We start from the raw sequence: 144,179 nt of genomic DNA, 5'->3' as shown, positions 1-144,179 counted from the left end.
TCTCTCTCTCTCTCTCCTTTAAATCTCTCTGTCTCTCTCGCTCTCTCTCGCTCTCTCTCTCTCGCTGTATGTGAATAGATCTCTATGGGCGATAAAGGTATGGTGGTTTTTTGGTGGAATCGAAAAAAGTTAAAACGAGACTCAGATGCCCTGCCAGCACTCTCTCAATTCACTACGCGGTGTTTTTCACTTTCTTTTATTTATTTAATTTAATTATTATTTTAGGGAAAAATAAAGTGCAAAGTAGTTTTTAATTAAATAAAACTAACACACGGCCACATGGATGAGTAGAAAAAACCAAACCCAAAAATAAAAAAGAAAGAAGGTTCAAAATACACCAGTTTTCAGTTTCTAGAGCCAAAAATACCCGTATGCGCGAGTTCCGCCCTAAATACTCACATATTATGCATTACACAAATGCGTATTCAGACTTTTAAAAAAATGTAAAGAACACGCATTACAAGAATGCGTGTTTTGTTTTTGAATTTAGTTAGAATACGCATCTTGAAGATGCGTATTCGCTAAAAATCAAAAATTAACCCCGCATTCTGTACATGTGTGTTCTTTACAAATTTTAAAAAAAAATAGAATTCGCACGTGAGCAATGCATATTCAATGGGTATTTAGGGCGGAACCCCCGGCAATGAGCATTTTGGGCAAATCTCCCTAAATGGTGGATATTTTGGTTTTTCACCCAATTAAAATTATCAATAATTTACATCGAAAAAATTCAAATTGAAAAAATTGAACCCAAAAAATTAAAATTTGATGCGGTTTAAATTTCAATTTCTATATCCAACTGAACCGAAATTAACAAAATTGATACTCCCTCTTCCCCCTTCAATTCTTTACATTGGTGGATGAGGACTCGACACACAAATTAATACTCTTATTAAATCTAGTTGCATATATCTTTTTTTTTTTAAAAAAAATCTTCTAAATAAAAATATAATGTTCAAACTTTTAAAAATAAATTACGGCAATATACTTTATAGTTATCTTAAAATACGTGTCAAGCATGTGAAAAAACTGTAAAGAAATGAGGGGACATATGTAGTATTATATAAATAAATAGGTATATATATTACACATATTATTAATATAATTTTAAAATAATTAATTTTAATATTTATTACATAATACTTACTTATTAGTATAAAATTTTATAAAATAACACTATAAGCTATATAAGATAAATATTGGAAATAAGCCTTGCCATTTATGAGCTCTTTCCTCGTGTGAATAATTTTTTTTTTAATTTGTTATCTATTAGCCATGATAATATGAATTATATATATAAACAAAATAATTTTACGAAATAAATTTAGTTTATTAATGAATTTGAAAATAACCATATTTTAGTGATTAATATAATTATTGAGCTTGATCTTAGCCATATTATCCAATAAAGTGTATACAAGTTAAAGAAAAAAGGCATAAAAAATCAGATAAAATTGAAGGTGATAACCTGTCAACTGAAATCGAAAAAATTAGTATTAACAATTAACTGAATCAAAACACACATATATATATATATATTAGTATGGATACCTGCTTCACCTGACGTTGTTTTTTTAATAAATTAAGAGGACAATCAACCGATTACACAGAACTGGTTCTCCAAAATTAGGAGTTTGGAGGCGTATTGTTCTTTTTGTTATGAGGGCGCCAAGAAAATGGAAGAGGTTAAATGAATGGGATTACATAATTGTGAAAACCGTTTTAAAAAGAATGAGTTTGTGCCAAGATTTTGTATTCCTTTGTGTTTTTGCCGGATTTACTCCATCTTCTTTGTTATTTTTGGTCCCGATTGGAACTTGATATCGAAATCAGTTGAAGATTGTAATATGAGGTTGAAGGCAAGTTTGTTATAGAAACTGTACGTTTAAGAGTGATAGATTAGTAGTTGTAAACAGAAAGTGGTATGTTTAGTATATGTGTAATAACACACCTTATGTGGTAAACAATTAGCAAGCGAGTGCTGCATATAGTTAGACTTTAAAAGCATTTAATTCATTACATAATAGTTTAACTTCCCCACTTTGAAGGTTGGAGGGAAAATTCGAAGCATGAGGACATATAGTTACACATTGTAGTGGATGCAGAACTCAAGCAAAATAGATTGGGGAAATCATCTGGATTTCATTCTTTTTTCTGTACTGGACTCATGGATTGGGTTTCTATTTTGTTGGTGGAGAGCGAAAGGTAAGATTTGACATCATGTCTAGGTGATAGCTGCTGGTTAATCCCTGTAATTTGCAGTAAATTGAAAAAGTGTATTCAGATTTAACTTTTGTGTAATATTGTAATATGACAGTTGGGGTGTAATGCATACTTTTGTTGTCTGTTGCTGCATACAGGCTTTGGCATCTATTAGGTGTTGGTTTGGATCGATGAAGGCTGCGCAAATGTTTGTTGCCAAGTATGTTGTAGCCTTGTGCACTACATTGAATTCCTTAATGGTAAGTTTGATGGTGTATTTTCTGTTAACCAATGCTTTCAACTCTGAAGGGAACGACCTATCTTCTCCCATCTGAATGTAGACAATGAAGTTACTGGTGTATGGAATGATGCATGGAATGATAGGTTAAAGTTTTAGTTGTTACCTGTTTCAGTAGGTGGACAACTCTTTTTCCGAGGACAACTCTTACCTGCTGGTCATTGATAATGATGTCAATGCAACCCGTTTTATCCTATGCCTTTATAGTTTTCTTGAACCTATGTATATTGAAGAGGCAGAAGAAGGTTTCAATGTGGTGTGAAATGTAGACAATATTTTATGGGGCAGAGAAGTTTGTAATCTGTCAGTTACCTCTTGTCGGGGCAAGGCAGGATACGATTGCAATGGATACAGTACCATCTATCTTGCTCAAATTTTATTTCTTCAAAACATTGTGTGCAAACCGTCTTGTACCATGTATCGGTCTCTTCCACAGCAGTGATAATTAAGTGGCACAAATTTGTCTCTGCAAGTACATTAACTGTAATTTTGAACGAAGTAAAATTTGGAATTTGTTTAGTTTTGCAGTACCATGATGTATTCCTTCCCCATGCTTATAATTCTTGCAACATTCAGAATTTTCACCTCTGCATGCTTGTCCATTGCATACATTTCTTGTTGGAAAGCAGGTTGGGTCAATCTAAAGAGATTTGGCGAATGTTAAAAGTGTTGCATAGATTACATGTTTATACATGTATAACAAATAAGTTCTTTACTTACTTCTGCCTTAGCTGCATGACAGTGTAATGATTGTAGTTGATATAACATTGAATCCCCCCTACACTTGAAAGATCAACTTGATCTTGGAAGCGTAACGTGTTTTTATACATGCACAGTGTTTAGGGAAAAACGTCAAAATACATAAACGGTTTTTGGAATGATCAATAAACGGAAGAAGTTAGTAATTTAATACCATTCCACAATCCCACTCGACTACTTGCTATAATCAGTATAATAGGTTTTTCATGAACTTCTTTCATCTGTTCATCAAATATTTCAGCAAATGTATCCCAGAAAGTGACATTGATTGAGGACCTACGAATTATTTCGGTATATATGACGAATAATGATGAAAATAACCTATAAATATGGATATGAAACGTAGAAGGAAAATGTAACCTTCCATCGGTGAGTATTAGCTTAACTTGCTTCTGAGCATCATTGAATCTGTTAACCAAATATGTGAGTGACTGATAAAATTTGACAATTCCAATTACATATGTGGATACAATTATTTACACTTGTTACTTTCAGTTGAAGGTTAAGAACTAAAAAACTTTTATTTATTGATTTCACCTGCCAAGTGAGTTATTTGTTTTGTAAGCTTCATCAGCTCGCTATGATCATATAAATCAAATGCATTAGTTTCAATACCACATGTAGTTTCCTCAATCTCCTTCATTTGAGTGTCTTTTGAGAAAACCAATTGCAGATCATTCGTGAGGCATAAGAACTTGTCATCAGGTTTATATGCTTGAATGACAAACTTCCTAATGATATAGCACTTGCCCACAGTGAACATATCTTTTAGCACGTCATCTGCGTTTCCAGGGATGAAAGCGTGCATCCTGCTATTCTAGGAGTTTTGCAGAAAGTGGACATTATAATCTGCAGGTGAATGTATAATAATAAAGCTTCATAACATAGTTTACCTTGTCATCTAAGAGAATGATGTTGAAACTTTTGAAAATCTCGCCCTTTTTTTGTAGCTCCTCTCCATAACCTTACAACTCTTACTTTGATTTTCCAATCAAACTTCCCAACTTTGAGGCTATTTAGGTCGTCAAACTTTGCTTTGGACATGATTTTCTTCACAGCGTAGGTACGATGCTAATTTTTTTGTGGTTGACAGTTCTGTGGTGTGAATAACTTACCTTATAGTCAGAGAAGCATAATGTATTATATTTATCACCTACCACCATTTGCAATTATGTTTGATTTGATATCAACATTTACTTACCCACAAATGTAAATGATGAAAAAAATTTCAAATAATTTTCCTTTATATTTGATTGTAGTGTGCTTATAATTGACATGTTTGCTTTATTCATATTGCAAAAATCAATAATTATTTTGTCACACTTTTGTTTTTATAGTTTGTAGCCGTAGGTGGACAATTTTGCGAATATTGTATCGTTGTAAGGTATTTGTAATGTATGGGAATTTCCCTCTAATTAGTCGTAGTTTGGCATGAGCAATATGGGGAAGTACTTCATTCATATCTTATCATAACTTAATGCAGTCAATTACAGCTGAGGTTGTTAACAAAATAGAATGTCACATAGTTTGAGGAGTTGCAACTGCAAACATTTGCTGTACATAGACAAAATTCCCCATATTACTGTATCTCATAGTTGTCTTCACTTGGCCTTCTTTTTCTGGGGAATGTTTATTAATGGTTAGAGAAGACAAATAGGAATATAATAACATGTAGTCAACTGTAAAAATGAGGTTACATACTTTGTCTGATTTAGGCTCCTTCTGAATTTGACCTTCTTTGTCAAATGGCACTGGTGCGTGAAATTTCCTTGCTCGAACCTTCTTTCTTGTAGATTTTGTTATATTTAGGGCTTGCATTAATGTATCTTCGTCCACTGATACCTACATGTGAAAAGGTAGTCATACATTAGATGTTTTTATAGAAATAATGTACTTATCATGCTAATATCTTACATTCATAGCTGACATTTCATTTGTCTCAACATTTTGTTTACAAGACGGAGTAAAGGTCTCACTAGATTTATTTATGTTACCAATTCCAGTAGCTTCGTACACTTCTGAGCCGTTCATGACATTTTCCTCTGTAAAGATGACCGTCATATTGTATTTCTGCTTCTCAAACATTCACAAATATGGCGGGAATTGTTATTCTCCTAGTTCCTACACGTGTAATTGACTGATTTTAGTAATATATCTGATATAGTTTACAAAATTATTATAGTACAATGTTGGAGGTTAACCTCTTTGTCCGGAGAGTACAAATCTTTAACACTTTTCTGTGCAATTTGAGTAATAGCTCCACGGTTTGCTCAGTTGCTCTGCTTAATTTTGTGTCTTTGGTGAAGAAGATAGGTCAACTCCGCACAATATTTTGCATTTGCAAAAGTGTGAATTCGATTGTTCTACATATAGTGAATCAACATCATATTAAAAGGTGTTGTGGAAGTGAGGCATGTAGTCCCCAGTTATAATTATGATGTGGTACTTACCATATCATCGATGAGAAGCATATTAAAACACCAAAATTCTTGTGTTTCTCTGTTCATTCGTTTTCACAGGGCCTGCACTCTTACTCTACATTTCCAGTCATAACTTGAGCTATCCACATCACTTAAATTGTTGTACCGGTGTAGATCCGTTTTTAGGCAACTTATTGCTTCAGTAGTAGGTACCTGCAGCTGTGTTCAATAAATGTGTTGATAGCTCAGTATAGTTACAGAAATGAATGCAAACTCTAATTTAAGAGTGAAAGATCCATACCTGATATGGTGCGTTCTCTAGCCGGAGCTTCACTAACACCTCACCTACCTTCTTAATGGTATGAATAATTCTACCTTCTTAATGGTAAGTAAACATGTATGTAACTGAATGGTATGATGTGGCTAAAGTTAATGGCTAACTGTGTACATGAAAATGACTTGTAATTTGGTTGTTGAGTGCTTAAAGATTTGGAAGTATATTGCTTTGTACCCTCTCCAACTTGCACTTCACTAATACTATTACAGGTATATAGTTATATTGAAGAATATGTTATCAACTCATTCAAGTACACATCTAGCTTCCGAAATATTTTAATACATTTTCAAAATTCACTCAATCTGATATAAGTCAAATATATTGAAAGTGTTGAATATTTTTATTTCAAATTTAGTAATTTAATAATACGTAAAATGATTTCTTTCATAACTTCAATTGTTATTTTTATAATATTGGACATATCATTTGACCAAAAGTTATATTATATAATTAAACCTTTTTTGAAAAATAAGAAAATATTTCAAATTTAATTTACGTTGTACAGTTTAAGTTCATTTATTTTAAACCGATGATTAAGGTAATTTATAAACTATGTACGTTGCTTGATTAATTTTATGAGATGATTAATACGTTTATCACCTCCAAATTCCTTAAATTACATAACAATATCATGTACTAATCATGTTCAATAAATTGTAATTTACAAATTTTCTATGTTTAACTTCTGTAGCTTCTTAAAGAACACAATACCAATCTTAATCTTCGGATCTCATTACTGATTGTAGTATTTGTTGTTACAACATTTTTTTGTTAGTGCGTAATATAAATTAATTTGAATAATAAAGTTTGTAAAACCGTTTGTAGGGAGTTAATATGTAGATGTGAATAAATATTGCATTTTAAATCTGTTTCATTTAAGTGAATAACTACATATCTGGAATTTTTGAATTTAATGAAAAATGCTAGTTGTACAAATTCGCATTTATCTTAAGTTTCGTATGTACGTAGCCACGCAATATTCTATATGGCAATTACTATATTTGTCAAAAAAGGCATTACGTAAGTACATTATTCTATGAGACATTATAATATTTACCCAGATATAGACGGAGGTATATACTTCCATATTTTAGAAAAGTGGATTAGTCGTTCAAATGGGAGCTCTAAGTTTCTGATGTCAATTTCACTGGAGTCGTCGTAGTCGTTACGAAATTAAGTTAAACTATGTTTCGCAAGTGCTCAATTAATAACTTCAACTACGTACTTTTGAATATGATGTTTTAAACATTTTATCCTATTGAGTAATAATACAAGCAACCGCATACAATCTGTGATTATGTCCTGGATCTAAAAATTAATATAATTTTTAAGTTACGGGGTCGTGGATTATTGGTTGCAAGTGTTTGGTGGTAGCATTGGTAGAAATTGTATAAGCACGTTACGTCAACGTAGGTCCAAATAATAATTGTTTGTAATTATACGTAGTTGTTGAACAATGTATTGGTTCGAAAAAATATTAGAATTTTTAAGTTCAAGCTAATTGTTTAATAGCACTTTAGTTTACAGTTATAGAAATTATGTTATACTTTTATAATAAATCTTCATAATGTACACGATGTACATACGTTACATTAACCAAACTATATGATTACAGTGTCCAAATAATTTCCCTTTTCTGTATCCAATATATACATAATGTGTTGTGCAAGATATGCCTGCATCATAACAAGACTAAGTCATATTGACAACCCTAAGATTAGTTGTATTGTAACCCTAAGACTAAGTAAAGAAATTTCTCTAAGTACAGAATTGCAGAACAGTTCTATATCCAAGGTTGCATATCAACAAACAATTCACACAGCTGAATTGTCAAGTCTACAAAAAGCAGCTTGAGAGATGTGCAAGATCAATGGTAAAGATTAACTGACAAAGGAAGATTAAAGTGAACACGGGATGTTAAAGATATGATAAGCCAGAAATGGAAAATCTGTTTTTCTATAAATAGAAATGACAAGTGACAGTTTAGAAAAGCTAATAGCATGTCTTATTACACACTGTGTAAACCAGCAGTTAACTGAGTTATAAAGTTAACACTGGTCCTTAGTCAGAAGTAAGAATTCAGATTAGAAATTATAATTCTCTCTCAAGAAAGAAGCTAAGTTCTAAACTAAGAACTTAGATATTTTGTAGCAAAATACTGCTTGATTTTTAATATAAAATTAAGTGAGTTTTGAAGATCTTTGTTTTACATATTTGCATTGTTATTTATGTTTAGCATATACTCCACAAAATCATTGATAACAATCAACTGCTAAACTCAGAGCAAATCCAAAAAGTAAACATTTAAGACAAAACACATTCATCCCCCCTTTGTGTTGTATTCATATCTTACATAATGAACTACAATTAATTATGTAAATAAATAATTCACTACATACAAAAACAAACTTAACTGATACTGTTTTCATTTAAAAATATCTATATACTTTAAATAATTAAATAATATATTAGATTGATTTTTTTTATTATAATCGCATTTTAATCTCTGAATATTTGTAGATTCATATGTGAATAAGGATACAACATTGCGGATATAAATAGATGCAATTGTTTGACATACTATTTCTTTGACATAACTGGAGCCTTTATTTGTAATTTAAAAATAAAGTAATATATGTTTTTTTAAAAAGTCAGAATTATTATTATGTATTTAATTAAAATCACAATTATGTATTTAAATCACAATTATTATTATGTATTTAATTATTTATTATAATAATTACTGATTGGTTGAAGCCTTTTCATTTGCTACATGACCATTCATTGAATAGTTACGCCTGTTAGATACCGTGTCTTGGTGAACGAACAGACGAACCATTGCATGTGATATGATACACCTGGACTATTCATCTCCCCCCAAATCCTCTATTAAAGCAAACTGCATCAGACTAAAAATGATTCATTCATCATCTCTTCTCACTCATATTTCTATTTTTCTTCCGCTTCATTCAACATCAGAGCAATCACAACAATTGTGACGACTGAGAATTTTTCGACGTAATTAAGTCAATAAAGTATGTTTTATGTGATGTGATTATAATTATGTGATTAAGTGTTGATCAATTATCTTTGCTGTATATTAGAATATAGGAGCGTAAGAAAAAACTTTCCAAATTTAAAGAGTCAGCTTAGGAGTTAAGCTGTGGTGTCGGGCCGTCAGGTAGAACGGAACCCGTCCTAATAAGGATACAAAGAATATAAAATGAGAATTGTGTGTGATTGAGTGAAATGAATGTTTAAATAAAGTATTTCGTCCTAAGTGACGTGTCTGTCGATAGTGATAATGAGAAGTGTAATCGAAACGCTGAGTGTCGGGCCGTCAGGCTGAACGTGAACCGGTACGCGTAAAAAGGGATAAAGAATTAAAGAAGGATAAACTCTATGATCAGACCTGAGTCGTTATGTGATTGTATATGTGTGATTGCTTATCAGTGTGCATGACTATGTGCTCTGTGACATTTTTATGAATTTAAAGGAATTATTTGATTTAAATAAAGGTTTATTTAACCTTCGCGCATTTTTATAAAATTATCTGAGTAAGATAAAAACATGGGATTTATTTTGTTATCTTCATAATAGTCCTAGAGACTTTTTAAAAATAATGAATAGATTTATTTGGTGGTCATTGCATTTTAAATTGCTTTTTATGTGGAAAAATGTTATTATTAAGGCGAGCTTGCGGAAATCATATAAAATCAACCGTTCGCTCAAAAGTTTATTATGAGTAATGGTTGGAAAGCTAATTTCGAGATCTACGTATTAAAATTTTCACATGTAAAAACTTTTGACTTTCCGAGAGAGATATATTTTATAATTTATTTTTATTACATTTGAGTAAAAAGAAAGGATCAAATGAGTCTAAAAGGGATTTAATAGATTACTAAATTGCCCTTGTCTTTGATCATTTATAAACTCGCCCCCCCCTTTTCTTTTCTTTTCCCGTGCACCCCATTTCCCCTTCTCTCTTTCTTTTTCTTTCTTTTCTTCACTCTCTCTCGGCTACTCTCTCTCTCTCTCAGCTCCCTCCATCTCTCTTCTCTCTCTCTTGCATGCGACACCTAATCTTCACTCAAACTCAAAGATATTGCTCTCTATAGTTTCTATTTTCGGTATACTTCTCAAATTCCATTTGTATGTAAGTATTTGTGTAAGTATTTTGGTGATGATCTCCATGGTTGTGTTCAAGGAAATTGATTTCTTGATACAAAACTATAAGAGTAAATTCAAGAGGATTATGTGGTTTAAAACTCGAGAGGAGACCCGTTGCGGGCTCTCTTAAGTTCGACCACCACCGGCTATGATCCAAGGAGAGCCGGTGGAGTTTAAATGATATGTTAATTTGATTATTAAGCCTTGCATGTTTTGGTTTCTTGAAGGTTTGAAAAAGGGTTTTGTATTTTTAGAAACTCAAGTATGTGATTGATAAATGGATTGCATTGATTGTTTTAAAAAGAATTTGGATGTGTGTAAATGATTTAATGCTTAGAAAATTAAATTTGAGGGTTGCATGTTGGGGATTTTGGTTCGGCTTTGTACTAATAAAAAGGGAGAATTGGATTTGATGACTTGATCTTAGTAAAAGCTAAGCCTAATTATTGAAAAATGTGATTGCATGTTAGTTTTAAAGAAGAATAAGTAGTGCATGTCATTGTTTGATCCTTGGAGAGTGTAAATCATGATTTAGCCGAATAAAAAATGGGTTTAGAAGAGATTGATTTGATGATTAAGTGAATGCATGCATGTTGATTAAATGATTTGATTAGGGTTGGAGTCATTAGGTGATGCTTGGTGTTGTGTTTCAGAAATCTTGATAAAAATGAATTGGATGACTAAGTTAAGGTTTAAAACAAGTTGGGAATGTAATATAAGACTTTGCATGTCAAAAATTGATCCTTGCATGTATGATTATTGAAAAACCCGAATGGGTCATATGGTTAAAAGGGAATTAATAGGACTTTTGTGAGAATATATGCTAATTACCAAAAAGAACTTGGTTGCATGACATTGATTGGACTATGCTTGTGTTCGAAGTTGATAATTAAAAGAGGGTGTTGAATTTTGATTCTTAAATGAATATGATTCGAATTTTTGAACAAAAGAATAAAAGCGTAATTGCGGAAAGACTCTTGTAATATGGTTACCAAAGGAGTTTATTGTGTTGATTATATGAAAATGAATTTGAGTATACATGGTTGTGTTTTATATGTATGGCCGAATATAATACAAGTAGAAAATTGAATGAATTGGTTCTAATACCTTGCTAAGTAATCGTATGTGAAATTCTAGGAGATAGGTGACTTATTTGTGGTTGTTTTGGTTCGAATTAAAGTATATAGAAATGGGATGATTGATTTGTATTATTTATGGTAGTCTTGTTGGCTTAAAGATGACTTTAAGGTCGATACTGCCAGTTTTGCCGTTTGTTTATTCGTATAAGAATTTCTAGTAGAAAGAGCTATGTGTACTAAGATAAAGTACGATTTGACTTCGAAATAAGATAAGGATGTTTATAAGACGATGGTCGAGTATATAAAGGTGTAAAGGTTAAGAGTAAAAATATATATGACGTGTGATGTGCTATGTGCTTATGTGTATAAGCTATATTCGTATACTCGAGTCGAGGGTATAATCGAGCTATCGTATTGAGTGATCGTTCTGGGAACGAGAGTTGAGAACTGATTAAGATTTTGGTTTTATTCTAGATTCGGAGCGTGAGGGCATTCAGGCTAGGAAAGGAAAGGGTATACTGGGTGGCAGTAGTTCAACCTTCAGGAAAGCAAATTCAGGCAAGTAACTCTCATTACTTGTGAAAATGATTATAGAGAGGTTGTTGTTCATACCATGTAGAGTATGGAATTGTTAATTAATGAACCCCTATTAATGACTTGAGATATCCTGTTTTGATCTTGATACATTGTTATTGATAAGCTTACTGATTCAACCATTTGCTAACCTGCCTTTTCAGTTCAAGTTATGTGTTATGCCATGAATTGTATTGAACCCTATAATTACCTTTGCAAAACCTATTTAATGATACCTCATTACTTGATCACCATATTGATCCTTGGAACAGTCTGATTCTTTTAACTTAAATACCTTGTTATCATTGAATCAAAACCCGTAGAATTTCATCTTGTTTATCCTTGATTCATTTCCTTAACCTTGAATTCTTGATATTGAATCTAAGAATGAGTTTCGAATTGAAAGAGACCGAATGATTTCATATTCCTGGTAATGATAAAAATGAATTTAGAAAACCTACTTTTTCCAACTCAGGGTTTTCCAAACGAATTCCTGATGGATTGGATTGGATTGGACGTAAGAGGTTATTGGGACTAGTCCAGTCATTGTAAGAGGCTAGCGGGGCTAGTCCAGTTTAAGGCTGAAATTATGCCGTATGGTACCTTAAAGACCGGATGGAGGTCGGTACGGGCTGATCACCCGTATTAAAATGAAATGAAAAGATAAAGTTGTCCAATCAAGGGTTCTATATTGATTACTTAAAATGAAACTGAAATTTCCTGTTCAGAAATTGATTCTTGAAAATGAAAAATGGTTTATATTGTTTTGAAAAGAGTCGATTGTGTTAATGTGGAGCTTAAAGCTCGAGAACCCTGATTTTAATCTATTGATCATAAATTTGATCCCATATAGTGAAATACTGTTGCTTTCCTCTTTCTGAAAGATCTATTCTGATCCTTTAATGATTTGTGATGACTGTCGGCTTTCGTTCTGCATTGAGCCTTGTTCCTTGAAAGCCCCACATTATCCTTCATAACCTTTCCTTGTCCCTAAAGCCGAAATCTGCCACCTAGAACAAATAAAGTAGAATGCCCTGAGTTTGGTAAAGTATATTGTGAATTTGATATAGTAGAACTGCTATATAGTTACTTGCTGAGTTTTTTACTCATATGTTTTATTTTAATCTAACCATGGCTGTTAAGCAAGAAGATGGCGAGGCCAAGGCGCACTGCTCGTAAGAGCGTACCTGGTGGTCCCTATCGTGTTGAGGGCTTCTGGTTGCCAGAGTAGGTAGTGGTATTTTTGAGTGAGCACGCACCTAAAAGGAAATCTGTAAAGATACAATGGGTTAACTGTCGGTTCCCAGCCGGAATCGATAATGTTTATTTAATAATATTTTAGGGTTGTAAGTTATATTTTATGATTGATAGTTGTAATCTTGTCTCATACTTTATCCTGTTGATCCTGTTAGTAGTTAATCAGGGTTTATGCTTATTTAATTATTAGATTAAAGGTGTGTGGATCCTCATTTCCTAACCCCGAGATTGAGGGCGTCACAACAATGGCCTCCGCTTCAAAGAGCATGTGATTCTCTTAACTTATGCATGTATATACATATGTAAATACTCATATTTGTCTAAACTTGTACTCTTTTTATATGATTATTTTGCGTTTGCTTCGTGTTTTATGATTTCCTTAGCATGATTGTCTTCTTCTTACTCAGTTGCCTGTCTTCTACACCATTTGTCCTCTTTTCACTTGCATGTGTTGTATAATAGGATGTCCACACTGATATTTGTTGTCCTCACTTTATGCCTGAAATTGTGTACATTAATGTTTCATAGCTTGTGTCACAGATAGATTTACTTACGCCTGTTATTATAATTTTGATTCATGTCTTGTAAGTGCTAATCGGTGGGTAAAAGTCCGTAGCTTTCCAGTGTTGGGTTCATTTCTGAAACATGTGATATGCTTTATTTCCCTATTCTTTCAACTGACTTATGGCATTTTAATCGTTTCATTTCCTGCTATGACATTATTGCTGAACTTAGATTTGATTTTTTTAATTTTACTGCTATGATATCGCGTAACCTAATGTCTCCTAACAGTGGTAGCAGTTCCGATGAGTGCGAAAGTGCCAGATATGAGAACCGGAGATTCATCAGGTCGGAGAATTTGGAAAAGAGCATGACCAATCTCAATGTTAACTTCGCGGCTGTGTCGAGGATGGTTGAAGCGTTGGGGGAGAGCAGCATGTAGTTCACTGGGCACATGACGATGCAGCAGGAAGAGTTCAACAATAGGTTCAAGGCGCAGCAGCAACTTCTGCTTGAGGAGAATAGGCTTCTGAGGATTGAGCATGGTGAGATCCACAGGAAGATGAATGGGTGGTTCTGAAGGCGTAGCAATTTGGTTGGTTAATGTTTATTTCTGTTTAATTAAATTTTAATATTTTGATGAACTATGGGGTTTTATTTGGATGATCTGATTCTGATGTAATCATATTTAATGGTTTCCAGTATGGTTTAATGTATGTGGTTTTATTCCAAATCTTGTTATTCATTTTCATTTCCTTTCAAAAGTTATTTTATCGTGTATTACCTCCATAAAAGTAATGCTTCATTACCTATCATTAAAGTAAACAAGACTTTGAGAAGCTGTAGAGGGCAACAGAGTTTGTAGAGGCGTCTGTAAGTAACTATCAGTAGGGGGAAGCCGAACAGACTGACGTAATTAGTAAGGGTAGTTGGTAAGTAAAGATACTCAAGGTTCTGTACTCTTCCAGACATATTACTTGACTAAAAGTTACTACTTCTCCTAAAGATAGATGACGTCAGTAGGCAATGAGTATTGTGCAGCATCGAGCCACTTAAAAGGAGTATGGCTGATGTCCTGGCAGATGCAGTTGACAATACAACTCCTGTTCTGCAACTTCTACTTCCGCTTCCTTTTAGTTCTGTAAAAACTGCTGTCTTCCACTACAAACTTCAAGCTTATGTATATATATATATATATATATATATATATATATATATATTTATACATGTACTTCTATAGAGAATTTAGTTAATATAATATATTGGGAGTTTTAAATGAAATAGTAAGGTCATATTACATTTAATAAATGGGTAGTCTTACTTATTCATTTCTATTTCGGTTCGTTACGATATTATTTCTCGACTAAAATTGTAACATTAAATTGTAATTTTTAAAAAGAAGAAATAAGTTTTGGCATAATTTGGCTCAATTTTTTTTAATTTTAATTTTAATTTTGATTTTGAATTTTAGTTTTATAAATATGGTTCGAATTTGAATGTAACTTAAAACATAGGATCTAATATAACTGTATTTGAAAATTATTTATTTTAGTCGAAGTCATAATAGTGAGCAAACTTACACAATTTATTTAGAAAATAATTTTTTTAAAATTTGAGGAAGGAACATGTATTTTATATGGCACTATATTTAAAAAGTGACAAAATTTTGACATCGTTATGAAAGAAGAGACAATTTTGTTTATCCATGTTCAATAATATCATTCAAAAGTAGTAGTTGTGTAATCATCTGACAATATATTACACCCATGACAATTTGTATGGTTACATTTCTTTTTAATTATGATCTTTATATGTGTAAAATAAAAGGGGTGGGTTTGTCAAGTAAGTCGTAGAACCAAATGCCCAAAATCCGAATCCGAGAAATTAGTAAATATATGTAATCAGCATAATCATAAGCTTTTTTGGTAAAATAGAAATGTGTTAACTAATTGCTGGAGATATATTATATTTGACAATTAGTTATGCAATTACACGCAGTGTAATATTATTATTATACGCATACATGGTTACAATTGTCAAATAAAACAGTTTAAGGTGATTACATTGTCCATAATTAGTAGAATAAATAATTAGACCAATATCGGTCCAAATGTAACGAACAGTGGCCCATTTCCCTGTTCCACTTTAGGCCATCTCCCAGTGTGGCTTATTGGCCTAAAGTTGGAGTGATTTCAGTCCAAATTTACCCAACAGTGGTCTACTACTCTGTTCCAATTTATTATATTGAATAGTGCCGGCATAAATTTAGGCCGATGGTATTCACTGACCTAAATCTTCATAATAATAAAACCTTAACTTTTTATGTTGTATATATTCAATAATTTTTTTGATTGAATGTTAATATACATATTATGTAAGAACCCAAAATTTTGACATCGATAAAAGACCTTTATGAATAGTACCCTTGCGGTTTAATAAAAATTTTTGCGACCACACTATATACGAGTTTTTAATTTAAGATTCCGAGTTGATATTGTGATTATACGTACCAAATGAGTGTATGTAAACGCCATTAGTTTTCGAAGAAAATGAACTTCGAAAAACGGCCGTATCTATGAGCCATCAAGGATTATGAGAATTACAATATAATTACAAAGTTAAAGTCCTACAAATTCAAATCCAAGTACGATACTTCAAAGTGTAAAGGACGTATAAGAAAGGATTTATCCCGCGAACCGCTTACAAAGATTAATTACGAAAACGAATAAACGACCAAGCAAATACGTAAGTGAACGAATAAAAAACCAAGGCCATGCAAATTTCATTCAAATATAATGCAAATAAATTAGCAATTAATTAATGAAGCTAGCTAATTAAATTAAAAGCTAGTACAAAACAACTTTCGCTAAAATAAGGATTCTTGTTTTTTTAATCATGATATAGCTTGACAATTGGTGTGCAAGCTAGGCCTAGACTTAGAAAAAGAAAGGTTTTCTATACACCTTAGGAATTGACAAAATGCATACAATTTCCATCACATTTCCAAGAAGCAAGCCAAACAATTCTCTCCCTCTATTTAAAAAACACAATGTTGATTTTCAAGAACACCATGAAAAGAAAAATTCATATCTCATGTTCTACTCATTCACAAATCACCAAATTTTACCAAACCTCTTCCATATCAGGGGTAAGTCACACACCAAATTTCAAGCCCATCCATGAAGTTTTCAATTTTATAAAAATGTTTGAAGTTGAGGGTGAATAGTAACTCCGAAAATCACTAACTTATTTTCTTGATTTTTCATGAAAGTTTAAAGCTCCTAAAGCTAGACCAAAGCTTCAAGAAAGGTATAAACATTCATCCAAACCTTGTTTAAGTTTTAAGTTTCAAGAAAAGTAAGGATCTTGGATATAAGTATGGTTTTGATGATTGATTTGATATTATCTTGATGTTTAGTTAATTAATTTTAAGGTTGATGATTGTTGCCTCAAGAACATGATGTTCTTGAGAGGAGTTAGTGTTAAGATTATGATATGATGATTGTTGATGGTGATATAATGATTTAAGATGTAAACGAAACTCGAATCGTAATCGTAACTTCGTTAAAATGAACAAACTCAACTTAAGTTTTTTGCAGAAGTTCCCGAATGTATAAACTATAGTTTTTTAAAAATTAACACTTTGTTATTATATAAAATGTTATAAGGATTGTTTAGGCACTTGAATCTCTTGATTCCGATTTACGGATAAAAAATTATGACCGTTTTAGTAAAAGGGATTTATGCGACAAAACTGCTACAAATTACGAAGTTTGTACATATAAATGATCGACTTAAAAATATTTAAAGCTCATGAAATTTTTAAATAGAGTAATAAATAGAGTTTATTAACTTCCATAAATATTTCAAGTAAAAATATTGATTTGTGAAGTTTATAAAAATGTCGGAGTCGAGGTCGCGCGGAGTAAAAACACCCAACGCAACCCACTGTTAGGAAACTGCCACTTCAGGATTTTCACCCTTGTTACCAGAAAACCATATTAAAATCATGTGTTCTAAATTTTTTCTAGATCGTGCACGCAAAAATGGTGCGCCAATTGAGTTAACGGTTTGAGAGATATCAACATTTTAGTGAAAGCGGTTTGAATAGTAAGACTCCGTAGTTAACTGAACTTTTAAAATGCTTTTCACCTAATTAAATTCATTTTATCAAAATGAAACTTTTATGATAAATATTACAAGAACTCAAGAAGCTCCTCGAGATAGTTTCGTATTAAAATATTAATTTTACGATTTATTAAAAATAATAGAGTGCGAGGCGCGTAATAGTAACATTCGGTAAAGTCAACTCTAGAAGACTGACCGTCCGTTTCGACCAAGGATTGATACTTATTCCGAGTCAGTCAGATATTGAAAATAATGAAGTATTGTACTTATTAGAAATATAAGTCGGTGATGGGATTAGGAATACGGATTAAGATTATGATATTTGTTGATTAGAAAATCCGGAACGAGAGGAAGTCGGAAAACGTATCTTGGACTCCAGGCAAGTTTTCAAACCCTACCTTTTTGAAACTGTTGTGTTGTGTTTGTTTTCAAATAATATCGACATATACATGATGCTATATTTACGATGTTGTACGAATTATGTTATATAATATCATACGATATGATAATGATTTTGGTATATGAATATTACTGAATTTCAATCGATAACGCTAGAGAGTAGCGTTGTATATATGAGGAGTATATTTTAGACCGAGGATCGGTCAGTATAATTTGATGAAAAACCAGAAGTATTCCGGACATGTTTTATTTAAGAATATTAACGCTACACTATAGCATGATGTATAAGTTGTAAGACCAAGAGTCGGTCAGTTTTTATAAAGTATAAACCCTGGAATTATCCCAGAGATATTTTTGGATGATTAAAAGTCCGTAGCTATTTTATTCCAAGGGACTCGATGTCCTCTTGTGAAATATTAAAGTACCTCGAATTTTATTTAAAAATGATTTCTAAAGATCGTATTCCCCAACTCTATTTAATTACCCGAGCAATGAATATTATTTCAGGTATTCATTTAAAAAGGGAGAAGTATTCTCCGACGTTTATTTTATTCTAAAACCAATTATTATATATATATATATATTAAAGATTAATATAATTACTTAAACTTAAATTAGTTGAGAAATATTATTTCAAATATTCTTTTAAAGAAGAACTATTCGAGGTTCAATTATTTAATAATTATTATTTAATTATTCAGACGAGTATCCCTCAAAGCGATGTAAAAGACAAGTTAACATGGATCAACACGTCTACAAGTTCTTACTCGGTTAAATCAGGCTATCAGTTCTGGGAAAAAAATAACACTGAGTCAATCTCTGATCTGAACTCGAGGGGTTGAACTAGACTCTGGAACCTCAATTTGCCGCATAGAGTCAAAACCTTCTTAAGGCATTTTTTAAGGAATGATGTGCTAGTTCAAAACCTTCTCAGAAATAAAAGAGTAATGTTGCCTATCACTTGTCTAATGTGCCAAAATGATAATGGACACGTTCAACCAATTTTCTTTGATGACAATATCACTTTAGAAGCCTGTAAAATTGCTGGTTTGAATGTCAATAGTCAGAACATCGAATACGCTCTTGTGTGGCTACTCGATAGGATTACTCATGCCTGTATGGAGAAAGGGGAGAAAATGGATATGGTCCTATGAAGAATACGGTTTTCCATAAGTCAACGAGTCTGGAATGATAAAATAATCACAGCAAGGACATCGGTACATCAAACTCAACGTAGATGTATCACTGTTTTCGGGAGACTCATATATTTCACCGGGGGAATGTTAATTAGAAATGGGGTTGGTGGCTTTGTGAGGGGAAACACTAAGAGCATTCGAGGTTCAGTCACTGGAAGCTGAAGCAAGGGGTGTTCAAGAGGCACTCGACTTGATTGATGAACTTGGACAACAGACTGTGATAATTGAGAACGGTTTGGAAATGGTGATCAAGGCAATACATAATGATATGAGGTATTACCTAGATATATGACACATCATCGATTTATCCCTTTATCGTGTTAAAAAGCAAGCATATAAGGGTAGGAGTGAGCAAAAAATTTCATAACCGTCCAAACCAACCGTTTCAAACCGCCCAAACCGAAATTTAATGGTTTGTAACGGTTTGGATCGGTTATGGTTTTATTTTTTCAAAACCCGAAAAATAATGGTTTGGTTTGAATTTGTCTTTTATACCGCCCGTTATATCCAAACCACCCGAATCTATTAAAATATTTTAATTATATATTTTGAGGATACATATATTAGATAAATTATTAATATTTATAAGTAGTTGAATCCATGTTATGTTAAGTGCACTTGAATGTTACATATTGAAGTTAAAAGATCCAAATTATTACATAATGAATTTGTTTAGTTGATAATTTATTAACTTATTAAATTTTTTACCTAGTAAATATATACACATATTTTTCTTAACGGTTTAAACGGAAACCGCCCAACCCGAACCATTATAGTTTGGGTGGTTTGGTTATATCAGTAACGGTTATGGTTACGGTAATGGTTAAGTAAAATGTAAAACCGCTAAATTAGGTTTGGATAGTTATGAGCTCTAAACCCGCCCATTTCACCCGATACTCACCCCTATATAAGGGTGCTTATCTTATGGTTAGAGTCCCTATTTCGCTTAATTGCTACAATGTGTTTATGTCACCTCCAAGCTTGTTGTTGGAGACGTTAGCTTCAGATTTTTCATCGTAATATATTCCTTCATTTAAAAAACTCAAGATCACCTCGAGATCAGTTTAAACAAGGCTCAATTTGTAATATTCAATTTAAAATTGCGTGGCTTATAAATATTAGCATCTGGAACAATTTTAATATGCAAACATATAGTAAATGGTTTTTTTATTATTGTTTTTATAGAATTTTGAATTATATTAATATTGGTATATATAAATATTAAATGTGAAGGGTTATTTGGACGAATCTCAAAATTTTATATAACATCAAAAAAATATAGTATCATTACAACAAATCTGGCCATTTACGACGGTTTTTTTGAACTTAAATCGTCGTAATTGAGCCATTTACGACGGAAAAAAATCGTCGTTTTTGCTCAAGTAGTAAGTTCAGATTTGCGTCACAAAATAAAATTGCGTCGGAAGTTAGGAAGTAGGGGCTCACATTCTCAAGAAAATAATAAATCTACTTACGACGGATTATTTCGTAGTACGTTATCAATACACGAGAGAATATTTTGTCGTAAGTTACGTATTTAGGACGAAAGGAACGTCGGATGTTACTTTACGGGACCCACTATTAATGAAATAAGATATAATTTTATGACGGAAAAAAACGTCGGAAGTTTTTTAATTTCCGACAGAAAAAAACGTCGTATTTTAGAAGGTGGGACCTATTATGACGGAATATGTGATGAACAACCGTCGTAAGTTTGTTTTTCTAAAATAATCAAATACTGATTTTTCAGTTTCCAGCCATTTTCGGCTTCCAATTTAAATTCTAAACACAAACTCAACATAAACTCTAAAACTGCCAAAAGACAATCAACATTTATCAAACCAAAATACATAATTATCATTGTATCAAGTTTTATCAATAATTATAAATCAAACACATTACATAATTACATTCTTTAAGTCTAACTTAGAAGTAACTTATATTCTGGTAACATGAGTGTCATGCTCTTCAAAAACAAAAAGGGTGGGACTTGGTAAAATATAAAGAATTACACTAGCACTTCAATTAGGCGCCCAGGAAAATATCTAATTGACTACTGTTGTCTAATTCAAATATAGCTGATGAATTTGTCATGCAATCAAAACCTGAAATCAGTGGCAATTAACATGTGCACCGAAAGAACACACACTTAGAACAAAAGAAATAATAAAGGTAACATTCTATTGTTAGACACAAATCTAACAGAGTAATGATAAAAATGTCAAATATCCTTTGTAAACTGCAGTTTATATAAATATAGAAAAAAACACAGTTAAGTTAAAAATAATAATTAATCTTGTATCATATCTAATTAAGTATGTGAATCATGTTCATGTATGAGAACCATTTATAAATGGGTCAATCTATTTAATATGCAGAGAATTAAAAACCACACAAACACACACATATCTTTGGACCCTAAATGCTTACTACTGTAAAATTAAACCTTGAACTATTTGACTATATTTTTCTGTCAAACCAGCCTTTTACCTGTTACATGTACTTACTCTACCCTTTTTATTCAAGATACGTTACATTCTGTCCAGTTGTTGATTTCTCAACCGAGCAACATGAGGGGTTCTCCATCTAATTCTAATATCACTAGTTTACTCGCAAATATATGACCTAATGTAATATTTCAGGTAGTCTACAAAAACCACATATAAATAATTTGAAAAACATACTCAAATTCCCGCACATTCATTTCTTATCATTGCTCAGTGAAAACCGAAAAGAAAAAACAGCTATTTAACAACCAAGTATAGCTTGACTAGTACTGTTAACTAGTGTTTAATCCTGAGTTAATGTTTCGATTATTTTAAAAATATTTTTGAACGATTCAACCGTATAGATGTCAATAGATATATATTAGTGATATAACCAAAATTTCATATCAAAATAATTTTATTTGGTTTGCCATTTTAACAGTCAAGCATTGGTTTGATCAATATAGCTAACTAATGTTTAATCCTCAATTGGTGTTTCCATTATTTTAAAAATATTTTTGAATGATCCAACCATATGGATGTCAATATATATATATATTAGTGATATAGCCAAAATTTCATATTAAAATAATTTAATTTGGTTTTCCATTTTAACAAGCATCAGTTTGACCAGTACAACTAACTAGTGTTTAATTCTGAATTGATGTTTCGATTATTTTAAAAATATTTTTAAAAGATCCAAATGTATGCATGTCAATAGATATATATTAGTCATATACCCAAAATTTCATATCAAAATAATTTTATTTGGTTTGTCATTTTAACAGTCACGCATCAATTTGACTAGTTCAACTAACTAGTGTTTAATCCTGATTTGATATTTCGATTATTTTGAAAATATTTTTGAACGATCCAACCGTATGGATGTCAATACATATATATATATATATATTAGTGATTGTTGTTGGAGGAATTTCGTAACAACACGAAATCGGAGGGTTGCTGGAATATTAGAGTAATTTGTGTGTAGTTGTGAGATTAGGGTTTATGAAAAAGAGGGGCTGGACTTGGGAGGTGTCTCGATTTGTCTCGTTGTATCGGATCCCTTTGCCAAGATGCCTGCGTACCAATTTATATTGGATCAAGCCTACGCAGTTCTGTGAAATTTGGGCTTATCCCTAAGAGACTTTAGGGATAAGTTTCGTTAATGTGGTAATTACCGATTTTATCTGATTTAATCTGAGCGTTGTGATATCTTCCTGATTGGAAGAATATCGTTGAGAGATATTTTCCGTTATTGATTTATTGAGATTGATTCTTTCCTCGTTTCGGAGAGAGGATAACTTGGGGCTTAAGCAATTAATTATTAGCCGTAATTAATAATTAACAAATTACGGAATTATTAAAAAGTATTTGCCATGCCAAAACGTGGCATAACAACTACCCCCCAGTTCTTCAGTGTAGCTTGCTGCAGTGGAGAACTAAATATTCTTCAATCGCTGAAACAACTAAAAATCGGAGTTTAGTAAATAACATAGAGCACCTTCGTGCTCAAAACAATTATGCGAATGCACGTGCGAGACCATGCAAGATCCGAAAAAGATACATATTTCCCTTGTTTGTGGTTGTGCGAGCACAAATTTATAAATCCATTGCGAACAATGATGTTAAGTTGGACCTTGACGTACACACTTCAAGATAGATATAACAGCCGATTGTAAAATTGTATTATTGAGGTGAACTGCTAGTATTATATGAATGTAACAAGATCAACAAACATGCCTTCAGCAAAAGATAAGGCGGAACTCTCGACCTTCAATCTCTTTCTGTACTTAAGATAAGGTGAGCTCGCACCTTGAATCTCTTTCCATACTTGAGATAAGGTGAGCTCGTACCTTCAATCTTTCCGTTTGTAATCTTTCTGCCTATCTAGGCGTAAGGTGTCAACAATACAAGTTCACAATCGGTAGTGTATATCATTCTAAGTGGTTGTCTCAGCTACCAAACATAGCAATTCCCATTCACAAGTTTGAAAATATTTTTCGACATATATGTATTATCGCGACAGTATATGCAAAATATTTTAAACGCAATTCAAACATAATAAATATGCCAATTTAAAATTGTCACGATATTTATTTTTCCCAAAAATAATGCTCTTTCTTAAATATTTTCCCAAAATTATGCATCTCGCATATATAATTTATTTTTCTAAAAGATGCAGCTCGTACGATCTTCTAAAAATCCACAATTCTCTCAAATAAATATCTCGTACGATTTTTTCCCAAAATATGTGTGTCGTCCAAAATTAAGATGACGCAATAATTTTACAATCATAAAAATATGTGACTCGCACGAATTTTATCACTAAATATTTTTCTTATAAAAAATTAGAAGAAAAACATAATATCTATGCATTCATCACGTAATAATAAATTTGCAGAAATAAATCAGGAGAAGAAAAATCTTATCTTTATTTTCCGCTTCTAACAGGCTGTGAATTTCCGAGTGTCACCATTTTTCTATGGTGCGTTTTAGTGTTCCTCAGGTTTTTTGTCCTTTTCTTTTTCCTGCTGGCCCCGCAATCTCAACATGACATGTTCATTCGTCATTCTTTTTACTCCATGGTTGCTTCCTTTTTTTTTTTTTATTTCTCCTTGTCCGCGCGTGTATATTACCTTAACAAGTCCGTCCGCGTGTGACTACAAACGCCTGATCGTTGGGTTTTCTTAAATGCCACGGGTCGCTCCATGTTAAATATTATTTTTTTTTCGCCAAGTTTGCATGCCGTCGCTGGGTCTTGTTATTCATCATGAGACTGCCTTCGCTGCACCATGTTGCACCGCCTGGACTCCGTTGAATTGTGTGTTATTGTACATCCATATAGGATATATCTGCCACGAGCCCCTTTTTTTTTCACCATCGGTAATTGACTATCGATCCCCCATTGTATGGATGAACCATAAACCCACGAGTTTTGTAATATTATTCGTCCTCCTCGAATAATAAACCCCTCCTTCTAGCGCCAAATGTTGTTGGAGGAATTTCGTAACAACACGAAATCGGAGGGTTGCTGGAATATTTGAGTAATTTGTGTAGTTGTGAGATTAGGGTTTATGAAAAAGAGGGGCTGGACTTGGGAGGTGTCTCGATTTGTCTCGTTGTATCGGATCCCTTTGCCAAGATGCCTGCGTACCAATTTATATTGGATCAAGCCTACGCAGTTCTGTGAAATTTGGGCTTATCCCTAAGAGACTTTAGGGATAAGTTTCGTTAATGTGGTAATTACCGATTTTATCTGATTTAATCTGAGCGTTGTGATATCTTCCTGATTGGAAGAATATCGTTGAGAGATATTTTCCGTTATTGATTTATTGAGATTGATTCTTTCCTCGTTTCGGAGAGAGGATAACTTGGGGCTTAAGCAATTAATTATTAGCCGTAATTAATAATTAACAAATTACGGAATTATTAAAAAGTATTTGCCATGCCAAAACGTGGCATAACAGTGATATAACTAAAATTAAATGTCAAAATGATTTTATCTGATTTGCCATTTTAACAGTCAAACATCAGTTTGACTAGTATTGTTAACTAGTGTTTAATCCTGAGTTGATGTTTCGATTATTTTAAAAATATTTTTGAACGATCCAACCGTATGGATGTCAATATATATATATATTAGTGATATAACCAAAATTTCATATTAAAATAATTTTATTTGGTTTGTTAATTTAACAGTCAAGCATTAGTTTAAGTAGTACAACTAACTAATATTTAATCCTAAATTGGTGTTTCGATTATTTTAAAAATATTTTTGAACGATCCAACCATATGGATGTCAATAGATATATATTAGTGATATTTCCAAAATTTCATATCAAAATAATTTTATTTGGTTTGCCATTTTAACAAGCATCAGTTTGACCAGTATAGCTAACAAGTGTTTAATCCTGAATTAATATTTCAATTATTTTAAAAATATTTTTGAACGATCCAACCGTATGCATGTCAATAGATATATTAGTGATATACCCAAAATTTCATATCAAAATAATTTTATTTGGTTTGTCATTTTAACAGTCAAACATTAGTTTGATTAGTTCAACTAACTAGTGTTTAATCCGGAATTGATGTTTCGATTATTTTGAAAATATTTTTGAACGATCCAACTGTATGGATGTTAATACATATATATATTAGTGATATAACCAAAATTAAATGTCAAAATTATTTTATCTGATTTGCCATTTTAACAGTCAAACATCAGTTTGACTAGTACTATTAACTAGTGTTTAATCCTGAATTGATGTTTCAATTATTTTAAAAATATTTTTGAACGATCCAACTGTATGGATGTGAATATATATATATATATATATATATATATTAGTGATATAGCCAAAATTTCATATCAAAATAAATTTATTTGATTTGTCATTTTAACAGTCAAACATCGGTTCGATTAGTACAACTAACTAGTGTTTAGTTCTAAATTTGTGTTTCGATTATTTTAAAAATATTTTTCATCGATCCAACCGTATGGATGATTATATATATATATATATATTAGTGATATAATCAATGTTTTATATTAAATTGTTTTTTCAAAATAATAAATTTTTTACTGAAATTCTTGAAATGTCACCCAAACAAATAAATGATGTCATTAATAAGGTTGGATCATGAAATAATATTTTTTAAAAAGTGAAATTATCAAAAATCATGTGCTAGTTTACGATGGAATCTGTCATAAATTATTATCTGCAAAAAATTTGAGAAAATTCAAATTTACCGCCAAAATTTTGAGGAAAAAGTTAAATTTTCCTCTTTGATAACTTACGACGAATTTTAATTTCCGTCGAAAATTAAATTTCCAATATTTTTCTCTCCAAAAATTTGGGGAAAAAGTTAAATTTCTCTCTTTAATAACTTACGACGAATTTTAATTTCCGTCGTAAATTTGACGATATGATTTTTTCCATCGCAAATATTTCTTTGTAAATTTAGATAAAACTAGCATAAAACCCCGTGCAAGGCACGGGTTGTTTTCCAAAATTTGATCTTGAGTTATGAATTAATATCGTCATTTAAATCATTTAGAATTTTATCGGTTATAATTTTAATCTTTTCTTATAATAATTAGATAATATATTGTAAATGACTAACATGTAGTACACGTGCCCGCACACACGTAAATTCAACCGAATTTATTAAATAATAGTTGGAATTTAATTGAATACATATAATTTAATCTTTCAATATCCTTTTAAAGTTCATCAATATCAAATTAGAGCACAAAGATATGAAAATTTTATTTATTTAATATAGAATGTGTAAAACCGTTGTTAAAATTTTGTTAAATATATATTTCATAATTTTGAACTATCCTTCTAAGGTTCATCAATATTAAATTTGGTTATGCAAAAAGGAAACATTATTAATTTAATATAATTTTATTAATAATACCAATGTAAAATTATTTTATCTATTTGATCTACACAAATATAACTATTGTTCAACATATGTGTAGAACTTAAGTTATATATTTGTTAAACACTTGTCTTAAATTGTTTAAAAAATAAATTATAAAATGTAACAAATATATTTTCGTTATAAATTATGTGTATTCAATATAATTTTAACTATTTTTTAAATAAACGATGTTGAACCAAAGTTATATATGAGTTGGGAGGTGGATTTACACGTTAAGACTGTTTGTACCGAATCTCATCTTGTATATATAATATTGCACATGTGAATGACCTTGGATAAAATCTTGATATTAGACTATTTTCTCATATAATGTATAAGGATATATTTGTAAATATATAAAATATGATCGAATTTACAAATACACCCTTAAAATTTTACATGTAAAATTTTTCGATCTCGGGATTGTCACGTGAGGATGACTCAGACCCATCTTTCTCACGTACATGTATATGTATGTATGTATGTATATATGTATATATATATGTATGTATGTATATATGTATGTATGTATGTATGTATGTATGTATGTATGTTGTGTGTATGTTGTGTGTGTATGTTATGTGTGTGTATTATATAATCATATCAAATTTGGTGATGACTAATTTTAAATTTTGAGTATTTTTTAAAAACCGAGTTAAGTCCGAAAAATAATAACCTATCACCGATCAAATTAGTAAGTTTGATACCCATTAGTTATTAACTTGATTTTACAAAAAAGAGTCTCAAACACATCAATCCTTATCTATATAGCATTTACAAAAATTTGTCGTATTTGTAAGATGCTTTTATCGAGATCGTAATTTTGAACCTATAAAACTGGATAATGACGATTACTTTATGCTGGATCACATTGTCAAATTTCGAGTATCTTTAAAAAAATAAGTGAAGTACTAATTTATAATTCGAAATAAGCTGAAGTTTAATGGCTCTTTATACCCGTGAATGTTTATTTATTTTTAAATATTTTTTTAAAAATATAATACTATGTATATTTTAATTATGTATTCATTAACACAATTATAATTACTTAAAACTTATAATTTTTTAATAAAAAGTTATTGTATTTTTATCAAATATAAAAAGTTTATGATCAAAAAATTGAATTTTATGTCTCACTAACTTTTAAGAGTAATTAGACATTTTACGAATAACAAAATATCTCAAAATTTTGAGATAACAATAAGTCTCGATCACACGTACTTATATTATATGCATGGTGAAAGACTAATGTGAATAAGTGGCAGAGTGGTAAGTTGATTGCTATTGTAACTTGAAAACCTGGGTTCGATTCCCTTTAATAACAAGTTTTATACAATTTATGAAAAGAGAGGTAAATTAGATATTTTAAGTTGAATTTTATGTCTCACCAATTTTTAAGGTCATATTAGACATTTTACAAAGAATAAAATGTCTCATGATTTTTGAGATAATAAAATGTCTCATCAATATTGCCCCATGTTGGGCTATTATTTGTATGTATGTATGTATGTTGTGTGTGTATGTTATGTGTGTGTATTATATAATCATATCAAATTTGGTGACGACTAATTTCAAAATTTGAGTATTTTTTAAAAACCGAGTTAAGTCCGAAAAATAATAACCTATCACCGATCAAGTTAGTAAGTTTGATACCCATTAGTTATTAATTTGATTTTACAAAAAAGAGTCTCAAACACATCAATCCTTATCTATATAGCATTTACAAAAATTTGTCGTATTTGTAAGATGCTTTTATCGAGATCGTAATTTTGAACCTATAAAACTGGATAATGACGATTACTTTATGCTGGATCACATTGTCAAATTTCGAGTATCTCTTAAAAAATAAGTGAAGTACTAATTTTGAATTCGAAATAAGCTGAAGTTTAATGGCTCTTTATACCCGTGAATGTTTATTTATTTTTAAATATTTTTTAAAAATATAATACTATGTATATTTTAATTATGTATTCATTAACACATTTATAATTACTTAAAACTTATAATTTTTTAATAAAAAGTTATTGTATTTTTATCAAATATAAAGAGTTTATGATCAAAAAATTGAATTTTATGTCTCACTAAATTTTAAGAGTAATTAGACATTTTACGAATAACAAAATATCTCAAAATTTTGAGGTAACAATAAGTCTCGATCACACGTACTTATATTATATGCATGGTGAAAGACTAATGTGAATAAGTGGCAAAGTGGTAAGTTGATTGTTATTGTAACTTGAAAATCTGGGTTCGATTTCCTTTAATAACAAGTTTTATACAATTTATGAAAAGAGAGGTAAATTAGATATTTTAAGTTGAATTTTATGTCTCACCAATTTCTAAGGGCATATTAGACATGATTTTTGAGATAATAAAATTTCTCTCATTTAAATTATTTAGAATTTTATCGGTTATAATTTTAATCTTTTCTTATAATAATTAGATAATATATTGTAAATGACACACATGCAGTACACGTGCACGCACACACGTAAATTCAACTGAATTTATTAAATAATAGTTGGAATTTAATTGAATACATATAATTTAATCTTTCAATATCCTTTTAAAGTTCATCAATATCAAATTAGAGCACAAAGATATGAAAATTTTATTTATTTAATATAGAATGTGTAAAACCGTTGTTAAAATTTTGTTAAATATATATTTCATAATTTTGAACTATCCTTCTATGGTTCATCAATATTGAATTTGGTTATGCAAAAAGGAAACATTATTAATTTAATATAATTTTATTAATAATACCAATGTAAAATTATTTTATCTATTTGATCTACACAAGTATAACTATTGTCCAACATATGTGTAGAACTTAAGTTATATATTTGTTAAACACTTGTCTTAAATTGTTTAAAAAATAAATTATAAAATGTAATAAATATATTTTCGTTATAAATTATGTGAATTCAATATAATTTTAACTATTTTTTAAATAAACGATGTAGAACCAAAGTTATATATGAGTTGGGAGGTGGATTTACACGTTAAGACTGTTTGTACCGAATCTCATCTTGTATATATAATATTGCACATGTGAATGACCTTGGATAAAATCTTGATATTAGACTATTTTCTCATATAATGTATAAGGATATATTTGTAAATATATAAAATATGATCGAATTTACATATACACCCTTAAAATTTTACATGTAAAATTCTTCGATCTCGGGATTGTCACGTGAGGATGACTCATACCCATTTTTCTCACGTACATGTGTATGTATGTATGTATATATGTATGTATGTATGTATGTATGTATATATGTATGTTTGTATGTATGTATGTATGTATGTATGTATGTTGTGTGTATGTTGTGTGTGTATGTTATGTGTGTGTATTATATAATCATATCAAATTTGGTGACGACTAATTTCAAATTCTGAGTATTTTTTAAAAACCGAGTTAATTCCGAAAAATAATAACCTATCACCGATCAAGTTAGTAAGTTTGATACCCATTAGTTATTAACTTGATTTTACAAAAAAGAGTCTCAAACACATCAATCCTTATCTATATAGCATTTACAAAATAATTGTCGTATTTGTAAGATGCTTTTATCGAGATCGTAATTTTGAACCTATAAAACTGGATAATGACGATTACTTTATGCTGGATCACATTGTCAAATTTCGAGTATCTTTTAAAAAATAAGTGAAGTACTAATTTTGAATTCGAAATATGCTGAATTTTAATGGCTCTTTATACCCGTGAATGTTTATTTATTTTTAAATATTTTTTAAAAATATAATACTATGTATATTTTAATCATGTATTCATTAACACATTTATAATTACTTAAAACTTATAATTTTTTAATAAAAAGTTATTGTATTTTTATCAAATATAAAGAGTTTATGATCAAAAAATTGAATTTTATGTCTCACTAACTTTTAAGAGTAATTAGACATTTTACGAATAACAAAATATCTCAAAATTTTGAGGTAACAATAAGTCTCGATCACACGTACTTATATTATATGCATGGTTAAAGACTAAGGTGAATAAGTGGCAGAGTGGTAAGTTGATTGCTATTGTAACTTGAAAACCTGGGTTCGATTCCCTTTAATAACAAGTTTTATACAATTTATGAAAAGAGAGTTAAATTAGATATTTTAAGTTGAATTTTATGTCTCACCAATTTCTAAGGGCAAATTAGACATTTTACAAAGAATAAAATGTCTCATGATTTTTGAGATAATAAAATATCTCATCAATATTGCCCCATGTTGGGCTATTGTTAATATAATAGATATTTTTTATTCAATTTCAAGTTAAAATTTTAATAAAAATAATTAACTTACGACGAAATGTTTAAATCGCCGCAACTTCAAATAATTTTCATTTTTGTTTAATTGTGTCGTGCATAATTTTATTAATAAAATACTAAACTTACGACGGTTTTGTGTTTCGTCATAATTAATTACGACGTTTTACTTTTTTACGTCGTAAGTTTGGCGCGCATTTTTTCCGTCGTAAGTTGGCCGTCGTAATTGACCTATTTTGTTATAGTGTATGTTATGTATATGACCAGCTTAAAAGATTTGATAATTATTAATCTAAATAGTACAAGAACTAGATCGCCTGGATTTAGAATACGAAGAATGACATATACCTCGACAAATGGATAAGACATGAGATGACAAATACTTAAATGAATAAATACATAGACGACATGTACACTTAGACATATTATAATTAAAATAAATAATCTATATCGAGATATTTATACTTACGTAATCTTAGAAGATGTGAAACGCGTGGAGGGTTTATCTCAAATTTAAAATATATCTAGAATTGAAATTATATATTTTTTGTTTTAAAGTTTTAAAATTAGGACTTGAAGAGAAATATTTAGTTCTTCCATTTTAGTTTTAATTCCTTCCACTATAAAATAAATACCTAAACTTCTATAATTTTTTTATCTCCTCAATCTATATCCGCATGCGATATCGTCACTTTATACCCACTCGACACCATGTTGACGAAAAATGTTTCAAACTTTAGGTTTTTAATAAAAGGTAAGGTAATTATTTATGAAAGTTAATCAAAATTTAAAATGGATGAGTGAAGTAATATATTTTACTAATTATGAAAAATAATAGTCAAAGCCTTATTTAATTGATGGTGTCTCTGGATTAAAATTGGTAGAATTTCAAGTACTTTTTTAGAAGTTGGTAACGTATTATCGTTGCTTTAAAATTTCTTCACAAAAACACTAATCTTGTAATAAACTTGGAATTGTTTGTTATTATACAAGATATACCTCTTCAATGATAAGTACACTAGTGTATTAATAACCAACCTACTTTTCTTTATAAACTCTTACAAATATAGGTAGCAACCGGCAAGCCTTCAATTGTTATCACATGCTATCAAATTAAAAATTGAACTTACCAACATTTTTCTACCCAAATATGTAATTGTTTTTTTTATATTTTTTCATTTATCTAAATGATGTAATTTTTTTTATTTACCACATGTTATTAATACAAACAGAAGTGGCCAATCAAGCTCTCAGACATAGAGAAATTAAAAAAAATTAATATTGTGTATAAATGGCTATATATATGTGTTTATATATATATTCTAAATTTATAGTATTTATGCCTATATTTTATGATCCATAGTAAATTAATTTATAATGGTTATATGTTATAATACAATTAACAATATAAAAAATACCTCATGTTCTCCAACTTGAAATAGTATGTCCATACAGATACAGTTATCAAAAAATGGAAGATATGTCTCACATGATATTTCATGATTATTTTTAAACTTAAATCCATATATGAAATGACTAGGATAACAACCCATTTCATCAACTTCGCCAAGGATGTGACAATGCGGATAATGGAGTATTATTTATTGAGCAATTCTTGCCCTAAAAAATACTGACACATGAACTTTAATTTAACAATATACATTTGAATTAAAACTAGTAAAAACTGATCCACAGCAGGATCCACATCTATAGAATTCATAAATATCTGAATAAAAGAAAATTTTAAATAAAGTGTAGTTTAAACTTTGTTTATGTGTTGTTATCTATGTGTTATAATAAGTATAATATGGTATATTTGTGACATATACATGTAAGAAAATTACACGTCATAAATGTTGTAGCTTTCAATCATATAGAGAACTATTTTATTATTCGTAGTTTATGGTTATCAAACTGAATAAGAGGTGCATTTATCAAGTTAAGGTGTAATCAGTCCTACGATTTCACTCGATCAATAGGAAGGATGAGTTTTACTCAGTTTAACTGTCTTTTTAACTTACCAGGTGATTTTGCTGTAAATTTTATAATCTTTATGTGTTAATCATCTCAAAATATGTTCTTTTTCTTATTAATGTTGTAAATGTTTCTTAAATTCAGAGTATCCTATGGATGTTTCAGGCCAACTTGTGTTGGAAAGCCCAAATTCAAAGCCCAATTAAAATACCAAAATATAGGCTCACATTCATTGTAAAATGGATTCGATTATTCATAATTTGGTTATCACCATACGTCTTTAACAATGTTAATTATCCATATGTTTTTTCAGACATTCGACTAAAAATATATTCAAATTTTGTGTCATGGACTACCATTTCAAGATCAAGGAAGATGCGGTAATAAATATTTATACATATTCACACACACATACTCATATATATAATCAACACATTTCATTATTGTTATCTAATTAAAATTTGTGTTATTTACAGGTTGTTGCTGAGCAGTGGCTTGTGCCTATGGCATAACAATATGGACGACTATTCAAAAGACTATTCCAAAAGAATCAAAATATCGGTTATAAAAAGGTCTTTTAGGGTAAGAACTGCTTAACAGAGTGATATTCCATTATTCATATTATTACACGAATATAGATGAAAAGGATTTTTATCCAAGGGCGGCGCTGGGGCGGCGCAGGGTGAGCCACCACACAGGGCCTTCGAAATTATAAGGTCCTGAATTTTTATTTTAAAAATTAATGAGAAATAAAAATTTAGTTCTTAAGAAAAAATCTGGTTAAGTATTTCTTAAAAAGTATAAGAAATTTGGATAAAATTTGGATGAAATAGGAGAAGTTCTTAAAAAATATCGTGCTTTCATAATATAAAAAATATATATTAAATTTTAATAATTATTCATGTTACCGTTGCACTTATAAAAATGAATTTTTTCAAGCTCAAGTTGTAGAAATTTTATTTACGAAAATAATGTCTTAAGAAAGACTAAATGTTGATGATTATTTCATTACAAAATAATCTTTAAAGTAAATATATGTCGGTAAACTCTTTTTTTTCAGTGTCATTGTATTTGTTACCATTTTTAACATTTACCTTTGCATTTTTATTACAATATACCCTTTAAATTGTAGTGACAGAGATATAAATATGTAGTTGTAGACGATTATGAGGCTCATAAATCATGTACTTTTCTGGTTGTTGTAAGAGTTCTTAAACTTTTAGACTTGTTATGTAATCTTGAAATATTTATGTGGAGAAACTGTGGTAACAATGCCCTTGAACATATGTGTTTTTATGGTTGCAACAAATCTGATAAAAATGAGTGTTAGGATATAACACACCGCATATGTCTTTATTTTTTTTCTGAGATTGGATGGTTTGAGTTTCTAATATGGTTTGAACATATAAGATTTGTATTTTTAAGATATGGTTTAGTTATTTTTTTATATGAATACTAGTATAAATGCCTCTAAGCTAGCCAAGTAAAACTTTAGTTTCTTATCCTCCATCAGTGCTGTTAAACATAACAGAGATTTGGATAACGATTCGGATGAATCCATGGTAGGATCGGGAAGAGTTCTCTCAATCAAGAAGCACTCATATGCCCACAACTGTAATAATCACTTACAACAAGCAATCTTTTTCGCCCCATTCTGTGCTGCATGCTCCAGCCCCCTGTATAAATATGCGGGAACCACAGAACCCCAAGAAAATATGTACACCCCTAAAGCTGCGTAGGTTTCTAATATACCTCGGGTGCACCACATTTCTACTACTGATAATAAAAAGAACATAACCGACAACCAAGAGCAAGTATGCATGTGTGTGGATAACAATCCTCCTCAGATCAGGACCCAGATCAGCCCTCCCATACCTCTGATACAACCATATTTACTTTATTCCAGCTCTGGAGAATGCCACCTTCACCTCCTATTCAGTCAGCGGCTCAAACCAATGCCTCACAAAGTACTCCACGTTACTCTCAAGACTGTCGTCAACTATCGGACGTCCAACAATTGGTAAACCTAAGACATAGTCAACATCCTCGAGAGTCAACGTCATCCCCCATGTCTCAACAAGAAGGTATTGGTCTCGGAACGCCACCTCTCCATAATTGTCGTGACAACTCTCGCATCATTCTGCACCACCACCACCGGGATTTGCAAACATACCAAAGCCAATGTTATGCACCAAGTCCTTCTGAGTATCAGACAAGACCCAATTACGCATGTTCCTGTTCCCACAATAACACTCCAAAGTACCCCGCTCATGTCCCTCCCAAACATCCGAACTCACTTGATTCTCATTATCAAGGATAACGGTATGACTAACTAGACCCGACAATATGTTACCCACCACGAAACAATAAACAGTAATATAAGATACTTATATATAACTCAACATACCTTAATTAATAATATAAACACAAAATTATAAAAACTATTCATTCAATTTTAAACACTTTCATAAACGTCAATACAAAAACCAGAAAAATGACATAATTACCACTGTTTAGATCATTCATTACCTAAATAACACTTTCAGATATAAATGGCCAAAAGTACCATTCTTTTAAGCCTATCTCAAATGTGTATTATTCATTAACCCGACCTGTTAATAACATACCAATAACCCGCCCAATTTTATTAGTCCTCCATCTTCTTATTTCAGATCATTACAAATCATAAACTAATTCCCTCTCTTAAAAACATATCTCATTGCGATATACTGCTAAAAATCAATCAATTTCACCATAAATTGTAGCCGTGGAGTTGTTCACTATGCATATCCAAGTTGATTCCAATGTACATGTTCTCGCTTCTTTAGTCCTTAGTTCATCATTTTATTCTTTTGTAACATTAATACATATATATATATATATTTATAGCATTCTACATGCTTAATTTGAGTTTGTGTGTGTGTGAAGGGGATATATATATATATCTAGATAATATATATAGATAGAGAGAGAGATGAAAGAGAAAGATATGAGAGAGATAGATATAGAGAGAGAGGGGAGGGGGAGAGATGGAGAGATAGGAGAGTGGAGTAGTTGAAATGATTTTGATGTGCTTGACTTTGCTGAAGATGATAATTGTGAGAAAGAGGCTAATTATCGCAATTGTGTTTGTCGCGGAGCTGGGATACAGTAGATGGGTTCCCAAACCTGTTAAAATATTTAGTAAATTATACCCCTGCCCCTAAATCACATAAATGTTGTAATTCTGTGCTATTTGATATTTAGACATGTGAAGCTGTATTTGCTATTTGCTATGAGGTCTTCCATTGTCACATATTGTTGGTTCTCTGCCTAAGTAATATTCTAATAATAACATAATACGAGATTGGTTCATTATAAAATAAAATATGCAAATAAAAATGATTATATTGTCATTAGCTGTTAAATATTGAAGCTACCATGTTGGTAATTCGGGCAAGTTTGGAAGAAGAATTATAAGGTTCCATTATCTTATTTTTAATTTGATCGAACAATAACTTGCTTGCTGGAATATTTATTTTCAATATGATGGACATAACTTATTTGTTGGAATATATTTGCGTGTGAAAATAATTCAAAGAATATAAGATAATAGCAATAATATCGTGACTGCTTCTTAGTTTATAATTTTAATGCGTACACATAATGTTGCGATATTTGTATTTGTATTTTCAAAATTAAGTTACTTCTTACTAATGGGTGCACTTTTAAGAGTTACATTGTTGATATATTTGTTTTATGCATTCACTGATGGATTTTGTATATATATTAATAGGTATCAGATGACACATTGTTAGATGATTTTGAGTTTCAGGCGGGACCTAGAGATACGCCCGTCTTGTATTTGCAGGCAGAACATATGTCAACTAATGTGTGGAATGCAGGTGGTGGGGACAGTCAGAGATCTCGGGTTCGTTGCAAGTTTCCTGCATTGCATCCAAGGATGATTCCAATTCTTAGAAAATTGAGATTTGATGGTGTTGCAAGGGCGTTGAGGGTGGTTAGAGGAACCTTGTAAGGAACATGTTTGGAACAACACCAGATCCAGTTAAGAGTCGAGCAATGGTTGGTGCTAGGTTAAAGTTGAGCTGGCTAGATTCAGTTGTTCCTAAGGTTCTTGTTGATGATGCTGATGAGCGTGAGCTAGTTCGATATACTCAGGAATATCTTCTACAGTTGCTTAGTGGTGTATTATTCACTGATCACCAGGGTTCCCAGGTGCATTGTATGTTTATACCTCTACTGCAGAATCTTGATCATTGTGCAACTTTATCATGGGGTTTGGGTGTACTTGGGAGTTATGCAAATCCTGCAAGATTGGCGTAGAGGAAATGGCAGCTGTGTTTTATTAGTTCAGTTGTGGGCATGGACGCGACTCCCTTCTTTGGCTCTTGTCCCAAGTAAGCCTCCTTTGGATGTATGGGGTGATCTTGCAGTCCTGTATGGTTTGAGATGCCTTCATTTTAATTTTATTAATTACTTGTGTGCTTTTTCATCTTTTTCTTTATTTATGTGTACTTTATTTGATAGATTTTAGATGATTTATTTATATTCGATTGTAATATGAATTTAGATGTTATTATGTTGCATAGGTGGTGTGGTCCTAAATCATTTGCTGATGTGACTTCACATGTGGTATGTGTTCATCGACTTTCTTTAGATGTTCTTGTTTCCCAACACTTCATATGGTTGCCATATATAAATGATATTCTTGCCGCTGTTGACGAATATTGCACCGAGGGTAATGTTATTTGGTGTTATAAGGGTCCGATTATCTGCTTCTATATAGTGGAGCAACACCAACCGGACAGATGTGTTCGTCAGTTTGGTATGGTTTAAGCTATCCCTTCACCTGCTGCTGATTATTCTAAAGAGCTTCATAATATGAATTTAAAAGTGAGATGTTGATTGGGGGAAAAAACACAAGAATTATATATCATATTGGGATAACCGATTGCGGCATGTGCTTGTTGTTGATAATGTTGGTGTCGGGGTCACCAATGATTATGATAAATGGTACATTGATATTACACATCCATATCATACACGCCTGCTGCAGGATTATATTTGGTAATATTAAATTAAGTGTCATGTTTAAATTGCTTGTTCATGTGACTGATTACCAAATTAATGTGTTATTTATTTTATATATATTGCAGATTCATATTCTTGATCGCATATCTTCTACAGCCATGTGTGATGCGTTTGTCGGGGCTAACGGTCTCATGAATTCAGTTGATACTCATGGACGACGTGTATTGGAATATCAATATAGTCGTGACCTTTTTCAAGATTTTCCCATTGATGAGCGTCGTATTAGAGAAGAGGCTTTAAGAGTAAAGCCAAAAAAGATCGGTCATAAAGGAGGTCGCGGAGGGATAAATGCTCCTAAGAGACGTAAAATGGATATCGGTAAGGAAGGCGGTGATTATGGAAATGAAGAGAATATTTAGTTAGGGGATGAGGAGCACGTGGTTGAAGGAAGAGCTCAAGAGGATTCTGATTTCTTTGCTGCTAAAAAATTGGCAAATGACATGGATGATGCAGGTGATCATGACGAGACAGAGATTCTAAATATCGACCTTTCAGCACCATCTTCTCATCCCAGCTTTTACTTGCACCCGCCTACTGACTTCCATTTTCCACCAGCACAGCAACATGATCCTATCCTTGTTTAGTCCTCACCATCATATTGGGTTCCTAGTCTTCGGTTGTTGTCATCTAACGACTTTCTGACCCCACCTGCACAGGTTTGATCTTATAATTCATATGGCTTGTACATGTTTCCACTATAATTATTTTCATTACAAAAAATGATAAAATTAGGATATCTTTTGAACTAGACACCGTGCCTATCTATATTAGTACTCCCAGAAGGGGAGGCGTGTACTATAACGACCATATGTGATGACATTACCCTCATTTGTGTAGACTTTAAGATTTTTAAACTATCGTATATTATAATATAAAAGCTAAAAAAAATTAAAAGTTTGGTATTTTGGTAGCCGGATAATAATAATATAGAGTATTTAGTCTTTTAGGATATTTTTTTTATCGTAGATAACCCGCAACCGCTACCCTTTGAGTGCGCACCGGGTAAAACCCTACAAACCACATGAACCAAGGTAAACCACATGAACCAAGGTAAACCACTCAGGAGGCATAACCATAAATTCTCCTCCCACCAAGGTAAACCACATGAACCAAGGTAAACCACTCAGGAGGCATAACCATAAATTCTCCTCCCTTGAGATTCGAACCTGTGACCAAAATGATAGTTATCCCCTATTTAACCAGCTGATCCAACCCTTGCGGGCCTTTTTAGGACAAATTTAAATGATAAAAATATGGTGTTTTAAAATAAGATGCTAATGAACCCTTTTATAGAAAGGTGTAGAATTGTTTTCCTAAAGATTTGCTGTATATTTTACTGCAGCAGGAGTAACCTGTACAGAAGCAAAAACCACTGAAACAACCAGTACAAGACGAACAACCACCACCACCACATGAACATGATACTGGCAATTGGATTCCGAGCTTTCGATTAGTGTTTTCTAACAATTTTCTAACCCTGCCATCACATGTTAGATTTAGTACTAACTGTAGTGGGTATTATATTCTTGTGTTAGTTATTTATTTGGGAAACAAATTAAGAGTAATCACGTAGGGGTGATTAGATTACGGTTTATTTCTTTCTTTAACGTAATGTTTTGATGTAGTCACTAAACCAACATGAATAGGAGCATCAACCACCTAAAGATTCTGTACCAAACCAACAATCTGTACTTGAAGGACCCGGACAGCAGCAACAACCAGTTGTGGAGCAGCCTGTACTGGAAGAAGTTGTACGTGAAGAGCCTATAATGCAGCAGCCTGTATTGGAGGAACAAGAAGCGACAAATGTGAAAAATTGCATGTGTTTGCGACCTCGCAATCGTGATCCTCCTGGATGTGGGACTAAAGGTCGGAAGATAGTCCCGCCGCCAATTACTCAACGTTATAAGCGCCTTCGGTAAGTTACTTTATCTTTAATAAAAACTAAAATTGTGAACTTTATTTAATCTTGCTTTTTCCGTAAATTGATGTGGATGATTGTATCAGCTAGATATGGGCTAATATTAGTCTACATATACGTTTTATTTGTGTGTAGTAATTTTCTTCCCATATAGCTGTTAAACTAGTAACTATAGAATGCCTAATATTTTAATTTTATGTTGTATTTATGCATGAAGCAATTCCCTCAAGATGATGCAGCTTGAGAATTTCAATGATTTCCACAGTTTAGCGTCCTTTTCAAAATTATGCAGTTTTTCATTTTGAAGTACAGAGACCACTAATTTCTGCAACTTATAGTTGACTACTTAGCGGCATTAGAAAGTTTACTCTTGGGATCGATCTTGTGACTTTCATTATCAAATGTTTAGTTTTTCGGCAACTTTTCAACATTATAGTTATCAGATATATTGTCAAATTGAGCCATAAATGGCTAGATAATGAAATTGTGATTGAGTAGTAAGATATGTTTTGGAACTAATTTTGTATTGCGGTTGGTCACTTTTATCAGTATCTGGGGGTGCTTTCATTGTATTTTATGAAGTTATTTTTCTGTGAATGGTTTATACAAAGTAAGATCATAGTTGTAACTAGGAATTTTTTAACCATAAAGGAACTAGTTGTCTTGAATGTTGCATTGAATGGTATCTTCCTGAGAGACTAGAAATGCTAACAAGATAGTGATACTTTTGTGATAAAAAGAGATCAAGCATGCATGCATGGTAACTGCAACAGGGCATCAAATTGTGACCTGAATTTCAACAAGAAATACTAATGAATGTAAAAAAAACTACAAAGATATCCCATGTATTTGAAAATTAAAAATCAGCCACTGAAATTGCAATTTAAAATAAAATCCAGCAAATAGCATTAGAAACTTCAACCATAAGTACAATACAATCCAACAACAATACTTTAAAATAAATTTCTAGATTTGGCTTCATGAAAAATTAAAATAAGCTAACAAATCCTTGCACTTATAGAAATTAAGCCCATCAAATTACTATGGTAATTGTCTTCTTATGTGGCTTTAAGTTCATTCCATGCACCAGAATCATTATCTGCAAAGCAAAAAATAAAGATATAAAATGGAGAAAAATTACTCCTAGTGCATAATAGCATGGTAAGTGCACAAGTGGTAGTGGATTAGAAAAAAAATGAAATAGTTAAACATACCAAAGAAGTACTATGGTATGTTAAAAGAAGCTCCACTAGAAGTTCCCTTGCTTTGTACCCAATAAAAATGTAGTTAGGGTTGTAAAAATAGAATGAGTACCTTAAATTAGCCAATTGAATATGCATCCTTCATCTAAGAGATTCACTTTATTGTATGAAAGCAACAATAATATACGACAGTGTTCACATTATTTAAGAGAATAAAACTAAATAGAAGACCCGCAGCCTTATATTTTGTGTTTTGTGTGTACGGGTGACGGTCCAACTAGGGTACAAATAAGGCTAATACGCATTTTAAAAATACATAATAGATATTAGGGTGAAAAATCAAAATACCCATCATTTGGGGGTTTAGTATCCAAAATACCATTTGGCGGGACAGATTGTCCAAATTACCTGTTGAATACGTATGTCCAACATGCGAATTTCATTTTTTTTAAATTTATAAAGGATACGCATGTGTGAAATGCGTATTTATTTTTTTGTTTTTAGGGAATACGCATGTGTGAAATGCGTATTTCTTGTTTTTCAAAAAAGTGCATACGCATAGCACACATGCGTATCCTTTACAAAAAAACCGGAGGTTGTAAACGCAGTAATGTAATGCATAATCCGTCAGGATTTTGGGCAGTCCGCGCGCATTTGGATATTTTGGATAGTTGGGGCTGGAAAATGGGATATTGTGGGCATTCTTTCTAGATATTACCCATTACAAACATGCGTAACAAACATAAAAAATACATATAACACCCGGTTACCACATGCGTATTACCGGTTACCCCTTAGGCCATACGCGTATTACAATTTAAGAATATAAATTATTTATGGTTGTTACATGCCGATATAATGCGTATTACCTTCACCCAACTCTAAAATGCGTATTTAAATTTAAAATATTCTAATCGATTAATTTGTTATTCTTTTAAAAAAATATGTTAAAATTTGAAAAATTATTTAAATTAATTTTTTTAAATAATTAATTTTTTAAATTCAATTGTGTGTTACTCTAATTTTACAATATTTAATATTTTAGGTTTCAAACATTCATGTTTAGGATTTAGAAATTTAAAAAATAAAATAAAAATAAAACGATTTAGGGTTTAGGATTTAGAGTTTAGGGTCCTAAACCCTAGAAACCGAGTTCTAATTTAATTTAATCAATTTTAATATTTTAGGGTTCAACCATTCCTATTTGGGTTTTACATATTAAAAAAATGAAAATAAAAATAATACAACAGTTTAGGGTTTAGGATTTAGAGTTTATGCCCTAAACTCTAGAGTCTAAACCCTAACTTAATGTAGGGCCCTAAACCCTAGAAATCAAACTCTAATTTAATTTAACAAATTTTAATATTTTAGAATTTAACCATTCCTATTTGGGTTTTCGAAATCCTTTAAAAAAATAAAAATAACACAACGAACTCTAATTTAATTTAACAATTTTTAGTATTTTAGAATGTTAAAAATTATTGTTTCTTGAAATTATTTTAAATTCGGAATGGAAACACCCATTATGCCAATGCGTAATATGTTTTATTAATACCATTATTTTTTGAAAAAAATAATGGTATTAATGGTTGTAATACGCACACGTGAAATGCATATTAGGCATTACCCCTATTAGTAATGCGTAATAATTTTAGAATTTAAAAATAAATAAAAAATAAATATACCCATTAGAGCAATGCGTAATAGTTTGTAATACGCATTTTTTGAAGTCTTATTATTGATTAACTGTTTTTGGTATGCGTATTAGGGTTTGTTTTTTATTAATAAAAATAAACAAATGTATTATGCATTTACCTAGTTAGTCGATGCGTAATAGATTGGTAAAAATGGCCATCCTTCTCGCGCGGTGATATTTCTGTTACACTTTAAAAAAAACGGTTATTTGTGTCCTTCCTCCCAGAAACCATGCGCAAGAACTTTCATACAACATCCACATCATATATACCATACTTATTCCGCAAAATATATATCCAAGTAACACAATTCTCTATTTATAAATACACTAGCTTAAATCCCGTGTCATGCACAGGTTCCGCTAATATTTAAAAATTTTATTTATCCCGTCATATTATATTTTTAAATTCTTTATATAAATATATAATAATTACAAATTTATAATAAAAGTAATAAAATAACATGTGATCGTAATTTAGTAGAATAAGTAGATTAAATCTAGTAGTTTGACAGTTTAGTAGTTTAGCGGATATATGACACTATTTATTTAATTTTTAATAATAAGATAAGTTGTGGTCGTAGTTTAGTAGAATTAGTAAACTATATTTAATAGTTTAAAAATTTACTAGTTTAGTAGATATATAATACTATTTATTTATTTTTGTGATAATCAAAATTAGGGAATAACCATTGAACCAAATTATATCCCATTCGGGTTATTATAATATACTAGTTTGTAACCTGTGCGAAGCACGAACCCGTAATTAAAAATAATAGTATCACATTATTATTTGCATAAAACTGAAACTCATAATCCGTATAAAATACAGATCTAAATATATTATATAAAATGCTTTTAAAATATGTAGTTAAAAAAATCGAATTTAAGTGTAACTCTAAAATTTCACCGTATAGTTCTAGTTATGCATGCATCTAATTATTTATTAATATAAATTTGACATGTTAACTTACTAATACGATTATTTTAAAGTAAACCGACGCTTGGATGTTCAGCAGCAAATAAAAATTTAAGGAAAATAAAATTTACAAAGAGTAAAAGTAATTAAGTTTTGTCGGTTGAGATTTTATTACATAAAATTCTAAAAATAGTTGTATAATTTTATAGTGAGTACCAAGATTTGACACCTAAATATGGTTTCACTTATTAGTATAACTTATTAGTATAGATAGTTGATTAGTATAGATAGTTGATAACCGTGCGAAACACGAGACCGAGACTAAAAATATCGAATTAATATTTGCAGAAAACTATTCATAATTCGTGCGAAACATAAGTTAAAATTAATAATTGATATCAAATATTAAATTGGTACTTGCTAAAAAATAGTTATGTAGTTAAAAAGAATCGAATCAGTTATGAAATTTTCCACTATAATTCTAGTTTTGCATTGTTTTATTTGATAAAAAAAAATCTAACATATTAGTTTTATTTTTGTAAAACGAATTGTATCTCTATCTTATGCACCAAATATATGTTCTTTAGACGATTTAATATTAATTAATATAATTTGATAATTATCTTATAATTAGCCTTTATAATATAGTTTATTTAATATTAGTTAACTATCGCTAAAAATTAATTTACAAATTAAAAGTAAAAAGATGTTATTAAACTTAATTTAATATTACTAAATATAATCTAAATACAGGCCATAAATTTGTTACTATTAATATATGTTTTTCTTTTTAATTTAAAGTATATAAATGTTGTGATGGACAGTAACAAATACGATTGCTAAATCGATAATTTTCAGTTTATAAGTTAATAAATGTTACTAAATTCATTTAATATGACTTATTTATTTTTAAAATAATACTACAGAAAATAAAGTGTAGAGAGAATTAAAGTCAATTCGTGTTAATAGTTTACTTTGTAGTTAGTAGTTTTTCAAAATAAAAGTAAATATATGTTATTTTACCTAATTTAACGTAACTTAATAATTTTTTAATATAATTTATAAATAAATAAATTTTATAGAGAATATAAGTCTATTCGTGTTAGTAGTTTGTAGTTTTTCTAAAATTAAAATTAAATATAAGTTATTTTACTTAATTTAACGTAAATTAATAAATTTTTTATATAATTTCCAAATCGTTTAAAAATATTTTTATTTTATAAATTAAAAAGACGATTGGATGAACACTAACTATTTTTTTTTATAAAGAATAGAAGTCGAGTTGGGTTAAAAACAAAGTTGATAGAGAGTAGCAGTTGACTTATGTCAGGTAAGTACTAAAATTTGGTATCTTGGTATTTTGGTATTTTTAACACCAAATTATACATTTCGTTTATTAATAAAGAGTATATATATATATATATATATATATATATATATATATATATATATAGTGTAGTATATAATATAGATATAGATTGTATAGATATATGTATATATATATAGTGTAGTAGAGCTGTTCGCGAATCGAGCTGTTCGCGAACAAGCTCAAGCTCGAGCTCAGCTCGTTAAGGGCTCGGTTTGGCTCGGTTCGTTAAGGGCTCGGGCTCGAGCTCGAACACAAAAATGTGTTCATTAAGAAAACGAGCTCGAGCCGAGCTTTTGGCATGTTCGGCTCGAGCTCGGCTCGGCTCGAAATTTTTTTTTAAAAAAAATTGTTTTTTATATATTTAATTATTATGAATTTTATTCTAAATTTTTATAAATATTTTTAAATTATTGAATTATACGAATGTCAAACTATATTTTGAAAAAATTCAGATATTAAAAATAAATTTTTTAATTTGATATTTTAATAATTAACAAGTGATTTAATTACTACTTGTAACTAGTATTTATTTCCTGATTGGTGTTTCGATTTTTTAAATATTTATGAATGATCCAACCGTACGGATGTTAATATCTACTCCCTCCGTCCCATTCTATATGAACCACTTTCCTTTTTTGGATGTCCCAAAAAGAATAAACTTACCATTTATAGCATCTATTTAAAATTATCTCAACCACACATTTATAAATACACTTACTTTATCATCCACTACCTCTTTTATGTGGTTCAGATTTAAGTCTGCATTATTTTCTTAAAAACCGTGCAAGTCAAAATGGTTCATTTAATATGGGACGGAGGGAGTATATATTTTAGTGATATGATAACAATTTTAGAAAAAAATAAATTTATTTTGTTTGTTATTTTGACAATCAATCAATTGTTTGAACACTACTTGTAACTAGTGTTTAGTCTAATATTAATGTTTCAATTTTTTAAAAAATATTTATGAATGATCCAACCGTACGGATGTTAATATCTATATATTTTAGAGACATGATAAAAATTTTAGAAAAAAATAAATTTATTTTGTTTGTTATTTTGACAATCAACCAATTGTTTGAACAATACTTGTAACTAGTGTTTAGTCTCATATTAATGTTTCGATTTTTTAAAAAATATTTATAAATGATCCAACCGTATGGATGTTAATATCTATATATTTCGGTGACATGAATTTGTTTTAGAAAAAAATAAATATATATGATTTGTTATTTTAATAGTCAACCGGTGTTTTGACATATACTTGTAACTAGTGTTTAGTCTCGTATTCATGTTTTAATTTTTTTAAAAATATTTATAGATGATCCAACCGCACGGATGTTAAGATCTATATATTTTAATAATATGACAAAAAATTTAGAAAAAAAATAAATGTATTTAATTTGTTATTTTAACAGTCAACCGGTGTTTTGACCTGTACTTGTAACTAGTGTTTATTATCATATTAATGTTTCGATTTTTTTAAAAATATTTATGAATGATCCAACCGTACGGATGTTAAGATCAATATATTTTAGTGATATGACAAAATTTTTAGAAAAAAATAAAAGGATTTGGTTCGTTATTTTAACAGTCAACCGGTGTTTTGACCAGATTTTTTTAATTCAGCTCAACTCGGCTCGGCTCGACTCAGCTCGACTCGTTTTGATGGAGAAAACTCGTGTTCGGCTCGTGTTCGGTTCGGCTCGATTTTGTTCGATAAAAACTCGTGTTCGGCTCGTTCGTTAACGAGCTCGAGCTCGAATATGGGTTTTTGATCGTTAAGAAAGCTCGGCTCGGCTCGGCTCGGATTGTTAGAAAAAAAAATGAAAGCTCGGCTCGGTTCGATCAAAACTCGACTCGGTTCGTGAACGGCTTAGTATAGATATAGGTAGTATAGATATAGATTCGTACGGTACATGCAAAACAACTACATTACATATTATATTATTATTTCACCGTAACGAAAAAAATACGAAAATCACAAATTAATTCAAACATGATTTCGCCACTATGGCAACAACACAAAAATCACAAACTAATTTGCCATATGAATTGAATAATCAATCTGAATTTCACAATAATCACAATATACATTATTTTTTCTGTATAATACGTGCAATACGTTGTGCATTGATTACTAAAAGGAAGGAGAGGAGAAGGGGTAAAGTTAAGAAAGATCTGATGGATCCTGACTCCTTCGATGCGAAGTTTCCTAAGGCCTTCAATTTCAGCCTGGATCCATGGAAGGTACCACGCCGACCGGAAGATTATGATGATAGTTGGTTAGATAAGGAGATCGAAGAAGAGCAAGATCAAAGGATGAAGGATGTGCTTATACGAGTCAAGAAAACCATGCCAAACCTGATAACCAATACAAAAGAGATTACATCGCTGACGAGAGAAAGTGCATCGTGCAGTGGAAGCAGTATGCCAACGACCTCAATACTACTGAGGTATGTATTCTTCTTCGCTTGGCGGATTTTTTTTGTTAGAGAGAGAGATGAGAGAGAGAGAGAGATGAGAGAAAGAGAAAAGGAGAGAGAGGGAGAGAGTGAGGGATATGAGAGAGAAAAGGAGAGAGAGTGAGGGATATGAGAGAGAGAGAGGGAGACAGGGAAAGGGAGAAAAGGAGAGAGAGTGAGGGATATGAGAGAGAGAGGGAGACAGGGAGAGAGAGAAAAGGAGAGAGAGGGAGGGAGACAGGGAGAGAGAGAGAGAGTGAGGGATATGAGAGAGAGAGAGGGAGACAGGGAGAGGGAGAGCAGATTAAATCATGATTTACTAATTTATCGAAGTACACATATAGTGACATGAAGAGAGAGAAGGAGAGAGATAGGGAGAGGGGGAGAGAGAGAAAGAGAGAGACTAATGACATTAGTTTAGTGAGGTGGATTATATTTGTTTATTCTGAATCTCTAGATGGATTATAATAATTGTTCTTATTCTTTTCATTTTCCAGGGTTTTGAGGTTGGTAAATATCCTACTCTGGGTCGGAAGCTTTGTGGTAGCTTCATTACCAGATACTATTGTCCACCGGATACCAACATCACGGATTACGAGTTAGATAAATTAACTAGTTTTGCAGGTCAGGCCATTGCTCAATATAATTCCACACATGAAACAGAGTTTGGGAATCTTATGGTCATCAAGGCAATGAGGGCCTTTTCTTGTGGCTTCTGGCACTACTTGACTTTCCAAGCCAATTTGCCTGATCATCCTCCCCAGATTTTTGAAGCCAAAGTATACGAAGAACCCCATTGGGTGTCCCCTCCTCTATCTATCGAATTTGTGAGGCTCAGGTCCACTGATGATGATTACAACAAGTAAATCCAATCCTCTTTTTCTTTAAATCCGTGTTTGATTAATTGTTGGGTATTAGGTTTCAGTTTATATTTAGTACTACACTCACTAAATATTAGATGTTCTGAAATATACAATTGTATTGCAATATACCCTTTAAATTGTAGTGACGGAGGTAGAAATATGTATTTATAGACGATTATGTGGCTCATGTTTCTGGTTGTCGCAAGAGTAGTTAAACTTTCATGCTGGTTATGTAATCTTGAAATATTCATGTTAGGAATTGGGGTAGCACTGACCCTGGGACTTATGTTTTTTGTGTGATTGCGGAGTATATTTTGAGCTTAGGAAGTAGATAAAAATGAGGGCTAGGGACTTGCAGCATATGTCTTTGTTTCTTTTCTGAGATTGGATGGGTTGAGATTGGATGGGTTGAGTTTCTGATAAGGTTTGAACGCATAAGATTTGTAGTTTTAAGATATGGTTAATTTTTTTGACATATGAATGTGATTATCATCAAAGTACAATCGTGAATACTAGTATAAATGCCTCTAAACCGGCCAAGTATGTTATCAAACATGAACCCCTCAACTCCCTGGGTTTTTGGGGTGTTTGGGACAATTATATAAGATGTTACGAGATTTTAATAACCAAAATTTTGTGTTGCAAGATTCCCAAATCTCAACTACAGATCATCTTAATGCCATATTAGTGAACATGTTTGTGAAATGTGGGAAAGGACCCAGGTATCCCAAATAGCACGTAAAATTTTCAACTATATGCTCTATTGCTGTTGAGTGTCAAAGGTTAACTATAAGTGTTGTCTCTTGAAGTAATCACTATAAAAATCTAAAATCCAAACTAGGTTCTTGTTTATTTTATTATTATATAAAAGAGTGCTCTGATAGTTTAATTTGTGTTATGATATACCTTTTGAATTGCATTTCCTTTTGAGTATTGTAGAAGAAATATACAGGGCAGACAAGTTTGCATGTATTTCGCCAATGCACACCCCCCCCCCTTCCCGCGATTGTGTCTTTTTTATGTATTTGAACTCATTATTTACGCTTGCATGCTGAGCTGACGATTCTATAGCATCTATTATTCTTCCCTGCTGATTTAGTTCAAGTTTTTTAAGTGGCTGGAAGAACTTCTAATCAGATTTAATGGGAACAGTTAAGATTTATGTTTTTTTCTTAGTTATCTGCGTGTTGGAAAAACAAAATTTGTATTGCTGAGGACAAATTTATTCAAAGTGATATAAAGTTTCATTTTTATGCAGATGATGGAATCGATTGTGGATTTTTGGAACTTTGCAGAAATCGGAAAATGCTCACATGTTGGCTAGTTGCTGCTACTTTGTTTCTCAGTTTTTAGGAGTTTTTGATTTATGAAATATGAAGGTTGTAGTAGACTAAAAGACCAACAAATAGGCCTAATGACCTTGTGCTGCTTTCATTTTTATTTGGATTCAGACTTTTAGAACAACCAGAATTTATTGACTCTTGCTGACTTAACGGTGTGATCTATTTTGTTCAGAATTTATTTTTATTTTATTGACTTAACGGTGTGATTCAGAATTTTTTTTTTTCGGGTTTCAGTTAAACCAAAACCCGAATGAAACGCGACTGAAACTCGAATGAAACCTTCTAAAAAAAACCTGAATGAAACCCGACTGTTTTGGGTTTGGATCAAGTAATTTAGGTTTATACCGGGTTTAGGTTCGGTTAGGCAAGAAAAAAATCGAAGTTGAACATGGTTTTTTCTAAACCGGTTTGTCATCCCTACACAGAAGATAATTTCATATAAAAAAATTTATATAATTATTAATTTGATGAGAACTTAAAATTAAGATTAATTTGGATTGTGATTTTCTGATCCGAGAAAATAAAAATCTTAAAAAAATCAGAATCAAATTTGATCCAAAATATATTCAACATTTAATTTGAATTAGATGTGAATTTAATTATTGTCCCGTTTGGTAGTACTAATAGTTACTTTTTGCTGTAAAACTGTCAGATATGTGTTTGGTAAATTCTAAAGTTGATGTCGGAAAAAGCAATCTAAAAACTGTTGTTAGCAAAAATATGTACTTTTCAAAAAAGCTTTTTTAAACCTTTGCAGAAAATAGCTATGAGTTTTCTCATTAAATTTTCTCAAAACCATTATTTTATTATACCTTAAAATATACATAAATTTAAAAAAAATACTAAACAGTAATCTAATTTTTCTATCAACACTTTTTTCTATTTTTTCCACCTGCGCTTTTTCTCGCATTTTCTCAACAGAAAACGGAGCCATATCGGATACAATCATTGTATCAAAATATATGCAAACCGAACGAGAATTTAGAAGAAGAAAAACTAGAGTTTCAGTTCAGAAGAGTTATCAATTGCAAAGCTAGAGATTACAGTTCAGTTGAGTTGTATTTATTTAAGGTAGCAGGTTTGTCTTGTCTCTTCTCCTAGCTAGTGGGCAATTAAATTATTGTAGTGGTAGATTATTATTTGTAAAATAATTAACTAGTCTAATACAGATGGTGCTAAACAATCCATCAGCCCTGACTGATAACAGAGAATTTGTAAAATGATCTCATTTTACCTAATTTCCAACCCTGAGACAAAACCCGAAAGTGAGTCGAAAATGAAATGGTCAACCCAAAAATGACCTGATTTTAGAATTTCTTTCCTTTACACTTAGAAATTTAATTTTAATTGATTTTAGAATGACCCAGAATTGACTCGTTTACAAACACGACAAAAACACAATATCCGCTATTGCCGCCCAATAGAATGAATAAAATTGGGAGATTAAGATAGCAGCCTAGTCTTGTCACCTGTTGAGTAGATACAAACAAAGAAGCTAATCCTACATTTCATGTTGCTATAAAGTCATCATTTCTAACAGATAAGAAGAAAGAGTAGATTATTTAGCAAACCTCAGAAAAGAAGAGTAGACTCGAGTCAACAAAGTGTTGGCGCAGTCGTTGAGCTAATATGTTGAGCTATTGTTCCCCTGGCAGGAGGTCAAGAATTTGACTCTTGGCGTGTGCCTGTGTGATTAATTTTATAAAAGAAGAGTATTATTTTTCAGTTATGCTGAAACTGAAATCTTTAGAATCATCAACTTAAAAATATTATTATGATGTATTTTTGAGTTTTAGTGGGGAAGATACTCGCAAAACTTTTACGGATCACCTCAACTTTTACTCGCAAAATTTTTGAGTTTTAGGAGAGAATGTGTTTCTCATCAACATCAACTATTGGGTCTGAACTCTGAGGAGTGAATGTGTTTCTCATCGGGGAAAACTGTAAACGGATTTGATCCTACATCCTGCAGATGTGTATAAGCTTTCTATTATGGACAGGAGAAAAATGTTTTTTGGTCCATAAATTAGATACAGCACGCACTAACTTGAAAATATATCCTACAGGTTTCCGCTATAGGATCTGAGAAATCTCCATTCAGGCACTAGTGAGTATACAGAGTAGTGGACGTGTTTGTCTCAATGATGCAAACTGTTGATAGCTAGACTTGTATTTCTATGCAAACTATGGGCACATCATGAAATGACATGACTATACTTCCATTTGTTGTTAGAGTTATTATTCGAGTGACCAGCGAGTCGAGCTCGATCACCAGTTTGATCTCATTTACCTCGAGCCGAGTATGTGCCAAACCTGATTCGGCTCGGCTCAAAAATGAAAAAAGTCGACTCGACCCGACCTCGAAGTCGTATAATTAAAATTTATTTTTAGTAATTTATAAATCATAAATTAAATTTACATGTTTATATTTACCGCCCCGTCTCATTGAGTTCTAAATGAATGATACGTGCACGAGTTTAAGAAAATATGCACGAGTTTAAGAAAATATGTTATTTAGTGTAAAAAAGTAAGAAAAGTATGTAAGGTGGTGTAACTAGGAGTGTAATCGAGCCGAGTCGAACACTGCTAGGCTCGGCTCGAGCTCGATTAAAATAGTTCGAGCTCGAGTTCGACCGAACCTTTAATTTCAAGTTTGAAACTCCACTCGTAAAAAGTTCGGTAGGCTCGAGTTCGGCTCGAAAACTCGAATTAATTTCACTAAATATTAATAAAAACTCGAAATACGATCGGTTTGGCTCGAGTTTGACTCGATTTCGATTCGATTAAAAATAAATAATATATAAAAATATTAAATATTTATATAAAAATATATTTATAATAAAAAATTAAAAATAATATAACCTCGATAAGGCTCGCGAACCTTACGAGTCTAGTAATTTGAAACTCGAGTTCGGCTCGGGTGAAAATTCGAAAAACTCGAGCTCGAGCTCGGCTTGATTATCTCGAAGCCGAATTTGGTTATGACGTATTTTTGAGTTTTAGTGGGGATGAGTGGTGGGAGTGTACTTGGCTAATTCCGCCCTACATCCTGCAGATGTACATTTCTTTCTTAAGCTTTCCTTATGAAGAGTCAAATGTTATTTAGACCATAGATTAGATACAGCATGCACTGACTTGCAAATTTATCTTGCAGGTTACCGCTAAAGGATCTGAGACAGAGGAGTGGATGTGTTTATCTCAAGGATGCAACTGTAAATGGCTCTGTTTCTATTTTATTTAAGAATTGCTTCTAAATGGCTCTTATTCTTGTGCTATATAATGGTCCATATGTTTTTACTTCTATAGAAGCTACTAGTAAGAAGTTCTAGAGATTTATCATTTCCCTTATTAATTTTATGTTTTCCAAGGATTTCTTTCCCATGATTTCTTTGTCGCACCCTAACTTGACTACTTAAACTTGATTCTGAACCCAATCGATTTTTTACCAGATTGCTTTTGAGGTCTGAATGTCTGATTAGGCTCAAATATCATTCAAAACCCTGCAAGAAAAGGATCTAAGTACTTGAAGATTATCCAACTGGTATCAAGTACTTGAAGATTATCATCCAATAAACTTGGTTTGGCTTGTCATTTGTCAAGCATCATGTGAGAGTAAGAACATGCATGTGTTCATTTAGCCAAACATCAAAAGATCCAACAGAAAATAACATGGAATGACATGACTGTACTTTCATTTGTTGTTAGAGTTGTAATTCGAGTGACCAGCAAGTCGAGCTGGATCACAAGTTTGATCTCGTTTAACTCGAGTCGAGTACGTGCCGACCCCAATTCGGCTCGGCTCAAAATTGAAAAACTCGGCTTGACTCAAGTTTAATCTTGAAGTCGTTTAATTAATTTTTTTTTAATATTTATAAACTAATTTTACATGTTTATATTTATTAATTTTCAAATTAATAAGCTCGCTAGTATATCAATTACTTAAAATTTGACTTGATTTATTCATGAGTAAACTCGGCTCATTAAATAAACGAGTCGACTTAATGTAGAAATTTGACCTCGTTCTGAAACGAGCGGATCAACTAGTGTAAAAAAATACCGAAACTTTTTTATTAGCTATCTGGCTCCGCTCAACAGAAATAAATATCTAGAGGATCAGTGAGACCCTCTTACAGGCAATATACCATGTCGACAAATCGAAGAGTGGATGTGTTAAACACACTTATACATTTACATTATTTTTGACTAGTTTCGAACCCTCCGCATTTCCCGCCAGGGAGATACCGGTCGACTGAGAAGTGTTTGGTAGGTTTAGTGAAATAATTAAATTAGTGTTTGTGCCTCGAAGGTGCTTGAGTAAATTATTGAGAGAGAATATATGAATAAGAAAGTGTTTTAAAGTCTCCGTCTAGTCAATTATAATAACAAAACTTTTCACTAATTATTGTACCACGTTAATCTGTCTCCATTATTGTAGCTAGTGGATAATTATTTATTGTAGTGGTGGATAATTAGTTGCATAATAAGACTACATATAAACTACTAAGCTAATACATCCCATGTTATTACAAAACAGAGAGTTGATTGGAATATTGTTCAGTCATGCTGAAACTAAAATCTTTAGAATCGTCAGCTCCAGAATATAGATATGATGTATTTTTGAGTTTTAGTGGGGAAGATACTCGCAAAACTTTTACGGATCATCTCTATACAGCACTGTTACATGAAGGACTAATCACTTTTCGAGATGACGAGGAGATTGAGAGGGGCGAGTGTATTAAATCTGAACTGGAAAATGGTATCCAACAGTCAAGAAGTTGGATCATTGTTTTATCTAAGAAGTATGCATTTTCGAGCTGGTGCCTTGATGAGCTTTCGATGATTCTTGAGTGCAGGAACAAGTCGAAACGTCTTGTTTTACCTATTTTCTACATTGTTGACCCATCTGATGTCCGTAAGCAATCTGGTTGTATATCTGAAGCGTTGTATTACCATGAAGAGAAATTCAAGAGGGAAGTGGACGAGACGAAAAGGAAGAATTTGATGGACAAAATAAAGCGATGGAGGATTGCTCTTACTGAGCTCGCCAATTTGGGAGGCATGCCTTTGCAGAATGTGGCCAATGGGTAATACATGTTCTCTTTCTGCTATTTTGTTTAAGCTATATACATATTTATTTATTTATTTATAATCTGATTAAGCATCCGCTTTTAAAACCGCTTAAGCGCCAGAAGGTGACTTCACCGCTTAGGTCCGATTTGCGCTTTTTACAACACTGAGTTTTAAAGATTTTTAAGAACATTCTAGGATGTAAACTTTATTTGAGACACAAGTTCAGCACCAACCAAAGCTATCAGTATATTTCACCATTTTTTTACATTCTTCCAATGCTGTAGGAAATTTCTGATTGTAGCCATTGATTATTTCAGTTACTGGAAGATTTACCAAAAATCGATGAACTTGAGTTATTGGATTGCCCATTATTGGAAAAAGTTACGATGAAGCGAGGCCTATATCTTGGAATTTATTTTCGTCCACTGGGTTGTGATAAATTACTTGAGATGGATGGCAGATTCAAGATTGTCCCAATAGGTGAAATTGACTCAGAATTGCTCAACGATTGTGGTATTTATAATGTGGAATCCATGAAAACAATCCAGATTATATTATATAATGATTACACGCGTGTCGCAACAAAATGCCCAATCCAGGTGACCTCTCTCTCCACGTAATAATTTTTTAGAGATGTGTTTAAATAATATTATTTATATGTGTATTAACTAGAATAAAATTTTCAAAATAATTGTGATTTAGAGATGCATTTAAATAAAAACAATTTTATATATTTTAATTGGAATATGTTGAGTTTTTTTGCCAAGATTGGAATATGTTGTTTAAAATTTTCAAAATAATTATGATTTAGAGATGCATCTTAAATTATTTAGTTCTTTTTTCACAGGGAATATTTGACGAAGGAACGGAATATTGTTGTCGGTGTTGTCCCGATATATTCAGCATATTTTATCCGGGGAAGAGCATTCCACTATGGTTCACTAGTCAAAGTGACATGTCCTCAATATCCTTTATCATTTCACATTCTAAACTTAGATACTTAAATACCTGCATTGTTTACAAATTGAACCAGGGTAGGAATAATTATTTATCCCTGATATTCCACAATATGACCAAGGATAAAGTAATTGTGTATCGTCCGGCCTGTTATGGCATCCCTGAGGGCGATGAATATATGACATGGCTAAGTCACTGGAAATTCAGTATTCACGGGGTGGGCTTTGGAGAACCTGGAGACGAGGTCAATATTTCTATCCGTAACTGCAACTGCGAGGATGGTCAGAATTTTGAGGTGAAAGAAATTGGGGTCTATCTTGCGTATGAAGAGCAAGAACAAGAAGATGTTCATTCTGCCAAACTGACAGAAAATCCCCCAAACATGTGAGGAGACATCTCAGTATGATCTTGACACCTTTTTTATCATTTTTTTCATAGACACTTTAAATTTATTTTTTTAGAAAAAACATATTGTAAAATTATATTTATTAACAAAATAAAAAACTACTGTTCAAGTACGATCATTTTACACTTTTTTAAAACTCAAATTATGATAAAAAAAAAAGGATGGCAGCCCACATGACTATAAATCACCGAGTCAAATACTATCAGACTCGATTAAATAATTAAGGCACGAGTTTGAATTTAACTCGACCGAGTCATTAATTTTAAGTTCGAAACTTGGCTAAACAAAAATTGGATATGTTCAAGTTCAATTTGAAATCTCTATTTTTACTGTGCCCGTTTGGGAAATTTTAAAATAAGTAACTTATGACTTAAAATGAATAAGTGAGTTTTAAGTGATAAGTAGAAGAACACTTATAAGTTATATAAGTGTTTGGTTAATTTTACTTATAAGTCAGATTTTTTTATTAAAATGAACTAAAATAAACAATTTTTAAATAAAATTATCTAATTTATGAATTTTAAATTAACTTAATATTTAAAAACATATTTTGTTTAAAAGTAAAGTTAATAAAAAGGAGAAAAATCAAAATAAGTTGAGAAAAAGTACGTCGTTGCTAACATTCGGCTTATCAACTTATAAGTTGTAAATTCAACTTATAAATTTATTCGACAAACACTCGTCGATAAGTTGTTACGAACTTATAAGTCATAAGTTGACTTATAAGTGAGAAACAAATAGGCCCTAAATATTGAGAAAAGCTCGAATGTAATAAGTTTGACTCGAGTTTAACTAGCTTAAATATGTATAATATATAAAAATATTAAATGTTTATATAGGATATAAATAACATATATAAAATAGATAAAAAGTAATAATAATACAAGCTCGATTAGGTTCGCGAATTAAAAAATATAAAACCCGAGAAAGCTTGGTTTGATAATTATTTAAATAGCTCGAGTTTAAGTTAGGCCGGACAAATAATTAACTTAAATTCAAATATTTTAGGAGCCGAACTCATCGGACCTTTACTTAGGATTGGAGCAATGGATGACCAGCCGTAAACATATTATTCTCCCACCCAAATGAATTTTCTCTTGTCGTCCAAGTAAAAGATACACTGTGGCCCCGTTTGGTATTGTTGTTACAGAAGGTTACAACAGGTTTATGCTGAAAAAATGTTAAATAAGTGTTTGGTAAATTTTAAAATTATTATTTGGAAAAACGCTTTTGGTCTAAAAGTTGTTGTTCGTAAAAGTATGTCCCTCATACTTTTGCTATCAGTTTCACCATCAAACAGAAAAATATTATTTTATATATTATATCTCAAAATATGTATAAATTTAAAAAATTACCAAACAATCATCTTATTTTCCTGACAACACTTTTTCTCTAATACTTTTTCTGATACTTTTTTCTTACAGCAAATCAGTTTTCAACCGCAGTAACCAATATAACCCTAAATCCCCTTTGATCCATTTATTCCCACACCATCAGAACAAATCCCACTATAAAAGCCTCCATTTAGTAACTTCTCAAAACCCAAATTAAACTTCTGATGAGCACTCTCTCCGCCGTCCCCGCCGACAACGATAAAAAACCGATCAAACTCCCAATTTTCCTGCAAGCAGAACGTCCTCATTGCTAGGATGAAATCGGATTTTAAAAAAATTTACATTTGACGGGAAAAATGAAATTAAAAACGGAGGGGAAAAGCTGAGATTATGTGCGGGAGGGTGGAGATTAGTTGAGTGTGATACTTTTAAGGGGCATTAAATTAAATTGATCTAACAGCTTACATTAATTTCTAGCTTTAATTTTAAGTTTAGTTTATATTTATCATGGAAATCTCATATATTTACAAGTACACCTTTTGGTATTTTTGTTTAGGGGCCGGGAAACATCGGTTAATATTATATTTTCAATATTTCTTTTTATTTAATATTGGTAAAATTTTTAAGATTATATCATAATTTAACAGTTTTTAACATTTAGTTCACCAATCCTTTTTTGAGTTTTAGATTTTTTTAAAAAAATAATAATAAAATATTACACAGATTTAGGGTTTAGGCTCCAGGGCCCTAAACCCTAATTTTAGCTAGGGTTTAGGGCCTACCTAAACCCTAGGAACCAAAAATTTAAATTTTAAATGACACAATTTTAAAATTTAAGGGTGTAATCTAATTTAAATTTTTTTAATATTTTAGGATTAAGCAATCCCCTTTTGGGTTTTAGAAACAATTTAAACAATTTTTTAGTATTTTAGGAATTAATAATTTTTTATTTGAGATTGAATTATTTTTTTAAAAAAAATACTTGTGTCAAACACTAAATGAAGTAGTGTTTTGAGATCAAAATATTATATAATGTAGAATTTGGTGTGCCAAAACTTTACTTAGTGTAGCGTTTTGTACATTAAAAAAAAAGCATAACGCTACAAGATATAGCGTTTTGGATTTCTTGCCTAAACGCTACACGATTTAGTGTCTTGAGATGAATTTTTGGGTTATTTTTTTTAGAAGTAATATTTTAGATTATTGTTTATTCCTAAATAATATTAGGGTTATCATCCCGTTTTTAATCGGTTAAAATTGGCCGTATTTCACAAACAGGTTATTCTTGTCTAAGTTTATTTAATGATCGGTTATATATGTGATGTCCATTGCTCTACGGGCGATACCCCGGAGACATATCGAAGAGTGGCCCTATAACAATTCTCTGCTTTTATTTCTATTGCTTTTAGTCAATCACATCCCTTTCTTGTATGTGATCCGTTAGATAAAACAACAACAACAATAATAATAATAATAATAATAATAATAATAATAATAATATTATTATTATTATTATTATTATTATTATTATTATTATTATTATGTAATTAGTATCGATCTGTTATGTCAGGAGTGTAATCGACTCGAGCCGAACCGAATACTGCTAGGCTGGGCTCGAGCTCCATTAAAATAGTTCGGGCTCGAGCTCGATCGAATCTTCAATTTCAAGTTTTAAGCTCCGCTCGTAAAAGGTTCGGTAGACTCGAGTTCGACTCGTAAAAGGTTCGGTAGGCTCGAGTTCGGCTCGAAAGATCGAATTAATTCACTAAATATTAACAAAAAATTCGAAATATGATTGGTGTGACTCGATAAAAATAAATAATATATAATAAATATTAAATATTTACATAAAAATATATTTATAATAAAAAATTTAAAAATAATAGAGGCTCTATAAGGCTCGCGAACCTTACGAACCGAGTAATTTGAAGTTCGAGCTCGGCTTTATTAAAAATTCAAAAAGTTCGAGTTCGTCTCAATTATTTTCGAGCTGAATTCGAAAATTTTACGAGCCGAACTCGAATAGCTCACGAACAGTTTGGTTTGTTTACGCCTTGTGTTATGTTCATTATTGTACACGCCTGAATTTTTTTTTTTATTATTATTATAGACAACACTTCTTTTCAGAAAGCTTCTTCTGAACTAATTTTAGATTAAGTGTTTATGCCTGGAAGATGTTTGACTAAAATACTGAAAGTGAAAACCGAAAGAGAGAGTTGATTCAACATACGTTAATCTTGAAAATGTTTCAATGCGTTAACTTTTGTATTATGCGTAGTAGAGAGAGACGAGAGAAGAACAAGATTGGAGGAGACGCGTGCTTATTTACGTTGAATTAAATTGTGAGAATGTTGGGGTGGCTGGGAATCTCCCCTTAGTTCTCCCGCCAGCCTAAGTTCTGATACCAATAAGATCATATATTTAACAGCTCTCAGGTTCGAATACCGCCAACATCAAATTTTTGTATTATTAGTGTATACTTATAATGTAGAAAAACAAGAAGCAAATCTCAAGAAGATTATCTCTTAAAAAAAATTTGAAGAAGATGATGCATAATTTTTTATAATTTCTATTTGACGGAAGTACACAGATAGATTACGTATTATTTAAATGTATTAAGATAACTATTAGCATAATGCAGTTCTAGTTAAATCTCTGAAGCCTAGTGTAATTTAACCCTTCCTGGCCCGCTGCGTGATGATCTCAATTTAGTGTTTCAAAGTCTCCGTTCAGCCATTTAAAATAATAGCAAAACTTTGTGATGGTGTTCTATTAATTTAAAGTGGCATGTTAATCTTGTCACTCATTGACTAGATACAAATAACCAAGCCAGTACATGTTTTTAAAAAGTCTTCAGATCTAACTAATCACAATATTTTTCAGTTATGCTGAAACTGAAGTCTTTAGAATCATCTGCTCAACAATGTAGTTATGATGTTTTTTTGAGTTTTAGTGGTGAAGATACTCGCGAAACATTCACGGATCACCTCTATACAACACTGAAACATGAAGGATCAGTTACTTTTCCAGATGATGAGGAGATTGAGAGGGGAGAGAGTATTAAATTTGAACTTGAAAATGGTATCCAACGGTCAAGAAGTTGGATCATTGTTTTCTCTAAGAACTATGCTTTTTCATTTAGCCTTGAACATACATGTGTTCAGTTAGCCGAACATCAAAAAAACCAACAAGCATGTGAAAATATAATCTCAGTATATTTTCCCAGGGAAAGAGCAACAATGGCACATAATGGAATGACATGACAAATTCGAAGTAAAAACTCGGTATTTGTGTAAAGTTGAGTTTGGTATGATTTTTATTCATGCTCAGTATTTGACATGCTTGGTGGATACGAGTGTGCTAGCAATCCTCCGGATTAGTTGAGCTGCACGAAAACTGATCCGGATACTAGATACCGAAAAAGAATGACATGATTATACTTTCATTTGTTGTTAGAGTTTAAATTCAAGTGACCAGTGAGTCGAGCTCGATCACAAGTTTGATCTTCTTTAACTCGAGTCGAGTACGTACCGAACCTGATTCGACTCGGCTCATAATTGGAAAAATTTGGCTAGATTCGAGCTCGACCTCGAACTTGTATAATTAAATTTTATTTTTAGTATTTATAAATCAAAGTTACATGTTTATATTTTTTAATTTTTGAATTAATAAGCTCGCAAGTGTACTCGAATCGGTTAATTTAAACTTGACTAATTCACCCTGAAATCAATAACTAAATGAGTCGATTTTAATCAGAAATGAGCTTGTTAGGGTAAAAATACAGGAATATTTTTATTAGCTATCTGGCTCGCGCTCAAGTCACCTCCCTATTGGCTGTGGCCAGTGGAGTAACATGTAGAGCTATAGCTTGAAACTTTATCCTGGATGTTACAACTAAGGTCCACAGGATCAGTGTCGACAGATCGAAGACCGGATGTGTTCTTCACACAAACTGGGCAAAACTGTAAAATTAATTGCGCTTATTCTTTTTTCCGCTAGTTAAAACACACTCACACTCTCGCATTATTTGACAAAATTCGAACTCTTCACTTTCCTTGACGGAAATATCACCGAGAACTGTTTGGTAGGCTTTTTTTAGTGAATTAAAATCAGTACGTAGAGGGTGCATCAAAATTGTTTGTATTATAAAAAGTAGTTTTATTTGGCCGCGGAATACCCTGACTACAATTTATTGAACATAGACGTTTTAATATTTTTTTATCAAGAACTGGTTAAGTACTTATGCCTTGCAAGTGTTTGAGTAAATTACTGAGAGAATATATGAACAATAAAGTGTAGAGTAATCAACTGTTCCAAAGTCTCCTTCTAGTCATTTATAATAACAAAACTTTTTAATAATTTATTGTAGTGGTGGATAATTAGTTGAACAATAATAAGACTACATAAATTACTAAGCTAATACATCATCACATGTTTGCTTGTATTCGATTTAAATTTGAAAAAATTCATCAAAAAATGATATTCAAGAATTCATGATTTTTTTTTATTTTAATAAGTGATGGATTTTGAAGGATTTGCTATTACATTTTTAATATTTTATAATCTCTCCAAAATGCAACCAATCTTAGCTTTTTACCATCTTAGCTTGAAACTAAGGTCTACAGGATCAGTGAGACCCTCTTACGGGCAATATACCATGTCGACAGATCGAAGAGTGGATGTGTCCTTCACACAAGCTATGCAAAACTGTAAATGGATCTTACTCTTTTGTTCATTTTGCTGGTTAAACACACTCACACATTCACCTTATTTTTGACAAGTTTCGAACCAAAATTGTTTAGCTGTTATACAAAATTGGTTAAGTGTTTATGCCTTGAAGGTGTTTGAGTAAATTATTGAGAGAGAACATTTGAGAATAAGACAAGTGTTTTCAAGTCTCCGTGTAGTCATTTAAATTAATAAAACTTTTCACTAATTTAAGTTACCACGTTAATCTGTCTCCCATTATTGTAGCTAGTGGATAATTCTTTAGTTGTAATGGTGGATAATTAGTTGCGCAATAAGATTATATAAATTACTAAGCTAATGCATCCCGTGTTGCTAAAAACTCTTCACCTCTAAGTTATTGCAAAAAGAGAGTTGATTCGAATATTGTTCAGTTATGCTGAAACTAAAATCTTTAGAATCATCAGCTCCAGAATATAGATATGATGTATTTTTGAGTTTTAGTGGTGTAGATAGTCGCAAAACTTTTACGGATCATCTCTATACTGCACTGATACATGAAGGACTAGTCACTTTTCGAGATGATGAGGAGATTGAGAGGGGAGAGTGTATTAAATCTGAACTGGAAAATGGTATCCGACAGTCAAAAAGTTGGATCATTGTTTTCTCTAAGAACTATGCTTTTTCGAGCTGGTGCCTTGATGAGCTTTTGATGATTCTTGAGTGCAGGAACAAGTCAAAACGTCTTGTTTTACCTATTTTCTACCATGTTGACCCATCTGATGTCCGTAAGCAATCTGGTTGTATATCTGAAGCATTGTATTACCATGAAGAGAAATTCAAGAGGGAAGTGGACGAGACGAAAAGGAAGAATTTGATGGACAAAATAAAGCGATGGAGGATTGCTCTTACTGAGCTTGCCAATTTGGGAGGCATGCCTTTGCAGAATGTGGCAAATGGGTAATACATGTTCTTCCTTTTAAATTCGGATTCTCTTTCTGCTCTTTGCGTTCTTTCTGCTATTTTGTTTAAGCTCAATGCTCTCTTTACCTTACTTATACAATGGGCTGAAAAGAAAACGAAATAGAACTAAACGTAATTGAAATTTAGGATAAATGAGACTAATCAAACAATTTAAAACCGAACCATTTTCAAATCTGAAATCCAAAACAACCGACTACTTGTTTGATTGAATTCTGTTATATAAGTGCTCTTCTTGCAAATGACATTTCTAAGGCGTGTTAATTATTTGACACTTGATGTTGTATTAGCCTATTACTCTAAGTGAATAAGATGTACCTAAAAGCAAAATTCTTATATAACTCAGCAAACCACCAGATCTGGCTCTTTATATCTTTTTAGATTCCGCTATTTTTTCAAGAGATTCTCAGGCTGTTGCGCCACTAATATGATAACTGTTGCAGTGTAAAAGCGAACCATGTCGCCCCTACTTTTATGTGGCCAACTCTTTAAAAATCTTGTGGAATAGGTTATGTCAAGCGTATATATGCAAGGATGAGTATAACCTTCTATAGAACTTACTATAGAATTAAAGGTCGTGTTTAGGGACACAAGTTCAGTACCAACCAAAGCTATCAGTATACTTTACCATTTTTTTTACATTCTTCAAATGCTGTAGGTACGAATCGAAACTCATCGAGAAAATAGTTAACGTGGTTAAGGATAAAGTGACATATTACACTTTAAGCGTGACAGAGCATCCTGTTGGAATTGGTCCTTCAGTGCAGGACATCATTTTATGGTTAAGAAATGGTTCCAACGATGTGGAAGTGTTTGCACTCTATGGTATCGGGGGAATTGGAAAGACAACCATTGCCAAATGCGTTTACAACATGAACTTCCAGCTATTCGAAGGCGGCAGTTTTTTAGAAAATATAAGAGAATATTCTGAACGTCCTGATGGCTTAGTGTGCCTACAAAGACAACTTCTTTCTGATATATCCAAGGGAAAGGCACCAACGATAAAAAATCTTAATGATGGCATTCTTAAGATAAAAAGTGCCCTTCTTCATAGGAAACTTCTCATAGTCTTGGATGACGTCGATCAAGTTGAACAATTAGATGCGATTTTTGGGATGCGAGAGTGGTTTCACCAGGGAAGCAAAATTATCATAACCACTCGAAATGTGCATTTGCTGGAAGCTTATGAACATTGTACGAGATATGCTATCAAAACAATGAATTCTGATGATTCGTTGGAGTTGTTCAGCTGGCATGCATTCCGAGATAGTAGCCCCCCAGAATGTTACATAGAGCACTCAAAGAGGATTATAAAGCAATGTGAAGGTCTTCCTTTAGCTCTTAAGGTTCTAGGTGCATCTCTACGTGGCAAGAATGTAGATGTTTGGAGGAGTGCGATAGGGAAATTGGAAATCATTCCTCACTCCAAAATCCAGAAGATATTGCGAGTAAGTTACGACTCTTTGCAAGATGATCTCGACAGAGATCTATTTCTGGAGATTGCATGCTTCTTTAGTGGAGAGGCCAAGTCTTTTGTGGTCAGAGTACTGGATGAATGCGGTTATTACACAATGTTTGGAATTGAAAATCTTATTGACAGATGTTTGTTGACTATTGATAAAAATGAAAACCTGAGAATGCATTATTTAGTTCAGAGCATGGGTAGAGAAATTATACGTCAGCAATCACCTAGAGATCCAGGGCAAAGGAGTAGACTGTGGTATTGGAAAGACTCCCTTGAAGTGTTAAAAGATGAAACAGTAAGAACGATACTTTTTTATTGTTAAAAAAATTGTAACTGTTACATTCTTTTCATATCAAAGTTTTAATTGAAATTGCTACTATTTATGTTTCTCTTATACCAGGGCACCAGAGCAATTGAAGGTCTCGCACTGGAGATGAGCACAATTAATGCATGTCGGGCGGAGTTGAGAACAAAAGCTTTTTCCATGATGCAGAAGTTAAGACTACTTAAGCTTAATAATGTACAACTTAGTGGAGGTTACAAGGACTTCCCTAGAAATTTGAAATGGTTATGTTGGCATAGATACCCTTTAAGGTCTTTACCGAATGACTTTCCTTCGAGCAGCTTGGTTGCAATTGACATGCAGAATAGTAAATTGCAAAAACTCGGGGAAGGAAACAAGGTAGTCTATGCTAATTTCTGCTTTTTTAATTTTAGAAATTATTCAAAGAAAAAGGCTTGGATTAGTACATACTCAAGTTAATGTATGATCTTATTAATCCTTGTCTTGCAGGGTTTTGGATCACTAAAGTCTCTAAATCTGAGTCACTGCCATGACATTGTTAGAACACCAGACTTCGCAAAATTTTTTGCTCTTGAGGAATTAATCCTTGAAGATTGTGCAAATTTAGTAGAAATCGATGAATCAATTGGAGTGGCTGAAGGACTTGCGTTGATAAATTTAAAGGACTGCAGTCTTTTGAAGAAGCTTCCCGAAAGTCTGTGCATGCTGAAGTTACTAGAAACACTGAACATATCTGGTTGTTCAAACCTAAGTATGCTCCCCACAGAGATGAGAAAGATGGAATCCCTTAAAGTGTTTCATGCTGATGGACTTGATTTCAGTAATTCAAACAATAAAACGCAGCAAAATGAGTGATGGCGAGAATTCATCCGGGGTTTGGTTTCTAAGCCGAAAATTAGTTCCCAACTATCGTTGAATTCGTTACCGTGCTACTCCATTACGAGATTGAGTTTGAGAAACTGCAATCTACGTGATAGTTCATTTCCCAAGGATTTCAGAGTCGCACCCTCACTTGAGTTCTTAAACTTAAGTAACAACCCAATCTGTTTTCTACCCGATTGCTTTAAAGTTCTCAAAGAGGTCAAGATTCTCGTGTTATCTGAGTGCAACCAACTTCAAACAATTGAAGATTTACCAATAATAGAAGGCTTGGAGCTTTTAAACTGCCCATTGTTGGAAAAAATTACGATGAGGCGAGGCCTATCTATTAGAGGTTATTGTCATCCATGGGATTGTGTAAAATTACTTGAGATGGATGGCGTATTCAAGATTGTACCAATTGGAGAGATAGACTCAGAATTGATCAACGATTGTGGTATTTATGATGTGGAATCCATGAAAACAGTCCAGATTAGATTATACAATATTTACACGCACGCAAACATAAAATGCCCAATCCAGGTGATCTCTCTATCTCCACACAAATAATTACACATCTGGGTACACTATCACTCTTAATATTTATTATTATATTATTTTTGGTATTTCAATATATTGGTTTTAAATATCTTTTCAAATAATTAGATACTAATTTTGTGTTTATTATATAAAATAATTTATACGCATTTTTGTTTGATCATGTATTTTTGAAATACTTATAAGTCAAAAATGTGTTTAAATTAAAAATAATTATATATTTTAATTAGAATATGTTTTAAAATTATAAAGGTAAAGGATACTGTACTTACTATGTGAGATAAATTTTTGTTTTGACTAATTGCCATATGAGATACTTAATACATCTTACTATACAGGGAATATATGAAAGTCAGCGTAGCGGTAATATATTCACCATGTTTTACCCCGGGGGCAGTGTTCCAACATGGTTCACTAGTCAAAGTTACGGGCCTTCATTATCCTTTATTGTATCACGTTCTAATCTTCGATACATAAATACCTGTGTTGTGTACAAGTTGAAGCCAGGTCGAGGAAGATATTTTTACCTCATATTCCATAACATTACCAAGGATAAAATGATTGCATATCATCCATCATGTTATGGCATCCCTGAGGGTGATGAATATATGACATGGCTAAGCCATTGGAAATTCGGTAGCCACGAGATGGGACCTGGAGATGAGGTCAATGTTTCAATATTTAACTGCAACGATAATCACAGTTTTGAAATGAAAGAGATCGGCATCTGTCTTGTGTACGAAGAGAAAGAACAGGCTGGTTTTCATTTAGCCAAACGACAAAAAATCCAACAAACATGTGAGGAAATATCTCAGTTTGTCATCCCTGTGGAAAGGCAACCAGCAAGACATCATGGAACGACACAAATATACTTCACTGGATGTGGAGTAACCACTTTAGATTATTGGATGGAGAAATATTTTGGAAAATACGCAACAGTGGAGAAGGGTGAGTCCTCCGGTTCTGAGAGTGAACTTGACTAATTCCGTTCTGCATTCTGCATTTAGATTATTCAGAAGCTTTCCATTATGAAGAGGAGAAAAATGATTTTCTGGTCCATAAAAAAGATCCCACAGGTTACAACTATAGCATCTGAGAAACCTCCACCCGTGCACTAGTGGATGTGTTTATCTCAAAGATGCAGACTGCAATTGGCTCTGATTCTCGTGCCATGTAATGTCCATTCTACTATCATTTCCTTGCAGACTTGTATTTTAGTGTTATGCTATATCTAATTTACATGATAATGCTTTTTTCAAGGATTTCATGTCAAAAAAGACTGCCAATTAGTAAATTTGATTATTTCTGCAAGAAGTATGAAAAATATTGGAGAGATTTTATATATATACAACTACTAGTTAATAACTTGCCTTCAGCTCTCACAACAAATAATAGGCATATATTATAATACGATACTACATAGGTGATCACATGTAATAGGCGATAGGATATGGTTGCAGGTAAGGTGTAGGAAATACATGAAACATGAGTAGTGTGTTTTTTATTTGAAAAGAGGACAACCCACCAGTCGATGATTTAAGTTGCCAGAAGAATTTCTTCTGAATCACCCAGGGATTTTTTTTTATCAAATTGGAAGAAGTTGGTCTCATCTGGTAAGGTTTTATCTAAGGGTAATTATATGGTCTTCGAAGATAGCTGAACGGAATTTAACCAAATACTTTTTGTGCCACGTGGAGTCCTCGAAGCTTATAGAATTTAGATGTCAAAATGGTGTATCAATTCTATCCGCATAGATTCTAATTGTGTCGAGAGCCTTCTTCTGATCAACAAAGATGTCTTTTTGTATCTGTTTGTTGATACCCAAGTCTGGAGTCGTATCCAGAGCAAAACTTGGAGTTTCTACAAGTCGATTGGCTATATCTGTTTGGGATTGGTGCCTTAAGGTATGATTTCATTGTTTCTTTCAGTTATTAAATATATGTAAAACAAATCCAGAGTGCCTGTATGATTAACTTGATTTCTTCTGTAATTGGTGAATTGTTTGTGCTCAGAGAAGTTTCCATTGTACAAATAGTTATTGTGCTACTTGGAGTGTCATTGTCTTGTTATTTAGCTGAAATAATTGACTTGGCGAGTTTATATACCAACATAATTTTGTTGGCCAACTTGATTTGTTCTGTAATTGGTGGACCATTTGCAGTAATTACTAGCAGAGAAGCTGATCAGCTGTAATAATTTGATTGTGTAAGTTAATATACATGAAACGAAGATAATTTCTTATCTTTTCTCTGTGCATTCATCTGATAGTCTAATGTGCTCTAATTATTTAAATCCGTTTCTGTTGGTTCTCCTACTGCATTAGAAATCTTCCTTTACGCACAAACAATGAATTTTATAGTTTTCCTATTGGATATCATGAAATTGGTTGTTATTTGCTTTCAAAATGGAGCTTAATTACCTTAGACTGCTAATTACTGTCAAGATTAATCATCACTCTTTGTTTGTTGTATGGTGTTCTCTTACCTCTCAAACGGTTACAGCTTTAGAACTATCTCCAACATCAACATTTTTCTATTAAAGTGCAGTGTGTCTAAACATGATTTATTTTGCTGCAGGGTGGATTCGATGGACATCTTTTTTTCCTTTCTTCGAAAAATCGATTCTACTTGTATTAGCATCATCGGAAGTGACCACTAATTCACTGGTGAGATGTGTGCGGGATCAAATGTACAGGTTTAGCTCAACATCTTACCTTTTCTTCTGGTTGCCCACAACAATAGTCTCCTCTAAGCCTTCAATCGTTGAAAAATATTTATAAATTTGCAATTATAAAACCAGCGACCAGTACCAATAAAATATGAATTGTGTGATATAAAGTATGCCCGTACCTTGCACGGGCTAGGGGGCTAATTTGGTTAGAAAAAGAAAAAAATGAATCATGAAAATTAAAGAAATAAGACACCCTCATGTAACAAAGAAGGGTTATTGATTGAATTACAATTTTTTTTTGAAAAGAATCCATGTTACAAGAAGTCTTTTTTTGGTCGCTGAATACTTTGAATCTTTAGAATCAACTGCTCAAAAATTTAGTTATGAAGTATTTTTGAGTTTTAGTGGTGAAGATACTCGGAAAACTTTCACGGATCATCTCTATACTGCATTGATATATGAAGGACTAATCACTTTTCGAGATGATGAGGAGATCAAGAGAGGAGAGAACATTAAATCTGAACTGGAAAATGGTATCCGACAGTCAAGAAGTTGGATCATCGTATTCTCTGAGAGCTATGCATTTTCGAGCTGGTGCCTTGACGAACTTGTGCAGATTCTTGAGTGTAGGAAAAATCAAACTTCACAACTCAGAAAAATGAATCATGGCAAGAATTCATCCGGGGTTTGGTTCAAAACCGAAAATTAGTTCTCATCTGTCATTGAATTCATTACCCTAACTTGAGTACTTAAACTTGATTCACAACCCAATCGATTTTTTACCAGATTGCTTTTGAGGTCTGAATGTCTGATTAGGCTCAAATATCTTCAGTTAATGTATCCAACTGGTATCAAGTACTTAAAGATTATCATCCAAGTATCATGTGAGAGTAGAACATGCATGTGTTCATTTAGCCAAACATCAAAAGATCCAACAAGCATGTCAGAAAATATCTTAGTATATTTTCCCGGTGAAAGAGCAACCATGGCACATCATGGAATGACATGATTGTACTTTCATTTGTTGTTAGAGTTGTAATTTGAGCGCGAGTCGAGCTCCATCACAAGTTTAATTTCGTTTAACTCGAGTCGAGTAAGTGCCAACCCTAATTCGGCTCGGCTCAAAACAGCTCGACTCGAGTTAGACCTTGAAGTCGTTTAATAAAATTTTATTTTTAGTATTTATAAACTGAATTTACATGTTTATATTTATTAATTTTTGAACTAATAAGCTCGCGAGTACATACTCGATTACTTAAAATTTGACTTGATTTATTCATGAGTAAACTCGACTCATTGAATAAACGAGTCGACTTAATGTAGAAATTTGACCTCATTCTTAAACGAGCGGATCAACTAGGGTAAAAATACCGAAACTTTTTTATTAGCTATCTAGCTCCGCTCAACAAAAATAAATATCTACAGGATCAGTGAGACCCTCTTACACCCTCTTACAGGCAATATACCATGTCGACAAATCGAAGAGTGGATGTGTTAAACACACTTATACATTTACATTATTTTTGACTAGTTTCGAACCCTCCGCATTTCCCGCCAGGGAGATACCGGTCGACTGAGAAGTGTTTGGTAGGTTTAGTGAAATAGTTAAATTAGTGTTTATGCCTCGAAGGTGCTTGAGTAAATTATTGAGAGAGAATATATGAATAAGAAAGTGTTTTAAAGTCTCCGTCTAGTCATTTATAATAACAAAACTTTTCACTAATTATTGTACCACGTTAATCTGTCTCCATTATTGTAGCTAGTGGATAATTATTTATTGTAGTGGTGGATAATTAGTTGCACAATAAGACTACATATAAACTACTAAGCTAATACATCCCATGTTATTACAAAACAGAGAGTTGATTGGAATATTGTTCAGTCATGCTGAAACTAAAATCTTTAGAATCGTCAGCTCCAGAATATAGATATGATGTATTTTTGAGTTTTAGTGGGGAAGATACTCGCAAAACTTTTACGGATCATCTCTATACTGCACTGTTACATGAAGGACTAATCACTTTTCGAGATGACGAGGAGATTGAGAGGGGCGAGTGTATTAAATCTGAACTGGAAAATGGTATCCTACAGTCAAGAAGTTGGATCATTGTTTTATCTAAGAAGTATGCATTTTCGAGCTGGTGCCTTGATGAGCTTTCGATGATTCTTGAGTGCAGGAACAAGTCGAAACGTCTTGTTTTACCTATTTTCTACCATGTTGACCCATCTGATGTCCGTAAGCAATCTGGTTGTATATCTGAAGCATTGGATTACCATGAAGAGAAATTCAAGAGAGAAACGGACGAGACAAAAAGGAAGATTTTGATGGACAAAATAAAGCGATGGAGGATTGCTCTTACTGAGCTCGCCAATTTGGGAGGCATGCCTTTGCAGAATGTGGCCAATGGGTAATACATGTTCTCTTTCTGCTATTTTGTTTAAGCTCAATGCTCTCTTTACCTTACTTATACAATGGGCTGAAAAGAAAACGAAATAGAACTAAACGTAATTGAAATTCAGGATAAATGAGACTAATCAAACAATTTAAAACCGAACCATTTTGAAACCTGAAATCCAAAACAACCGACTACTTGTTTGATTAAATTCTGTTATATAAGTGCTCTTCTTGCAAATGACATTTCTAATGCATAAGCTAGTAGTATTGTCTATTAGTCTAAGTGAACATGATGTACCTAAAAGCAAAATTCTTATATAACTCAGCAAACCACCAGATCTGGCTCTTCATATCTTTGTAGGCATTGTTTCAGTCAGTTAGGCCAATAATATGATAACTGTTGCAGTCTAAAAGCGAACCATTTCGCCCCTACTTCTATGTGGCCAACTCTTCGAAAATCTTGTGGAATAGGTTATGTCAAGCGTATATCTGCAAGGATGAGTATTATCTTCTATAGAACTTACTATAAAATTATAGGTCTTGTTAATCCATCCGTGTTTAGGGACACAAGTTCAGGCCAACCAAAGCTATCAGTATATTTCACCATTTTTTTACATTCTTCCAATGCTGTAGGTACGAATCGAAACTCATCGAGAAAATAGTTAACGTGGTTAAGGATAAAGTGACATGTTACCCTTTAAGCGTGACGCAGCATCCTATTGGAATTGGTCGTTCAGTGCAGGACATCAGTTTCTGGTTAAGAAATTGTTCCAACAATGTGGAAGTGTTTGCACTCTATGGTGTCGGGGGACTTGGAAAGACAACCATTGCCAAATGCGTTTACAACATGAACTTCCAGCTATTCGAAGGCGGCAGTTTTTTAGAAAATATAAGAGAATATTCTGAACGTCCTGATGGCTTAGTGTGTCTACAAAGACAACTTCTTTCTGATATATCCAAGGGAAAGGCACCAACGATAAAAAATCTTAATGATGGCATTCTTAAGATAAAAAGTGCCCTTCTTCATAGGAAACTTCTCATAGTCTTGGATGACGTCGATCAGGTTGAACAATTAGATGCGATTTTTGGGATGCGAGAGTGGTTTCACCAGGGAAGCAAAATTATCATAACCACTCGGAATGTGCATTTGCTGGAAGCTTATGAACATTGTACAAGATATGCTATCGAAACACTGAATTCTGATGATTCGTTGGAGTTGTTCAGCTGGCATGCATTCCGAGACAGTCGCCCCCCAGAATGTTACATGGAGCACTCAAAGAGGATTATAAAGCAATGTGAAGGTCTTCCTTTAGCCCTTAAGGTTCTAGGTGCATCTCTACGTGGCAAGAATGTAGATGTTTGGAGGAGTGCGATAGGGAAATTGGAAATCATTCCTCACTACAAAATCCAGAAGATATTGCGAGTAAGTTACGACTCTTTACAAGATGACCTCGACAAAGATTTATTTCTGGAGATTGCGTGCTTCTTTAGTGGAGAGGCCAAGTCTTTTGTGGTCAGAGTACTGGATGAATGCGGTTATTACACATTGATTGGAATTGAAAATCTTATTGACAGATGTTTGTTGACTATTGATACAAATGAAAACCTGAGAATGCATTATTTAGTTCAGAGCATGGGTAGAGAAATTATACGTCAGCAATTACCTAGAGATCCAGGGCAAAGGAGTAGACTGTGGTATTGGAAAGACTCCCTTGAAGTGTTAAAAGATGAAACAGTAAGAATGATACTTTTTTATTGATAAAAACATTGTAACAGTTACATTCTTTTCATATCAAAGTTTAATCAAAAATTGCTACTACTTATGTTTCTCTTATATCAGGGCACCAGAGCAATTGAAGGTCTAGCACTGGAGATGAGAACAATTAATGCATGTCGGGCGGAGTTTAAAACAAAAGCTTTTTCCATGATGCAGAAGTTAAGAGTACTTAAGCTGAATAATGTACAACTTAGTGGAGGTTACAAGGACTTCCCGAGAAATTTGAAATGGTTATGTTGGCATAAATACACTTTAAGGTCTTTACCGAATGACTTTCCTTCAAGCAGCTTGGTTGCAATTGACATGCAGAATAGTAAATTGCAAATACTCGGGGAAGGAAACAAGGTAGTCTATGCTAATTTCTGATTTTTTAATTTTAGAAATCATTCAAAGAAAAAGGCTTAGATTACTACATACTTAAGTTAATGTATGTTCTTATTAATCCTTGTCTTGCAGAGTTTTGGATCACTAAAGTCTCTAAATCTGAGTCACTGCCATGACATTGTTAGAACACCAGACTTCGCAAATTGTTTTGCTCTTGAGGAATTAATCCTTGAACATTGTGCAAATTTAGTAGAAATCGATGAATCAATTGGAGTGGCTGAAGGACTTGCGTTGATAAATTTAAAGGACTGCAGTCTTTTGAAGAAGCTTCCCGAAAGGCTGTGCATGCTGAAGTTACTAGAAACACTAAACATATCAGGTTGTTCAAGTCTTGGTATGTTTCCTGCGGAGATGAGAAAGATGGAATCCCTTAAAGTTTTTCATGCTGATGGACTTGATTTCAGTAATTCAAACAATAAAACGCAGCAAAATGAGTCATGGCGAGAATTCATCCGGGTTTTGGTTTCTAAGCCGAAAATGAGTTCCCAACTATCGTTGAATTCGTTACCGTGCTACTCCATTACGAGATTGAGTTTGAGAAACTGCAATCTACATGATAGTTCATTTCCCAAGGATTTCAGAGTCGCACCCTCACTTGAATACCTGGACTTGAGTTACAACCCAGTCCGATTTTTACCAGATTGCTTTAAAGGTCTAAAAGAGGTCAAGATGCTCACGTTACATCATTGCAACCAACTTCAATTACTGGAAGATTTACCAAAAATTGATGAACTTGAGTTAATGGATTGCCCATTATTGGAAAAAGTTACGATGAAGCGAGGCCTATCTATTAGAAAATTTGTGCATCCATGGCGTTGTAAGAAATTACTTGAGATGGATGGCATATTCAAGATTGTCCCAATAGGTGAAATTGACTCAGAATTGCTCAACGATTGTGGTATTTATAATGTGGAATCCATGAAAACAATCCAGATTATATTATATAATCATTACACGCGTGTCGCAACAAAATGCCCAATCCAGGTGACCTCTCTCTCCACGTAATAATTTTTTAGAGATGTGTTTAAATAATATTATTTATATGTGTATTAACTAGAATAAAATTTTCAAAATAATTGTGATTTAGAGATGCATTTAAATAAAAACAATTTTATATATTTTAATTGGAATATGTTGAGTTTTTTTGCCAAGATTGGAATATGTTGTTTAAAATTTTCAAAATAATTATGATTTAGAGATGCATCTTAAATTATTTAGTTCTTTTTTCACAGGGAATATTTGAATATGGAACGAAAAAGTGTCGTTGGTGTTATCCCAATTTATTCAGCATATTTTATCCTGGGAAGAGCATTCCACTATGGTTCACTAGTCAAAGTGACATGTCCTCAATATCCTTTATCATTTCACATTCTAAACTTAGATACTTAAATACCTGCATTGTTTATAAATTGAACCCGGGTAGGAATAATTATTTCTACGTGTCATTCCACAATATGACCAAGGATAAAGTGATTGTGTATCATCCGTCCTGTTATGGCATCCCTGAGGGCGATGAATATATGACATGGCTAAGTCACTGGAAATTTAGTAGTCACAAGGTGGGCTTTGGAGAACCTGGAGACGAGGTCAATATATCTATCTTTAACTGCAAGGATGGTCAGAATTTTGAGGTGAAAGAAATTGGGGTCTATCTTGCGGATGAAGAGCAAGAAGAAGAAGATGTTCATTCTGCCAAACTGACAGAAAATCCCCCAAACATGTGAGGAGATATCTCAGTATGATCTTGACACCTTTTTTATCATTTTTTTCATAGACACTTTAAATTTATTTTTTAGAAAAAACATATTGTAAAATTATATTTATTAACAAAATAAAAAACTACTGTTCAAGTACGATCATTTTACACTTTTTTAAAACTCAAATTATGATAAAAAAAAAAGGATGGCAGCCCACATGACTATAAATCACCGAGTCAAATACTATCAGACTCGATTAAATAATTAAGGCACGAGTTTGAATTTAACTCGACCGAGTCATTAATTTTAAGTTCGAAACTTGGCTAAACAAAAATTGGATACGTTCAAGTTCAATTTGAAATCTCTATTTTTACTGTGCCCGTTTGGGAAATTTTAAAATAAGTAACTTATAACTTAAAATGAATAAGTGAGTTTTAAGTGATAAGTAGAAGAACACTTATAAGTTATACAAGTGTTTGGTTAATTTTACTTATAAGTCAGATTTTTTTTATTAAAATGAACTAAAATAAACAATTTTTAAATAAAATTATCTAATTTATGAATTTTAAATTAACTTAATATTTAAACACATATTTTGTTTAAAAGTAAAGTTAATAAAAAGGAGAAAAATCAAAATAAGTTGAGAAAAAGTACGTCGTTGCTAACATTCGGCTTATCAACTTATAAGTTGTAAATTCAACTTATAAATTTATTCGACAAACACTCGTCGATAAGTTGTTACGAACTTATAAGTCATAAGTTGACTTATAAGTGGGAAACAAATAGGCCCTAAATATTGAGAAAAGCTCGAATGTAATAAGTTTGACTCGAGTTCAACTAGCTTAAATATGTATAATATATAAAAATATTAAATATTTATATAGGATATAAATAACATATATAAAATACATAAAAAATAATAATAATACAAACTCGATTAGGTTCGCGAATTAAAATATATAAAACCCGAGAAAGCTTGGTTTGATAATTATTTAAATAGCTCGAGTTTAAGTTAGGTCGGATAAATAATTAACTTAAATTCAAATATTTTAGGAGCCGAACTCATCAGACCTTTACTTAGGATTGGAGCAACGGATGACCAGCCGTAAACATATTATTCTCCCACCCAAATGAATTTTCTCTTGTCGTCCAAGTAAAAGATACACTGTGGCCCCGTTTGGTATTGTTGTTGCAGAAGGTTACAACAGGTTTATGCTGAAAAAATGTTAAATAAGTGTTTGGTAAATTTTAAAATTATTATCTGGAAAAACACTTTTGGTCTAAAAATTGTTGTTCGTAAAAGTATGTCCCTCATACTTTTGCTATCAGTTTCACCATCAAACAGAAAAATATTATTTTATATATTATATCTCAAAATATGTATAAATTTAAAAAATTACCAAACAATCATCTTATTTTCCTGACAACACTTTTTCCCTAATACTTTTTCTCATACTTTTTCTTACAGCAAATCAGTTTTCAACCGCAGTACCAAAGAGAGCCAATATAACCCTAAATCCCCTTTGATCCATTTATTCCCACACCATCAGAACAAATCCCACTATAAAAACCTCCATTTAGTAACTTCTCAAAACCCTAATTAAACTTCTGATGAGCACTCTCTCCGCCGTCCCCGCCGACAACGATAAAAAACCGATCAAACTCCCAATTTTCTTGCAAGCAGAACGTCCTCATTGCTAGGATGAAATCGGATTTTAAAAAAATTTACATTTAACGGGAAAAATGAAATTAAAAACGGAGGGGAAAAGCTGAGATTATGTGCGGGAGAGTGGAGATTAGTTTAGTGTGATACTTTTAAGGGGCATTAAATTAATTTGATCTAACAGCTTACATTAATTTCTAGCTTTAATTTTAAGTTTAGTTTATATTTATCATGGAAATCTCATATATTTACAAGTACATCACGTATGTTCTCCGACATGACCATTTATGTTTTGTAAACTAAGTATGTTTTGTAAAATAATATATTTTACATGTTCTACTTGTAAAATGTATATAATCTGCAAGATTTTCAATAAAATAGTAATATTTGTGGAATATGATTCGAAAAATAATATATTTTACAATAATTTAAGCAATATTTTATTTACAAAACATATATGGAATACGCTGCATAATGCAGTGTTTTGGCCCAAAACACTACATCATGTAGCGCTTTGCACATTAAAAGTTAGAAAAAATATATAGAACCACACACCACAACACTACATTATATAACCTGTGATCATTGAAAATTAAAGAAAAAAAGGTACAAGACGCTGCATTGTCTAGCATTTTGGGTCTTTTGTCTAAATACTACTCCCCCTGTCCCATTGAATTCTATACGTTACTTTTCGGCACGCTTTTCAATACTCATTAAAAATATAATTCCACAATATTTTTTCAATTTTTTTTTCTGAATAAAAGTTTCATGTTTAAATTTTTATTCAAAAAAAAAAATTGAAAAAAAACATTACGAAACTATATTTTATAGAGGGTTCAAAATACGTGCAAATAGTAAACGTATAGAAATCAACGGGACACAGGGAGTAAATAATATAGTGTCTACAAGTGATATTATGGGTCATAATTTCTAATAATGACATTTTGAATATTTTTCACCCAAAGTGATATACAAGACTAACACCCCAATTATGGCCGATCTAATACATGACTGGTGAATACGTATTACTTATATGCATTTGTACTTCGCTGGTGCCTGTTGGGACATGATGAGCCCTCACGGGTAATTGTACAGTCGGTATTTACTTTTTATGAATGCTGATGAAATATTAATATCAAATGCATATTAGGTCTATATGCTCTCACACCAAATAGGTATTGGTGTTATATATTTTGCAATACTTTCACATGATCAAATACTTTAATCAGAGAATTGTATATCTAATTACTTCGTTGTCACATGCGTATTTGAGAGAAATGGACCAAAATGTCACTTTGGATGTAAAATGGTCTAAAATATCACTTCCAAAAATAATGACCCACATTTTCAATTCACCACGTTATATCGTGTAGAATTTAGAAAACCACCCAGAACATTATACGAGTTAGCGTTTTGTTTATTTTTTTATATTTTAGCGGGGTATGGTTACTTTATGTAACGTTTTATGCCTTTTGTTTTTTTTCTTCATCTTATTTTTTTTGTACTCCTTTTGGTATTTTTGTTTAGGGGCCGGGAAACATCGGTTAATATTATATTTTCAATATTTCTTTTTATTTAATATTGGTAAAATTTTTAAGATTATATCATAATTTAACAGTTTTTAACATTTAGTTCACCAATCATTTTTTGAGTTTTAGATTTTTTTAAAAAAATAATAATAAAATATTACACAGATTTAGGGTTTAGGCTCCAGGGCCCTAAACCCTAATTTTAGCTAGGCTTTAGGGCCTCCCTAAACCCTCAGAACCAAAAATTTAAATTTTAAATGACACAATTTTAAAATTTAAGGGTGTAATCTAATTTAAATTTTTTTAATATTTTAGGATTAAGCAATCCCCTTTTGGGTTTTAGAAACAATTTAAACAATTTTTTAGTATTTTAGGAATTAACAATTTTTTATTTGAGATTGAATTATTTTTTTAAAAAAAATACTTGTGTCAAACACTAAATGAAGTAGTGTTTTGAGGTCAAAATATTATATAATGTAGAATTTGGTGTGCCAAAACTTTACTTAGTGTAGCGTTTTGTACATTAAAAAAAACATAACGCTACAAGATATAGCGTTTTGGATTTCTTGCCTAAACGCTACACGATTTAGTGTCTTGAGATGAATTTTTGGGTTATTTTTTTTAGAAGTAATATTTTAGATCATTGTTTATTCCTAAATAATATTAGGGTTATCATCCCGTTTTTAATTAGCTAAAATTGGCCGTATTTCACAAACAGGTTATTCTTGTCTAAGTTTATTTAATGATCGGTTATATATGTGATGTCCATTGCTCTACGGGCGATACCCCGGAGACATATCGAAGAGTGGCCCTATAACAATTCTCTGCTTTTATTTCTATTGCTTTTAGTCAATCACGTCCATTTCTTGTATGTGATCCGTTAGATAAAACAACAACAATAATAATAATAATATTATTATTATTATTATTATTATTATTATTATTATTATTATTATTATTATTATTATTATTATTATGTAATTAGTATTGATCTGTTATGTCAGGAGTGTAATCGACTCGAGCCGAACCGAATACTTCTAGGCTGGGCTCGAGCTCCATTAAAATAGTTCGGGCTCGAGCTCGATCGAACCTTCAATTTCAAGTTTTAAGCTCCGCTCGTAAAAAGTTCGGTAGACTCGAGTTCGACTCGTAAAAGATTCGGTAGGCTCGAGTTCGGCTCGAAAGATCGAATTAATTCACTAAATATTAACAAAAAATTCGAAATATGATTGGTGTGACTCGATAAAAATAAATAATATATAATAAATATTAAATATTTACATAAAAATATATTTATAATAAAAAATTTAAAAATAATAGAGGCTCTATAAGGCTCGCGAACCTTACGAACCGAGTAATTTGAAGTTCGAGCTCGGCTTTATTAAAAATTCAAAAAGTTCGAGTTCGGCTCAATTATTTTCGAGCTGAATTCGAAAATTTTACGAGCCGAACTCGAATAGCTCACGAACAGTTTGGTTTGTTTACGCCTTGTGTTATGTTCATTATTGTACACGCCTGAATTTTTTTTTTTATTATTATTATAGACAACACTTCTTTTCAGAAAGCTTCTTCTGAACTAATTTTAGATTAAGTGTTTATGCCTGGAAGATGTTTGACTAAAATACTGAAAGTGAAAACCGAAAGAGAGAGTTGATTCAACATACGTTAATCTTGAAAATGTTTCAATGCGTTAACTTTTGTATTATGCGTAGTAGAGAGAGACGAGAGAAGAACAAGATTGGAGGAGACGCGTGCTTATTTACGTTGAATTAAATTGTGAGAATGTTGGGGTGACTGGGAATCTCCCCTTAGTTCTCCCGCCAGCCTAAGTTCTGATACCAATAAGATCATATATTTAACAGCTCTCATGTTCGAATACCGCCAACATCAAATTTTTGTATTATTAGTGTATACTTATAATGTAGAAAAACAAGAAGCAAATCTCAAGAAGATTATCTCTTAAAAATTTTTTGAAGAAGATGATGCATAATTTTTTATAATTTCTATTTGACGGAAGTACACAGATAGATTACGTATTATTTAAATGTATTAAGATAACTATTAGAATAATGCAGTTCTAGTTAAATCTCTGAAGCCTAGTGTAATTTAACCCTTCCTGGCCCGATGCGTGATGATCTCAATGTAGTGTTTCAAAGTCTCCGTTCAGCCATTTAAAATAATAGCAAAACTTTGTGATGGTGTTCTATTAATTTAAAGTGGCATGTTAATCTTGTCACTCATTGACTAGATACAAATAACCAAGCCAGTACATGTTTTTAAAAAGTCTTCAGATCTAACTAATCACAAAGAGAGAGTAGATTCAATATTTTTCAGTTATGCTGAAACTGAAGTCTTTAGAATCATCTGCTCAACAATGTAGTTATGATGTTTTTTTGAGTTTTAGTGATGAAGATACTCACAAAACATTCAGGAATCACAAAGAGAGAGTTGACTTGATATTTTTCAGTTATGCTGAAACTGAAGTCTTTAGAATCATCTGCTCAAAATTATAGTTATGATGTGTTTTTGAGTTTTAGCGGTGAAGATACCCGCAAAACTTTTACGGATCACTTGTATACTGCACTGATACATGAAGGACTAATCACTTTTCGAGATGATGAGGAGATTGAGAGAGGAGAGAGTATTAAATCTGAACTGGAAAATGGTATCCGACAGTCAAGAAGTTGGATCATTGTTTTCTCTAAGAAGTATGCTTTTTCGAGCTGGTGCCTTGATGAACTTGTGCTGATTCTTGACTGTAGGAACAAGTCGAAACGTCTTGTGTTACCTATCTTCTTCCATGTTGACCCATCCGATGTTCGCAAGCAATCTGGTTTTATTTCTGAAGCATTGTATTACCATGAAGAGAAATTCAAGAGAGAAACGGACGAGACAAAAAGGAAGATTTTGATGGACAAAATAAAGCGATGGAGGATTGCTCTTACTGAGCTCGCCAATTTGGGAGGCATGCCTTTGCAGAATGTGGCCAATGGGTAATACATGTTCTCTTTCTGCTATTTTGTTTAAGCTCAATGCTCTCTTTACCTTACTTATACAATGGGCTGAAAAGAAAACGAAATAGAACTAAACGTAATTGAAATTCAGGATAAATGAGACTAATCAAACAATTTAAAACCGAACCATTTTGAAACCTGAAATCCAAAACAACCGACTACTTGTTTGATTAAATTCTGTTATATAAGTGCTCTTCTTGCAAATGACATTTCTAATGCATAAGCTAGTAGTATTGTCTATTAGTCTAAGTGAACATGATGTACCTAAAAGCAAAATTCTTATATAACTCAGCAAACCACCAGATCTGGCTCTTCATATCTTTGTAGGCATTGTTTCAGTCAGTTAGGCCAATAATATGATAACTGTTGCAGTCTAAAAGCGAACCATGTCGCCCCTATTTCTATGTGGCCAACTCTTCCAAAATCTTGTGGAATAGGATATGTCAAGCGTATATCTGGAAGGATGAGTATAATCTTCTATAGAACTTACTATAGAATTAAAGGTCGTGTTTAGGGACACAAGTTCAGTACCAACCAAAGCTATCAGTATATTTTACCATTTTTTTACATTCTTCAAATGCTGTAGGTACGAATCAAAACTCATCGAGAAAATAGTTAACGTGGTTAAGGATAAAGTGACATGTTACACTTTAAGCGTGACACAGCATCCTGTTGGAATTGGTCCGTCAGTGCAGGACATCAGTTTATGGTTAAGAAATGGTTCCAACGATGTGGAAGTGTTTGCACTCTATGGTGTCGGGGGACTTGGAAAGACAACCATTGCCAAATACGTCTACAACATGAACTTCCAGCTATTTGAAGGCGGCAGTTTTTTAGAAAATATAAGAGAATATACTGAACGTCCTGATGGCTTAGTGTGTCTACAGAGACAACTTCTTTCTGATATATCCAAGGGAAAGGAACCAACGATAAAATATCTTAATGATGGCATTCTTAAGATAAAAAGTGCCCTTCTTCATAGGAAACTTCTCATAGTCTTGGATGACGTCGATCAAGTTGAACAATTAGATGCGACTTTTGGGATGCGAGAGTGGTTTCACCAGGGAAGCAAAATTATCATAACCACTCGGAATGTGCATTTGCTGGAAGCTTATGAACATTGTACGAGATATGCTATCAAAACAATGAATTCTGATGATTCGTTGGAGTTGTTCAGCTGGCATGCATTCCGAGATAGTAGCCCCCCAGAATGTTACATAGAGCACTCAAAGAGGATTATAAAGCAATGTGAAGGTCTTCCTTTAGCTCTTAAGGTTCTAGGTGCATCTCTACGTGGCAAGAATGTAGATGTTTGGAGGAGTGCGATAGGGAAATTGGAAATCATTCCTCACTCCAAAATCCAGAAGATATTGCGAGTAAGTTACGACTCTTTGCAAGATGATCTCGACAGAAATTTATTTCTGGAGATTGCATGCTTCTTTAGTGGAGAGGCCAAGTCTTTTGTGGTCAGAGTACTGGATGAATGCGGTTATTACACATTGATTGGAATTGAAAATCTTATTGACAGATGTTTGTTGACTATTGATAAATATGAAAACCTGAGAATGCATTATTTAGTTCAGAGCATGGGTAGAGAAATTATACGTCAGCAATCACCTAGAGATCCAGGGCAAAGGAGTAGACTGTGGTATTGGAAAGACTCCCTTGAAGTGTTAGAAGATGAAACAGTAAGAATGACACTTTTTTATTGATAAAAATTTGTAACAGTTACATTCTTTTCATATCAAAGTTTAATCACAATTGCTACTACTTATGTTTCTCTTATACCAGGGCACCAGAGCAATTGAAGGTCTAGCAATGGAGATGAGCACAATTAATGCATGTCGGGCGGAGGTGAGAACAAAAGCTTTTTCCCCGATGCAGAAGTTAAGAATACTTAAACTGAATAATGTACAACTTAGTGGAGGTTACAAGGACTTCCCGAGAAATTTGAAATGGTTATGTTGGCATAAATACACTTTAAGGTCTTTACCGAATGACTTTCCTTCAAGCAGCTTGGTTGCAATTGACATGCAGAATAGTAAATTGCAAATACTCGGGGAAGGAAACAAGGTAGTCTATGCTAATTTCTGATTTTTTAATTTTAGAAATCATTCAAAGAAAAAGGCTTAGATTACTACATACTTAAGTTAATGTATGTTCTTATTAATCCTTGTCTTGCAGAGTTTTGGATCACTAAAGTCTCTAAATCTGAGTCACTGCCATGACATTGTTAGAACACCAGACTTCGCAAATTGTTTTGCTCTTGAGGAATTAATCCTTGAACATTGTGCAAATTTAGTAGAAATCGATGAATCAATTGGAGTGGCTGAAGGACTTGCGTTGATAAATTTAAAGGACTGCAGTCTTTTGAAGAAGCTTCCCGAAAGGCTGTGCATGCTGAAGTTACTAGAAACACTAAACATATCAGGTTGTTCAAGTCTTGGTATGTTTCCTGCGGAGATGAGAAAGATGGAATCCCTTAAAGTTTTTCATGCTGATGGACTTGATTTCAGTAATTCAAACAATAAAACGCAGCAAAATGAGTCATGGCGAGAATTCATCCGGGGTTTGGTTTCTAAGCCGAAAATTAGTTCCCAACTATCGTTGAATTCGTTACCGTGCTACTCCATTACGAGATTGAGTTTGAGAAACTGCAATCTACATGATAGTTCATTTCCCAAGGATTTCAGAGTCGCACCCTCACTTGAGTTCTTAAACTTAAGTAACAACCCAATCTGTTTTCTACCCGATTGCTTTAAAGTTCTCAAAGAGGTCAAGATTCTCGTGTTATCTGAGTGCAACCAACTTCAAACAATTGAAGATTTACCAATAATAGAAGACTTGGAGCTTTTAAACTGCCCATTGTTGGAAAAAATTACGATGAGGCGAGGCCTATCTATTAGAGGTTATTGTCATCCATGGGATTGTGTAAAATTACTTGAGATGGATGGCGTATTCAAGATTGTACCAATTGGAGAGATAGACTCAGAATTGATCAACGATTGTGGTATTTTTAATGTGGAATCCATGAAAACAATCCAGATTAGATTATACAATATTTACACGCACGCAAACATAAAATGCCCAATCCAGGTGATCTCTCTATCTCCACACAAATAATTACACATCTGGGTACACTATCACTCTTAATATTTATTATTATATTATTTTTGGTATTTCAATATATTGGTTTTAAATATCTTTTCAAATAATTAGATACTAATTTTGTGTTTATTATATAAAATAATTTATACGCATTTTTGTTTGATCATGTATTTTTGAAATACTTATAAGTCAAAAATGTGTTTAAATTAAAAATAATTATATATTTTAATTAGAATATGTTTTAAAATTATAAAGGTAAAGGATACTGTACTTACTATGTGAGATAAATTTTTGTTTTGACTAATTGCCATATGAGATACTTAATACATCTTACTATACAGGGAATATATGAAAGTCAGCGTAGCGGTAATATATTCACCATGTTTTACCCCGGGGGCAGTGTTCCAACATGGTTCACTAGTCAAAGTTACGGGCCTTCATTATCCTTTATTGTATCACGTTCTAATCTTCGATACATAAATACCTGTGTTGTGTACAAGTTGAAGCCAGGTCGAGGAAGATATTTTTACCTCATATTCCATAACATTACCAAGGATAAAATGATTGCATATCATCCATCATGTTATGGCATCCCTGAGGGTGATGAATATATGACATGGCTAAGCCATTGGAAATTCGGTAGCCACGAGATGGGACCTGGAGATGAGGTCAATGTTTCAATATTTAACTGCAACGATAATCACAGTTTTGAAATGAAAGAGATCGGCATCTGTCTTGTGTACGAAGAGAAAGAACAGGCTGGTTTTCATTTAGCCAAACGACAAAAAATCCAACAAACATGTGAGGAAATATCTCAGTTTGTCATCCCTGTGGAAAGGCAACCAGCAAGACATCATGGAACGACACAAATATACTTCACTGGATGTGGAGTAACCACTTTAGATTATTGGATGGAGAAATATTTTGGAAAATACGCAACAGTGGAGAAGGGTGAGTCCTCCGGTTCTGAGAGTGAACTTGACTAATTCCGTTCTGCATTCTGCATTTAGATTATTCAGAAGCTTTCCATTATGAAGAGGAGAAAAATGATTTTCTGGTCCATAAAAAAGATCCCACAGGTTACAACTATAGCATCTGAGAAACCTCCACCCGTGCACTAGTGGATGTGTTTATCTCAAAGATGCAGACTGCAATTGGCTCTGATTCTCGTGCCATGTAATGTCCATTCTACTATCATTTCCTTGCAGACTTGTATTTTAGTGTTATGCTATATCTAATTTACATGATAATGCTTTTTTCAAGGATTTCATGTCAAAAAAGACTGCCAATTAGTAAATTTGATTATTTCTGCAAGAAGTATGAAAAATATTGGAGAGATTTTATATATATACAACTACTAGTTAATAACTTGCCTTCAGCTCTCACAACAAATAATAGGCATATATTATAATACGATACTACATAGGTGATCACATGTAATAGGCGATAGGATATGGTTGCAGGTAAGGTGTAGGAAATACATGAAACATGAGTAGTGTGTTTTTTATTTGAAAAGAGGACAACCCACCAGTCGATGATTTAAGTTGCCAGAAGAATTTCTTCTGAATCACCCAGGGATTTTTTTTTATCAAATTGGAAGAAGTTGGTCTCATCTGGTAAGGTTTTATCTAAGGGTAATTATATGGTCTTCGAAGATAGCTGAACGGAATTTAACCAAATACTTTTTGTGCCACGTGGAGTCCTCGAAGCTTATAGAATTTAGATGTCAAAATGGTGTATCAATTCTATCCGCATAGATTCTAATTGTGTCGAGAGCCTTCTTCTGATCAACAAAGATGTCTTTTTGTATCTGTTTGTTGATACCCAAGTCTGGAGTCGTATCCAGAGCAAAACTTGGAGTTTCTACAAGTCGATTGGCTATATCTGTTTGGGATTGGTGCCTTAAGGTATGATTTCATTGTTTCTTTCAGTTATTAAATATATGTAAAACAAATCCAGAGTGCCTGTATGATTAACTTGATTTCTTCTGTAATTGGTGAATTGTTTGTGCTCAGAGAAGTTTCCATTGTACAAATAGTTATTGTGCTACTTGGAGTGTCATTGTCTTGTTATTTAGCTGAAATAATTGACTTGGCGAGTTTATATACCAACATAATTTTGTTGGCCAACTTGATTTGTTCTGTAATTGGTGGACCATTTGCAGTAATTACTAGCAGAGAAGCTGATCAGCTGTAATAATTTGATTGTGTAAGTTAATATACATGAAACGAAGATAATTTCTTATCTTTTCTCTGTGCATTCATCTGATAGTCTAATGTGCTCTAATTATTTAAATCCGTTTCTGTTGGTTCTCCTACTGCATTAGAAATCTTCCTTTACGCACAAACAATGAATTTTATAGTTTTCCTATTGGATATCATGAAATTGGTTGTTATTTGCTTTCAAAATGGAGCTTAATTACCTTAGACTGCTAATTACTGTCAAGATTAATCATCACTCTTTGTTTGTTGTATGGTGTTCTCTTACCTCTCAAACGGTTACAGCTTTAGAACTATCTCCAACATCAACATTTTTCTATTAAAGTGCAGTGTGTCTAAACATGATTTATTTTGCTGCAGGGTGGATTCGATGGACATCTTTTTTTCCTTTCTTCGAAAAATCGATTCTACTTGTATTAGCATCATCGGAAGTGACCACTAATTCACTGGTGAGATGTGTGCGGGATCAAATGTACAGGTTTAGCTCAACATCTTACCTTTTCTTCTGGTTGCCCACAACAATAGTCTCCTCTAAGCCTTCAATCGTTGAAAAATATTTATAAATTTGCAATTATAAAACCAGCGACCAGTACCAATAAAATATGAATTGTGTGATATAAAGTATGCCCGTACCTTGCACGGGCTAGGGGGCTAATTTGGTTAGAAAAAGAAAAAAATGAATCATGAAAATTAAAGAAATAAGACACCCTCATGTAACAAAGAAGGGTTATTGATTGAATTACAATTTTTTTTTGAAAAGAATCCATGTTACAAGAAGTCTTTTTTTGGTCGCTGAATACTTTGAATCTTTAGAATCAACTGCTCAAAAATTTAGTTATGAAGTATTTTTGAGTTTTAGTGGTGAAGATACTCGGAAAACTTTCACGGATCATCTCTATACTGCATTGATATATGAAGGACTAATCACTTTTCGAGATGATGAGGAGATCAAGAGAGGAGAGAACATTAAATCTGAACTGGAAAATGGTATCCGACAGTCAAGAAGTTGGATCATCGTATTCTCTGAGAGCTATGCATTTTCGAGCTGGTGCCTTGACGAACTTGTGCAGATTCTTGAGTGTAGGAAAAATCAAACTTCACAACTCAGAAAAATGAATCATGGCAAGAATTCATCCGGGGTTTGGTTCAAAACCGAAAATTAGTTCTCATCTGTCATTGAATTCATTACCCTAACTTGAGTACTTAAACTTGATTCACAACCCAATCGATTTTTTACCAGATTGCTTTTGAGGTCTGAATGTCTGATTAGGCTCAAATATCTTCAGTTAATGTATCCAACTGGTATCAAGTACTTAAAGATTATCATCCAAGTATCATGTGAGAGTAGAACATGCATGTGTTCATTTAGCCAAACATCAAAAGATCCAACAAGCATGTCAGAAAATATCTTAGTATATTTTCCCGGTGAAAGAGCAACCATGGCACATCATGGAATGACATGATTGTACTTTCATTTGTTGTTAGAGTTGTAATTTGAGCGCGAGTCGAGCTCCATCACAAGTTTAATTTCGTTTAACTCGAGTCGAGTAAGTGCCAACCCTAATTTGGCTTGGCTCAAAACAGCTCGACTCGAGTTAGACCTTGAAGTCGTTTAATAAAATTTTATTTTTAGTATTTATAAACTGAATTTACATGTTTATATTTATTAATTTTTGAACTAATAAGCTCGCGAGTACATACTCGATTACTTAAAATTTGACTTGATTTATTCACGAGTAAACTGACTCATTGAATAAACGAGCCGACTTAATGTAGAAATTTGACCTCATTCTTAAACGAGCGGATCAACTAGTGTAAAAATACCGAAACTTTTTTATTAGCTATCTGGCTCCGCTCAACAAAAATAAATATCTACAGGATCAGTGAGACCCTCTTACACCCTCTTACAGGCAATATACCATGTCGACAAATCGAAGAGTGGATGTGTTAAACACACTTATACATTTACATTATTTTTGACTAGTTTCGAACCCTCCGCATTTCCCGCCAGGGAGATACCGGTCGACTGAGAAGTGTTTGGTAGGTTTAGTGAAATAATTAAATTAGTGTTTGTGCCTCGAAGGTGCTTGAGTAAATTATTGAGAGAGAATATATGAATAAGAAAGTGTTTTAAAGTCTCCGTCTAGTCATTTATAATAACAAAACTTTTCACTAATTATTGTACCACGTTAATCTGTCTCCATTATCATAACCACTCGGAATGTGCATTTGCTGGAAGCTTATGAACATTGTACGAGAAATTATACGTCAGCAATCACCTAGAGATCCAGGGCAAAGGAGTAGACTGTGGTATTGGAAAGACTCCCTTGAAGTGTTAAAAGATGAAACAGTAAGAATGATACTTTTTTATTGATAAAAACATTGTAACAGTTACATTCTTTTCATATCAAAGTTTAATCACAATTGCTACTACTTATGTTTCTCTTATATCAGGGCACCAGAGCAATTGAAGGTCTAGCAATGGAGATGAGCACAATTAATGCATGTCAGGCGGAGGTGAGAACAAAAGCTTTTTCCATGATGCAGAAGTTAAGACTACTTAAGCTCAATAATGTACAACTTAGTGGAGGTTACAAGGACTTCCCTAGAAATTTGAAATGGTTATGTTGGCATAGATACCCTTTAAGGTCTTTACCGAATGACTTTCCTTCAAGCAGCTTGGTTGCAATTGACATGCAGAATAGTAAATTGCAAATACTCGGGGAAGGAAACAAGGTAGTCTATGCTAATTTCTGCTTTTTTAATTTTAGAAATTATTCAAAGAAAAAGGCTTGGATTAGTACATACTCAAGTTAATGTATGATCTTATTAATCCTTGTCTTGCAGGGTTTTGGATCACTAAAGTCTCTAAATCTGAGTCACTGCCATGACATTGTTAGAACACCAGACTTCGCTAAATTTTTTGCTCTTGAGGAATTAATCCTTGAAGATTGTGCAAATTTAGTAGAAATCGATGAATCAATTGGAGTGGCTGAAGGACTTGCGTTGATAAATTTAAAGGACTGCAATCTTTTGAAGAAGCTTCCCGAAAGTCTGTGCATGCTAAAGTTACTAGAAACACTAAACATATCAGGTTGTTCAAATCTAAGTATGCTTCCCGCAGAGATGAGACAGATGGAATCTTTGAAAGTTTTTCTTGCTGATGGACTTGATTTCAGTAATTCAAACTGTAAAACGCTGGAAAACGAATCGTGGCGAGATTATATCTGGGGTCTTGTGATTTCAAAACCGAAAATGAGTTCCCCACTATCGTTGGCTTCATTACCGTGCTACTCCATTACGAGATTGAGTTTGGTAAATTGCAATCTACATGATGGTTCATTTCCCAAAAATTTTAGAGTTGCACCCTCGCTTGAGTCCTTGAACTTGAGTTACAACCCAATCCGATTTTTACCAGATTGCTTTAAAGGTCTAAAAGAGGTCAAGATGCTCACGTTACATCATTGCAACCAACTTCAATTACTGGAAGATTTACCAAAAATAGAAGTGTTTGATGTTACAGATTGCCCATTATTGGAAAAAATTACGATGATGAACGGAGGTCTATCTATTAGAAAGTATTATGTTCCATATAACTGTGAGAAATTGCTTGAAATGGATTGGGCATTCAAGATTGTACCAATAGGAGAAATAGACTCAGATCTGATCAACAATTGTGGAATTTATGATGTGGACTCCATGAAAACGATCAAGATAAGATTATACAATCTCTATACATATTCCGAATTAAAATGCCCAATCCAGGTAATATTTCAATTGCAATTTTAATATTTTATGCACAAATAATTTTTCAAATAATATTTTGAAAAAATATTATTTCAATTATATTGAAATAATTACTTGTATTGTTTCAATTATGATATATTTTTAAAAAATAGATAAAATTCAGAGACGCACTTAAATTAAAACAAATTTATGTATTTTAACCAATATGTATTTATTAAACTATAATAAAAGGATACTATCAATGATAAGAGCAAATCCAACGGCTCCCTTATAGAGCTCTTAAGTTCAATTATAACGATTTTGACGTAAAATGACACTCCAACGGTGTATAATGCTTTCTTAAATCACTAATACATGACTTTTATTCTTTATATTTAAGGAATTTTTAGTGCCACTTTGTAATACTTTTAGCAATAAAAAATTCATTTTTCTTTCTTTTTTTTACTTTTCTCTCTCTCTGTCTCACTCACTCACTTTTTATCCATATCTTTTCAAATTTATTGATATAATAATAATAATAAGGAAGGTATATATGATTCTTTGTTGGAGTTAAAATACAAAATTATATCCTAAATTACTAAAAGCCAATATTTTATATTATTTATAAAAAAAACTACTAGCATACTGTTGGACTTGATCTAATCCATTTTAAATTGATTAGTTCTTTATCTTTTTGTTGCTAAATTAGATTGACATGTCAATTTTTGATTCAATTTCACAGGGAGTACATGAATATGGATGGTATAAAACAAATTTATTCAGCATATTTTATCCAGGGAAGAGCGTTCCAATATGGTTCACTAGTCAAAGTGACATGTCCTCAATATCCTTTATCATTTCACATTCTAAACTTAGATACTTAAATACCTGCATTGTTTACAAATTGAACCCGGGTAGGAATAATTATTTCCACCTGATATTCCACAATATGACCAAGGATAAAGTGATTGCGTATCATCCGTCCTGTTATGGCATCCCTGAGGGCGATGAATATATGACATGGCTAAGTCACTGGAAATTTAGTAGTCACGGGGTGGGACTTGGAGAAGCTGGAGATGAGGTCAATATATCTATCATTCAGCCAAAGGACAAAAAATCCAACAAACATGTGAGGAGATATCTCAGTCTGTCATTCCCGTGGAAGTGCAGCCAAGGGCATATTATGGAACTACACGAGTATACTTTATTGGCTGTGGAGTAACCACTATAGATAGTTGGTTGGAGAGATATTTTGGAAAACGCGTTCCAGTGGAGACGGGTGAGCCCTTGAGTCCTGATTGTGAACTTGACTAATTCTGTCCTACATCCTGCAAATATACTTGGATTCTGAAGCTTTCCATTATGATGAGGACACAAATGCTTATTGGTCCGTAATCAGATATCGTTTGCACTAGTTGGAAAATGTGTCGTACAGGTTGCAACCAAAGCATCAGGGGAACCTCCTTACTGCAGGCAATAGCGTGTAGCCAGAAGAGTGACGTGTTCATCATCTCAACGATGCAAAATTGTAAATGGCTCTGATTCTTGTAGTACGGTAAGATGTGCTGCTCTAAATTTATCATTTTTGCAGACACATATCATCTAAATTTTACATCATGATGCTTTTCGAAGGATTCAATATTTGGGATGCGTGAGTGGTTTCAGCAGGGTAGCAAAATTATCATAACCACTCGGAATGTGCACTTGGTTAAGCAATGCGAAGGTATTTTTATTTATTTTGAATTTGTCTAGCATGTGTCAATGGGCACACATTAAGCAACAATAACTTTTATGAATTTTAAGTATTTTTATTGGTGAAATTGGTATCAATGCGGGTTCATTAATATTTATGATTGAAAGATCAATCAAAATTTGACACATTATTTCTTATTGTGCCCAGAAAATCCGTTAGCTACCAGATTACTCTATGAGGTCTAAGAGCAACTCCAATCCTTCCTAACTGTTACGTATATTAGTCCAGCTGGCAATGAACAGTACAATATTTTAGCTATCTTCTATCAAAATCACCGCTCCAACCACACACCCCTATTAAGCAAAATTTTAGCTATTAAGAATCCATACGTCAAATTTGTTGATACCAATCTCGTTTTCTATATCTATCCAACTCATCACCCGCTCAATCACTCACCGTTTCCGCCTGTTTTTTTCTTTGCTCCATCTACATCGGTTCCAAATTCAGAGGTATGAGTTTTATCTTTAATCATTTAATTTACTTGAATTAAGGTTGTTGATTTCTCCGCTGAAATCTTGCTGAAAGATAAATACATTTGTGGTTAACATAGATATAGTGCTTGTGGACAAATTTCGATATGGTCTTGTGGACAAATTGTAAATATAATGATATTTTTATTGCTCAAACTTCTAGCAGTGTGTCATGTGAAACTTCAATCTACTGATTATTCATGTTGCATTCAATGTACCAGTAAATTAAATTCAATGTACCATCATTATGGGTATGAATATAAATTCATGACCATGAATTTTTTCTGTTTTTTTTCAAGAGCATTCATGGGCATGCTTAATTAGTGTAGTCCAAACGTGAAACACTCGAAATTTGCTTATTTTATTTATCAATGAACCTTATCGTTCAAATTACACGGATAAATATGTAGGGAAATTACAAAACATAATATTAAAAAAAAATCAAATTACAATAAATATTTAACTCATATCACCACCATGAATTTTAGCTATCAAGAATCATTCGTGTGATGTTTTCCATCACAAATAAATATTTTAGAGGTGTGAATGAATTTGAGTTTATCGTTGGTTTGTATTTTTTTTAGTTCTGAATTATGAAATTTATAACCATAAAAATATGACCGTTGTAATGTAGCTGTTGGTATATAATATTACACGAGTATACTTCATTGGCTATGTAGTAACCCCTCTAGATAGTTGGTTGGAGAGATATTTTGGAAAATGCGTTCCAGTGGAGACGGGTGAGCCCTTGATTCCTGAATATTTACCCTGGCGGAAAGTTACATTTCAGCTAGGAAATTTTGCCTGTCCAACCGAATGAGAAAAGCTACTTGAAATGGAAAACGTATTTCAGGTTTACAATCACAAAAATCGACACAGAATTGATCAACAACAGTGGTAATTACGAAACGAAATCCAATTAGAAAAGAATTTACATAAATTTATCAGCTAGCTTGTAATTTTATGCAGTAAGAACTACCTATGATATCTTTTAGAATGTAGATGTTTGGAGGAGTGCGATAGGGAAATTGGAAATCATTCCTCACTCCAAAATCCAGAAGATATTGCGAGTAAGTTACGACTCTTTGCAAGATGATCTCGACAGAGATCTATTTCTGGAGATTGCATGCTTCTTTAGTGGAGAGGCCAAGTCTTTTGTGGTCAGAGTACTGGATGAATGCGGTTATAACACAATGATTGGAATTGAAAATCTTATTGACAGATGTATGTTGACAATTGATGAATGTGAAAACCTGAGAATGCATCATCTAGTTCAGAGCATGGGTAGAGAAATTATACGTCAGCAATCACCTAGAGATCCAGGGCAAAGGAGTAGACTGTGGTATTGGAAAGACTCCCTTGAAGTGTTAGAAGATGAAACAGTAAGAATGACACTTTTTTATTGATAAAAATTTGTAACAGTTACATTCTTTTCATATCAAAGTTTAATCACAATTGCTACTACTTATGTTTCTCTTATACCAGGGCACCAGAGCAATTGAAGGTCTAGCAATGGAGATGAGCACAATTAATGCATGTCGGGCGGAGGTGAGAACAAAAGCTTTTTCCCCGATGCAGAAGTTAAGACTACTTAAACTGAATAATGTACAACTTAGTGGAGGTTACAAGGACTTCCCTAGAAATTTGAAATGGTTATGTTGGCATAGATGCCCTTTAAGGTCTTTACCGAATGACTTTCCTTCAAGCAGCTTGGTTGCAATTGACATGCAGAATAGTAAATTGCAAATACTCGGGGAAGGAAACAAGGTAGTCTATGCTAATTTCTGCTTTTTTAATTTTAGAAATTATTCAAAGAAAAAGGCTTGGATTACATACTCAAGTTAATGTATGATCTTATTAATCCTTGTCTTGCAGGGTTTTGGATCACTAAAGTCTCTAAATCTGAGTCACTGCCATGGCATTGTTAGAACACCAGACTTCGCAAATTTTTTTGCTCTTGAGGAATTAATCCTTGAACATTGTGCAAATTTAATAGAAATCGATGAATCAATTGGAGTGGCTGAAGGACTTGCGTTGATAAATTTAAAGGACTGCAATCTTTTGAAGAAGCTTCCCGAAAGTCTGTGCATGCTAAAGTTACTAGAAACACTAAACATATCAGGTTGTTCAAGTCTTGGTATGCTTCCTGCGGACATGAGAAATATGGAATCCCTCATAGTTTTTCATGCTGATGGACTTGATTTCAGCAGTTCAAATTACAAAACGCAGAAAAATGAATCATGGAGGGAATATATCTGGGATTTGGTTTCAAAACAGAAAATTAGTTCCCAACTATCATTGAATTCAATACCGTGCAACTCCATTACGAGATTGAGTTTGGTAAATTGCAATCTACAAGATAGTTCATTTCCCAAGGAGTTCAGAGTCTCATCCTCACTTAAGTACTTAAACTTAAGTAACAACCCAATCCGCTTTCTACCAGATTGCTTTAAAGGTCTAAAAGAGGTTAAGAGTCTCCACTTATATAGTTGCAACCAGCTTCAAACACTTGAAGATTTGAAAAATTGAAGACCTTTATGCTAGAGATTGCCCGTTATTGGAAAAAATTACAATGAAGCGAGGTCTATCTATTAGAGCTTATTGTTGTCCACATAAATGTGAGAAGTTACTTGAGATGGATGGCGTATTCAAGATTGTACCAATAGAAGCAATAGACTCAGAATTGATCAACAATTGTGGTATTCATGACCTGGAATCGATGAAAACAATCCAGATGAGATTATACAATAATTACACGTCTGTCGAAACAAATGCCCAATTCAGGTGATCTCTCTCTCCGCACAAATAATAATAACATATTTAGGTAAACGGTTACTCTTAATATTCATTAATATATTATTTTTGTATTTTAATCTTTTGTACTTAATTTTTTTCAGATAATTAGATTCTAATTTTGTGTTTAAATAAAAATATTTATATTCATTTTAGTTAAAATATAAGTTTTTGAAATAAATATAATTTTAAAATATGTATAAATTATATATATATATATGTTTTAATTAGAATATATGTTTGTTTAATTAAAAAGGTTAAGAATACTTACTATGTGGGATACTTACTGCGTCTTAAATTGGTGGTTTCTTGTTTTCTAAACAAGATTGACATGTTAACTTGTTGATTCTATTTTACAGGGAGTATATAATAGTCGGGATAGGTGCAATTTATTCAGCATTTTTTACCCGGGGAGCAGTGTTCCAACATGGTTCAGTAGGCAAACTTACCAGCCTGCGTTATTCTTTACTGTATCACATTCTAATCTTCGATACTTAAATACCTGTGTTGTGTACAAGTTAAAGCGGATTTGAGGAAGATATTTTTGGCTAATATTTCGTAACATGACCAAGGATAAAACAATTGTGTTTCGTCCAGCCTGTTATGGCATCCCTGAGGGTGACGAATATATAACATGGGTAAGCCATTGGAAATTTGGTAGCCACGAGATGGGTCCTGGAGATGAGGTCTATGTTTTAATATCTGATACCTATGACGATAATCAGAGTTTTGAGGTGAAAGAGATGGGCGTCTATCTTGTGTACTACGAAGAGCAAGAACAGGCAGGTGTATGTGCGAATATATCTCAGTACGTCATCCCAGTGGAAACGCAGCCATCAAGATATCATGGAACGACGCAAATATACGTCACTGGCTGTGGATCATGATTCTTGGTTGGAGTAATATTTTGGAAGATACCAGTGAGCCCTCCAGTCCTGCCAGTGAACTTGACTAATTCCTAAATTTTATAAGTTGTATTCAGAAGCTTTCCATTATAGACGAATGTTTTTTCTTCATAAATAAGATCCATATGTGCACTACTGGAGAGACAGAGAAGTGGATGCGTTCATCTCAAAGATGCAGACTGCAAATGGCTCTGATTCTTGTGCCATGTAATGTTTTTTTTGCTAACTGAGCAGAGAGTCTAACTCCGCAGAGAGTCTAACTCCTGACCTCCCACGAGGGTAACAACGCTTTGAACTTCCAGCTATTCGAAGGCGGCAGTTTTTTAGAAAATATAAGAGAATATTCTGAACGTCCTGATGGCTTAGTGTGCCTACAAAGACAACTTCTTTCTGATATATCCAAGGGTAAGGCACCAACGATAAAATATCTTAATGATGGCATTCTTAAGATAAAAAGTGCCCTTCTTCATAGGAAACTTCTCATAGTCTTGGATGATGTCGATCAAGTTGAACAATTAGATGCGATTTTTGGGATGCGAGAGTGGTTTCACCTGGGAAGCAAAATTATCATAACCACTCGGAATGTGCATTTGCTGGAAGCTTATGAACATTGTACGAGATATGCTATCAAAACAATGAATTCTGATGATTCGTTGGAGTTGTTCAGCTGGCATGCATTCCGAGATAGTAGCCCCCCAGAATGTTACATAGAGCACTCAAAGAGGATTATAAAGCAATGTGAAGGTCTTCCTTTAGCTCTTAAGGTTCTAGGTGCATCTCTACGTGGCAAGAATGTAGATGTTTGGAGGAGTGCGATAGGGAAATTGGAAATCATTCCTCACTCCAAAATCCAGAAGATATTGCGAGTAAGTTACGACTCTTTGCAAGATGATCTCGACAGAAATTTATTTCTGGAGATTGCATGCTTCTTTAGTGGAGAGGCCAAGTCTTTTGTGGTCAGAGTACTGGATGAATGCGGTTATTACACATTGATTGGAATTGAAAATCTTATTGACAGATGTTTGTTGACTATTGATAAATATGAAAACCTGAGAATGCATTATTTAGTTCAGAGCATGGGTAGAGAAATTATACGTCAGCAATCACCTAGAGATCCAGGGCAAAGGAGTAGACTGTGGTATTGGAAAGACTCCCTTGAAGTGTTAGAAGATGAAACAGTAAGAATGACACTTTTTTATTGATAAAAATTTGTAACAGTTACATTCTTTTCATATCAAAGTTTAATCACAATTGCTACTACTTATGTTTCTCTTATACCAGGGCACCAGAGCAATTGAAGGTCTAGCAATGGAGATGAGCACAATTAATGCATGTCGGGCGGAGGTGAGAACAAAAGCTTTTTCCCCGATGCAGAAGTTAAGAATACTTAAACTGAATAATGTACAACTTAGTGGAGGTTACAAGGACTTCCCGAGAAATTTGAAATGGTTATGTTGGCATAAATACACTTTAAGGTCTTTACCGAATGACTTTCCTTCAAGCAGCTTGGTTGCAATTGACATGCAGAATAGTAAATTGCAAATACTCGGGGAAGGAAACAAGGTAGTCTATGCTAATTTCTGATTTTTTAATTTTAGAAATCATTCAAAGAAAAAGGCTTAGATTACTACATACTTAAGTTAATGTATGTTCTTATTAATCCTTGTCTTGCAGGGTTTTGGATCACTAAAGTCTCTAAATCTGAGTCACTGCCATGACATTGTTAGAACACCAGACTTCGCAAATTGTTTTGCTCTTGAGGAATTAATCCTTGAACATTGTGCAAATTTAGTAGAAATCGATGAATCAATTGGAGTGGCTGAAGGACTTGCGTTGATAAATTTAAAGGACTGCAGTCTTTTGAAGAAGCTTCCCGAAAGGCTGTGCATGCTGAAGTTACTAGAAACACTAAACATATCAGGTTGTTCAAGTCTTGGTATGTTTCCTGCGGAGATGAGAAAGATGGAATCCCTTAAAGTTTTTCATGCTGATGGACTTGATTTCAGTAATTCAAACAATAAAACGCAGCAAAATGAGTCATGGCGAGAATTCATCCGGGGTTTGGTTTCTAAGCCGAAAATTAGTTCCCAACTATCGTTGAATTCGTTACCGTGCTACTCCATTACGAGATTGAGTTTGAGAAACTGCAATCTACATGATAGTTCATTTCCCAAGGATTTCAGAGTCGCACCCTCACTTGAATACCTGGACTTGAGTTACAACCCAGTCCGATTTTTACCAGATTGCTTTAAAGGTCTAAAAGAGGTCAAGAGGCTCACCTTATATTATTGCAGCCAACTTCAGTTACTGGAAGATTTACCAAAAATTGATGAACTTGAGTTAAAGTATTGCCCATTATTGGAAAAAGTTACGATGAAGCGAGGCCTATATCTAAGAAATTTTGTGCTTCCATGGCGTTGTAAGAAATTACTTGAGATGGATGGCATATTCAAGATTGTCCCAATAGGTGAAATTTGAAATCTCTATTTTTACTGTGCCCGTTTGAGAAATTTTAAAATAAGTAACTTATGACTTAAAATGAATAAGTGAGTTTTAAGTGATAAGTAGAAGAACACTTATAAGTTATATAAGTGTTTGGTTAATTTTACTTATAAGTCAGATTTTTTTTATTAAAATGAACTAAAATAAACAATTTTTAAATAAAATTATCTAATTTATGAATTTTAAATTAACTTAATATTTAAAAACATATATTTTTAAAAGTAAAGTTAATAAAAAGGAGAAAAATCAAAATAAGTTGAGAAAAAGTACGTCGTTGCTAACATTCGGCTTATCAACTTATAAGTTGTAAATTCAACTTATAAATTTATTCGACAAACACTCGTTGATAAGTTGTTACGAACTTTTAAATCATAAGTTGACTTATAAGTGGGAAACAAATAGGCCCTAAATATTGAGAAAAGCTCGAATGTAATAAGTTTGACTCGAGTTCAACTAGCTTAAATATGTATAATATATATAAATATTAAATATTTATATAGGATATAAATAACATATATAAAATAGATAAAAAGTAATAATAATACAAGCTCGATTAGGTTCGCGAATTAAAAAATATAAAACCCGAGAAAGCTTGGTTTGATAATTATTTAAATAGCTCGAGTTTAAGTTAGGTCGGACAAATAATTAACTTAAATTCAAATATTTTAGGAGCCGAACTCATCGGACCTTTACTTAGGATTGGAGCAACGGATGACCAGCCGTAAACATATTATTCTCCCACCCAAATGAATTTTCTCTTGTCGTCCAAGTAAAAGATACACTGTGGCCCCGTTTGGTATTGTTGTTGCAGAAGGTTACAACAGGTTTATGCTGAAAAAATGTTAAATAAGTGTTTGGTAAATTTTAAAATTATTATCTGAAAAAACGCTTTTGGTCTAAAAGTTGTTGTTCGTAAAAGTATGTCCCTCATACTTTTGCTATCAGTTTCACCATCAAACAGAAAAATATTATTTTATATATTATATCTCAAAATATGTATAAATTTAAAAAATTACCAAACAATTATCTTATTTTCCTGACAACACTTTTTCCCTAATACTTTTTCTGATACTTTTTTTTACAGCAAATCAGTTTTCAACCGCAGTACCAAACAGAGCCAATATAACCCTAAATCCCCTTTCATCCATTTATTCCCACACCATCAGAACAAATCCCACTATAAAAACCTCCATTTAGTAACTTCTCAAAACCCTAATTAAACTTCTGATGAGCATTCTCTCCGCCGTCCCCGCCGACAACGATAAAAAACCGATCAAACTCCCAATTTTCCTGCAAGCAGAACGTCCTCATTGCTAGGATGAAATCGGATTTTAAAAAAATTTACATTTGACGGGAAAAATGAAATTAAAAACGGAGTGGAAAGGCTGAGATTATGTGCGGGAGGGTGGAGATTAGTTGAGTGTGATACTTTTAAGGGGCATTAAATTAAATTGATCTAACAGCTTACATTAATTTCTAGCTTTAATTTTAAGTTTAGTTTATATTTATCATGGAAATCTCATATATTTACAAGTACATCACGTATGTTCTCCGACATGACCATTTATGTTTTGTAAACTAAGTATGTTTTGTAAAATAATATATTTTACATGTTCTACTTGTAAAATGTATATAATCTACAAGATTTTCAATAAAATAGTAATATTTGTGGAATATGATTCGAAAAATAATATATTTTACAATAATTTAAGCAATATTTTATTTACAGAACATATATGGAATACACTGCATAATGCAGTGTTTTGGCCCAAAACACTACATCATGTAGCGCTTTGCGCATTAAAAGTTAGAAAAAATATATAGAACCACACACCACAACACTACATTATATAACGTGTGATCATTGAAAATTAAAGAAAAAAAGGTACAAGACGCTGTATTGTCTAGCATTTTGGGTCTTTTGTCTAAATACTACTCCCTCTGTCCCATTGAATTCTATACGTTACTTTTCGGCACGCTTTTCAATACTCATTAAAAATATAATTCCACAATATTTTTTCAATTTTTTTTCTGAATAAAAGTTTCATGTTTAAATTTTTATTCAAAAAAAAAATTTGAAAAAAAACATTACGAAACTATATTTTATAGAGGGTTCAAAATACGTGCAAATAGTAAACGTATAGAAATCAACGCGACGGAGGGAGTAAATAATATAGTGTCTAGAAGTGATATTATGGGTCATAATTTCTAAAAATGACATTTTGAATATTTTTCATCCAAAGTGAAATACAAGCCTAACACCCCAATTATGGCCGATCTAATACATGACTGGTGAATACGTATTACTTATATGCATTTGTACTTCGCTGGTGCCTGTTGGGACATGATGAGCCCTTACGGGTAATTGTACAGTCGGTATTTACTTTTTATGAATGCTGATGAAATATTAATATCAAATACATATCAGGTCTATATGCTCTCACACCAAATAGGTATTGGTGTTATATATTTTGCAATACTTTCACATGAAATGCATATTATCAAATACTTTAATCAGAGAATTGTATATCTAATTACTTCGTTGTCACATGCGTATTTGAGAGAAATGGACCAAAATGTCACTTTGGATGTAAAATGGTCTAAAATATCACTTCTAAAAATAATGACCCACATTTTCAATTCACCACGTTATATCGTGTAGAATTTAGAAAACCACCTAGAACATTATACGAGTTAGCGTTTTGTTTATTTTTTTATATTTTAGCGGGGTATGGTTACTTTATGTAACGTTTTATGCCTTTTGTTTTTTTTCTTCATCTTATTTTTTTTGTACTCCTTTTGGTATTTTTGTTTAGGGGCCGGGAAACATCGGTTAATATTATATTTTCAATATTTCTTTTTATTTAATATTGGTAAAATTTTTAAGATTATATCATAATTTAACAGTTTTTAACATTTAGTTCACCAATCCTTTTCTGAGTTTTAGATTTTTTTAAAAAAATAATAATAAAATATTACACAGATTTAGGGTTTAGGCTCCAGGGCCCTAAACCCTAATTTTAGCTAGGCTTTAGGGCCTCCCTAAACCCTCGGAACCAAAAATTTAAATTTTAAATGACACAATTTTAAAATTTAAGGGTGTAATCTAATTTAAATTTTTTTAATATTTTAGGATTAAGCAATCCCCTTTTGGGTTTTAGAAACAATTTAAACAATTTTTTAGTATTTTAGGAATTAACAATTTTTTATTTGAGATTGAATTATTTTTTTTAAAAAAATACTTGTGTCAAACACTAAATGAAGTAGTGTTTTGAGGTCAAAATATTATATAATGTAGAATTTGGTGTGCCAAAACTTTACTTAGTGTAGCGTTTTGTACATTAAAAAAAAACATAACGCTACAAGATATAGCGTTTTGGATTTCTTGCCTAAACGCTACACGATTTAGTGTCTTGAGATGAATTTTTGGGTTATTTTTTTAAGAAGTAATATTTTAGATCATTGTTTATTCCTAAATAATATTAGGGTTATCATCCCGTTTTTAATCAGCTAAAATTGGCCGTATTTCACAAACAGGTTATTCTTGTCTAAGTTTATTTAATGATCGGTTATATATGTGATGTCCATTGCTCTACGGGCGATACCCCGGAGACATATCGAAGAGTGGCCCTATAACAATTCTCTGCTTTTATTTCTATTGCTTTTAGTCAATCACATCCATTTCTTGTATGTGATCCGTTAGATAAAACAACAACAATAAAATAATAATAATAATAATATTATTATTATTATTATTATTATTATTATGTAATTATTATCGATCTGTTATGTCAGGAGTGTAATCGACTCGAGCCGAACCGAATACTGCTAGGCTGGGCTCGAGCTCCATTAAAATAGTTCGGGTTCGAGCTCGATCGAACCTTCAATTTCAAGTTCTAAGCTCCGCTCGTAAAAGGTTCGGTAGACTCGAGTTCGACTCGTAAAAGGTTCGGTAGGCTCGAGTTCGGCTCGAAAGATCGAATTAATTCACTAAATATTAACAAAAAATTCGAAATATGATTGGTGTGACTCGATAAAAATAAATAATATATATTAAATATTAAATATTTACATAAAAATATATTTATAATAAAAAAAAATTAAAAATAATAGAGGCTCTATAAGGCTCGCGAACCTTACGAGCCGAATAATTTGAAGTTCGAGCTCGGCTTTATTAAAAATTCAAAAAATTCGAGTTCGGCTCAATTATTTTTGAGCTGAATTCGAAAATTTTACGAACCGAACTCGAATAGCTCACGAACAGTTTGGTTTGTTTACGCCTTGTGTTATGTTCATTATTGTACACGCCTGAATTTTTTTTTTTTATTATTATTATAGACAACACTTCTTTTCAGAAAGCTTCTTCTGAACTAATTTTAGATTAAGTGTTTATGCCTGGAAGATGTTTGACTAAAATACTGAAAGTGAAAACTGAAAGAGAGAGTTGATTCAACATACTGTACGTTAATCTTGAAAATGTTTCAATGCGTTAACTTTTGTATTATGCGTAGTAGAGAGAGACGAGAGAAGAACAAGATTGGAGGAGACGGTTGCTTATTTACCTGCTCTGCTTAAGATATCTTTGTGAGTGTGTTTATACTAAACTATAATAATATAATTTGGCATGCTCTTTTTTTTTGTCGGATTATACCGTAGGACGAAGCTCATTTATGGGTCGAAAAGTGGGACAATCTTTGGGGTATTAATCGCACCTTAATTCTCCCGCCAGCCTAAGCTCCGATACGAATAAGATCATATATTTAACAGCTCTCAGGTTCGAATACCATCAACATCAAATTTTTGTATTATTAGTGTATACTTATAATGCAGTAATTTAACCCTTCCTGGCCCGCTGTGTGATGATCTCAATTTAGTGTTTCAAAGTCTCCGTTCAGCCATTTAAAATAATAGCAAAACTCTGGGATGTGTTCTATTAATTTAAAGTGGCATTTTAATCTTGTCACTCATTGACTAGATACAAATAACCAAGCTAGTACATGTCTTCAGATCTAACTAATCACAAAGAGAGAGTTGACTTGATATTTTTCAGTTATGCTGAAACTGAAGTCTTTAGAATCATCTGCTCAAAATTATAGTTATGATGTGTTTTTGAGTTTTAGCGGTGAAGATACCCGCAAAACTTTTACGGATCACTTGTATACTGCATTGATACATGAAGGACTAATCACTTTTCGAGATGATGAGGAGATTGAGAGAGGAGAGAGTATTAAATCTGAACTGGAAAATGGTATCCGACAGTCAAGAAGTTGGATCATTGTTTTCTCTAAGAAGTATGCTTTTTCGAGCTGGTGCCTTGATGAGCTTGTGCTGATTCTTGACTGTAGGAACAAGTCGGAACGTCTTGTTTTACCTATTTTCTACAATGTTGACCCATCAGATGTCCGTAAGCAATCTGGTTGTATATCTGAAGCATTGTATTACCATGAAGAGAAATTCAAGAGGGAAGTGGACGAGACAAAAAGGAAGAATTTGATGGACAAAATAAAGCGATGGAGGATTGCTCTTACTGAGCTTGCCGATTTGGCAGGCATGCCTTTGCAGAATGTGGCAAATGGGTAATACATTTTCTTCCTTTTAAATTCCGATTCTCTTTCTGCTCTTTGCATTCTTTTAATTAGCTCACTTTTGTTTAAGCTCCATGGTCTCTTTACCTTACTTATACAATGGGCTGAAAAGAAAACGAAATAGAACTAAACGTAATTGAAATTCAGGATAAATGAGACTAATCAAACAATTTAAAACCGAACCATTTTGAAACCTGAAATCCAAAACAACCGACTACTTGTTTGATTAAATTCTGTTATATAAGTGCTCTTCTTGCAAATGACATTTCTAAGGTGTGTTAATTATTTGACACTTGATGTTGTATTAGACTATTAGTCTAAGTGAATAAGATGTACCTAAAAGCAAAATTCTTATATAACTCAGCAAACCACCAGATCTGGCTCTTTATATCTTTTTAGATTCCGCTATATTTTCAAGAGATTCTTTGAATATTGTTTCTTGAGATTTAAAAGATTTTTAAGAACATTCTAGGATGTAAACTTTATTTGAGAAACTGCATATCTTTGTAGGCATTGTCTCAGGCTGTTGCGCCACTAATATGATAACTGTTGCAGTCTAAAAGCGAACCATGTCACCCCTACTTCTATGTGGCCAACTCTTTAAAAATCTTGTGGAATAGGTTATGTCAAGCGTATATCTGCAAGGATGAGTATAACCTTCTATAGAACTTACTATAGAATTAAAGGTCGTGTTTAGGGACACAAGTTCAGTACCAACCAAAGCTATCAGTATATTTTACCATTTTTTTACATTCTTCAAATGCTGTAGGTACGAATCAAAACTCATCGAGAAAATAGTTAACGTGGTTAAGGATAAAGTGACATGTTACACTTTAAGCGTGACACAGCATCCTGTTGGAATTGGTCCTTCAGTGCAGGACATCAGTTTATGGTTAAGAAATGGTTCCAACGATGTGGAAGTGTTTGCACTCTATGGTGTCGGGGGACTTGGAAAGACAACCATTGCCAAATACGTCTACAACATGAACTTCCAGCTATTTGAAGGCGGCAGTTTTTTAGAAAATATAAGAGAATATTCTGAACGTCCTGATGGCTTAGTGTGTCTACAAAGACAACTTCTTTCTGATATATCCAAGGGAAAGGCACCAACGATAAAAAGTGCCCTTCTTCATAGGAAACTTCTCATAGTCTTGGATGACGTCGATCAGGTTGAACAATTAGATGCAATTTTTGGGATGCGAGAGTGGTTTCACCAGGGAAGCAAAATTATCATAACCACTCGGAATGTGCATTTGCTGGAAGCTTATGAACATTGTACAAGATATGCTATCGAAACACTGAATTCTGATGATTCGTTGGAGTTGTTCAGCTGGCATGCATTCCGAGACAGTCGCCCCCCAGAATGTTACATGGAGCACTCAAAGAGGATTATAAAGCAATGTGAAGGTCTTCCTTTAGCCCTTAAGGTTCTAGGTGCATCTCTACGTGGCAAGAATGTAGATGTTTGGAGGAGTGCGATAGGGAAATTGGAAATCATTCCTCACTCCAAAATCCAGAAGATATTGCGAGTAAGTTACGACTCTTTGCAAGATGATCTCGACAGAAATTTATTTCTGGAGATTGCATGCTTCTTTAGTGGAGAGGCCAAGTCTTTTGTGGTCAGAGTACTGGATGAATGCGGTTATTACACATTGATTGGAATTGAAAATCTTATTGACAGATGTTTGTTGACTATTGATAAATATGAAAACCTGAGAATGCATTATTTAGTTCAGAGCATGGGTAGAGAAATTATACGTCAGCAATCACCTAGAGATCCAGGGCAAAGGAGTAGACTGTGGTATTGGAAAGACTCCCTTGAAGTGTTAGAAGATGAAACAGTAAGAATGACACTTTTTTATTGATAAAAATTTGTAACAGTTACATTCTTTTCATATCAAAGTTTAATCACAATTGCTACTACTTATGTTTCTCTTATACCAGGGCACCAGAGCAATTGAAGGTCTAGCAATGGAGATGAGCACAATTAATGCATGTCGGGCGGAGGTGAGAACAAAAGCTTTTTCCCCGATGCAGAAGTTAAGACTACTTAAACTGAATAATGTACAACTTAGTGGAGGTTACAAGGACTTCCCTAGAAATTTGAAATGGTTATGTGATTTCAAAACCGAAAATGAGTTCCCCACTATCGTTGGCTTCATTACCGTGCTACTCCATTACGAGATTGAGTTTGGTAAATTGCAATCTACATGATGGTTCATTTCCCAAAAATTTTAGAGTTGCACCCTCGCTTGAGTCCTTGAACTTGAGTTACAACCCAATCCGATTTTTACCAGATTGCTTTAAAGGTCTAAAAGAGGTCAAGATGCTCACGTTACATCATTGCAACCAACTTCAATTACTGGAAGATTTACCAAAAATAGAAAAGTTTTATGTTAAAGATTGCCCATTATTGGAAAAAATTACGATGATGAACGGAGGTCTATCCATTATTGGTTATTGGTTTCCATATAAATGTGAGAAATTGCTTGAAATGGATTGGGTATTCAAGATTGTACCAATAGGAGAAATAGACTCAGATCTGATCAACAGTTGTGGAATTTATGATGTGGAATTCATGAAAACGATCAAGATAAGATTATACAATCTCTACACATATTCCGAATTAAAATGCCCAATCCAGGTAATATTTCAATTGCAATTTTAATATTTTATGCACAAATAATTTTTCAAATAATATTTTGAAAAAATATTATTTCAATTATATTGAAATAATTACTTGTATTGTTTCAATTATGATATATTTTTAAAAAATAGATAAAATTCAGAGACGCACTTAAATTAAAACAAATTTATGTATTTTAACCAATATGTATTTATTAAACTATAAGAAAAAAGGATACTATCAATGATAAGAGCAAGTCCAACGGCTCCCTTATAGAGCTCTTAAGTTCAATTATAACGATTTTGACGTAAAATGACACTCCAACCGTGTCTAATGCTTTCTTAAATCACTAATACATGACTTTTATTCTTTATATTTAAGGAATTTTTAGTGCCACTTTGTAATACTTTTAGCAATAAAAAATTCATTTTTCTTTCTTTTTTTTACTTCTCTCTCTCTCACTCACTTTTTATCCATATCTTTTCAAATTTATTAATATAATAATAATAATAAGGAAGGTATATATGATTCTTTGTTGGAGTTAAAATACAAAATTATATCATAAATTACTAAAAGCCAATATTTTATATTATTTATAAAAAAAACTACTAGGATACAGTTGGATTTGATGTAATCCATTTTAAATTGATTAGTTCTTTTTTTTTTTGTTGTTAAATTAAATTGACATGTCAATTTTTGATTCAATTTCACAGGGAGTACATGAATATGGATGGTCTAAAACAAATTTATTCAGCATATTTTATCCTGGGAAGAGCGTTCCAACATGGTTTACTAGTCAAGAAAGTGACATGTCCTCGATATCCTTTATCATTTCACATTCTAAACTTAGATACTTAAATACTTGCATTGTGTACAAATTGAACCCGGGTAGGAATAATTATTTCCATGTGATATTCCACAATATGACCAAGGATAAAGTGATTGTGTATCGTCCGGTCTGTTATGGCATCCCTGAGGGCGATGAATATATGACATGGCTAAGTCACTGGAAATTCAGTAGTCACAAGGTGGGACTTGGAGAAGAAGATGTTCATTCAGCCAAACGACAAAAAATCCAACAAACATGTGAGGAGATATCTCAGTCTGTCATTCCCGTGGAAGTGCAGCCAAGGGCATATTATGGAACTACACGAGTATACTTTATTGGCTGTGGAGTAACCACTATAGATAGTTGGTTGGAGAGATATTTTGAAAAACGCGTTCCAGTGGAGACGGGTGAGCCCTTGAGTCCTGATTGTGAACTTGACTAATTCTGTCCTACATCCTGCAAATATACTTGGATTCTGAAGCTTTTCATTATGATGAGGACACAAATGCTTATTGGTCCGTAATCAGATATCGTTTGCACTAGTTGGAAAATGTGTCGTACAGGTTGCAACCAAAGCATCAGGGGAACCTCCTTACTGCAGGCAATAGCGTGTAGAAAGAAGAGTGACGTGTTCATCATCTCAACGATGCAAAATTGTAAATGGCTCTCATTCTTGTAGTACTGTAAGATGTGTTGTTCTAAATTTATCATTTTTCTCAAATTAAAATTTAGCCACTTTCATGTAAAATATTTAATTTTCAGGTATGCATAGTGCAATTAAGTCTTGAAGTATTGTGGACAATATTTTGTTAACCATATTGAAGGCGATGTACTCACGTGTTCAAGATATTTTTATTTATTTTGGATTTGTCTAGTATGTGTCTATGGGCACACATTAAGCAACAATAACTTTTATGAATTTTAAGTGTGTTTTTATTGGTGAAATTGGTATCAATGCGGGTTCATTAATATTTATGATTGAAAGATCAATCAAAATTTGACACATTATTTCTTATTGTGCCCAAAAAATCCGTTAGCTACCAGATTACTCTATGAGGTCTAAGAGCAATTCCAACCCTTCCTAACTGTTAGCTATATTAGTCCAGCTGGCAATGAACAGTACAATATTTTAGCTATCTTCTATCAAAATCACCGCTCCAACCACACACCCCTATTAAGCAAAATTTTAGCTATTAAGAATCCATACGTCAAATATGTTGATACCAATCTCGTTTTCTATATCTATCCAACTCATCACCCGCTCAATCACTCACCGTTTCCGCCTGTTTTTTTCTTTGCTCCATCTACATCGGTTCCAAATTCAGAGGTATGAGTTTATCTTTAATCATTTAATTTACTTGAATTAAGGTTGTTGATTTCTCCGCTGAAATCTTGCTGAAAGATAAATACATTTGTGGTTAACATAAATATAGTGCTTGTGGACAAATTTCGATATGGTCTTGTGGACAAATTGTAAATATAATGATATTTTTATTGCTCAAACTTATAGCAGTGTGTCATGTGAAACTTCAATCTACTGATTATTCATGTTGCATTCAATGTACCAGTAAATTAAATTAAATGTACCATCATCATGGGTATGAATATAAATTCATGTCCATGAATTTTTTCTGTTTTTTTCAAGAGCATTCATGGGCATGCTTAATTAGTGTAGTCCAAACGTGAAACACTCGAAATTTGCTTATTTTATTTATCAATGAACCTTATCGTTCAAATTACACGGATAAATATGTAGGGAAATTACAAAACATAATATTAAAAAAAAATCAAATTACAATAAATATTTAACTCATATCACCACCATGAATTTTAGCTATCAAGAATCATTCGTGTGATGTTTTTCATCACAAATAAATATTTTAGAGGTGTGAATGAATTTGAGTTTATCGTTGGTTTGTATTTTTTTTAGTTCTGAATTATGAAATTTATAACCATAAAAATATGACCGTTGTAATGTAGCTGTTGGTATATGACCGTTGTAATATAACCGTACAGTCGTTGAAATATAACCGTTTGAATTTGAAAATAATATTAAAATACTGTTTTTGAAATATAGCTAACCATTATAACTAACATCATTAGATATTTTGTTGGAGAGATATTTTGAAAACCGCGTTTCAGAGGAGACGGGTGAGCCCTTGAGTCCTGATTGTGAACTTGACTAAATCTGTCCTACATCCTGCAAATATACTTGGATTCTAAGCTTTTCCTTACGATGAGGACACAAATGCTTATTGGTCCGTAATCAGAGATATAGGGCATGTTTGGCTACTAGCATATAAACTAGTTATGGGTTATAAGCTCGTGATAACTTATTGACGAGTGTTTGCCGACTCAACTTATAAATTGAATTCACAACTTTTAAGCTGATAAGTGGAAAGTTGGCAGTAACGTACTTTTTTTCACTTAGTTTCCAACAGCGTGTAGACACAAGAGTGATGTGCTCATCATCTCAACGATGCAAAATTTTAAATGACTCTGATTCTTGTAGTACTGTAAGATGTGCTGCTCTAAATTTATCATTTTTGCAGACTCATATCATCTGAATTTTACATCATGATGCTTTTTCCAAGGATTTCTGCCTGCTATACGCTCACTCGAGTACCTGAACATCACTGAGTATCAAACTAAGCTCTAGTTTACTCAAATGTCATTCACTCTTCTACTCCAATTTATATAGCAACATGAATGCAAATACGAAGGCAGGCAAGAGTGTTATAAATCTTAACATCTTTTTTTGACGTCTGCAGCTGTCATTGATCTTGACACCTTTTTTAGCATTTTTTTTCATAGACACTTTAAAATTATGTTTTAAAAAAGCATATAGTAAAATTATATTTATTAACAAAATAAAAAAACTACTTTTCAAGTACGATCATTTTACACTTTTTTAAAACTCAAATTATGATAAAAAAGACGGCAACCCACATGACTATAAATGAGTCAAGTCGAATACTATTAGATTCGACTAAATAATTCAGGCACGAGTTTTAATTCAATTTGATTTCTCTACTTGACTAGTTCAAAACTCGACTAGATAGAAATTCCTTATTTTCGAGTTAAATTTGAAATCTTTACTTAACTTTACTAAATATCGAGAAAAACTCGAATGTACCTTATGCCGGAGTAATAAGTTTGGCTCTAGTTCAACTCCTTCGCTTAAATATGTAAAATAATTAAAAATGTTAAATATTTATATAATAATATATAAAAAAACATATATAAAATAGATAATAAGTAATAACTAATAATAACACAAGTTCAATTAGGCCGGCAAACATCACAAACCGAGTAATATAAATCGAAAGTTTAAATTCAAGCTCAAGCTCTGCTCAATAAATAATTTAGACAATCCAAATATTTTACGAGCCGAATTCGAATAACTCGTTTTACTTCTTTTTTTTTTGATAAATTATGAATTATAGACTTACAAATGAGTATCTGTTCTCATAAATTCTCGGGGTGAGTAAGGATCGAACCCAGTACCTGAGACGACAGAGTATAAACTCTTAAACTTTCCTTTGGAACCTCTGATGAGTCGATGACCAACCGTAAACAATAAACAAATTATTCTCCCACCCAAATGAATTTTCCCTTGCCGCTCAAGTAAAAATTGCACTATATAAACAGTAAATCCCCATTGGTCCATTTATTATTCCCACACCATAAAAACAAATGCCACTATAAAAACCCCTCTTTAACTAACTTTTTCTCAGTTTGCTCCGTCACTGTAAATCTACATTTAGTAACTTCTCAAAACCCTAATTAAACTCCGATGAGCACTCTCTCCGCCGCCGCCGCCGCCGGCGAGGATAAAAAACCGATCAAGCTCCCGATTTCCGGCAAGCGCAACATCCTCATTACCAGCGCCTTGCCGTACGTCAATAACGTCCCTCATCTCGGCAATATCATCGGATGTAATCTCCCTATTCTCTCTCTCTCTCGATAAATTAATAATCTCGATAAATTAGTTAAATTATTACTGTGAAAATATTGCTCGAGAAATTATAAAATTTTTACTGTGTACATATTGTTGTGGTTTTGTATCGGATAAAGTAATAATCTCGATTAATTAATAAAAAATTTCGGCCTCGACTCGAGGCTGTTAGTTTGTATCGGTTAGTATATAATTATAAATTGTTTTTTTTATGTATGATTGCAAATGTACCTATAGGTCTGTTGAGATTTAGTTTAGCTGAAATGAAGTTATTTGATGTGTTTATATGAATGCTATGTGGATATTGTTCTGGTTTTGTATCGGATAAAGTAATAATCTCGATGAATTGATAATATTGACGGTCTTGAGGCTATTAATTTGTAATAGTTAGTGTATATTGTTGTTTTATATGTATGATTGCAGTTATACCTGTATAGGTCTGTTGAGATTTAGTTTAGCTGAAATGACGTGATTTGATGTGTTTTTATATGAATGGATATATGGAAATTGTTGTTTGTCTGTGAGTGATTGTAATATTGTTGTTTGTCTGTGTGTGATTGTACTTGTATAGGCGTGTTGAGTGCGGATGTGTTTGCTCGATACTGTCGTCTTCGAGGATACAATGCGATATATGTGTGTGGAACCGATGAGTACGGGACGGCTACTGAGACCAAGGCGCTGGAGGAGAATTGCACGCCTAAAGAGATTTGTGACAAGTATGTTTCTTATATTAGATATGAGTTGTGCCTTTTGTTTTAATTTTGTTTGAGTATTGCGTTTACATTGACTGGACCGAACTGTGTATTGTATTGTTGTTATTTAAAAATTTTGTATCGAGTTTCTAGAGACTGGAATTTGAAAAAATACTTGTGAAATACAATGCTTTTCAGGTGACTTTTGCTGCATTTAGTGATTTTTGATGTGTATATATGTTTCCGAGGATAATACATGATGGGATTTATGAATATAAAATGTTTGAAGTAATGGATTTTGTTAAACGTTTCTTTGTCAATAGATTTCTAAGGTAATTTATATTGTCTTTAACTACTTATTTCGTGATTGATGTGTACGGAGTGACATCTAATTTTTTATGATAATACAACCTACTATATAACGTATGTTATGCATATAAGGTACAAGAAAGTATAAGCAATTCTTCGGCCTTCTTACATTTCATAGACATACTACGACTTGATTATTAAAAGGCTGTGGACTGGGTTGTTGAATGCCTGTGGTTCTTTGTTTAGTTGGATTCCAATTTAAGTTTGCGCTCTACTTCAGTATGCATACTTTGGATGCTTTTGTACTTTTAAAAGAAGTTCACTTACAATAAAAAAAATTGGATTGTTCTACTTTGTAGATATCATGCTATTCATAAGGAGGTGTATAAATGGTTTGACATAAATTTTGATGAATTTGGACGCACTTCAACCCCACAACAGACTGAAGTTTGCCAAGCCATTTTCACTAAACTGATGGAGAACAATTGGCTTTCAGAAAACACAATGCAGCAGGTTTGAGCTTATTTGGTTATAATTTTACTTGATTCATGTATGGGTTATCATGGGCTCCAGTTCACAAAATATTTCGTATTTGCTATATTATAGTGGTTGAAGATGAGCTGTTGTATTTATCTAACTTAAAAATATTTCTCTCTTTATGCAGCTTTATTGTGATACATGCAAAAGATTTTTGGCTGATCGACTGGTGGAAGGCTCCTGTCCGACGCAAGGCTGTAACTACGATTCTGCACGAGGAGATCAATGTGAAAAGTGTGGCAAACTTTTAAACCCTACAGAACTAATAGACCCAAAATGCAAGGTTAATTCATGCTATTAATTATGTTCATTATTATTCTATCAACTGTTAAAGGGTTTTATGGAGTAGTGTCATTAAAGGAACCCCAAACTTTTGCATTTTTAATGGACAAAAGTTCTGGTTGATTGGTCACTACTTTGAAGTCCTATAACTAAAAAGCGCACTTTATCCCCCTTGTAAGACAATAATATTTACAGTCAAGAGGCTGAACATGGGTCATCTCCATCTCAATTTTGTATGCACTTCATATGATTGGATGGTACTTTTTGTGCAGGTTTGTCAGAACACACCACGTATCCGTGATACAGATCACTTGTTTCTTGAACTTCCCTTACTAAAGGATAAACTAGTTGAGTACATCAACAATATGTCAGTGGCTGGAGGGTGGAGTCAAAATGCTATCCAAGCAACAAATGCATGGCTTAAAGAAGGTCTACGACAACGGTGTATTACCAGGGATTTGAAGTGGGGGGTTCCTGTTCCACATGAGAAATATAAGGACAAGGTTGGATATGATATTTGTTTGTAATGATATTATTACTTGGTTTTACTGTATGTTAGGATGTTTTTTTTGTAACTACTCAAATACCAAAGCATACCAAGAATCTCTTATAAATCTGTCTCATATTATATATTCTCTATTGATTTTATAATGATCAGGTATTCTATGTCTGGTTTGATGCTCCAATCGGATATGTTTCTATCACTTCATGTTACACGGACGAGTGGGAGAAGTGGTGGAAGAACCCTGAAAATGTGGAATTGTATCAATTTATGGGCAAGGATAATGTACCTTTTCATACGGTATGTTAATTTATTTTTCTTGTTTTTATCCTTTTTTAATCAAATGGATCATATACCCTTATATACTATAACAAGAATGATAATATTTCTGGTTGTTGAATGCTATATTCTTCTGCGAGTGAAGTATGTGTATTTTTTTTTGCTTTTACCTAAGTAGCTTTGATTGTTCTATTACAACTTCATTATCCCCTGTCAGTTTCATTATATAATTCTGAACTACCAAACTCAGTTCAATTATCAAGAGTTCGCCTTATTATAACCTTAGTTACTTGCTGCCATATGTGAGAACTTTTGTGTACCTCTTAATTGCTAGTATTTGTGAAATTGTAAAATTAGTCTGCAGTTTGAGTTTGCAAATGTGCTGGGACATTTATTTGTGTCCTCTTCCTATTATGACTTGATTCTCTGGTGAGTTGTATTGTGCGAATGAGTAGTCTGAAGTCTCTAAACTGCCAAGTACAAATTGACCAAGTGATTCTTGGTCTTAACCAGTGCCACCTTCACGACTATCCTGTATATCTGTAATTCGAATTTTCGAAATGGCAACATCCTGACATTTTAAGTTTAAAGTATCTGTTACCTAAAAAAAAAGGTTTAAAGCTTCTCTTAGTACCGACTCGTATGGAATTTCTGTGTTATTTACTGATGTGAAGGAGTTATATTAAAATAAAAATCTGTGATCTGGTACCTGATTGATATTAGTAATATTTAAGATGATGCATGTATTTGGTGATGCCAACTGCCAAGAACATTAAAAGAAGGGACAAGAATATACAATAAATTAAGAGCATGTAAGTAGTCCATTTAGCTAGATATGTACACTGTACATGTACTCAGACGAAATTTCACAAGTCTGAAAACTGGTCCATCTATAGTGGTGAGACATTGTATGCCTACATTTTGTCCGGTCTGATATTAATGGGAAACAATGCATTGATTAATTTGTGATGTCCTTCAGGTGGTAGAACTTAGTCCATGAATATAAAGTTGTAAACAATAGTTTTGGTTATTAGGTTTGTTGTGCAGGTTGATACATGCATTGTTATTCTTCTTATCAAGCCGGGTCTTTCAACTTGCTATGTGTTTATTCCTCTTTGTAGGACTACTTCACGAGTCATTTGTAGATTTTTAACCTCACTAAGAAAAACTCGTTCAATCAATGGCCTTCTAACTATTTTGAATTGCTCATAATAAATAATATGCTGCTTGTTGGCGTTGATATCTTCAGGTTATGTTTCCATCCACACTTCTTGGAACAGATCAAAATTGGACCCTGATGAAAACAATCAGTGTTACTGAATACTTGAACTATGAAGCAGGTTAGTAGATAATTACCACATGCTGTCTGCTTATAGTTGACAGGATATGGTTGATCAATAAAGCTGTTGGTATACTTGTAGAAATTTACACTGCAATTGTTTTGACACTTCTATAAGCTTAATGTTTATATGATGGCATTTGCAGGGAAGTTCTCTAAGAGTAAGGGTATAGGAGTTTTTGGAAATGATGCAAAAGATACTAACATTCCTGTAGAAGTGTGGAGATATTACTTGCTAACTAATAGGCCAGAGGTGGGCTCTGGCCAACTAGCTGATTTTTGTGTTATAATATAGATATTCACTGAATTTGTCGTTCTTACTGGTGCATTGACAATAGATATCAGACACATTGTTTACATGGGCGGACTTGCAAGCAAAGTTAAATGGTGAATTGTTAAATAATCTTGGAAATTTCGTCAATCGTGTGTTGAGCTTTATTGCCAAAGATCAAGGTTAGCCATCTACTTTATCTCAGCGAAAATTGTGATACAGGAACTTTTAAGCCATAGGACTGTTACAGCAGGCCAAGCCTTGTATCATTTTCTACAGTACAAATGTTAAAACCATTTTAGAAAAACTGAAAACAAGAAATGCGAAGTCTCTTAAATTTACTTTCACAGGTCTATTACATTCACAAACAAAGTTTCGGTGCTTGATTCATATGATAATTAGTCCTGTTAAGCTCCATTTTTGGATATACAAAAAAATAGAGTATGTAAACCGATATTTGAGAAACAAAACCTATTTAAACAAAGTGTTCTAAAGATTTCAGAATTGTTTCCTTAATTTGTATGTCGGAATAGATGATTATTATACTTCATGACTTTTGCGAATACAATACCTAGATAATCTTAGTAACTATACTGATTTTTGCTAGATAATGATCTTTCTATCATCCAAATGATTCCTCAGTAACGTTGTATCTTTCATAAATAATTGTATTGACAGCTTCAGGATATGGCTCCATCATCCCTGATGCACCAGGAGCTGAATCACACCTCCTTACAAAAAATTTGGGTGATAAAGTTGGTAACTGTGTGGAGCAGTATATAGAAGCCATGGAGAAGGTTGTACTATGTCTTATGTTTGTACTGCTGCTTCACCTTGTAGATCGTTCTTTGCTCGTGTGGGACTTAAACTATACGTCTATTCTATTTTAGGTCAAGCTAAAGCAGGGCCTGAAGCTTGCAATGAGCATTTCTGGCGAGGGAAATGCATATCTTCAAGTAAGGACTGAAACTTAAACTAGAGGGCACTATGTTTTCTATTTTCATCATAATTGAACAATAGCATATCATTTCTTAACCAGTGGGACTGTCATAATATTTGGTATGAAATCAGCCATACGGCTGCCCTTTAGTAGATGCTGAAGATTCTGCTATATGTAAATCCTTTACAGGAAAGTCAATTCTGGAAGCTTTACAAGGAAGACAAGGCTTCCTGTTCTATAGTTTTGAGAACTGCAGCAGGACTGGTCTATCTGCTTGCTTGCCTGTTAGAACCTTTTATGCCATCTTTCTCTGTTGAGGTATATTAGGTGATGTTAGGTTTTTTTATAAAGTATTAGTGTATTACAGTTTGTCCATGATGTAACAATACTTATCTTACTGCCAGGTACTAAAACAGTTGAACATGCCTCCTGAAATACAAGTTTCACTTACTGATGAAAATGGAGATATTGACAGGTCTAAAAGACCATGGGAGTTCTTACCTGCTGGTCACAAGATTGGGACTCCTTCACCATTATTTAAGGAGCTGGTACGTGATTTTTTGTGTTTTTTTTAGTTTATTGTTGTTATTATTTTGTATTTTTTCCTTAGATTCTCATGCCTGGGATTTTGGAAAGACATTTGGTTGATATTTTTATTATTTGGCCGGGTTAATAAATCTGCAGTCAGACAAGGATGTGGAGTTTTTTAGGCAAAAGTTTGCTGGGAGCCAGGCTGATAGAATTGTGAAGGCAGAAGCTGAAGCAAAGCAACTTACTGAACAACTAAAAAAGGCGAAAGTATCAGGTTACAATTTAAAAGATGAATTTGACTTGATGAGTCTTGTAAATGTAGATGCACTATTTATTTAATTTATGTTTTATTTTTATCTTCAAAAACCTTTAAAAGGATTGCTTGCCTGTAATTGCTTCATTATGCATTATGTGGTACGTGTATTATCGCCACTGCAATATTCCACCTAAACTTCTGTTAGTATTGCACCAACACCCACCCACATAAATACACATTATGATAACTCTTTTTACTCTATTTTAACAGATGGTAATGTAAAAAAAGAACGTACAAAAAAATCTGCTTCTGAAAGTAAGCCCAAGCCCGCAGCTGAACAAGAAATCTCCATAAGTAGACTTGATATCCGTGTTGGTCTCATCACAAAGGTTCAGAAGCATCCTGATGCTGATTCTTTATATGTGGAGGAAATAGATGTGGGTGAGGGTCAACCTCGAACAGTTGTGAGCGGGCTTGTTAAATATATTCCTCTTGAAGAAATGCAGGTTTCGTCTCTAACCTTCCCTGATCCTGCACATCTGATTTTTGTACATCCACACCCAAACCCACATACAGACATGCATGTATTATATAGATATTACTCAATTAGTGGACTATGGGATTTGATGATAGAATCTTATTTGAGATGGCCGTTTTTTCCCCAGAACCGTAAGGTCTGTGTTCTTTGCAATTTGAAGCCTGCAACCATGAGGGGTATCAAGTCGCATGCTATGGTTCTTGCTGTGTCAAATGAGGATCACACCAAGGTAATTCTCTGTAATATTTATTAACTGTACGATGCTAACAATTAAGAACATATGGCTATTCCTCCTATCTATGATTTACCCAGAAAATCTCCCCCTTGCACATTGCAAATATATGTATTTTTGCACAAGGAGTCCTTTTATGCATCATTAATGTAGCCTATATTAATAGATTTTACATTTTTTACACCACTTCACTAACTGGAAAGTCTGTCATTAGCAGTAAATCTGGGAGAATTGGATCCTTAAATAGAAATTCGAGAATTGTAGAAAGAATTTCAAATTTCCGTTATTTTTTTTGTTCTTTATCTTTACGACAACTTCCTACAACAAATTTATGTTTCACTTCATTTCTGCTGTATGGTTTGTGAGGTGCTTACTATCGTATTATTATGTTACTTATATTGTGTTCGGTTCTGGAGCCCAAGGGGATCCCTGTATTACTCGAATTAAAAACGATGTTATGATTCTGGCTTGCAGGTTGAATTAGTTGATCCACCACAATCTGCACCTGTTGGGGAAAGATTGACATTTTCTGGCTTTGAAGGCAACCCTGATGATGTTCTTAACCCTAAGAAAAAAGTCTGGGAAACCATTCAGCCCGATTTACACACTAACAAGGAATTGATAGCCTGCTACAAAGATTTGCCTTTCACTACATCAGTCGGAGTTTGCAAGGTCTCTTCAATTTCTGATGGATCAATACGATAAATACGTCTACAGGAAAGCTGGATCTTCTTGGCTCGAATTTCTTAACAAAGTTCAGATTTTCTGATCGGGGTTCCTCTATACCTTATTGTTGCCGACATCATTCTTCAGATGATTTGTCATCTGTTAATTGTGCTATACAAGATATGCAGTTAACTCTCAACTTCCATACTAGGCTTGAATTATAGAAGTATGTTATACTTTGTGCTTGTGAAATGTTCAATAGGACTAATGTCAGTTTCTCGACTTCATAAATCATTATCATTTTGTTGTACTTTTCGATTTTTTGTGAGAAGCTACTGCTTTATATAATTTTGCAAGTCTATTAATATTTGTTCATCAGCAGGATGCGATACCTGGGTTTTGCGAGGACTAGCCATGAAATAAAATAAAAAACCTCATCCCTGTATAAAACAATACTAGTTGGCTAATGACTGTACTCAAAAAACTGTATACATTACTCCTAAAAGATAGTCCTACTCCCAACTCGTAATGAAATTTCATCTTTTTTTTCATTAAATACAAAATATAAAATCAAAGCAGTATTTCGTGCACAGTAGTAATAGTAGTATAATATTATAATCGTATCCCAAAGTTTTTATTCAACTTAAGCTCTACGAAAATAACATTGCGTTGTAGAATAAAATGTCGCCCAATAAATAAAATTGAGAGTAAAGTGTATTTTGTATATATGTGACAGATCACTTATAATGTTATATTTTAAAAACTTCCGCCTAAAGTACTTATATTTTAAAACTTTTTGCAACGTATGTATGATCAACATCAGTACATGTCTAACCAGGGCAAGTATATCGTCTTTTGCATTTTGTTCTTTAGTGTTTATTGATTATATGTGAGATGCTTGCTTTTTATGTAATGACGCCGGCAGCTAACGGAACTGCAAAAAGCTAAGGTGGTGGGACATTAAATAATGGTCAGAATCTACAATGTTTACAACTTTTTTCAGCACATTCTTTAAAACTCCTTCCTAACATATTTACCGTACCAACGAATTTTAACAACATATATATATATAATAATCACAAGTCAAATCGAGAATGTCGTAGTTGTTAACCACGTTATCTGCACTTCTGTGTGGGTTGGGAGCTCAATTATAAAATTAAGATGGTTGATTACTGGTAAAAGTGAAGACGACACAACAATATTATCCGAGTGTATATAGATTCATTAATAATAGAAAATGTCTGAATTACTCTCATCAAAATTAATGATATTAAAAAGATTTCACGGAAATAGACATGTTGCAAAAAATTTAAAGTCCAGATATATAGAGGGGAAGTTTTTAAAATACAATATTTTAAATGATCTGATACATATATAATATATGGGAGCTGTTCCCCAGTCATCATTGAATGAGATACAGCTGTCACAATATTTTATTGCGGGAGTATTCACCTGCCGTAATGAAATATTGCGGAAGCTTGCAATGAAACATTACGGATGGTGTATCCCAACCAAGTTGGTTGGGGATATATATACGAATTGTACTTTACTAAAATTGGGTTACAAATTAATTTTCATATAATATATATTTCAATTTTCAAATTTTTGTATTTATAAAAAGATAACAAATTACAAATATACTAGATAAACGAACAACAATTTGCGTATCAGATTCAGGCCCGGGTTCACGACCACCGACCCGACCCGGTGAACACCAGATATGTGAGTGCACTGTTCTGTTATTCTGTTGTGCTGCTGCTCTGCTAAAACCCTAGAACCCTCTTTCCAAAACCTCCCCAAAAATGAACAAAAACAAAAACAAACAAAATCAACAACAAGAAGACCTTCTAAAAACCCTAGGCGACTTCACAAGCAAGCAAAACTGGGACGATTTCTTCACAATCCGCGGCACTGATGACTCGTTCGAGTGGTACGCCGAGTGGACTCAACTCAGCTCCCCTCTCCTCACTCACCTCTCTAATTACCAATCACAATCGCCTCAGATACTCGTTCCCGGTTGCGGTAACTCGAAACTCTCCGAACACCTGTATGATGCCGGGTTTAGGTGTATTACTAATGTCGATTTCTCAAAAGTTGTGATTTCGGATATGTTGAGGAGGAATGTGAGGGATCGGCCTGGGATGCGGTGGCGCGTTATGGATATGACTCAATTGCAGGTCTAATTATAGATTTATGGTGTTTAATTGTAAATGTGTGTGTATTAGTTTGAAGTTAAATGACATATATATTTATCCGATAAGCTTGTAATGTTTCGAGAAAAGTGAAATTGATTGAGCTGTGGTTATTAGAGAGATGTGATTGTTGACTAGTGATAGTGTTAATTTCGTATTTGATACGTTTAGACTTTAGAGTACAGTTAAAGCTCTTAAAGTAATAAGGTCGCCACCAAGAAAAAACTATTACTTTTATCGGGAGTAAAAATACACTGCGTCCATTACGTTGGGACTAGAGAAAAATATTATTTTAGCGAGGTTATTATTTTATCTATTATTACTTCATCGAGTTTCAATTGTATATAGTGAAGTTGATTGAGCTATATTTATCCGATAAGCATGTAACGTTTTGAGTGACTAATGTGAAATTGATTGAGCTGTGATTGTCTGAGAGATTGATCAGTGACTTGTGATGGTGTTCATTTCATATTTGATACGTTTAGACTATATTGTGAAGTTGATTGATCTATATTTATTTGATATGCGTTTAATATTTGGAGAGACTAATATAAACTATAAAATTGATTGAGCTGTACTTATTGGAGATGTGAATATTGATTAGTGATAGCGTTGATTTAGTATTTGACAGATTGAGACTGTTACAAAGTTGATTGAGCTATATTTATGAAGTTGATTGAGCTATATTTGTCAGAGATGTGTGATTGTTGATAAGTGATAGTGTTGATGTTGAATTTAACAGTCCGGCACATTATACAGTTAAGTTGATTGAGCTATACTGATCCAAGATATGTGACTACTGACCACTGATAGTGTTTATTAGGATGTGATATTGTTAGACTAAAATATGAAGTTATTTTTTCTAAACTTATTGTTCTTGAGCATATGTTAATGAGTGTGGAAATGAGTACACACTGGGAAGCTATATGTTTAGTGCTGAAGATGTGTATTATGTATATGGATTAGAATTTTGAAAAGTTTAAGTGGGGATGCCTTAGGTAGTATGAATTTGTCGGTTTACATGTGATATTCTAGAGTTGAATTTGTTTACGATATCGGGATTCAAGTAGAATGAGAACTAGATTTTTGTTATCATTTTGTGTAAATTATGTTTTGTAGTGATTTTTTAGCTTTATATATCATGATAGTGTTGATTTCATTTTCTTATGGTTTAGATAATAAGGTAATAGTGACTAATATAGTTGTTTACTTTAAGATTAGGTAATTAGAATATAGCTTTATTTGAATATGTTTGGTGCTATTTTGCATCTATCATTGGACCGTAAGTTCTATTTTAGCACCAAAAACCACTTTTTGGTTTCAAATTATAGCAATAGCTACACCTATTTTAATACCACCATTGAACTTTCGCTTAGTTAACCCAACGGTTGGCACTTTTAGTGTGCATTTTATATTGTAGCCTGGAGATATGTAGAATCCAGTGAATTGGTATTAGTTAAGAATGTACAATGTGTAGTTTATTTTCATATTTTGTAATCTGGAGCTATGCTGAATTAGTGGATTGGTATTGCTAAAGAATGGTTCAAATTACACTATGAACTTCCAGAAATGATACAACAGTATGTTTTGACATTCTTATTGAATGACAATGAACACTTTTAGTTATTGTATTTTTAACATGAAATTTACTATATGCCCGTTTTATATTTTTGCCTCACTCTTTTAGTCATTTATTAGATATAATTAAGGCAAAGTTTGCATGACCCAGTCACACTGTTTAGTAAAGAAAGAATACCAAGAGTGAAAGATAGAAGAAAAGATGGTGCACAAAAAACCTCAGAAGAAAATTAAATGTTATTATTCTTAGCAAAATCTATATCTAGGGAGTTGGCAATTTGATATATATAATGCAGCAACCATTGCTTTAGATTTACCTTCTGAGATGCCTATTGGCCTTGCACTTTTCCAAAAAGATGAAGAATGATAGAAGGAGAAGAATAAGAGCTAGCCCCTTTATTCAAATCCTCAGATATATTTTCTTTTCAGTTTGCAGATGAAACTTTTGATGTTGTTCTGGACAAGGGAGGGTTAGATGCTTTAATGGAGCCAGAACTTGGTTCAGATCTTGGAAATCGATACTTGTCAGAGGTGTCTTTAACATTCTTTTTACCTCCTAATATATTTGGTTATGATAATGAAAGATTGATTAATTTAATTATGGATGATAGTAATTTTACCGTGATTCTTTTCCATCCAGGTAAAGAGAGTTTTAAACGATGGGGGGAAATTTATCTGTCTGACCTTGGCAGAGTCTCATGTGCTGGGTAGCTTAATCTTTGTTATCTTAGTGGTGTCAGAGTTGCTTTATCTTCTATATGGGTTTGATACATGCTGATGGCAACTTTCTAATATTTTTATTCAATCATGTGCTACTTTTAGGATTGCTTTTTCCTAAGTTTCGATATGGGTGGAATATGAGCCTTCAAGCTATCCCACAGAAGCCTTCCAAAAAACCTAGTTTGACAACCTTTATGCTGATTGCCAAGAAAGAGAGTTCATTAGGATTGCAGCAAGTAACATCATCAATTCATTCTGCCACTGGTTCATATGGGGATCAGGTAATATACTGTATCTTCATTATATTTCAGTTTGATGATGAGTTTGGTTTACTGGGCATGGATGGAAGGGTTGTATATGACGAATAATTTTTCCAAACATTTCGAATTTAATGCACCATTTATTACTGTAATGTAAATTGATGATGGCATGTCTTTGGACATTTCGACTTTCATGGTCCGTTTATTCTACCTCAAGTTACCAGTGTTGGACCTCGACACTCAGACATAGACACAAGGTTTTTTATTCATAAATTGCCCTAGTTCGACACTAGGACATGTATCAATTTGAATACTTCCAGCCAAGTCCGAGGAACATAGGTTGTGATTATGGCATGACTCATCCTAGTAAATATAATATAGTTTTATATATTGTATAACCTCCATAATTAATTGTTACTGTTACATATTTTTAGGTTCGGGGACTCTTTGAAGCACTTGAAGCTGAGAACAAGTTACGTACAGCATACTTAAATGGTTCTGATATACTGTACTCTCTAGAAGATCTGCGACTAGGAGCTAAAGGAGACCTATCAGAGCTTAAACCGGGACGTCGTGTCCAGCTTACCTTGGGTGAACCAGGGTGCTCCCAGTTCCTGTATAAAGCCGTTCTTCTTGATGCGCAACAACAGTCTGACCCTTTCTTATATCATTGTGGTGTTTTTCTTGTTCCCAAGGTCAGTCTAGCATACTTTTTCCTGCTTGCTCGGTGGTAATTAGTTCTCTACAAATAAGGTGGAAATAACATGTAGAGAATAATGGTTGACTTATCCAATCCCAGACAACGAACAGTAGGATACATCTCAGAATATTTCAGCAATTCTTGGCCGAAGCATTAAATCATGCTATACAATTAAATGTTTGCATTTTGTAGTTCTGTTAATAGTCAATAGATGTGCATTTACTATAATGTTTTCTTAATAAAAATGTCTAACTAAATGTTAGAATTCAGACTCGTGCTCATGAATGGATCTTCTCCTCAGAAGAAGGACAATGGACGATCATTGAAAGTTCAAAGGCTGCTCGTCTCATAATAGTAGGATTCTCCAACTTAAAATTACATGTCTAGGAAATGTTTGCCTTGTAATATCCTGGTCGATTTGTACTGAGTTTTTCAATTTCATGCTTAAAAAATTCAGGTATTACTAGACTCGAGCCATGCTAGTGCCAGCACAGAAGATATACAAGTAAGTTCTTTGTCTGTGTTCATTTGCTGATTGTACCTCTTTTGAGGTGTGCCAACTGTACGTTGACCTTTACATGTATTGGGTAAATTTATTCTTTCAGAAAGACCTATCACCTTTAGTGAAACAATTAGAACCAGGGAAAAACGAATCTGGAGCCCTAATTCCGTAAGTTATCTCAATCATTTGAAGTTGTCTTTGTCTGTTATCAATTATCTATTACGACTTAAGTTATAGGATTTTTTACTGTTCTTGAGGCTATTTTTATTGTATTCGCTCTTTATACCCGTCAAGTGCACATGCAATTATTTTTAAGCATAAGTAGCTGGACCACAATTTATTATTCTTCTCAGTGTTCCTAAATTGTGATTGCTGCCCTCTTTTCCTTTCTATTTATTACAGGTTCATGGCTGCAGGTGATGGAATTAAAAAGAGAAATGTTGTTCACCAGGTTAAGAACTATATTATGAATCTTTTCATTTTAATATAAATGTAATCTATCTATTCCCTTCTTTAATGCGCCAGGGATAAGCTTTATAATAAGAAAAATTGCGAGAGGAAAATAAAAAAAATGAGCAGAAAGAAAATTATCTTAAAGTTAGGTACCTGCATAAATTTTTGGTTTCTTTCTAGACTATGCTCAGTTTATGTATGATACCTTCTTTAATGAAACGTGCAACATATTTTCTACTGTTACTTAAGCCATCTGTTACAACAGTTCCATTGGTGATGTAAGAAGTGAAAGACATTTATCTAACTAAAATATTAGCCAAAAAGAGAGTTTACCGTTTACATAATGCTCCTTTCTAAAAGTAGTTAGTTGCTTGGTTTTGAATTCCTTGTTTGATGCCGAATTGCATTTGAAGCTTAAAAACTTATTAATATCGCGATCATCTGGTGAATTTTAGTTTTACAATTTTGAATGAATTTGTCCATTTAGTATAGGGATAACTTTGAACTTCTGAACTTATATTTAGTTTACTGTTGAAGTGACTGTCATTGATTTGATTGATAATTTATTGTTTTTAGGTTGATTCTGCCTTGACTGGTCCAGTTATCGTTGATGATGTTATCTATGAAAATGTTGATGATGATGTTAGTCATCTATTTCCATCAAAAGAGTTGATTTTTCGTCGTCTTACATTCGAAAGATCTATGGGTTTAGTTCAGTCAGAAGCTTTGCTAACAGGAGAAGAATGTAAAAAACATGTCAATGAGAAAGAGTCAAAGAAATCTCCTTCATCTTCAAAATCTAAAAAGAGAGGGAACCAGAAAGGAAATTCTTCCAACTTGTCATTGATAAATGGTAATGTCACTCGTTCTTCTGTTGCATGTATACAGCTGTAAGTTATGTCATTGGGACGAAAATAGCACTCTGTTCCCAGGCTGGTTTTTTATTTTTCTATTAACGGAGGATGCATGTATCTTTTTCTTTCTTGCATTTATCTTTGGAAAATGCCCGCCTTTGTCGTAGTCAGTAAATAGATGTACTACACATGGTTTCTTTTGTGGATTATTGTTCAACCAATCAACATACCTACGAGGTTCTACATTTTCCAAAGGTGGATATGTTTTTAAATGAAACTTCAATTTATTGTTCATGGAACATTTGTATATACTGATAGTAGATACCAATTTAAGTATATCATTTAGCAAATTTATTATGTTACATCTCACAACCAGTTCTGTCAGTGTCACCTCTGTATCGAGCAAGTACTTAATTGTAAGAAATTTACTTTTTAGCTAATTAATTTTTGACAAGGAGGATGGGCTATCTTTAGAAAAAAAATGGTATCAACCCTTCAATTGCTTCCTCCTCTCTTTTCTTATCTGGGAAAAAAGAGTTAAATGAACATACGTTGTCTATGCCAACACAAATATGTGTTTCTGTATGTTGCACATAGATGTTACTTCTGTATATATGTCATCTGCTTTGGAAGTATCTTCACATTTTGTATTTCTTTGCTTTGTTTTAATAATGTTATATAAGAAAACAGTGCTCCGGAAATTGATCACGACTATTTGGCGAGTTCCTATCACACTGGAATTGTTTCTGGGCTAATGTTGATATCTTCCTTCCTCGAAACTGTGTCTTCTAGTGGAGGAAAGGTAAGGATCGGTTAGAATTGTTTTGTGTCTATATTATCACATGTAAAAAATAATTTAAGTATGCAACTGCTTGAGAGTTATTAGAATCTCAGGAGACCACCTAATCTTTGTAAACCTGTGTGTATAGGGTTCATTTATCTTGGAGAGTTTGTTTGCTGGCTTACCAATGATTTAATTTTAAGACGCCTTTTTGTGGTAGGTGAAAACAGTTGTAATTGGTCTCGGAGCAGGGTTGCTTCCTATGTTTCTTCATCGTTGCCTTCCATGTTTAAGCATTGAGGTAATTCCTGACCATAATGCTATTTCATAAATATTGTGTAATATGATTTATTATATCTGTATTTTCTAATCTTTTCAGGTAGTTGAATTAGATGCTGTTATCCTTGATCTTGCTAGAGACTACTTTGGTTATAAAGAAAGTGATCATATGAAGGTATTTTCACTTGAATTTGTACATCTTTATCTAGACGTTACTAGAAAATTAAAGTTTGTGGCAGTGAAAGTTCAGTTAGCGTAACAGAATGACATCAGTGCCCTTGAGAATTAGGGAAGACTTTTTGTCTATGAATTGAGTAATCCAGAAAGTAGTAACCTTTTGTTGTCTATTCCCAATAATTTAACACAAATTACCAAATAAAATCAGGGACTCTGTTCATTCGTAAGTTTGGTAGGAAGTGGGAACTCACAATTCAAGCATGCAATTATAATTTTGATTTATAATAGTTCAAGTAGGTGTACTAATGAAGAATCAGTTGCTTATATATAGAGGTAGATCTTAGGACTTTGAAGCCAAGTAAATAAGAGAGCTATATTTTCATAGATATTTGCTTCCTTGTAATACAATTATATTAGGTAATTAACTGTTAATATTACTCCACAAGTTCACAGCTACAATATTTTGCGATATATAGATTTTTAAATATTCATACTGCAGTATGGAATCCTGAAAAAAACTGCAGTGTGGAATGTAATTTTTTTTTATTTCCTCAATCCTTGTTTCACTAAATAATTGTATGTTGTTACAATCCTTGCTTGGTGATGGTTCAGGTGCATATCACAGATGGGATCCAGTTTTTGAGGGACGTTGTAGCTTCTAATGGAGCTGGTGATGGGGTGAATTTCAATGATAAAAGTTGCTCTCTCTCCAATGGGAGTGCCGATGATTCCAAAGCAGAAGAAAAACGGATTGACAAAATTGGCTTACTTATAGTTGATGTTGATTCATCTGATTCGAGGTAAGTGCAAATCTATAATAATCAATATTATTCAGTTACATGTATATACGTCTATTGCAAAGCAGGAACCAGATTTAAGTGAACCATCTAAACTTTGATTTTGTCATGCAGCTCAGGAATGACCTGCCCCGCTGCAGATTTTGTTGAAGAGTCTTTTCTCTTAACTGTTAGAGAATCTTTGTCCGATACAGGTCTTTTTGTTGTTAATTTGGTGTCAAGGTCAGCATCTACTAAGGACTTGGTTCTAGCAAGGATGAAAAGGGTGAGAGACCTAGTTTTTTTTACAACTTTACTTACGGCCAATTAGCAATAAAAAGAAAAAAATGGTGAGAGATTGAACTAATTAAGAATCTCTTGCTTGTTATTTCTTTCGGAACAAATCACCGTTATATTTGTGCTTTTACTTATTAGAATAGAATAATTGATGTGTGCATTGGCAAGAAGTAGGCAAAATATAATGAACCTTTGGGAATTCAATTATATTTGGTTATATGCGGTAAATGAGCCAGGGTGGCTTGTAATGTGAAAGCAGTGCTGGCAAACCATAGTGTCAGTCTCTATATGACCAGTTTATTTTATCAGTAACCTGCTAGGATAGTATCTGAGTCGAGATAGCCAGCTGTGGGCAAGTTTTTGTTTTGTTGTCAGCTAATGGTTTCCCTTTGAAAATAATTTCAGGTGTTTGGCAAACTATTTTCACTTCAGCTGGAAGAGGATGTCAATGAGGTTATTTTTGCTCTAAAAACAGAAAATTGTAGTCGGGAAGACAATTTTCACGAAGCCTCTCAACAACTCGGTAAACTATTGAAGCTAAAACACCCAGAACTACTCCAAAACATTACAAATGTCACAAAGAAGATCAAACATCTCAACTGATGCTTGATTTGGAAAGTGAAAAAATCAAAAAGATGCAAAAATGTGTTGAATGTGTAAAATTCAAGCCTACCATTTGATGGAGGGGCTATGTTACATGTCAAGGAAAAGAGTTTCCTCAAGCCTCTTGTTGTACCCGTAGAACTTCTTCATGTATTTAACGTCAAGCGTTATAGTGCTAGTTTAAATATTGTGTACTATGAGAGAACATAATGTGCTTCTTTCCGATCCGATTTATCTTGTGGTCAGTCTGATAACTGATATAATATGTATTAAGCAGAAAATAGTTGCAACTCAAAATTGTTAAGTTTGACGAAAAAAATAGAAAAATCAAGTATTTCTTTTGATTGCATACATAAAAGTACATATTAACAGTTTTGTATGCCTCTCGTGTATATCCGAACTTGATTATCGACAATCGATATTTTATTTTTCTAATATTTCATGACTATTATTGTCAATGTTAAATATTCTTTCTATTTTTCACATGCATCATATTTCTTGATAATTATTGTCAATGCTAAACTTTGTTTCTATTTTTTACGGGCTGAACTTGAATACGAACTTCCATTACGTCCCTGGCCAGTGGCAAGGACTTGGGGATGACTAAAACAATGCAAGAGTGTAAGTTGGTGAAAGTGCGTGGAATAAAAATAAGGTGGCAACACCACGTGGATTGACTTTGTACCTGTTAGAAGAAGAAACAACCATGTTTATAACAGTTTTGGTGTGCTTGTCACTTCTAGTGTCGGTTACCCGGTAATTTCTCTCTCTCTCTCTCTCTCTCTCTCTCTCTCTCTCTCTCTCTCTCTCTCTCTCTTCCTTCTCTTTTGTGAAACAAAACAAATGTTCTGAATCTTCATTCTCTTACTTGGGTTTCTCCTAAAAGGAGTTCTTACAAACAACAATAATAATGACAGTGAGTTACACTCTTTTCTTGATCTATCTTTATATTAGTAACTTAAAATGTTTTTTTACTGCTTTATCAATGCAAATATGATAACTTCTCTTAATTCTTTGATCATGCAACCCCTTTTTGTTTGATGTGGATTTGCTTACTTGATATATGTAGTTCTTGGATTATTGGGTTTTGATGTTTATTGATCATGGAAATCTCTATGTGTATGTACTGTGTACATGTCTGTATTATTTGGTTAGCAAGTCACTGTTGATGGGCTGAGGTTGAAATAGGATTGATAGGTTCTGATTCTGTCTAGAATTTGCAAAAACTTATTGATTTAGTTTTTCTAGATATGGTCAATTACAAGAAAAATCCGCTTTGCTTAATTGAGTTCAATTCTGTAGTTAAGTTTTTAATTTGGTGCTGGATGATTTCAGACATCGATAATGTCTAAATATGGCCTTTGTATTATGCTACAATTGTACTTTATTAAGAGTAGGAGCTTTTGTACATTTAGCTATTCTGGTTTAGTCTAATCAATTTTAGGCTGAGTGGCCGGGGGAATTAATTGTAAAGGAATTGAACTTACTCGTGTATAGGTCTCTGGTGCTTGTTTATGTAAATATGTCAGTGTTATACATTGATGCATTATTGTGTCATTGAAGTTTGAAAGTTTGAGCGATGACTTGACAATTTTGGATGAAGTGCAATATATCTCAATTTGTTTGTCGCAAGAAACCTTTTAAACAAGTTGCCACATATAAGAAAACGGAAGAGTACTAACTTGTTTAGACCAATATTTTTTTAAAGTCATGTGCTGATATGTAGTATTGATATATCTGCTCGACTAAATAATTCCTTGTTCCTGCAGCAACGATCACAGTTGCCAAAGTTTGGTAACTGGGAAAATGAAGACAATGTTCCTTACACTGTCTATTTTGAGAATGCAAGGAAAGGGAAAAGTGGCAATAAGATGAAACTGAGTAAGCCTGATCTGGTTTCTAATGAAAGATCTCCAGTTGAAGTCACTTCTTTTGAAGGAAAGGCCGAACTAGAGGTTGTAAATGGACCAGAAACAGAAAGGTCAAGGCACAAGCGTCAGTTGAGTCGAGAAGATGGTGAACTAACACCAGTACAGATTACTGATAACGAGTCCTCTCATCAACATCATGGCGGGGTTACATCTGAGAATAATGAGTCTGAATCTGAGGCAAACAAGGATCTAGAGGGAACTGGACCAAGTCACCAGCGCCAGCTGAGTGGGGAAGACAGAGACATTATTAGGAAACCATACAATTCCCCACTGCGTCATGAAACTATTGGAAAGAAAGGCAATGCAGACTCACCCCATCATCGACTAGGAGGTGGAAGTACTGATAGCCCTAGAAGGGTTTCTGGGCAGAATTCACGTCCTGACCGCAGCGTTGAACAGTCACCACTACATCCACACCACCAAACAAGGACCGGAAACAAAGGAAGTGGTGTTTCTTCTCCATCATGGGAAAGAAAGGGTTCTTCTGAAGGTACGCATGGCCTGGCTCCATTCACTCCAGGAAGATCCCGGTTGCGATCATCTGTTACTGGAGGCGATGAAACTGTAATATTCCTGCTCTCATCTCCTAGTCACTTAGCCTGGAAAAAATTATTACATTACTTCAATATGCCTGTCAAAAGTGTTAACTTCTTAGAATAGTTTATGTAGATCCACATTTTTTCTTCGATGTATTAATTGTTGAAAAAAAAATTGAACCTCTGGCCAGTCCATCCTCCTAAAAAGTAACAATCTCTTCTTCTTAATGCTCTTAGCAATGATAACGAAGAATCTATTTAACTAAATGACAGCACCAAAAAGATATAAACTAGCCCATGATGTAAAAAGATTCTTTCTCTAGTTCGTCCCCCAGGTCCTGTTCAGGAAGGATCTTCTTCTTTCTCTAGCAGTGTCAGAAGTTCATTGCCTCTTCCTCTCCCTCTGCATCCATAAGCAATATGCAAATGATAGAAATAAATCTTTGTTTGGCATGACATCATTTTCATGCATTCTTAGCTCTATAGTTCTAGACTCGTTTTGGGATATGTGGAAGTGATTCAACTAAGCTCTCATATCTAAACTATGCTCTCGACAATTTCCTTTCCTCATGTATTGACTTCTTCTTGTATTTGACAGCCTGATTATGGTCCTGTAGTTCCAAAGTTTGGTGACTGGGATGAAAGTGATCCTTCAGCAGGTGAAGGCTACACTCATATATTCAACAAAGTGCGAGAGGAGAAACTAAGTGAGACCGGAAAAGTACCAATTGTGCCAACGGAGACTTCTTATCCATCAACTGGTCAAAGGCAATATGCAAGAAGCAGTTCAAAGGTATTGCTCAATTTAGAAGTACGCAGTTTTAGTTCCTCCACAGTCTCGAAACTTATTAATTGTATCTCAAAAAAGTTAGCCAACTATGTTACTGTCATGTCTTAGCTCATCGATTACTGATTTTCTTAACAAATTTTTCTTATTACAGGGTTGTTTTTGCTTTCCATGGGGCAGAAAATGATATCTTCTTGGAACTATACACCAAAGAGTTTGCCAGGGTGTGTATATATACTACTATGTATAGTTCAGAACTCAAGGCTCTCTTAGAGCAAATGCAGTCAAACTTTTTAGCATGTGCATTTTCAACCAAGGAAATCATATTTGCTCTTTATAGAAGTGCAGTCATTGGAAAATCAGTATTAACTTCAGGAACATTATTTTTGCATCATTTGTGTAATTACAATTAAGCTAAGGTGCAGATATTTTTTACCTCTTTATATTCACAATAGATAACATAGTTTTGGGCCAGTCCAAAATTAATGGATTGGGCTGGAGTCCATAAGTATTTTATCAAACTATCAGTGGTTTTGAAATTCATTACTCTTTTCGAATTACTTAATAGATGTACGTTCTATTTAAAAAATTATATTTGTTTTGCGAAACATGTTTTGTAGAATAAAATGTTTTGTAATATTTTAGTCAGTAAGTTCTCAAAATTTTCAATAAAATCATGGTTTTCATAACATGATTTAACAAAACATTCATTAATTTTACCTGCAAAATATGTATGATTTCCCAATTTCAAAGAAACGTTGATGTTGATATATAAATTGATTTACTTATTCTTCTACTAAATAAACACTTTTATTCCAGCCAACTGACAAGTCGGTTGGCATTATATAATCCTAATATGATTCATAGGAGTTTTTTCTTATAATTTTTAATATTCTAATCCTAAATTGTTTCGGATTCGACATGCACGCATCTATAAATATAGTTTTCTAGCCTCTTTAAACAATGCCTGATCACAAGAGGTATCGTGAAGCTCCTGATTATTCAGACTATAGAAAAAGCCTCAGCACAACAATGGCTAACAATAGGTATCGAATTTACGGAAACGAGCCTGGTGATTATTTGAAAGGATTGGATTTTTTGGAGTGCAGGAGGCTGAAGCGCCAGGAACTTCGAAAGGATTTACGGAACAGTATTTGGAATTCGACTCCTAGTCCTCCGAGAAACGAAAACGATACGTGTGAGTTTGATGATGAGGATGTGGAAAGAATAGATGACAAGGATAATGAAGTTGTTATGTCTAGCAGTGAGTCTGAATTATATGTTTCCAGAAGTATGAGGAAGAGGAGGACTCGTAGGACATTGAAGCGTAAGAGTAAGAGGAGATATCGAGGGAGTGATCAGTCTGATGATAGTAGTGATGATTATAGTAGTAGTGATTCAGAGGAAGAGTATAGGAGGCAGAAAAGGAAACGAGCAAGGCGGAAGAGTAGTAGGCGTGGGAGGAAGAGGAGGAGAGATTTTTCGAGTGATGAGAGTAGTGAGACTAGTGAAAGTAGTGAGGATTCTGATGTGAGAAAAAAAATTGTGCTGTTGAAGAACAAGAAGGATTCTGATGAGAATAATAATAGTGAGTTGTTTGTGTTTGAAGAAACCAAAGGTGCTTTGGAAGGTGAAAACGCAGTGATTGGACCGATGCCTTTGCCCAAGCCAGAAGGACATATTAGTTATGGAGGTGCACTTAGGCCTGGTGAAGGAGATGCTATTGCTCAGTATGTTCAGAAAGGGAAGCGCATTCCACGTAGAGGTGAAGTTGGTCTTTCGGCTGATGAGATATCTAGGTTTGAGAGTGTCGGGTATGTGATGAGTGGTAATAGGCACTCGAGGATGAATGCTGTTCGGATCAGGAAAGAAAATCAAGTTTACAGTGCTGAAGATAAAAGGGCGTTGGCAATGTTTAACTACGAGGAGAAGGCAAAGCGTGAACAGAAGGTAATGGCTTCTTTGCGAAATCTGGTGCAGCGTGCAGGCCCCTCTAATGATCCGTTTGCTGATGGGAGGCCTGCTGAAGATGCACATGATTGATTCTCCCAAATGTTCTATTTAATCTTTCTACTCTGTTTCAATTGGTAGTTCATGTGGTTTTTGATTAAACGTCCTAGGGTTGTGCAGCTTGCTTGGATAAAGCTGCCTTACTATTGCAAAGTGTTCTCAGTTTGGTTCACAATTTCCAGTTTTCTGATAACTGTAGTGTAGTGGGTTGTTCACGAACCGAGCTGTTCGTGAACAAGCTCGAGCTCAGCTCGTTAAGAGCTCGTTCGGCTAGGCTCGTTAATGAACTCGAGCTCGAACTCGAACAAATAAATGTATTAGTTAAGCAAAACGAGTTCGAGCCAAGTTTTGGGTTGTTCGGCTCGAGCTTGGCTCGGCTCGAGCTTGGCTCGGCTCGAGCTTGGCTCGGCTCGAGCTTGGCTCGGCTCGAGCTCGCTCGTTAAAATTCGAAAAAATTCTAATATATCTTGAATATTTGTATGTGATATGATTTTTTTTAAAAAAAATCTGAATTCACTGTATTTTTTCATCTTCCAACGATCATTTTGCATAACATATGTGATATATTTTGACATGATTTAGAATTTTTTTATTTTAGTTTCTAATTTTAAAATCTGGCTTCATAATTATATTTTAGTTAAGATTTTTTAAAATATTTTTCATCGGTCCAACCGTTTAGAAGTCATAAAATATATAATTTAATGACATAACCAAAGTTTCACATCAAAACAATTTTATTTTATTTTCTATTTTAACGGTCAAGCATTGGTTTGACTAGTAACGCTAACTAGTATTAAGTCCACATTTGTTGTTTCGATTATTTTAAAAATATTTATATCGATCCAACCATATAGAGATCATAAAATATATATTTTATTGATATAACCAAAGTTTCAAATCAAAATAATTTTATTTGGTTTGCTATCTTAACAGTCAAACTTTAGTTTGACTAGTACAAGTAACTATTGTTTAGCCTGTGTTTGTGTCTCAACTTATTTAAAATTATTTCTAATTGATCTAACTGTATGGATGTCAAAATAAATATATTTTAATGATATAACCAAATTTTAAATCAAGATAATTTTATTTGGTTTGTTATTTTAACAGTCAAGCATTAGTTTGATTATTACCGCTAACTAGTGTTTAGTCCTCATTTGCTGTAATGATTATTTAAAAGAAACTTTATATCGATCCAACCGTATGGATGTCATATATATATATATATATATATATATATATTACTGATATAACCAAAGTTACAGATCAAAATAATTTTATTTAATTTGCTATTTTAACAGTCAAACATTAGTTTGACTAGTATTAGTAACTACTGTTTAGTCCTGTATTGTTGTCTCGACTTATTTAAAATTATTTCTTATTGATCCAACCATAAGGATGTCAAAATAAATATATTTTAATGATATAACCAAAGTTTCAAATCATGATAATTTTATTTGGTTTGTTATTTTAACAGTCAAACATTAGTTTGATTATTACCGATAACTAGTGTTTAGTTCTGATTTGTTGTTTTGATTATTTTAAAAATATTTTATATCGATCCAACTGTATGGATGTCATATATATATATTATTGATATAACCAAAGTTACAGATCAAAATAATTTTATTTGGTTTGCTATTTTAACAGTGAAACATTAGTTTGACTGATGCTAGTAACTAGTGTTTAGTCCTATATTAGTGTCTCGACTTATTTAAAATTATTTCTAATTGATACAACCGTATAGATGTCAAAATTAATATATTTTAATGATATAACCAAAGTTTCAAATCATGATAATTTTATTTGGTTTGTTATTTTAACAGTCAAACATTAGTGTGATTATTACCGCTAACTAGTGTTTAGTCCTGATTTGTTGTTTTGATTATTTTAAAAATATTTTATAACGATCCAACCATATGGATGTCATAATATATATTTTATTGATATAACCAAAGTTACATAGCAAAATAATTTTATTTGGTTTGCTATTTTAACAGTCAAACATTAGTTTGACTGGTGCTAGAAACTAGTGTTTTGTCCTGTATTGGTGTCTCGACTTATTTAAAATTATTTCTCATTAATCCAAATGTATGGATGTCCAAATAAAAATATTTTAATGATATAACCAAAGTTTCAAATAAAGATAATTTCAGTTGTTTTATTATTTTAACAGTCAAACATTAGTTTGATTATTACTGTTAACTAGTGTTTAGTCCTGATTTGTTATTTTGATTATTTTAAAAATATTTTATATCGATCCAACCATACGGATGTCATAATATATATATTTATTGATATAACCAAATTTATAGAGCAAAATAATTTTATCGGTTTGCTATCTTAACAGTCAAATATTAGTTTGACTAGTACTAGTATCCAATGTTTAGTCCTGTATTGGTGTCTCGACTTATTCAAAATTATTTCTAAGTGATCCAACCGTATGGATGTCAAAATAAATATATTTTAATGATATAACCAAAGTTTCAAATAAAGATAATTTTATTTGGTTTCTTATTTTAACAGTCAAACATTAGTTTGATTATTACCTCTAGCTAGTGTTTAGTCTTGATTTGTTGTTTTGATTATTTTAAAAATATTTTATATCGATCCAACCGTATGGATATCATAATATATATATTTTATTTATATAATCAAAGTTACAAATCAAAATAATTTTATTTGGTTTGCCATTTTAACAGTCAAACATTAGTTTGACTAGTACTAATAACTAGTGTTTAGTCCTGTATTGGTGTAACGACTTATTTAAAATTATTTATAATTTGTTTAACCATATGGATGTCAAAATAAATATATTTTTATGATATAACCAAATTTTTAAATCAAGTTAATTTTATTTGGTTTGTTATTTTAGCAGTCAAGTATTAGTTTGACTATTACCACTAACTAGTGTTTAGTCATTAATTGGTGTTTCAATTTTTTTAAAAATATTTTTCATCGATCCAATCATATAGATGTCAACATATATATATTTTAGAGATATAACCAAAGTTTCAAAAAAATAAATTTATTTGATATGTTATTTTCACAGTCAAACAGCGGTTGACCTGAATTTTTTCGAACTCGGCTCGGCTCAACTCGGGTCGTTTATGTTCGGGAACAAACTCGTGTTCGGCTCGTTAGATAACGAGCTCAAGCTCGAACACGATTTTTGTTCAATAAGAAAGCTCGGCTTAGCTCGGTTCGTCAGAAAAAAAATCAAAACTCGGCTCTGTTCGATCAAAACTTGGCTCCGCTGGGTTCGTGAACAGCCCTTCTCAAGTACAATGACAAGCAAACCACCCTTGCACTTAAATTTTCACTTCTGTCTTGTCGAATATGAATTTAACAGTGGCACAATATTAAAGCTTTTTAATAGGTTTAAATATAACGCAATATATCAATTTAATCATCAAATTTAACGGAGTATCATTTAAATTACTAAAGTCATAATAAATATCAAACAGATACCTTAAAATATATGTCCGAGAATTAAAAATTATTTTATGGAGTTCTATATATTTTTCTTGAATTCTATTACAATAAAATAAAAATGTATGAATTCTCGTATTATAGATAATATAGTAATATTTTTAAAAATTTATCTACTATTTAATTTTAATTTTACAGTTATTTTATTTATTTAAATAAAAATAATAAGTAGATCAATTTTTAAAAATCTCACTATATAATCTAAAATACTATGAATTCATAACTTTTCATTTGTTTATAATAGAATTTAAGAAAAATATTTAGAATTTCATAAAATAATTTTTAATTCTCGAAAATACATTTTGAGTTACCAATTTGATATTTTTATTAATTTGGTGATCCAAATGATACCACCTTAAGTTTGATGATTAAACTAATATATAAACTTCAGTTAAGTGACCACTTTAATATTTAATCCCTTTTAATCACAGTTTGAATGAAGATGCCCGCATTAGACTTGCCAATTCGGATAACCAGTTCGGTTTGGGATCAGATCAGTTTCAGATCGGATGCACTTTTGCATTATGATATATTTGAAGACCATTCGAAGCCGATCAGATGTGATTCAGTTCAGATCTAATTTATTATTTGATTTTGATCAGTTCCAAGTTATAATCGAATCTTGTATTTCAGATAATTTTTGGTTAAATTTTCGGTTCCAGACCCATTTTGTCAGGTCTACCCGGCATTATGACATGTAAAGGCAAGTTTAAACAACTTTTATAAAAAAACAGAAACGTTACTATTTTTCTTAAAAGGCCGCTAATAGTTAGGCCCGTGGGCTGTTATTTAATTCCTAATTCTTTTAATAACACATTTTAAGCTATTTATTAATTTGTTAACACTCTTTTTAAGTTCAAGAATTATTAAGAACGCGAACTAAAAATTACATATTTATGATAATATAAATAAGAAATGCGTTTTAGTGTGATATAAATGATCATTTTTTTGAATTATGATATTTTGGATCATTTTCATTGATATGGTGGTAAACTACAAAATCCCTATTTTTCTTTTCATTTTTACATTATTAACAAGGAAGCCCCGCTATAACCTTTTAATATCTACATTGCTGAGATTGAATTACAAGATAACTTAAATTTGATTGTACTAAATTGTATTGAGATAGTCTTTTTGAGAACATATGTTTCATTTAAAATAGATTAGTCGAGTGGTTATCAAATTTTCAAATTTATACTAACATTTGAGTTCAACATTTCAAATAAAATATAAATTTCGAAACAAGGCACTCAGTACACGTTTGGAAAATTTTAAAATAAGTAACTTATGACTTAAAATGAATAAGTGACTTACAAGTAATAAATGTATTAATAGTTATAAGCTATTAAGTGTTTGGATAATTTTATTTAGAATTCAGAATTTTTTAACCTAAATGAAGTAAAATAAATAATATATATATATATATATTATTCTAATTCATAAATTTTAAATTACATTAACATTTAAAAAGATATATTTTAAAACTAAAGTTAATAAAAACAATGAAAATTAAAATAAGTTGAAAAAAGTACGTCTCTACTAATACTCAATATATTATCTTCTAATTATAAATTCGACTTATAAATTGAGTAAACAAACACTCATTGATAAATTTTTACGGGCTTATAAGTAAGAATATTCTTTAGTCTTTTTTTTATATATATTCAATTTAGCCAAAAAAAAGAATCTGACTTATAAGCGCGCTCCTAATAGGCCCTTAATATTCTTCTTTAATATAAGTCAATTACAAAATTTCTATTTCATTAAAGAATTATACTCATATTCCTTTATAAACAATCATAATACTTTTGCTTTGCATCTTCTAGCCTAATGGAGTAACTTATTCAAAGGCGAAGTAGTATATATCATCATTCATATTTATCTCTTAGTATAATGTACAGGAACTTGCACAACGCATATTTCAACCTTAAATTTATATTGTTTAGTAAGTATAGTTGCGACCATTTTCTAACTGACGACTCATCCAACCACGATCATTGATGGACATCTACATGTTTGCAAATATAGAATTTTAACTTAACATTTTCAACTAAAATATAAAAATTTAAAATATATCAAATTTAATGAAACTAATACATAGATGATGAACACAATAATCAATATTCACATTATATATTGAGCATATACCTCTACTTGTCCAACATTCAAATAAAAAATGAAAAATTACACTTAACTATTTCATTGTTTAACATACATATACATTCGTATGTAACTAAAAACATGTAATATATTAAAACTTATGATTTTAAGTCAAATACCCTCTTTGTTGTGCTTGTACCTTGTCTTGTTCGATTTATCTCTCTAGAACTTATATCTCGTAAATACATAACCAAGAATATTGTAAATATGGGTACTAGATCTTATTTATGGCTCAGGAGCAAATCCAACCTAATATGTAGATTCCGGTCATTTTGTTCTTCAATGTGACATGTCATCTCTATCAATCAATAGCATTGCTGCACTGCATTACAATGTTGGTGCGTGCATTAAATGCACGTACACGCACTTCCAACTGCCCCTTTTCCCACCGATTTTGGTCGTTTGGTGGTTTATATTTCAAACTAACTTATTTCCAACCAATTAAGCCGTCTTTCAATTTTACGTGGACTGCTATATATATGGCTTTTGGTCAGGACCCACAAAAAATTAACTAACCAAAATCAATTGATTATGATGGTATTTCCAACCAATGCTTCAGATGGTGTATATTTTATTATTAAAAAAATAACCTTCTCATATCAGTGTTGCTGAGATTGATTTACAGGATAACTTAAGTCTAAATATATTAAGATTGTATTGAGAGAGTCTTCTTCAAGACATATGTTTCATTTCAAATGAGATAATTCAAGCTGTTACTAAATTTTCAAATTTGTACTAACATTTTAATTCAATATTTTGAATAAAATATAAAATTCTAAACAAGGCACACTTCTATTCTTATTTAATATAAGTCAACTACAAATTTTTTATTTTATTGAAGAATTATACTCAAATTTTTTGATAAACAATCCTAATACTTTTGGTTTACATCTTCTAACCGAGTGGAGTAACTTATTCAAAGTGGAAGTAGTATATATCATCATTCATATTTATCTCTCAGTATAATGTACAGGAACTTGCACAAAGCATATTACAATCCTATCTTGATATGTAAGTTTACATGCGACCATTTTCTAACCCAAGACTCATCCAACCATGGTCATGACCATGGTTGGACATCTACATATTTACAAGTATAAAATATTAACTTAACATTTTCAACTAAAATATAAAAAATTAAAATATATCAAATTTAATGAAACCAATGCATAGATGATGAACACAATGATAAATATTCACATTATATGTTGAGCATATACCTCTACTTGTCTAACATTCAAATAAGAAATAAAAAATTGCACTAAACTATTTTATTGTTTAACTTACATATACATTCATATGTAACTAAAAGCATGTATAATATTTTAAAACTTACAATTTAATGAGTAAAACACCCTCCTTATTGTGCTTGTCTCCTTTGATTTATCTCATTAGAAGTTATATCTCATAAATAAACAACCAAGAAGATAATAAATATGGGTACTAGATCTTATCTATGGCTCAGGAGCAAATCCAAGTGAATATGTAGATTTCGGTCATTTTGTCCTTCAACGTGACATGTCATCTTTATAAACCAACAATATTGCTACGCTGCATTACAATGTTGGTGAGTGCATTTCCAACTGTCCCTTTTTCAACCTGTTTCGGTCATTATGGTAATGTATATATTGAAATAACTTATTTCCGACCAATTCAGCCATCTTTTGATTTTACGTGGACTGCTATAGGGTTGTTGGTCAGGACCTACAAAAAAAATTAACCAACTGAAATCAGTTGATTATGATGGTATTTCCAACCGATGCTTCAGTTGATTTTTTTCGGCCGAAAAAGAAAAGAGAAACCGACAAACCGTGGGTCGATACGTGGTTGGTTCTGATTAAAATTGTGAACAATCATGTCGGTTGGTTATATTCGGTTGAATCTGAGGACCAAAACCAACCAACGCGTGACAATCATAATTGTGATGGTCATTTATTACCCCTTTTTCTTGTAGTGTGAAACTATACAAGATTAGTTAAAAATGACGTGTCATGTACGATACACTATAAACTAAAGATCCTAGGTGGAAAAGGTTATTACCAACAAGAATTCAGAAATCGGAAACACATAATTGAGTTTCAAAAAATATGATCTGCAGTACAATTAGTAGCACCATGTATTAGGTTTTTACAATACAGTAAATAATTCTCTATGGTCAAATGTCACATGTCAAAATAAATTGATCTTGATCTTGTGAAAACATCAAAGTCAAAATTTATAAAATATAGAGTAAGAACAATACGCATGTGTATTTAGAGTTAGAGTTTTGCATACAAGCAAGAAGAAATAATTGCATTAATTCTCAAGATGTTAAGTGATTACAAGTACTTTAAATAAACAAAACCTTACAAAGTGGTAGCAACAAAATAGAAGTCAAGTAATTGACTCCTAGCATAACCTTGCTACTCCTAATTTCATCATAAACATTCCTAAAAACTCTTTAACAAAAATACGACTTAGTCTAACAGCTTTTTATAAAGAACTTATCAACTACTTATTATATTTATTATTTAAGATATGTTTAGATTAATTTTTGACAATATAAAATACTCTAAATATCTTCACGTATTTTTGTACGATTAATGGTCCTTCACACATATATGTCGCCAAATGTTATTCCACAAAAGTTGAGATAATTAATGATGGGGTTAGCAGTACTTCGAGATTTTTAATGGCTGCTCTCGCCATTCTGAATTAAACATACTATTGGTTATAGGCCCAATAAGGCCCATTGAACGAAAACCCATTAAGCGATTGTGCTACTAGGCCGAAGGACCTCCAGGCCTGCGCCGCCGAGACCCATGGAAGCAGCCCAGGCCAAGGCCTGCTACTCGCGGACCGTTGGACAATGCAAGGGACATAACGCCCCCTTTTCACTCCCTCATTAATGGTTGGTAACGGAAGAACATTCATGGCATGATTGGGTATAAAAACCCTTGTGAAGTAAGATAAAACATACACACTCTCAACACTTTCTGCTCTTGTATTACTACCCTAATTTTACAGCCAGATTCTGATTCTCACACCGGAGGTGAATCGGGGGTCCAAACCCTCGCATTCTCTTCACTTTCAGGTACGGCCGAAGCCTTCTTCAACCCAGCCGAAGCCTGTTCATACCACCGAAG

General features: G+C 32.7%; 8 protein-coding genes, 1 long non-coding RNA gene and 3 pseudogenes across 14 annotated transcripts in view; 11 read left to right on the top strand and 1 right to left on the bottom strand.

Moving 5' to 3' along the window:
* The window catches only part of LOC141678400 (alkaline ceramidase-like), a 3,507-nt gene extending 3,328 nt beyond the window's left edge, over window positions 1–179 (bottom strand). For both annotated transcript variants that reach the window (XM_074484710.1, XM_074484709.1), the window contains exon 1: window positions 1–179. This exon is cut by the window's left edge and continues 50 nt beyond it. The gene's annotated coding sequence lies outside the window, so the exon portion shown is untranslated.
* Window positions 180–47,858: 47,679 nt separating this feature from the next.
* On the top strand, window positions 47,859–50,510 carry LOC141678173 (uncharacterized). The gene is made up of 3 exons (XR_012557627.1): window positions 47,859–48,158; window positions 48,665–49,029; window positions 50,289–50,510. It is a non-coding gene; the product is annotated as an uncharacterized LOC141678173 (long non-coding RNA).
* A 4,392-nt stretch (window positions 50,511–54,902) lies between these two features.
* LOC141677403 (disease resistance protein RPV1-like) lies at window positions 54,903–68,062 on the top strand (annotated as a pseudogene).
* LOC141677613 (uncharacterized) lies at window positions 55,465–56,918 on the top strand (annotated as a pseudogene).
* Window positions 68,063–71,392: 3,330 nt separating the features above from the next.
* On the top strand, window positions 71,393–86,775 carry LOC141677656 (disease resistance protein RPV1-like). Of its 4 annotated transcripts, XM_074483665.1 has the most exons (6): window positions 71,393–72,070; window positions 72,691–73,792; window positions 83,913–84,194; window positions 84,306–85,217; window positions 85,571–86,180; window positions 86,309–86,775. In XM_074483665.1, exons 1-6 carry the CDS (start codon window positions 71,547–71,549, stop codon window positions 86,326–86,328), a joined length of 3,450 nt encoding a protein of 1,149 aa, XP_074339766.1. In that variant the 5' UTR covers window positions 71,393–71,546; the 3' UTR covers window positions 86,329–86,775. The 4 variants fall into 4 exon arrangements, with proteins under 4 accessions (XP_074339766.1, XP_074339765.1, XP_074339767.1 ...); XM_074483664.1 differs by lacking the exon at window positions 86,309–86,775 and having other exon boundaries at window positions 85,571–86,302; XM_074483666.1 differs by lacking the exons at window positions 83,913–84,194; window positions 84,306–85,217; window positions 85,571–86,180; window positions 86,309–86,775 and adding exons at window positions 73,898–74,179; window positions 74,291–75,202; window positions 75,451–76,041 and having other exon boundaries at window positions 71,419–72,070.
* Window positions 86,776–89,654: 2,879 nt separating this feature from the next.
* On the top strand, window positions 89,655–92,488 carry LOC141677657 (disease resistance-like protein DSC1; annotated as a pseudogene).
* Window positions 92,489–92,806: 318 nt separating this feature from the next.
* Window positions 92,807–109,453, top strand: LOC141677659 (disease resistance-like protein DSC1). Its single transcript, XM_074483670.1, has 9 exons — window positions 92,807–92,897; window positions 93,075–94,779; window positions 94,883–95,164; window positions 95,273–96,181; window positions 96,550–98,273; window positions 98,377–98,658; window positions 98,770–99,562; window positions 107,708–107,826; window positions 108,522–109,453. Exons 5-9 carry the CDS (start codon window positions 97,629–97,631, stop codon window positions 109,077–109,079), a joined length of 2,397 nt encoding a protein of 798 aa, XP_074339771.1. The 5' UTR covers window positions 92,807–92,897; window positions 93,075–94,779; window positions 94,883–95,164; window positions 95,273–96,181; window positions 96,550–97,628; the 3' UTR covers window positions 109,080–109,453.
* LOC141680915 (TMV resistance protein N-like) lies at window positions 94,233–95,926 on the top strand. Its single transcript, XM_074487001.1, has 4 exons — window positions 94,233–94,250; window positions 94,393–94,779; window positions 94,883–95,164; window positions 95,273–95,926. The coding sequence occupies exons 1-4, from the start codon at window positions 94,233–94,235 to the stop codon at window positions 95,924–95,926; spliced, it is 1,341 nt and encodes a 446-aa protein (XP_074343102.1).
* On the top strand, window positions 104,582–107,536 carry LOC141677658 (disease resistance protein RPV1-like). The gene is made up of 3 exons (XM_074483669.1): window positions 104,582–105,173; window positions 105,952–107,023; window positions 107,127–107,536. The coding sequence occupies exons 1-3, from the start codon at window positions 104,650–104,652 to the stop codon at window positions 107,394–107,396; spliced, it is 1,866 nt and encodes a 621-aa protein (XP_074339770.1). The 5' UTR covers window positions 104,582–104,649; the 3' UTR covers window positions 107,397–107,536.
* A 2,864-nt stretch (window positions 109,454–112,317) lies between the features above and the next one.
* LOC141677568 (putative methionine--tRNA ligase) lies at window positions 112,318–120,287 on the top strand. Its single transcript, XM_074483563.1, has 17 exons — window positions 112,318–112,575; window positions 113,167–113,311; window positions 113,956–114,109; window positions 114,261–114,416; window positions 114,688–114,918; window positions 115,074–115,217; window positions 116,446–116,536; window positions 116,682–116,788; window positions 116,874–116,988; window positions 117,485–117,603; window positions 117,697–117,762; window positions 117,936–118,064; window positions 118,151–118,294; window positions 118,431–118,551; window positions 118,804–119,039; window positions 119,199–119,300; window positions 119,778–120,287. Exons 1-17 carry the CDS (start codon window positions 112,434–112,436, stop codon window positions 120,006–120,008), a joined length of 2,433 nt encoding a protein of 810 aa, XP_074339664.1. The 5' UTR covers window positions 112,318–112,433; the 3' UTR covers window positions 120,009–120,287.
* A 1,344-nt stretch (window positions 120,288–121,631) lies between these two features.
* Window positions 121,632–130,338, top strand: LOC141676750 (uncharacterized). The gene is made up of 16 exons (XM_074482462.1): window positions 121,632–122,146; window positions 124,169–124,270; window positions 124,380–124,446; window positions 124,562–124,740; window positions 125,154–125,414; window positions 125,690–125,773; window positions 125,877–125,924; window positions 126,025–126,089; window positions 126,324–126,372; window positions 126,951–127,227; window positions 127,912–128,030; window positions 128,230–128,310; window positions 128,389–128,463; window positions 129,078–129,265; window positions 129,377–129,527; window positions 129,944–130,338. The coding sequence occupies exons 1-16, from the start codon at window positions 121,772–121,774 to the stop codon at window positions 130,139–130,141; spliced, it is 2,319 nt and encodes a 772-aa protein (XP_074338563.1). The 5' UTR covers window positions 121,632–121,771; the 3' UTR covers window positions 130,142–130,338.
* A 300-nt stretch (window positions 130,339–130,638) lies between these two features.
* On the top strand, window positions 130,639–133,874 carry LOC141676752 (RPM1-interacting protein 4-like). Of its 2 annotated transcripts, none has more exons than XM_074482464.1 (4): window positions 130,639–130,897; window positions 131,911–132,636; window positions 133,207–133,401; window positions 133,550–133,872. In XM_074482464.1, exons 2-4 carry the CDS (start codon window positions 132,013–132,015, stop codon window positions 133,580–133,582), a joined length of 852 nt encoding a protein of 283 aa, XP_074338565.1. In that variant the 5' UTR covers window positions 130,639–130,897; window positions 131,911–132,012; the 3' UTR covers window positions 133,583–133,872. The 2 variants fall into 2 exon arrangements, with proteins under 2 accessions (XP_074338565.1, XP_074338564.1); XM_074482463.1 differs by lacking the exon at window positions 130,639–130,897 and adding an exon at window positions 130,908–131,057 and having other exon boundaries at window positions 133,550–133,874.
* Window positions 133,875–144,179: the final 10,305 nt, after the last annotated feature.

Source organism: Apium graveolens, chromosome 8, assembly GCF_009905375.1.
Source record: "Apium graveolens cultivar Ventura chromosome 8, ASM990537v1, whole genome shotgun sequence".
NCBI lineage: Eukaryota > Viridiplantae > Streptophyta > Magnoliopsida > Apiales > Apiaceae > Apium > Apium graveolens.
This window is presented reverse-complemented; position numbering and strand designations above follow the sequence as displayed.

Excerpts from the sequence above, each read along its gene's own strand:
- LOC141677656 (XM_074483664.1), top strand. The coding sequence starts at position 71,547 with ATGCTGAAACTAAAATCTTTAGAATCGTCAGCTCCAGAATATAGATAT. Across the intron at positions 73,793-83,912 it reads AAGTGTTAAAAGATGAAACA|GGCACCAGAGCAATTGAAGG; the intron begins GTAAGAATGATA and ends CTCTTATACCAG. Across the intron at positions 84,195-84,305 it reads TACTCGGGGAAGGAAACAAG|AGTTTTGGATCACTAAAGTC; the intron begins GTAGTCTATGCT and ends CTTGTCTTGCAG.
- LOC141677568 (XM_074483563.1), top strand. The coding sequence starts at position 112,434 with ATGAGCACTCTCTCCGCCGCCGCCGCCGCCGGCGAGGATAAAAAACCG. Across the intron at positions 117,763-117,935 it reads AGGGAAATGCATATCTTCAA|GAAAGTCAATTCTGGAAGCT; the intron begins GTAAGGACTGAA and ends AATCCTTTACAG. Across the intron at positions 118,295-118,430 it reads CACCATTATTTAAGGAGCTG|TCAGACAAGGATGTGGAGTT; the intron begins GTACGTGATTTT and ends ATAAATCTGCAG.
- LOC141677658 (XM_074483669.1), top strand. The coding sequence starts at position 104,650 with ATGCTGAAACTGAAGTCTTTAGAATCATCTGCTCAAAATTATAGTTAT. Across the intron at positions 105,174-105,951 it reads TTGCAGAATGTGGCAAATGG|GTACGAATCAAAACTCATCG; the intron begins GTAATACATTTT and ends CAAATGCTGTAG. Across the intron at positions 107,024-107,126 it reads AAGTGTTAGAAGATGAAACA|GGCACCAGAGCAATTGAAGG; the intron begins GTAAGAATGACA and ends CTCTTATACCAG.
- LOC141676752 (XM_074482463.1), top strand. Across the intron at positions 132,637-133,206 it reads TTACTGGAGGCGATGAAACT|CCTGATTATGGTCCTGTAGT; the intron begins GTAATATTCCTG and ends TGTATTTGACAG. Across the intron at positions 133,402-133,549 it reads ATGCAAGAAGCAGTTCAAAG|GGTTGTTTTTGCTTTCCATG; the intron begins GTATTGCTCAAT and ends TTCTTATTACAG.
- LOC141680915 (XM_074487001.1), top strand. Across the intron at positions 94,780-94,882 it reads AAGTGTTAGAAGATGAAACA|GGCACCAGAGCAATTGAAGG; the intron begins GTAAGAATGACA and ends CTCTTATACCAG. Across the intron at positions 95,165-95,272 it reads TACTCGGGGAAGGAAACAAG|GGTTTTGGATCACTAAAGTC; the intron begins GTAGTCTATGCT and ends CTTGTCTTGCAG.
- LOC141677659 (XM_074483670.1), top strand. The coding sequence starts at position 97,629 with ATGCGAGAGTGGTTTCACCTGGGAAGCAAAATTATCATAACCACTCGG. Across the intron at positions 98,274-98,376 it reads AAGTGTTAGAAGATGAAACA|GGCACCAGAGCAATTGAAGG; the intron begins GTAAGAATGACA and ends CTCTTATACCAG. Across the intron at positions 107,827-108,521 it reads AATTAAAATGCCCAATCCAG|GGAGTACATGAATATGGATG; the intron begins GTAATATTTCAA and ends TCAATTTCACAG.
- LOC141676750 (XM_074482462.1), top strand. The coding sequence starts at position 121,772 with ATGAACAAAAACAAAAACAAACAAAATCAACAACAAGAAGACCTTCTA. Across the intron at positions 126,090-126,323 it reads GAATCTGGAGCCCTAATTCC|GTTCATGGCTGCAGGTGATG; the intron begins GTAAGTTATCTC and ends TATTTATTACAG. Across the intron at positions 128,031-128,229 it reads TGTCTTCTAGTGGAGGAAAG|GTGAAAACAGTTGTAATTGG; the intron begins GTAAGGATCGGT and ends TTTTTGTGGTAG.